The sequence below is a fragment of the Coregonus clupeaformis genome, chromosome 16 (assembly GCF_020615455.1).
Source record: "Coregonus clupeaformis isolate EN_2021a chromosome 16, ASM2061545v1, whole genome shotgun sequence".
NCBI classification, from domain to species: Eukaryota; Metazoa; Chordata; class Actinopteri; order Salmoniformes; family Salmonidae; genus Coregonus; species Coregonus clupeaformis.
In genome coordinates this window covers 10,841,782-10,985,960 of record NC_059207.1, presented here as the reverse complement: position 1 = coordinate 10,985,960, position 144,179 = coordinate 10,841,782, and the positions used below count along the sequence as shown (strand labels likewise).

Sequence of the window (144,179 nt, the reverse complement as noted above, 5' to 3'; positions counted from 1 at the left end):
ACTGAGGAAGTCTGATGAATGACCAAAAGTGGTGTAAAACAATAGAGAGTTTATTGTGTAGTTAACAGCCATTGAATAAAGATGGGGTTTGTATAATAAGGAAGGGAGTTCCACAGTCTTAGGCCTAATCAGAAAGAGCTGCCTCACCAAGCTGGCAAGGAAGCACTGGTGCCAACCCAGCGTCAGGGGCCAGTTCAGGAGCGTGCAACGTTGAAGAACGGTCAGATAGAAATCCACTGTATAGAGCAAATAGAATTGTCTGTCAAGTTGAATAGGGTATTGAATCGTCTATTCATTACATTTCTATCTGCAACATTCTGATGGTATCACCTTATGGAAAATATGGCAGGTTTCTGTATTAATTACATTTGAAAATAAACACCCATATGCCAGGAAATGTTTATATCAATAGAGTGCAATAAAAATGCAGAGGTCTTCGTGTGTGGGCGTGACATTCCTTTATGATGAAAGTTCAGATCACAAACAAATTCAATTACCCAGACTGAAATGTCCAAATAGGGAACGTGTTTGATCTGCGAAGTGAGAGCCAGTGATCTGTGTGCGTGAGTGTGTCTGTGTCTGTGTGTGTGCGTGAGTGTGTCTGTGTCTGTGTGTGTGTGTACTTGAGTGTGTCTGTGTGCATGAGTGTGGGTGCGCTTGAACTGACCTCTAACCACTGACCTCGTAAATTGCTAATCTTGGTTAATGGATATAAACTTTTTTTTGAGGGGGCCAAAGCTGAGAGACAGAGGGAGTATTACTAGCTGAAGATAAAGGATTGTTTGACACTGAGAACACCATGTAATGGGCTCTGCAGAGATTCCCTTCTTATTATTCCTTTAGTTAATTAAGATTATTTGAATAAATCCGATGAAAATCTGGTGTTTCTATGTCAGACAGTTTTGTTATATTTCATTCTTCTGTAATGTATATAAAGTGTAATATTGGGATGCAAACTCAAAATGTTATACATTTCAACTCTATATCTGACATGGTACAGGTGTCTTCTTTGTTTTAAGCCCATAACCATGTGTGTGAGGTGTATACTTTTGTTTAAAAGTAGATTTGTTTAAGACTACCAAGAATCACTCTGTGACCCTGATTTAGCCCACTGCAGTATTAAACAACTTTCAAACGTTTTCTCTCTCTTCCTCTTGGGGTAATACTCAGTAACAATCCAAACTATTTTGATTAGACACTTCTAGCCTCAACCTTGGACTTTCTGTTTGTGTTGTTGCTCTCTTCCAATAGTTTGATTTGAAGATTGAAATGTGCAGTGTTTATTTTGCTTGTGTGATTGTTATCACTCTGTGGCCTGGTGTAACTGATGCAGGTGGAGCTGCCACAGATCTGACTGTTGGTGGTCTGTCTGTCTGTCTGTTTGTCCTGGGGGATGGCCAGTAACAACCACCAGCCAACACTTGTCATCAGCTACTTATGTCAAGAGTTGTGAGGGGAGCTGCAGCAGAAATAGATCTTTACTTCTCAAAATTTGAAGGGAGGAAATATGTCCACCATTGGCTCTGAGGAGGATAATAATAATAATAATATGCTATTTAGCAGACGCTTTTATCCAAAGCGACTTACAGTCATGCGTGCATACATTTTTTTTGTGTATGGGTGGTCCCGGGGATCGAACCCACTACCTTGGCGTTACAAGCGCCGTGCTCTACCAGCTGAGCTACAGAGGACCACTGATATGGCTGAAGGAAGCACATAAATACATAATAAGATGTTTTACTGTCACATACACCAGATAGGTGCATTGAAATGTGTTGTTTTACAGGGTCATGGAAAGATAAACAATGTGCTCGGCTCCACCTTATAAACTTCAATCAGGTGCTGGATCCTCCTATATAACCCAAAGAACAGGACAGCACTACGGAAAATCAACTTAAATTGACATATTTCTATTGCTGCACGAACGTTTGGGGTATGAGCCCTTCTTCAGCAAGCAAGGCAATGGCAGTCAATGTCATGGCAACCAGACCTCACAGGTGGGCATCATCATAAGTTCACAGTCAGTATTGGCCCAATCAAGAGATCCCAGAGGAGGAGCTGTGGGGGAAACATGACAATCAAATAAAAATAGACACACAATACAAATATATTATGATGTCATTAACAAAATGTTTGGCCTATTTAGAACCTTCTACAAAAAACAAGAAAAATAACATTCCTCATTAAGACCTGCAGGGGCAAGAGTTCCCCAAGCTGTCTATCCAATATGTCTCTCTTTGGAGAAGTCATTTATCCCTGTCTCCTCCCCTACATGGCGCCTTCACCAATGCAATGCCCATATAACGTGAGGTACTTAGTTCACGATTATGGTTATTGAAATGCCCGGCAACAGGTGATTTTTCATCATGGTTGTGAATGGAGCTCTTATGGTCACATGTCCTTGTCTGAAGTTCCTGTTTGGTCTTACCCACATAATACAAGGTTACAGGAACACTGAAGGAGATATACAACATATTTCGTGTTGCATGTTATTCTACCTCTGACCTTTATCCTCTCACCTGAACGGCGACGGAGAAGAGAGTTCCCTCTGATCATGGCATACCAGTGGACACAGTTGTGACGAAGGAAATTGTCATCAGGAATGATAGACATAACATGTGATAATTCTTTCTTATGCGAATCTGACCTTACTGAACAATTCCGTAAATTTGAGGGTCTCTTATAGCAAAACGCTTTCCCAAAGCCGGCGTCACTGTGTAATATGTGCCAATGTCTATTAACCCCTTCCTTGATCGACCTTGAAATAGGACTGTAGGTGGACAACAAAGTTGCTTTTTTAAAATGTTTTTTTGACATTGCTTTATTTTAATGGTTTTTTACATTGCTTTTTTAAATGGTTTTTGACATTGTGAAGTCAAAAGGCATGTGCGAGTGAGTGAGGCGCATGGGTTTAGGGAAACGCATTTGTATCATGCCTTTACAAGGGAATGTTTGTATGAAGATAACATGTGTTGTCTCAAGTGTAGACAAGTTTGAAACAGGCTATAAGGTAACTGGGTCCCTCAACCCCCCCCGTCCCCCCCGTCCCTCCTCTCCTTCCCCTACAGTCCCTGTCCCAGGTCCCTCAACCCCCCCCCAGTCCCTCCTCTCCTTCCCCTACAGTCCCTGTCCCAGGTCCCTCAACCCCCTCCCCAGTCCCTCCTCTCCTTCCCCTACAGTCCCTGTCCCAGGTCCCTCAACCCCCCCAGTCCCTCCTCTCCTTCCCCTACAGTCCCTGTCCCAGCTCCTGAGAGTGGCAGGTCTATAACTCAGACTACCCCCTCCCCCCCCTAGCTCACAGTGCCTGGTGAATGATGATGATTCATCCTACTTCCCAGTCTCCAGCCCTCCTCTCAGTGATTCAGCACTTTCCCACCAGAACTGTCTCGCTCTCTCTTTGTCTCTGAGAAGAAAAAATAACATATTATTTTCTCCCACTAAGCCTGAGCTCCCTCTTTCACAGCAGACACAAATATACAGGAGCCATGTGTACTGCCCAGCCTCTGTCTTAATAAATATACAGGAGCCATGTGTACTGGCCAGCCTCTGTCTTAATAAATATACAGGAGCCATGTGTACTGGCCAGCCTCTGTCTTAATAAATATACAGGAGCCATGTGTACTGGCCAGCCTCTGTCTTAATAAATATACAGGAGCCATGTGTACTGGCCAGCCTCTGTCTTAATAAATATACAGGAGCCATGTGTACTGGCCAGCCTCTGTCTTAATAAATACAGTGGGGAAAAAAAGTATTTAGTCAGCCACCAATTGTGCAAGTTCTCCCACTTAAAAAGATGAGAGAGGCCTGTAATTTTTATCATAGGTACACGTCAACTATGACAGACAAATTGAGAAAAAAAATTCCAGAAAATCCCATTGTAGGATTTTTAATGAATTTATTTGCAAATTATGGTGGAAAATAAGTATTTGGTCACCTACAAACAAGCAAGATTTCTGGCTCTCACAGACCTGTAACTTCTTCTTTAAGAGGCTCCTCTGTCCTCCACTCGTTACCTGTATTAATGGCACCTGTTTGAACTTGTTATCAGTATAAAAGACACCTGTCCACAACCTCAAACAGTCACACTCCAAACTCCACAATGGCCAAGACCAAAGAGCTGTCAAAGGACACCAGAAACAAAATTGTAGACTTGCACCAGGCTGGGAAGACTGAATCTGCAATAGGTAAGCAGCTTGGTTTGAAGAAATCAACTGTGGGAGCAATTATTAGGAAATGGAAGACATACAAGACCACTGATAATCTCCCTCAATCTGGGGCTCCACGCAAGATCTCACCCCGTGGGGTCAAAATGATCACAAGAACGGTGAGCAAAAATCCCAGAACCACACGGGGGGACTTAGTGAATGACCTGCAGAGAGCTGGGACCAAAGTAACAAAGACTACCATCAGTAACACACTACGCCGCCAGGGACTCAAATCCTGCAGTGCGAGACGTGTCCCCCTGCTTAAGCCAGTACATGTCCAGGCCCGTCTGAAGTGCATTTGGATGATCCAGAAGAGGATTGGGAGAATGTCATATGGTCAGATGAAACCAAAATATAACTTTTTGGTAAAAACTCAACTCGTCATGTTTGGAGGACAAAGAATGCTGAGTTGCATCCAAAGAACACCATACCTACTGTGAAGCATGGGGGTGGAAACATCATGCTTTTTTGGGCTGTTTTTCTGCAAAGGGACCAGGACGACTGATCCGTGTAAAGGAAAGAATGAATGGGGCCATGTATCGTGAGATTTTGAGTGAAAACCTCCTTCCATCAGCAAGGGCATTGAAGATGAAACATGGCTGGGTCTTTCAGCATGACAATGATCCCAAACACACCGCCCGGCAACGAAGGAGTGGCTTCGTAAGAAGCATTTCAAGGTCCTGGAGTGGCCTAGCCAGTCTCCAGATCTCAACCCCATAGAAAATCTTTGGAGGGAGTTGAAAGTCTGTGTTGCCCAGCGACAGCCCCAAAACATCACTGCTCTAGAGGAGATCTGCATGGAGGAATGGGCCAAAATACAAGCAACAGTGTGTGAAAACCTTGTGAAGACTTACAGAAAACGTTTGACCTGTGTCATTGCCAACAAAGGGTATATAACAAAGTATTGAGAAACTTTTGTTATTGACCAAATACTTATTTTCCACCATCATTTGCCAATAAATTCATTAAAAATCCTACAATGTGATTTTCTGGATTTTTTTTTCTCATTTTGTCTGTCATAGTTGACGTGTACCTATGATGAAAATTACAGGCCTCTCTCATCTTTTTAAGTGGGAGAACTTGCACAATTGGTGGCTGACTAAATACTTTTTTTCCCCACTGTATACAGGAGCCATGTGTACTGGCCAGCCTCTGTCTTAATAAATATACAGGAGCCATGTGTACTGGCCAGCCTCTGTCTTAATAAATATACAGGAGCCATGTGTACTGCCCAGCCTTTGTCTTAATTTATAAACCCCCCCCCACTTGGCTTGACCAATGGATCATGTTATGAAAATGTTTTTAAATGGTTGATATCTTCCTTTGTGTTTGTCCTGTGTGGCTCATTTGGTAGAGCATGGCACTTGGAATGGCAGGGTTGTCGGTTCAATTCGCACGGGGGACCAGTACGAACTAATATGAAAATGTATGCGCTCACTACTGTAAGTTGCTCTGGATAAGAGCGTCTGCTAAATGACCAGAATGTTTGGCCGGTGGAAGGTTATTCTATGAAATGTCAGTTTTTCACAATTTTGTGTTGCCTTGTCTTTCTCCATATCTTTTTCAGCACCTGTAAGAGACATATCTATTAAATCTAGTTGGCATTCTTCAAGACACTCATTTGAGTGCTGTACTGCACCGCTTTAGCTCTGCGTTGTGTGTGATTGATTGGGACTATAGACGTGGACTTCGGAGGTCAGGCTGTTTTAATTAATCAGAATTCTCTCTGCATCCAAAAGAAAATACAAAATATTTGTAGAGCACAAATATGTTCTGCCCATTGTCTCCTCTTTCTACAACATAGACGCATAATACAAAGGACTGGGATCAGTCGAGGAGCCAGCCATCATTCGCACATACAATACCTTAGCTAACTAGTAACCACATGTTGAATTCAGAATGTTAATATCATCCTAAAAAGTACAATTACATCTTAACAATACCATCCACTTATGAGTAAACTCTAAATATACAACATTATTCATGAACAAAACACTGTGTGTATGACTTTGTGCTTAAAGGAATCTAACTTTTCTGAAGACGACAGAAAAAGCGTGCCTACCTCTCATAGTGCATCTAAATGATTTGAGCACGCAGGGCAAAACGTAAGTACACACTCCTCTATTCCCAGGATGCTGGCATGCATAATAACAAATCAACATGCTATATTAATATATGAACCTGGTGAAATTCACAAAGTACTTTAACAACTGTTACACAGGCATGGGCTATTCAGGGCTTTTTTGTGTGAACACACACTTTTGCAATACAGTAAATAGTCTATAGACAGCATATTAACTTGTCGACAAGTTATCAAATTACATGTTGGAGTCACGTCTCCAACTAAACCAAAACATTTAAATTAAAGAGTAGGATTAAGTCAGTGGCTCAGATGAAACTATCCAAGTATTAGATATATCTCCTTTAAATGGAAAGTGTGCATGTTCAATATTGCGTGCAAAAGTCGCAGGCCTGTGGAGATCTTCACAATTGCTGTAATAATCTGTGTAGAATCTCGAACAGCATTGATCATTTGCACCATATACTTTTAATGTAATCTCAACTGTAATCCAGGTCATTTGGTTCTGCTATTAGATGATAATGCGTGATAACAAGTTGTTGTATATATACAGTATAAAATATTTGACATTGTATTCCCATTTGAACTTTGTTGTGCTTTTAAATGGTTGAATGCGCAGTGATACATTTAGATGACAACTAAACCAAAAATCAGACATTGTTTTTCCATTGGAATTTAGTTGTGCTTTTGGATGGTTGAAAGCACAGTGATAAGACAGTGAGAATTCAACAAACTTCTTGCTGTCTTTTTGAGAGGGTGAATAAAGGTTAGAATCTCATTGATCAACGTTTCATCCAAATATTACCCAAATGTCAACGTTGAAATGATGTGGTGTGCCAAGTGGTTAGTTATCTTTTCACGGTGCCATTGAGGATTCGATTGTCACTGCCTGCCCCTGATTACTGAGGTAAACAGTTAATTCAAGTCAGTTGACGTTTTTATTTCCCTTGTGGATGACACAATTCAGTGAAAAGTAATCATCATATCGAAATGGAGGAGGAACAGCTAAAGAGACAGTGGATGCTTAGTTACCAAGCACACGTCACAGTCTCTTGATGAAAGCAACAAGCATACTGTATAGAATTAGGCTAAAGCGTTACATCGTCTTTCAGAGAAACTGTTGGACAAGCACCATACTTCCCTCTCAAGTTTACCACATGTCGTTCTCTTATGAAAACATTAGGTCTAACGTTTATGATTTGTGCTTCTGTTAAGTGACCCCTGAATATCACACACAGGCCCTTTGACAGCTATAGCATTTCCTGTGTCTCTTCTTTCTCGGAAACTGACCCCAAATCAAACTCAGTGGGGGTCACAGAGTCAGCGCTGTGTGGATTTATGCCCACTCAGAGCCTTACAACCCAACTGTGGAGGGAAGGGACTTGCGCAGGATGAGTACCCAGGGCGGTGGGAGATGAGTGGGTCTCTGTGTCTGTGGTTGATTGATGTGTTCTGCGTGCAGCAGGGCACTGGCAGGGCAAGACAATGCCTGGTTGATTGATGTGTTCTGCCTGCAGCAGGGCCCTGGCAGGGCTAGACAACCACAGGCTGGACCACTACAGCATTCCTCACAGCACAGTCACATGGCACTGGTTTAGAAGCAGCTTAGTGGTGGGGGCAGGATGTGAGGGGGGAGAGTGCACAGTCACAAGCCAATGGCTTTGAACCCTGTTGAGGGAGGAGGTTAGCGGTGTGGGCAGGATTTTACATTTACATTTTTAGTCATTTAGCAGACGCTCTTATCCAGAGCGACTTACAGTTAGTGAGTGCATACATTATTTTTTTATTTTTCATACTGGGAATCGAACCCACAACCCTGGCGTTGCAAACGCCATGCTCTACCAACTGAGCTACATCCCTGCCGGCCATTCCCTCCCCTACCCTGGACGACGCAGGGCCAATTGTGCGCCGCCCCATGGGACTCCCGGTCACGGCCAGCTACGACAGAGCCTGGATTCGAACCAGGATTTCTAGTGGCACAGCTAGCACTGCGATGCAGCGCCTTAGACCACTGCACCACTCGGGAGTATGTGAGGGGGGAGAGTGCACAGTCACAAGCCACTCGCTTTGAACCCTGTAGAGGGAGAATGTTAGTGGTGGGGGCAGGAAGTGAGGGGGGAGAATGCACAGTCACAAGCCACTGGCTTTGAACCCTGTTGAGGGAGAATGTTAGTGGTGGGGGCAGGAAGTGAGGGGGGAGAATGCACAGTCACAAGCCACTGGCTTTGAACCCTGTTGAGGGAGCAGGTTAGTGGTGGGGGCAGGAAGTGAGGGGGAAGAATGCACAGTCACAAGCCACTCGCTTTGAACCCTGTTGAGGGAGCAGGTTAGTGGTGGGGGCAGGAAGTGAGGGGAAGAATGCACAGTCACAAGCCACTCGCTTTGAACCCTGTTGAGGGAGCAGGTTAGTGGTGGGGGCAGGAAGTGAGGGGGAAGAATGCACAGTCACAAGCCACTCGCTTTGAACCCTGTTGAGGGAGCAGGTTAGTGGTGGGGGCAGGATGTGAGGGGGGAGAGTGCACAGTCCAGAGGAGAGGCTATGGGACAGAGGAGAGGCTATGGGACAGGGGGGGTCGCCAGAGGAGAGGCTATGGGACAGGAGGGGTCACCAAAGGAGAGGCTATGGGACAGGAGGGGTCACCAGAGGAGAGGCTATGGGACAGGGTGGGGGGTCGCCAGAGGAGAGGCTATGGGACAGGGTGGGGGGTCGCCAGAGGAGAGGCTATGGGACAGGAGGGGTCACCAGAGGAGAGGCTATGGGACAGGAGGGGTCACCAGAGGAGAGGCTATGGGACAGGAGGGGTCGCCAGAGGAGAGGCTATGGGACAGGAGGGGTCACCAGAGGAGAGGCTATGGGACAGGAGGGGTCACCAGAGGAGAGGCTATGGGACAGGAGGGGTCGCCAGAGGAGAGGCTATGGGACAGGAGGGGTCGCCAGAGGAGAGGCTATGGGACAGGAGGGGTCACCAGAGGAGAGGCTATGGGACAGGAGGGGTCGCCAGAGGAGAGGCTATGGGACAAGGAGGAAACTGTTGCCCAGTGCTTACAGAGAGGGTGTGGGAGGTTGGAGGGTTGGAGGGTGGGAGGTTGGAGGGTTGGCTAAATAGCAGGTTAGATGACAGGAGAATAGGACAGGTGCCAGAGGATTATATTTACTGTAGGTCAGACTATGATTAGCTGGTTCAGTAAAGATACAGCTGCTTTATCAGGTGTGAAGTGGCCAATGTATTTACAGTCAGACACTGATGTATGTTCAGGGGTAGCCTAAACGTCCTGTAGATTTACAGTAGTTTCATGTTTGATCCACTTTTTATTGAATCTGAACAAGACCGGCCAGTGAGGAGAGGACTAAATAACTTTGACTCGTTTGACTTAAAACAATTTAGAACTTGTTTAGGAGATTGGAGGCTATGTAAGGTCAGGGTAAAGTGATAGCTAAAAACAAACATGCTATTTAGATACCAACTGGGCAGATGCCTGTCATTTTCCGAATGGCCAGACAGTTGACCCTGTTTTTATGTCAAGCTGATGACACCTCAGTCTGATAACATGAGCTTTCGGCAATCTGTCCCACTCCCTCAAAGTTCAAAGGGCTTTTAGTACGATGCCTTAGTGAGGGCCAGCTTGAACGCCCGTGAACGTCTTGAACAGCAGTGAAACATAACCCTGTTCGACTTTGGTCTACTGGAGGGGGTGGGGGGATGGGAGGGGGTGGTGGAATCTAGCCGAAGTTACTGGATCATATGGCGTGCGAAAGCCTCTGTTGTTCACACCGCTGCTCCTGTCTGGTTGGCAGAACCCTACAGCAGTGTGTGACAGGGACTAGTTAAACCCACAGTGGTGTGTGACAGGGACTGGTTAAACCCACAGTGGTGTGTGACAGGAATGGGTTAACCCTCGCTCACACAGGAAGCCAGCGCTCTGCACTGATGGCTTGCCGCTTATTTTGAACCCCTCCACAGACTGGGAATAGATGCTAGGTTTGGCGGGCCTACAGTAGGAGTTGTTTTACTATAGCTGTTGACCTTAGCTTTTAGCCTGAAGGAGTTCAGCGTACTACTACATCACATGGCTGTCTATAAGCAGTCGTGTTGAGTGCTTCCTGTTCTCTTTGTGAGATTATCATCACTGCTTTAGGCTAATCATAATGAATAGACTGTACATTTCCAATGTGGCAGTACAGTGTATGTATGTCTCACTGCTATCATAGAGGACTGAACTGGCATTAGACCATGAGTACAACTGTGTCCTGCTTGTGTGTGTATGTGTGTGTGTGAGTGAGTGAGTGTGTAGCCACAAAGTAGCAGATGACGTGCAGAGGCCTGAAAAAGCATTCTAACTCCGCCAGCTATCTGTACCAAAGAGTACACTAAGCCTCTATGTCCCTCTTCCCTCTCACTCTCACTCTCTCTCACTGGCTGTGGTCACCAAGCCAGTCTCAACCAGTTTTGTTTATCATTCGCCACTTCTGCTACCCTCGCCTTCTGGAAGAGCGCTATTAATATGTAGGAGGAGATACCCTGAGCAGGCGGCACCTGGTTCACATCTCCCTGATCCACTATAAAGGAGGAGTGCTTGCAGGGCCATCTCAGAGAAGGGCAATGGGGACAGGGACTGAATATCATTCACATATCCAGTTTGCTCCTTGGACTGCGAGGTAGAGTCACTATGGGTGAGACAGAGGAATAGCGAGTAGTGGTTAGCATCACTCTGGGTGAGACAGAGGAATAGACAGTAGTGGTTAGCATCACTATGGGTGAGACAGAGGAATAGACAGTAGTGGTTAGCATCACTCTGGGTGAGACAGAGGAATAGACAGTAGTGGTTAGCATCACTCTGGGTGAGACAGAGGAATAGACAGTAGTGGTTAGCATCACTATGGGTGAGACAGAGGAATAGACAGTAGTGGTTAGCATCACTCTGGGTGAGACAGAGGAATAGACAGTAGTGGTTAGCATCACTATGGGTGAGACAGAGGAATAGACAGTAGTGGTTAGCATCACTCTGGGTGAGACAGAGGAATAGACAGTAGTGGTTAGCATCACTATGGGTGAGACAGAGGAATAGACAGTACTGGTTAGCATCACTATGGGTGAGACAGAGGAACAGACAGTAGTGGTTAGCATCACTATGGGTGAGACAGAGGAACAGACAGTAGTGGTTAGCATCACTATGGGTGAGACAGAGGAATAGACAGTAGTGGTTAGCATCACTATGGGTGAGAGGAACAGACAGTAGTGGTTAGCATCACTCTGGGTGAGAGGAACAGACAGTAGTGGTTAGCATGATAGTGGGTGAAATCAGCAGTGACCTCAAACAGTGAGAGGCCATGTTCCACAGGATGTGACACATCAAAGGGCCACGGTCAAAACAACTCCCCTGTGTGCCAGACACAGCCGGTCTTACCCAGTCAGATCCAGCGGCTGCAACCCAGCATGTGTCTCAAAAACCGGTCCAGTCAAGTTTTCACTGCGGGTCGGTCGGCCCACAATTTTTTTTTTTTCAATACAAAATGAAATGTCCAAGCATCCCATCTAGGGCCTTAGGGTGGGACTGAGAACAAAGAAGCCAGTGGGAAGTTAACTAGGAGAAGACGTTTCGACACTTCATCAGGTGTCCATGAGTTCAAATCAAATCAAATCAAATCAAATTTTATTGGTAACATGCGCCGAATACAACAGGTGCAGACATTACAGTGAAATGCTTACTTACAGCCCTTAACCAACAGTGCATTTATTTTAAACAAAAAAAGTAAGAATAAAACAACAACAACAAAAAGTGTTGAGAAAAAAAGAGCAGAAGAAAAATAAAGTGACAGTAGGGAGGCTATATATACAGGGGGGTACCGTTGCAGAGTCAATGTGCGGGGGCACCGGCTAGTTGAGGTAGTTGAGGTAATATGTACATGTGGGTAGAGTTAAAGTGACTATGCATAAATACTTAACAGAGTAGCAGCAGCGTAAAAAGGATGGGGTGGGGGGCAGTGCAAATAGTCCGGGTAGCCATGATTAGCTGTTCAGGAGTCTTATGGCTTGGGGGTAGAAGCTGTTGAGAAGTTTTTGGACCTAGACTTGGCACTCCGGTACCGCTTGCCGTGCGGTAGCAGAGAGAACAGTCTATGACTAGGGTGGCTGGAGTCTTTGACAATTTTGAGGGCCTTCCTCTGACACCGCCTGGTATAGAGGTCCTGGATGGCAGGAAGCTTTGCCCCAGTGATGTACTGGGCCGTACGCACTACCCTCTGTAGTGCCTTGCGGTCAGAGGCCAAGCAGTTGCCATACCAGGCGGTGATGCAACCAGTCAGGATGCTCTCGATGGTGCAGCTGTAGAATTTTTTGAGGATCTGAGGACCCATGCCAAATCTTTTTAGTCTCCTGAGGGGGAATAGGCTTTGTCGTGCCCTCTTCATGACTGTCTTGGTGTGTTTGGACCATGATAGTTCGTTGGTGATGTGGACACCAAGGAACTTGAAGCTCTCAACCTGTTCCACTACAGCCCCGTCGATGAGAATGGGGGCGTGCTCAGTCCTCTTTTTTTTCCTGTAGTCCACAATCATCTCCTTTGTCTTGGTCACGTTGAGGGAGAGGTTGTTCACATACAACTCACAGCTGAGTTCACATACAACTCCAGCACCTGCGGAAAGTACCTGGATGTGCCTCTGTTCTTCAGCTTTTGTCAATCTGAAATGAATCATGAAAGGCACAGCCTCAAAGCTCAGCTATGAACTTAACAGAGGAAAGGCACAAACACCCTGGACAAAAAAAACATTACGGTATAGGGTTGAAAACCCAGATCCTGCAGTGGCCTACTACTACTAGCCTACTGTAAACCTTCCCCTCAGGTTGGCTCTGAGGACCAGGGTCTACACTGCAGTACAGTTCAGCATAAGGCCTCACTCACACACACACACTTCCTCCCCCACCACCTCTGTATTAATTTGTGTCTCTCTCAAAGACTCAGAAAAAACGATGTCTCGTAGATTCAGAGTCGTATTTCGTTCTACTACCCGTGAATCATCATATTCTGATTAGAATAAGTTCAGGTTTCAACTGGATTCATCTGCGTTGGTGCGCCTGCAGTGGAGCTAGCGGCATTGACATTGGTTTCAAAGTCACACCCTGTGTCTTGCAGTATTAAGTCATCTATACTTTTTTTCTGGGAAATCCTCCCCTCAAGACTGTAATTCAGACAAGGGCTCCCAAATGGCACCCTATTTCTTTATAGTACACTACTTTTGACTGGGGCTCTGGTCAACAAGAATGCATTATATTGGGAATAGAGTGCCATTTGGGCCACACACAAAGACTGGCCATGAAACAACACAAATTAAATCTAGCAGGCCAGCATTTATAAATACCTATGTTATATATGAACCAGAAAACCTGTTTTAAGTATGTTACACTGATTATAATGTCTATCAATCCATGTACTATCCATATAGAGTGAGGGAAAAAAGTATTTGAACAGTGAGAGACAGAAGACAACAAAAAAATCCAGAAAAACGCATGTCAAAAATGTTATAAATTGATTTGCAGTTTAATGAGGGAAATAAGTATTTGACCGCCTCTCAAATCAGAAAGATTTCTGGCTACCAGGTGTCTTTTTATACAGGTAACGAGCTGAGATTAGGAGCACACTCTTAAAGGGAGTGCTCCTAATCTCAGCTTGTTACCTGTATAAAAGACACCTGTCCACAGAAGCAATCAATCAATCAGATTCCAAACTCTCCACCATGGCCAAGACCAAAGAGCTCTCCAAGGATGTCAGGGACAAGATTGTAGACCTACACGGCTGGAATGGGCTACAAGACCATCGCCAAGCAGCTTGGTGAGAAGGTGACAACAGTTGGTGCGATTATTTGCAAATGGAAGAAACACAAAGAAACTGTCAATCTCCCTCGGCCTGGGGCTCCATGCAAGATCTCACCTCGTGGAGTTGTAATGATCATGAGAACGGTGAGGAATCAGCCCAGAACTACACGGGAGGATCTTGTCAATGATCTCAAGGCAGCTGGGACCATAGTCACCAAGAAAACAATTGGTAACACACTACGCCGTGAAGGACTGAAATCCTGCAGCGCCCGCAAGGTCTCCCTGCTCAAGAAAGCACATATACATGCCCGTCTGAAGTTTGCCAATGAACATCTGAATGATTCAGAGGAGAACTGGGTGAAAGTGTTGTGGTCAGATGAGACCAAAATCGAGATTTGGGGGTGTTTTTCTGCTAAGGGGACAGGACAACTTCACAGCATCAAAGGGACGATGGACGGGGCCATGTACCGTCAAATCTTGGGTGAGAACCTCCTTCCCTCAGCCAGGGCATTGAAAATGGGTTGTGGATGGGTATTCCAGCATGACAATGACCCAAAACACACGGCCAAGGCAACAAAGGAGTGGCTCAAGAAGAAGCACTTTAAGGTCCTGGAGTGGCCTAGCCAGTCTCCAGACCTTAATCCCATATAAAATCTGTGGAGGGAGCTGAAGGTTTGAGTTGCCAAACGTCAGCCTCGAAACCTTAATGACTTGGAGAAGATCTGCAAAGAGGAGTGGGACAAAATCCCTCCTGAGATGTGTGCAAACCTGGTGGCCAACTACAAGAAATGTCTGACCTCTGTGATTGCCAACAAGGGTTTTGCCACCAAGTACTAAATCATGTTTTGCAGAGGGGTCAAATACTTATTTCCCTCATTAAAATGCAAATCAATTTATAACATTTTTGACATGCGTTTTTCTGGATTTTGTTGTTGTTATTCTGTCTCTCACTGTTCAAATAAACCTACCATTAAAATTATACATTGATGATGTATTTGTCAGTGGGCAAACGTACAAAATCAGCAGGGGATCAAATACTTTTTTCCCTCACTGTACAATTTGTGATGCATTAAATAGTCTCACACATCAGCACCCATCTGATTCACTGTGTTAAGTAAGTCAGAACTGTGACAAGGATTGGTTGAGAAACCCTTTTCTCACAATCCCCAGTACAGCCATTTACAGCTGAACCATGCATACTGCACTGAGCGCACTCCGTGAGTAGTGTGAAAGGTGGTGTGGACCGGCACATGGATAGAGGGAAGGGGTCAGTAGAGGATTGCACTGTGTATGTGTAATATATTCCTCTCAAGAGACTCAGTAAGCCTGCAGTAGAGACTCAGTAGAGACTCAGCAAGCCTGCAGTAGGGACTCAGTAGAGACTCAGCAAGCCTGCAGTAGAGACTCAGTAGAGACTCAGCAAGCCTGCAGTAGGGACTCAGTAGAGACTCAGCAAGCCTGCAGTAGGGACTCAGTAAAGACTCAGCAAGCCTGCAGTAGGGACTCAGTAGAGACTCAGCAAGCCTGCAGTAGAGACTCAGTAGAGACTCAGCAAGCCTGCAGTAGGGACTCAGTAGAGACTCAGTAAGCCTGCAGTAGGGACTCAGTAGAGACTCAGCAAGCCTGCAGTAGGGACTCAGTAGAGACTCAGCAAGCCTGCAGTAGAGACTCCGTAGAGACTCAGCAAGCCTGAAGTAGAGACTTGGTAGAGACTCAGTAAGCCTGCAGTAGAGACTCAGTAGAGACTCAGCAAGCCTGCAGTAGAGACTCAGTAGAGACTCAGCAAGCCTGCAGTAGAGACTCAGTAGAGACTCAGCAAGCCTGCAGTAGAGACTCAATAGAGACTCAGCAAGCCTGCAGTAGGGACTCAGTAGAGACTCAGCAAGCCTGCAGTAGAGACTCAGTAGAGACTCAGCAAGCCTGCAGTAGAGACTCAGTAGAGACTCAGTAAGCCTGCAGTAGGGACTGAGTAGAGACTCAGCAAGCCTGCAGTAGAGTTTTTTTTCTTCTATTGTGGTCTCCTGAAACTGGCTACGAAAAAATGTGTCAGATGACAGAGGCTTTTTGATTAGACACCTCGGCCCAGTGATCACAGTGGGTCAGACTGGCACCTCGGCCCAGTGATCACAGTGGGTCAGACTGGCACCTCGGCCCAGTGATCATAGTGGGTCAGACTGGCACCTCGGCCCAGTGATCATAGTGGGTCAGACTGGTACCTCATGCCAATGATTAGTAAGTCACAGAACTGGAGTAGGCTGGACTGTGTGGAGGATGGAGAGACCATAGTAAAGAGATGGACATATGGGTTCACAGATGGACAAAGATATACACTGAGTGTCCCAAACATTAGGAACATGTTCCTAATATTGAGTTTGTCGGGGCATGGACTCTGCAAGGAGTCAAAGCGTTCCACAGGGATGCTGGCCCATGTTGACTCCAATGCTTCCCACAGTTGTGTCAAATTGTCTGGATGTCCTTTGGGTTGTGGACCATTCTTGATACACATGGGAAACTGTTGAGTGTAAAAAACCCAGCATCATTGCAGTTCTTGACACAAACCGGTGCGCCTGGCACCTACTACCATACCCCATTCAAAGGCACTTAAATATTTTGTCTTGCCCATTCACCCTCTGAATGGCACACATACACAATCCATGTCTCAATTGTCTCAAGGCTTAAAAATCCTTCTTTACCCTGTCTCCTCCCCTTCATCTACACTGATTGAAGTGGATTTAACAAATGACATCAATAAGGGATCATAGATTTCACCTGGATTCACCTGGTCAGTCTATGTCATGGAAAGAGCAGGTGTTCTTAATGTTTTCTATACTCAGTGTATGTATTACATAGAGGGAGGCCAAGCGAGAGAGAGGGAGAGAGAGAGAGATAGAGAGAGGGGGAGAGAGAGAGAGAGAGAGAGAGAGAGAGAGAGAGAGAGAGACTTAAGCCCCCCACTCCTACCCCCTTTTTCTCCCACTGACTCCCCCTTTCTCTAGCCATCTCCAAATCCTTGTTTAATCAGTGGGTAAGAGCCTGCAAAGTAAAGCTTAGTACAAGAGGAAGACCTGCAGTTTGCTCCAATGTCCTCTGCCTCCCTGTCTTTCTCTCTTCCTATAGGCCTCTGTGGGACAAAGAAAGAGAGTGACTCAATTATAGAACAAGAGAATACAGAAAACTGAAGGAGCATGCTTCCTGTTAGGATTTGGCACATGGGCAAGAAGAGAGAGAGAAGGTTAAAAAAAATATGAATGTGCATAAATCATATTCCCCCTACATTTTCTGGAACTAAACATTTAACTAAAACAGTTGTATAACATTTAATTGAAACAGTTGTATAACATTGGCCTTTTGCCCAGAATTGGAAAACATCTCAAATGTGATCACCATTTCAACCTCTAATTTAGTTTATGGTTTTGATCCCCTGGTGGCTTTCATCAAACTGTCATCTACTCACAACTGAGGCTGTTGCTAAGAGATTATCAGAAACACAATCCAAACACGTATGTAGCAGGTCCAGTCCTGGGGGATTGTTGTGCAACTCCTGCCTGCTCCATCCTCTATGCTCCTCTCATGGCCAGACCAAATGTCAACTGAGGTGACCAGCATGTTCACTGCTAGGTGTGGGCTGTGGAATTGAAACCGGACAGAACTACATTCGGGGTGCGGGGGTGGGGATGTGGTGCCAGGAAAATTCTGGAACATGAAACCGACATGGAGATACCTGGCATCACATCTAGGGCAACAATTTGTTTTGTCGTGGCATGTCTTGGACATTCTTCATTGTGGCTCTGACCCATATGTTTAGTAAAGTGAAATGGTGAGGGCCCTAATTATTTTAGTGTTTGTAATCAATGGTGCTGTTTCCCAGAATCAAAATATATTCTATTGCCAATCACACACCTTTATGGTTGTGTCTGCTGTACCGTTTATTATTTCTGTAAGGCATCACTTGTCTATTGTTCTGAGGCCATTCAGTACAGAGACAAAGAGCAGGTCATGTATGATAAGCTGTGGCTCTGATAAGCTGTGGCTCCACCCTCAGGACTGTTTACCTTTCTTAAAGGTCATTCAGTCTCTCCACAGTGCCTTAAAGAAACCCCACCTAGAGGAACTGGCAAACAGCATGGCCAGTGGACACACTCCTTTACAAGTATTTTTAGCTTTTGCATGTCACCAGAATAAAGGCCTCTTGGCTGATCACGTCCAGTCAATAAAGAACCCAGTCTGTGATTCAGGAGTCGGTGCTGGGTAAGCGATCAAACAATGTCTGCACAACTTTGAAATTGTCCCTCGGGTTCCATCCATCACTTTTCATGTCAGTCTTTATTTAGGATATCAACAGACAGTGTCCCTGTCCTGTTTCCAGTGAGGCCAGTGAGCTGTTTTTATGAGTTCACTGCCCCATAAAGGCTGCTAAATGCCTGGTACAAACTGAGAGCAAAACATCAGGAGAAAAAATACGGCCTGAACGCACCCTCAGCCTCTGGCCTGTTTACCCGGCAGCTTTTAAGGCAGGAGTGATCTTTTTAAGGATGTGTTTCTACATTTTTATGATTGAGGAAATGAAAGTGATGGAGGATTGTCATAGGTTGGGATTTAGTCGAGAATAGAAAAGTCTATTTTTGGACGCTCAGACTGAGGGGACTGTGCTTCAGTAGTGGACAGGGTTGATTTGAATGTGTTTATTATTGAGGAGTTTACTGAGTAGTGTACAGAAAATATGCCTTTCCTGACTAATTCTTGGCCAGAAGAAATCTGTAAAGTCATAGTTATCAGTTTGTGGCGATGGTGTGCAGTGTCCTGGGGAGACTCTACTATAAGAGTTAGCTCTTCTGAGAGGGTGTTGTACAGAGACCTGGGATAGAGATGTGGAACTGTGTGATGGTGGTTTCCATACACAACACCCTGACCCCTACCTAGAGCTTGTTGTTCAAGTCAATGTTGCACAAGTGGTGTTCGATACCAGATAGTCATACACAGATGCATTTTTTATTAGCAGACCTTTTTTTTTTCTATGAGGCTAGCGAACAGAGAATGGTATCATTGAAAAGGCACTGACATGGAGAGCAGAAGAAAATACATTTGTGCTCCCCTCAAGGATAGAGGGGAGGCTGGATATAGTGTGACTGGAAGGAATGCCTGTGCGGAACGGTGGGGTGGGGAGAGGGGAATGGGGGATGTTCTTGTCTGGGACAGGCAGGCAGAGCTCTCAGGCTGTTTTGCTGTACTCAGCCACGGGGTGGTGGAGCGGGGGGTGGTAGGGGAGGACAGGGTTTGTTGTGACTCAAGAGAAACTGATCGGGCAGAGATGGCCTGATCCCAGAGGGGAGGCTGGGCCATGAGTCAGCCATATCTAAAAAAGGAAGCTCACTCCCACGGAGAGAGGAAGGGGGGGAAAAAGCAGCCAAACACTCAGTCATGCCACCTCAGCCTCTTAAAACAGAGCGTTAGGTTACACCGTCATAACATTTAACCTCTTAAAACAGAGCGTTAGGTTACACCGTCATAACATTTAACCTCTTAAAACAGAGCGTTAGGTTACACCGTCATAACATTTAACCTCTTAAAACAGAGCGTTAGGTTACACCGTCATAACATTTAACCTCTTAAAACAGAGCGTTAGGTTACACCCTACTAACATTTAACCTCTTAAAACAGAGCGTTAGGTTACACCGTACTAATATTTAACCTCTTAAAATCCCCGAGCCGACTGGGTGAAATCGATGTGCCCTTGAGCAAGGCACTTAACCCTAATTGCTCCTGTAAGTCGCTCTGGATAAGAGCGTAAATGTAAAAACAGAGACTAAAATGTGTGTGGTTACACCAGACTAACATTTAAGGAGTCTTATGAAACCACATCATGAGCAACTTAATGCCTGCCCTATGTAATTAAAGATAATTTGTGTATGAACCCAAAATTCACAGATTAGAAACAAAGCAACATATTACGTGTGATTAAAGGCAGTAGACATAATCAATGCATTGGCACAGCTTTTACCCTTGCTATCACAGGGCCTTCACAGAGAAGTCATTTGGAAGGTCTATTCCAAGATTTATATTTATTTTAGTCACAATGGTATTCCACCTGCAACAAACACTCCCATTCAATCTCTGTGTTATGGTGCAATTCCTCATGACAACCAATAGTACAGTGGGGGTACACTGCAATGTCTCCCCCCACCATGGAGAGTACGCTAGGTAGTAACACGAGTAGCACACATACAGTGCATTCAGAAAGTATTCAGACCCTTTGATTTTCTCCACGTTTTGTTACATTACAGCCTTATTCTAAAATAGATTAAATTGTTTTTTTCCCTCATCAATCTACACACAATACCCCATAATGACAAAGCAAAAACAGGTTTTTAGATATGTTTTTGCATATTTATAAAAAATAAATAACTGAAATATTACATTTGCGTAAGTATTCAGACCCTTTACTCAGTCCTTTGTTGAAGCACCTTTGGCAGTGTTTACAGCCTCGAGTCTTCTTGGGTATGACTCTACAAGCTTGGTACACCTGTATTTGGGGAGTTTCTCCCATTCTACTCTGCAGATCCTCTCAATCTCTGTCAGGTTGGATGGGGAGCGTCGCTGCATAGCTATTTTCAGGTCTCTCCAGAGATGTTAGATCGGATTCAAGTCCGGGCTCTGACTGGGCCACTCAAGTACATTCAGAAACTTGTCCCAAAGCCACTCCTTCGTTGTCTTGGCTGTGTGCTTAGGGTCGTTGTCCTGTTAGAAGGTGAACCTTCACCCTAGTCTGACTGGGGCGAAGGAGCAGGTTTTCATCAAGGATCTCTCTGTACTTTGCTCCGTTCATCTTTCCCTCGACGCTTGGCATTCAGGCCAAAGAGTTCAATCTTGGTTTCATCAGACCAGAGAATCTTGTTTCTCATGGTATGAGAGTCCTTTAGGTGACTTTTGTGGTCCTCTGTAGCTCAGCTGGTAGAGCATGGCGCTTGTAACGCCAGGGTAGTGGGTTCGATCCCCGGGACCACCCATACACAAAAAAAAATGTATGCACGCATGACTGGAAGTCGCTTTGGATAAAAGCGTCTGCTAAATGGCATATTATTATTATACTTTTGGCAAACTCCAAGTGGGTTGTCATGTGCCTTTTACTGAGGAGTGGCTTCCTTCTGGCCACTCTACCATAAAGGCCTGATTGGTGGAGTGCTACAGAGATGGTTGTCCTTCTGGAAGGTTCTCCCATCTCCATAGAGGAACTCTGGAGCTCTGTCAGAGTGACCATCGGGTTCTTGGTCACCTCCCTGACCAATTCCCTTCTCCCCCGATTGCTCAGTTTGGCCGGGCGGCCAGCTCTAGGAAGAGTCTTGGTGATTCCAAACTTCTTCCATTTAAGAATTATGGAGGCCACTGTGTTCTTGGGGACCTTCAATGCTGCAGACATTTTTTGGTACCCTTCCCCAGATCTGTGCCTCGACACAATCCTGTCTCGGAGCTCTACAGACAATTCCTTCGACCTCATGGCTTGGTTTTTGCTCTGACATGCACTGTCAACTGTAGGACCTTACATAGACAGCTGTGTGCCTTTCCAAATCATGTCCAATCAATTGAATTTACCACAGGTGGACTCCAATCAAGTTGTAGAAACATCTCAAGGATGATCAACGGAAACAGGATGCACCTAAGCTCAATTTCGAGTCTCATAGCAAAGGGTCTGAATACTTATGTAAATAAGGTATTTCTGTTTTTGTTTTTTATACATTTGCAAAAATGTCTACAAACCTGTTTTCGCTTTCTCGTCATGGGGTATTGTGTGTAGATTGATGACGGGAAAACATTATTGAATCAATTTTAGAATAAGGCTGTAACGTAACAAAATGTGGAAAAAGTTAAGGGGTCTGAATACTTTCCGAATGCGCTGTACATCCCTGATTGAGTTGTTTAGTAATGTGCGTTCTCTCTGTCTTCTATTACAATCTATCCTATAAATTGATTTATATCTGTCTTGTTAATTTGCTACTGAAATCATTCTCTCCCTAGCTAGCTTTTTACATTTTTTATTTAACCTGTTTTTAACTAGGCAAGTCAATTAAGTTCAAATTATTATTTACAATGACTGTCTACCAAGAGGTAAAAGGCCTCCGGTGGGGAGGGGGGCTGGGATTAAAAATACAAATGTAGGACAAAACACACATCATGACAAGAGAGACTCCACAACACTACATAAAGAGAGACCTAAGAGAAGAAAATAGCATGGCAGCAACACATGACAACACAGCATGGCAGCAACACATGACAACACAGCAGGACAGCAACACATGACAACACAGCATGGTGGCAACACAACATGTCAACAACATGGTAGCAACACAACAGGGTAGCAACACAACATGGTAGCAACACCACATGTCAAAAACCTGTTTTCACTTTGTCATTATGGGGTATTGTGTGTAGATATTAACCACCATTCCGCCTCTATCTCAGTTGTCACTTAGTGAGATCAGTATGCACATGCATTATGCCCACCTCCACGCCTATCAGGTTTCCCCATTGCAGACATAGGCTGGCCCAGTGTGGTCAGTGGCTGTTGTTCATCTACACTTATGTCACATCAAAGCTGCCAATGTGCACTAGGCTTCTGATCTTTCTCCTGTGCTACGCCGGTTGGTCCACTTCAGCATATTATATAGCAATGGTAAACAACTTGTCCTTCGCAAGGTTGTTGAAAATCCCTCCCAGAATACTGTTGTAATAACAGCACACTTTGTGACTTGGCAGAGGGTGTCAGAGGAAAGGGGATTGAAACTGGAATGAGCCGGTTTCCTCTGTGATGTGGAAGATAATGAAGGGCTGAGGCCGTCTTACTCTCTAAAAGGGTTGGGAACATTATGGCCTCGCTGTCTAACGAAAAAAACAGAGCAGAAAAACATCTGTACTGATGTCAGATATGAACAGCAGACTGCTAGTATGGTTTTAAAGGAGAGTGTGTGAGCTGGGGTGAGTGCACGACCGGTGGTGGAAAAGAACATCACTGCTTAAATACATTTAAACACAAATCTCCCTTGTAATGGACTCTGACTCTATCATGTTCTGAGACTAAGGCCGGGATTCAATCCAAGACTCAAGAAGAAACAGTCATCTGATACTGTACTTTATGACAATGAGAAGCATGCTGCAATCAAAATGTTAAATCACTGGAATAGAAAATGGAATTAAAAAGAACAAAGTGGGCATGGGAACCGAGTCCTCGTGGCAGTCTGCCCATTGAAATCAAAACACACTGAGGCCAAAGTTAACTTTCTTATTGTTTCTATTCGACTGTGACGCACTTTCAACAATAATGTTGACTTTTCCTTCTCAAACATAATTCACTTAGGGGCTGATTCCGATTGAGGAATTTACGCCACTCTTGCGCACGCCTTTCCTATGCACTTCTCAGTATTTGGTACTCTGACTTACCTTATTCAGTCTAGTAACGGGCTCTTTAGGTGAGGCTACCTTGCACATTTCATTCAACCGCTGAAAACCCTCCCATTTGCTGGCCAACAGAGTTTTCTTTCAATAGGGTTTTCAGTGCATTTATCTTAAGACATCCCTTTAAATATGGTGTACCTTTTAGATTTTGTCGACAAACCCAAGAGAATGGGTTCCAAATATTAGGGTTCAATGAAAGAAAGCCATCTAAATATATGAATATTCGTCTCCGTTTCAGAACCAATTGGTAGATTTAATAATACTCTGATCTTGCCAATTATTTAGGTTTAGAAAAGTATTTATAAATCATTAAAAAAAACAGGTTCGGAGCGCCTTTACGCACGAAATAAAGAAAACTGGTTTGATTCATTCAGAAAATTGACACATTCAGTTCTTCAACCCATGATAATGTTGGAAGATTAGTGTACATAGAATTATAATAGGGAGAATAGTGTACAATAGTAGGCTATACCCTCGTCTATTGCCTGCACTACCCATGGAACTGTGTGGCAAAGTATTTCGCCATTGCATAGGGTTCGAACTGTTACCGCTTGGTCTGCGCTCCGCTCCATAACGATTTAATTAGCCTAAGTGTCTTTTTATATATTATCAACTGTTACTAATGATCCTCAGCAACAACCACACGGCCGTGATGGCGTTTACAGAGGACGCAAATGAAGGTAAACGAAACAATGTCATTAAATGGAATGATAATGTAGACTATACCAACTGAAGGGAACTAACAGTAAATTGGCAGTTGAATATGTGTGGTTATTAGGCCTACTGACGGTCGATACTGATAGTGGCTAATATTTAACGACAGAAATAAGAAACAGTGAAAGTCGGGGTAGCCTGTAATTAAAACATTCGAGAGTGCCCATTCCTGCAAGTTAAAAGTACATACAATTTAAATTATGCATAATGGCACAGCATTTCATAAACTTTACTGTGGGAAAGTTGATATGTTGATATGCTTCAGTTTGCTGCCATATGACTGGTTTCACATTTGTCTCCAGTGCTTATAAGTTAAAATAGATCTAAAACAAGTGTAATTTATATTTACAATTCCCTTATCCAAACGGAGTACTCATTTACCTAGCTCTTATCAATAGCTCTTATCAAGCTGTAAATGATAGTGCATAGAGAATGGCGTTATTTCTATCGGAAAAAAATAAGTTAATGCTTTTTACACTTGGAACGGGTAGGTTCGCTCGACCTTATTCATGGTACCTTGCATGGAAAGGTGGTGAGACGCTTTGAAGCCACCGGTCGGCCATATTGGCAATCCCTAGAAGAAGCAGTCCTCCATAGGAATTAATGGAATTCTACAGTATTTCAATTAAATGTTTCAAGGACACAATTGTATGCATTTAAGTATTTTTTGTTGTTGTTGTGGGGTAAGATTATTATCAATGTTTTTATATATTTTTTTCATTTTCTATTTTTATGTTTAGCTCACATAATATAATTTAAAATTACGTCAAGGTGTCTGTAATAGAATAAACATAGCAAAAACTAAATGTAAATATTAATAAATGAATTTTTATACCTTCCAAAATATTTTTTACAACGTGGGGGAGTACAAAGATGGAGATGTAGTGGTTTCAAAACAGTGCCCCCAAAAAGTAATCTAGTGTATTTATAAATTATTTGCTCACATGCGTGTATAAAACGAATGGAATGAAATGTAATGCTGTGGCAAAGATGTTTTCCTCAACCTTTTCCTATGAGAACCATTGCAAGGAAAATAAACAAAATAATGTTTGTTGAAGTCATGAAGTTGTGTAAACACTGCTGGTCTTGGAGATAAGTATGGCGGATATGAACTCCTGGTTTGGGTTGGGAGGCCTTACAGCACGCTCACTTTACAGTAACACACGAAACCTTTACCAAGACAAAAATAAAACCATGTACATTTGGATATAACCATCATGTAGGTAATGGTATTCCTTATTAACTTTGGATTGTTTATAGCTACTTGTGTGACATTTCGTTTCTAGAAAACGACTACCAATATGTATGTCTTGTGTCTGGCCCACACTATTGGACTATTGAATGTGTTGGAGTGAAGTGTAAGTTCTAGGAACAACCAGCAGGGGCGCTGTTGCACGTTATGGAAGCTTTGGCTGTGTGTGAAGTGACTATAGGGTAGTGAGAACTTGTGTGGGACTGCTGCACCTCCCCTGATGTTCGGCCCTTGGTCGTCATATAGGCTATGGATAGTTGAGCCTAACTAAATTGATGTCAGACTACCTGATCTATGTTATCATATTTTTGTATGTTAATAAAATAAAATAAACATATCTGCTGAAGTTGGCTTAGTGGTCTCATCAAGAAGAAATACATTAATGATTCCCACAACTGTCATTGTAAATTTTAACAAAAGTTTATTAAACTCAAAAGAAGAACTAGACAAATGGTTACAATCATTCAGGACATTCATACAATATCTATAGACGATCGTGACCAACAAACTAGAAAGACAAAGGAGAAACTAGACATACAAATAGAGAATAAAACACATTCAGATTAGTAATATTGCACTTTGTTTCTAAAACATTTTAGATCCACTCTCCCATTTTTAGCATTTTGATTCCTCACTTCAATAAGTCAGGAATGTAGCTTTTAACACTGGACTACACCGAACAATGGACTATAGAATTGACCAACCTGAAACAGATTTAAGCTTATTCATTTTTCTTTTAGCTTGATACATATTCCCTAAGATAAAATCGAAGCAAAACAAACAAAACAAAATTGGGGAGACAGATTTTTATCTTAGAATAGCGGTCTATTCCACTTGTTAGCTAATTCGTTCTCAGTGGGGGAGGGAGGGTTGCTGATCCACAGCTGTTCCGTGAAGCTGAGTAGAACTTAACTCAATGGGGTTGTCTGACTGGATAACAAACTATCAATGCCCAAGTACATTATCTAGCCCAGTCATCAGTAAAGACATTATCTAGCCCAGTCATCAGTAAAGACATTATCTAGCCCAGTCATCAGTAAAGACATTATCTAGCCCAGTCATCAGTAAAGACATTATCTAGCCCAGTCATCAGTAAAGACATTCAGACAAGTGCACAATCAAAGAGGCTTGTCCAGGGATCGTACATTTTTTTTTAACACTTTCTTTTAAGGACTATTTTTTTCTTCCCTTTTTGTCCCTTTGAAAAACATAAAAGGACTAATCTTACATACAGACAACGGAAAGAGCAACAAGATTAAGGTTGTAAATTGTATAGACACTCGATAATGAAGCATCATAATTAGGTCAGTTCTGTGTCAAGGCCACTAAGATAAGATCACTTTAATTAAGTCTACTACTGTCAGCAGTATTCTTATATTTCCTAGCTGGATCTTAACAGAGCACACAAACATATATACAAACTTCTGTCAACTAATTCAAACTGTAAACTTTTCTTTTTTTTTTATCTCTCTAATTTTAGAAGATTATATAATGCATTAATGTCCAACATAACACTGCTTGACTACATTTCTCATCAGAAAATTATGTGGTTACCAGACTTTTTCCAGACCTCCCACCATCAATGCTATTTTTCTTTTTATTATCAAAAAGTGCCTCATGTTTAAGACGATGCCAATTCTCCACTCTAGCTGGTCTAGGTGTTGAATGAGTTTGAAAACCAATGTATTACTCATGTCAACCTACCACTACTTGTTCTGGACAGTTTGAGTGGAGCTTTAGCAATGTCCAATTCAGTGGAGGCTTATGGGAGGAGCTATAGGAGGAGGGTCTCATTGTATTGACTAGAATGGAATTAAAGGAACGGAGTCAAACATGTGGTTTCCATATTCCAGCTCCTCCCACCAGCCTCCACTGGTCCAATTATTCCCCAGCAGTTTGCCAGGCTGGGTTTGCGTCTGCCCCATTTTTAGAAGCAGATCATACCATGTACTCTTACTTTTTGTATATATAATTTTAGCATTTCAGTCTTCACTGGTCTGGAAAATGAAGTAGTTGGTGAATGAAGTCGGCAAGTGCAGCATGGACAAAAAGGGAATGTCGTTCGTCTTCGCAAGCTGCCTTGCTGCTCTGTGTATTTCTCTTCTCTCTTGTTTTGGTAATATACTATTTTAAAATACAAGAAATCCTCCTTTCACTATTTAAAACAGTGCAATTAAAAAAAAAAAAAAAAAATCTTTTTTTGGGGGGCAAGTGAGAAGACCACCTGAGACAGTGCTGTTTTTGCCCGTATGTAAGCCTGCCTCACTCTGTGCTGTGAGTAGAGGGACAGGGAGACACTGAGGGTGGCTATTCTAATATGTCCCACTCTTTCTGTCTCACACGCATACAAACACTCACAATACTCTGCATTTAATGCTCTACTTGAGTGGCAAGTGCTGGCCTGAGGCTCCTCTACTCTAGAACACAGCAGAACATAAACACAAAGCAACATATGATTGGATTGAAGGCATTCTAAGTTCGGAACTAAATCAAAAGACAGAATCTAGTAAAGGAAAAAGGAAGCCAACTGAGGAGACATCGAAAAATTGCTTTTGAATGGAGAGTGTGCTGCTGCTTTCAAGTCCAGTCTACATGTCATTAAGGAAATGTGATAAGGAAAAATAACATCTTAAAACAGCTTAAACAAGGTAGGTGTTTCTGTCCTTTTCAGTCTTGCTTTCCTCCATGTAGCTATGTTCTCTGCGTTGTTCGAAGTTGTGTGGATAAGGAGTCTAGGCAGTCTCTTTCGTCCAGCATGTTACTAGGCTGAAAAAAACTATTAGTGATTATTGATTCTTCTTCAAAACAGAACTACACAACTCAAGCAAAGAATAACATGTGCAAAAATCCCACATGAGACAGGAGGGTAGTCTCTCTGCTGTGGACACTTCAGACACTGCTGCTTATGTGGTTTTCTCTTCTTTCTGTTTCCTTCTTCTTTCTGCTCAGGTCTCAACAAGACAGTTCTGCTCTGTGTGAGAGCCATGTCTGTATGTTACAGAAGAAAGCAGGCGATTAAGAGCTACGGGCAGACAGTGCCCTGGCATGTCATCATTACTCCACCAAGGCTGTCTCCACTACAGGGGTTTATTTTCTTACAGGTCAGGTGTGTGTTTGTCCAGCCGTCCCCCAGCCAGGCAGGCAGGCTGCCAGGAAGTATTCCCCGTACTGACTTCCTGTGCCTCTCTCTGTGGAAGGGGCTTCGTTCACCCATGGTATGGTCCACGTTTGTTTCTTTGTTTGTTTTCTCTCGACATCGACGGCGGAGTGCTGTCGCTGAGGAAAAAACTAAAACAGAGCTGACTAGAAACGCCCGAAACGTCTCCGGGCGGGGCTCCGAGTTTCCTTCAGCGTGATGGACAGGTGTCAGACCTCCGCTCCCTTGTCCGGCTGGCTTGATCAGGATTGGGATCAACCTGGCGGAAGAGAAGGAGACACTGCTTTAATTACTGGAACGGCACCTCTCGGCTACCAGACTTGAATATGTTCACTAACTGCAGTGTGTAAAAGCATTAGTCTTAGTCGAGGGTGTACGTTTTGCTGATGCATACCTCAGAGTAGAGCGGAGGGGGCTGGAAGCGAAACTCTTGGATGTAGGCAAAGAGTGGTCCCTCCAACTCATCCCTGGCTGAGGTCACAACCAGGCTCTGTCTCTGCTCCTCTGTCACGATCTCGGCATAGCTCGGTGGGGCTTCAGGGCGCTCTGGCAGGGCCATGCCTAACCAGCTCATGGTCATACTGCATTGGCTGCTGACACTGGAGGTGCGGCTGCCAAAGGGGTGCAGCGGGATAGTGCCCATGACCAGTGGCAGGTTCAGAGACAGGTTCATGGCTCCGGGGATGTCTACGTACACCTGGAGAGGGTAAGCAGCACACCGCAGAGGGTTAGAACTGTAGGTCCACCTTCACTGAACAACACACCTGTGTATTCCACAGTGTTACACTCATACTGTATGGGAGTTAATCTCATGTGGGTGTTCCACTTATGCAAGGAAAAGCCTGAAGCAGTCTGACAGGGTATAGAGGTCATTAGCACCTCTAAGACAACTGTTGCCACAGATATTCTAGACTGATCCTCTTAACTGCGTATGGAGACCTGGTACAATGACAATGCCTTTGCCAAAGCTACCTAGATAATAGGCTAGGTCACAGTGGGAAACTTAAGAGAGCTTTCTAGGAATTCAAGAAATCTTTGGAAATGTGCCTAGTATCAATGTCACATGTGGCCCATAATAGTGTCTTGACTTTTTACATCACATCACTCCATATTTACATGTCCAGATTTACCTCAACGTGTCTGAAAATCGGTTGTCAATTGTCACCACCACATTGGAGATGAGAAATTGGAGCGAGAAGGTGAGAGGGAGAAAGAGGAAGATAGGGTCTGCCAAGGGCAGTAGCTGTACTCACCATGAGAGAATATTCCACTTGGATGATGCTGCAGTCCAAGATGGAGGGAGAGACCGGGGGGATCTTCAGCATTTTGCCACTCCACGTCTCCGTCTTGCCCGAGGACAGAGACTCCCCTCGGAGGTTTGCCACCAGCTGTTTGACCTCCTTCAGTTTTCCTTTGGCTTTGAAGGTCTGTGTTTGGTAAATGGCTGCCTTTGGCACGACCATGCGAGAGGAACAATTCTCGATCTCAGCAAAGATCTGAATCGACTCTCCTGCAAAGACAAGAAAGAAGGGGTTTAGTTAAATCGGTCCAAAGATCCTTCGATTGAGATGTCATCATCAAACATAATACGGCAGTCATCTATAGTCATACATCTACAAGAGTGACAGAGTCAGGGTGTTCTCCTCACCTGGGGTATATCCCTTCCTTTCGATTTTGGCACTTAAGGATATTGGACCTGAGGTGCAGAACCAGCAGCATAAAGTCTTGTCTTTCGTACCTGCCTGGGGTGACTGTGAAACAGACAGAGAAAACAATGGAATGTAAGAGCTTGAGAATCAGGCTCCCTTATTCCTCTCCTCAATTTTCCATCGGGGGGGGGTAGTCATGGCCCCCTGACAGAAAGCTGCACCTCTCTCAGTTAACATAATGACACACAGCACCTGAGGCCCGTCATTCAAAAACATGGAGAAAACCTGTTTTTCTTTCCATAAACCCGGAAGACATGTTTAGACAGCAGAGGTCGTCACCATACTAAGTGGCTGTCACAGACTATCACAGAACATTAAATATAAATTCCCCCTCAACTGTCATTTAACACCCATATATCACCAACAACACCAGTTTATTTGAACCATGTTCTGAATGTCTTGATTTCTCTCCTTTTACCAACTGATCAGAACATAATCTCTGTTAGGTATGGCCCAGCTGACGGGTTTTTCACAACCCATGTCCACTGTCGTCCTCTGTGCTATGGGTTTGGGATCCGCTAGTATAACAAAATGTGTAACTAGCACATTCTGCCACCACAATAACAGAAGCACTGGCAGCCACGACACCAAATCAGATTACAACCAATGAAAAGCAAGGTGCCTGAGTGATGGTATTTTTGCTAATTCTTTCTATATCTGGCCAACAATTGGGCAACATTTGTGGCTAAACATTTGTCATACTTCCACCTTTAAGTCTCTCTCTTGGCTGCCAATGGAAATAGATCTATGCTGCCAACTGAACCATGGAACCATTCAAAGACCCTAAACAGATTAGGGGCAACCAAGGAAGTTCCTATGGTCTACTACACATTTACAACGCACAAACATACAGACACTGTGTGTACTAACCAGTGCCCCCGCACATTGACTCGGTACCGGTACCCCCTGTATATAGCCTCGCTATTGTTATTTTACTGCTGCTCTTTAATTATTATATATATTTTTTGGTATTCTTTCTTAAAACTGCATTGTTGGTTAAGGTCTTGTAAGTAAGCATTTTATTCGGCGAATACAATTTGATTTGATTTGACTGTACAGGAGAAAGATCCGTGCGCTCACCAGCAGTAAGGGAGTGTTGATGTCGATGTGTTCGAAGACGGTGAATTCTTTCTTGGTCTTCATGGGCAGAAGCCATGGCCTGTGTAGCTCCGCCTTCACCCAGTAGCGCACGCTGCCGTGCTTCCCTTCGAACGAGGTAGCCAGAGGTCTGAGAGGGATGAGAGACAGGGGGGACAAAAACAGGTCATTTCGGGAGAACATAAAGCCAGCCTCTTCAACTAAGGAAAGACATAAGGATATTAAATAGAAAAACGTTTCCTTAATCAGTCTTTTGATAAGTTAAGTGGAGATACTCACGTCTGTGGAAGCTCAAGGCTGAACGCATACTCGTGTCTTCCTGAATGGATAGTGGTGAGTCCTTCTTCTGAGTTGTCCTCATCTGAAACAACAGAAGGACAATATTCCAACACATGTATACCACACCTGGGAAATATACAGTATGATGTCATCTAAGTATTACAACACAAATACAACACACAGATAACACACAAAATCACCACAGCAGAGAGCACAATAAAACTATTATTATTTGTATCATTATTGGACAACAGGAAGTACTGAATATGAATATGAAAATAATGAGAGAAAAATATTATAATGTGAAATTATCTCTGCAATTAAAGATGATCCTTCTAGAAACATATTTACCTAGCTAGCAAAAAACCTTTAAAGTCTTGAACAATAACACTGACACATTGTGTAAGTCAGTATTGAAAGGGAGAACATATATAATATATACAAACAATGTTAATATAAAAGCACATAAATGTGATGTAATCTTCCCCAATTATGAACTTTAAAATAGAGAATCTAATTCTTATTTCTCTGAAATGATGCATTTTTCCTTGTGTAGGCTAATAAGGAGAGAGGATTTTGGTGTTGTGTAATTAATTACGCATTATATGATAAGTACTAAAATATGTCTCGCTGTGTGCTATTTGAAAGTAACGCGCTATAGAGCAGGAGCTCCGTTTCCTCTAGCTCAGCACTCCTCCCAGCCTTAGCAGCAGCGGAGTCGTGGTAAACAACTGCCGAGCTGTCACTCAAAAGCAGACTGGAGCAGGAGAAGACCAGCCTAAACCGGAGCGAGCAGCTTCCCCAAGCTGGCTCTCTCATTACGCATTCACTGTGCGGCATTCAGTCAGTGGTTCACTATCAGGGACAACCCCCTCAAGATCTGAAGCGTGTAAATTACTGCAGCATGGACCAGGGATCGTAAGAGACAAGTGGAACAAACACCGCTAATGAAGAAGACGACAGACAAAGAAGCAATTCAATTAATTAAACCTTTATTAAGCGCCACTGATATCCATAAACTACATACATTATTTTAATAAACCCACAGAGGAAGGCATTGACAATTTCAAGAAACCGAATCAAACTATTCAACAATTGATATAAAAACATTAGCAACATATGCATACATTATTCCCCATACAGAGACAGATCAAATACATTATTTTCACCATCAAGAAACAAACCGTAGTCCCGTGTAGCTCAGTTGGTAGAGCATGGCGTTTGCAACGCCAGGGTTGTGGGTTCGATTCCCACGGGGGGCCAGTATGAAAAATAAATAAAATGTATGCACTCACTAACTGTAAGTCGCTCTGTATAAGAGCGTCTGCTAAATGACGTAAATGTAAACCCATTTCAAATGCATTTACAGCCGATAACAAGGAACAGGCAATGGGTGTAAAATACTTCAATGGGTGAAAAATAAAATACTTCATGGCATGCATTTCCACCCCACATTCAATTAAGCTACTTATGTTCTCCGACTGACGTTTCTATCCAATCAGCGGAAAGATCTACTACGTACATTAGCAACAGGCTAACAAACCTTTTCTAGTCCTTAGGACTACCGAGTTTCAGTGGTGTAAATTGAAAGTGAACAAAAACAGGCCTACATTTATCATCCGCAAATAGGCTAAAGTGTTGTGCATTCAGATAGGCTTAATCATTTTACAATTTCTAGTTTATAGCCAAGTGCAGGACTTATGCACCATTCATTTGATATCTGAATGTTGCTTATATTAGGCTATGTAGTAGCACTAAACACTAGACATGCCTACACATGAAGGCATCAAATAAATGGAACGAATGCTATTTTTCTTTTGACGCGACTTTGTAACTTTGTGCTGGCAGGTCGGATACAAAGTTGCAGGCTTCTCTGTCACTTTCTGCAAAAGCATTCCGTCATTGGAAGACACATGAGCACTTCAGCCAATCAACGGAGAGAAAGTACAGTCCCTAAAACCCCCACACATCCAGTTTCTGAACAGGATTGAACCGCTTTGAACAATGGGTGGAAACTTAAGAAAAGCTACAATGTTAAACCTGACAAGATCGCTCGATAAAAACTATTTTCTTTAGGTAAAACTACAAATATGTAAACGGAGACTGCTATGTACCTCAATGTACTGTTTTGATGAAACATTGTAATTTATATAATTGTTATAATAGGCTAAATTTAAGGAAGGGTAGAGACCACTATCATTCAGTCTGCAGCCCAGACATTGCTAACTTGATAGACTTTAGAATTAGCCTGTGCTTGAATAGGCCTACATGATTAATAAAGTATCATGATAAAATATATTCCCATATCTTAAATGATTTCATTAAAGAATATCCTACTGTAGTTGGCATGTCTCAAGGAGAATTTGACCTGCAAGACATGCATGTACCCATATTCATGTGTTGTAGGCAGTAATAAAAAGGTGTTGTGATTGTGATGCTGGTTCACAGACCGTCCCCAATCTTTCTCTGTTATGCATTCAATTGTGTTCATTGTCAGCCAGCCTGTAACATATCACGTTAGGTTGACAGAACAACAGCATCCTCTGTGAGGAACCTCAAGAGACCACAATGACTAGCCTACACAGAGCATCTTAGGAAAAAAGTGATTTATTTAGCTACAAACAAGGTTGTATTAGGCTATCTTACCTCTTTCATGTCCAATTAGGATGTCTCTATGGTTTAGATATTCCACTTCTTCTGTGTAATTTTGCGTATAGGCAGTGTTAGATCCAGCATTTCGGGATTCAGTCCAACGAACTTTTGCAAATCCCTTTGCTTGAATTTTAAGAGATTTCACACGGATTTCTCCAGTGACTTCGATGATAACCCTACCTGAGACGGAGTCCCCGCTTGCGAAAACGGGGACATTGCTGTCATTGAGACAGTCGTAGCTTACGGTGAAGCTCTTCACCTTTCCTAGCACCATGGTGGAAAAATATGTACCTACAAATAAAAATCAATGAAAAATAATCTCATAAGAAAAAATGCAGTATTCAAACACTGATCAATATCTTTGCCCTGCAAAAGCAGTGGGCATGATCAGTGCTTTCTTTGACAACAGTTCATTGAGATGTGAAGGCTAATAACAGCAGTGGATGCTGTTATCGTCCGCCCGTCAGCCCTTCCGCGCGTTGGTCTCTAGTCAAAGACAAGGAACTTTCGTCGCTCAGCTCACTTTAAGCGAGGATTTTGTGAAAAACAACCTATAGAGCATGCGCAGAACTTTATCTGCCCTCTCCTTCCGCCTAATGGAACAAGGGAGAGAGCAGAGGCAGTGAGCCAAATAACAAGTTTGGTTAAACAGCTGATAGTATTGTACGAGCATGCGAGCATCCAGTGTAAATCATTCGAGTTTAATGTTCACCCTACACATTTTTTGAATAGGTTGATTAAATAACCTTTTACCAAACAAACCTGTCACTATGTTGGTAGGCCTATAATAAAATACTAAAATACTGGCATAGGCTACTCCCTCATATAGGATAATGAATTTAAAATGCGGAGTGTGTGTACATGACAAACCTATTATTTATTAATACATCTTAAACATGACATGACCTAGGCTACAGCACAGCTTAGTAACATCATACGCTATTATGTAGGAACTACACCAGTGCAGAACTAAACCTATGAATAGGCCTAAACCTGTCGCTGGTGGACCCGACAGCGTTTAAAATGGAACAATATGATCACAATAAAATCGAAATAATAGCTACACAAAGAGGGGCTTGGTTTGAGTCAAACGATGATCTGGTGGCATTGCAGACTTTGACGCACCGGACGCCATCTCGTGGCTATCTTCGATATTGTTGTCAATGGGTGCAAGCTCGCAGACATGACATGACACCTGTTGCATGTTGACTACACATACCAATTTCAAGGAAGAGGTCGAGGTGGCACAATGCATATTTAGAAAATTCCTAACTAATAAATAACATAAGCACGGATAATTAAAGTTCAATTCTAAATAATATAGGCGCCGACCATGATCATACTGCCACGAAACATTGTATGATTAAACTTCTTGTGAATACTGAAAACGAGTGGTCCTGACCTGAACTGAACGCTGTATAAATAAGCGGATCGTCAATCGCGATACAATGTATGATGATGATCATCATGAATGATAGAATGTTGCTGTCATGAATACACTGTCGCGGAAAAGTAGACCTATGTCTCCCTCTACTGATTAAGGGAAGCCAACACATTACTGCTTGGGCCCGCTGCTTGCAGAACACTTTTTGGGCAACTGGGCCACCATATCTACTTTACCGACTGGAAGTGGTGAACGTGTGGTTAACTACTCGAACAGGTGAAAGTATGTTTTAAATTACATGTTTTCTTATTTTCCCTCAAACATACACTGTACAATATTTTAATGATCTGATTTCCAAATTATAAAAGCATTTGAGTTTGTCATATATACGAGTAATGATAGCCTATACGAGCTACTTAGCTAGCTATATCATTGATATGGATACAATGTAGATAATATGCTAGCCAGCTAAAACTGTTACGACTGGGCTAGCTAGGCAACGAAATTCGATGTTTTATTTAAACCAAGCTAATCGGACGGACACTGTTTCTTTCGGTAGTTAGATAACTAGCTATCTAGCAAGATCTCCAATTACCTAATGCCCACTCCCCTCTGCGCCGTGTTGTAGTAACGTTAAACGTTGAAACGGTGTTAACCAACTAGCTAGTTAGCTATAGGCAGACATATTACTCGCACAACGTTGAAACGCAGTTGGTTAGCTAACTACCTAGTTAGCTAACTAAACTGAAGAGAAGTGCCAGTGCGGGACAGGTGAGCCAGCCAGCAAGCTGCCCTTATAAGTGGCATGGGACATGATATGTCATGTAAGTTAACGTTAGCTACTAGCAATAAACTAATCTGCATCGAGCTAGCTAGCCAGTCACTGGAGCCAGACACAAGTGTTTACTACTTTGTTTACTCACCATAAAGTAGGCTAATACTAGCTACAGATTGTACGCCAGATAATGTAATATAACCAAATATTTTTGGTGTCCATTACTGGGCGTTACAGGAAAGCCACATACAAACCGCCGCCATAGATTTGACAACTAATAGCCTTTTCTTGGCGACAGTGGTGGAAAAAGTACCCAATTGTCATATTTAGTAAAAGTAAAGATATCTTAAAAGAAATTGACTCAAGTGAAAGTCACCAAGTAAAATACTACTTGAGTAAAAGTCAAAGTATTTGGTTTGAAATATACTTAAGTAGAAAAAGTAAATGTAATTGCTAAAATAAATAAACTATTTCAAATTCCTTATATTAAGCAAACCAGACGGCACCATTTTGTTGTTACAACTGGAAACAGACATTTCAAAGATACTTTTTTGACTGAATCGAAAACGAGGAAAAAAACGCCAAGAACAGGTTAGTTGAACAATCTATGGGGTTTGAATGGGGCTTTCCTGTAACTCCCAGTAATGGACACCCAAATCCCAGGTTATATCACATTATCTGGCTTACAATTTGTAGCTACATCATACTTGGCTACACAGCAAAATCTTTTCATTAAAGATCAGAAATAGGCAGGCTAGCTTATTGTAGAACCAGGCATTCACATTTGTCTGTTTTCCTATGACTTTCTTTTGGTTTATTGCTAGAGTTGCACAGGATAAGTTTAGATTTGAATGGTTTTGTCACTAAGCATGTGCCTAATTTGATGTGCATGTTTTCTTCTTGTGTGTATCTTATTGGGTTTAGGTTGTGCACAAATCAGCAGATGGCGTCAGCAATGATCTCCGTCCACACCACAGCCTCTCGCTTTGCCCTGCTCCAGGTCGACTCTGATTCGGACTCCGATTCCGAATCAGGAAGGACCAAAGGCGTCCGGGACTCTGGAAAGACTCGGCCCGGGAAGACAACTGGGGGGAAATCCACCGCAAGCAACGACAAGAAGAAGGAGAAGAGGAAGAAGAAGAAAGAGCAGCAACAGAGCGAGGCCAATGAGGTGACTGGCAGAGGCATTTCAACTCCCTGTTCAACACCAATTTCTGGTGTTTCCAATGTCGGTTCTCAAAGGTTTCACTTTCACTAATTTACCTGAGCTTGAGGACTGATAATCACTCGTGTCTCCTGTCCCCAGTTAAGAAATCTTGCCTTTAAGAAGCTCCCTCAGAAGTCCTCTGCCCCGCCCCCCTCCCTGTCTCTGCAGGGTGTGGCCAATGAGCTGCTCCATCCCGCGGCAGGGGACCAAGCCATGCCCCCGGAAGGCTGGCAGCAATGGAAGCAAAGGGACAACCAGGTAGAACCCGACAGACACCCCTTCACTAAGAGCAGAGCCCTGTCCAGAAACAACCTATCCCTACCCCCCCAGACACTTGTTGAGATCTGAGATAATTGAATAGTTGTTAGAAATATGGTCCTACTACTATATTACTAATACATTTTAGATTTGATTCATTTGAGCAATTAGGGTTAAGTGCCTTGCCCAAGGGCACATTGGTATATTTTTCACCTGGTCTGCTCGGGGAATAGAACCGGCCCAACACACTTAGCCGCTAGGCTACATATACTCTAAAAAAATCTCATCTATATTGATTGCTTAGTCCTTAAGGGATAGGGGTTGTTTCTGAACAGGGCCCATGATAACACCTGACATGGTCATGAATGGGCATGAGTATTGCTCATGGGTGTTCCCCTTTCCTGACATTCACCATCTGATCCCATCCTTTATCTTTGTTTTTGCCAAATGCAGTTAACGAGTGAGCTTTATGAGGCCGACCTGGAGAAGGCACTGATGATGAGTAAACTGGAGTTTGAGAAGCACAAACAGGTACCACACTGCCCCGTCGCAGCATGCTGTTAGTAAACATCTAGCATTGACAAAAATCACGGAGAGCGGGAGATATATCTACACATGTATGGCTCTGCCAAAACATTGTTTATTTTGTTCATGAGGAAATGAATGTTCCATTGAAGCAGATGCTGTTCTTTTAAATTGCCTCCTGTCAGGATGATGACGGCACAGACATTCCCTCTCCCAAGTCCCGAGGAGCAGGAGGAGGGAAGAAAGACAAGAAGAAGAATCAACAGGGAAAAGACAAGAAGATGACGGTCTCTCTGAAGGACTTCCAGGCGGAGGGGGGTGAGACTACCAGTGGCAAACAGAGCTACCCTTATGTTAACATCGAACACTGCCCAACTTCATCAATACAGTGCCATCATAGCAGTAGCACGACTTGTTCAGCAATCCACTTCGAGCAGGTGCTGCGTAGATATGCTATAAATGCCTCACTGTCCCCACTTATCTTATTGTTCTGGTTTTTTTTATGAAGCGTTCATGGGTTGTATGTTTAGTCACAATATTGTTTTGAAAGTTTGTTTTGAACTGATTCCCGACTGAGCCTTCTACTCAATGCATCGTCAGTGAGTGCTAATTAAGATTTCCTCAAAAGTCCATTACAGTGGCTTGGAAATACAATGACATTCAAAAGGACGCAAATAATTAGTAGGAAAACATTTTGTCATAATTTTGATGTCACCAGATTGACTTTAGATGTATAACTTTAGCTAGCTTAGACCCGAGTGGCGCAGTGGTCTAAGGCACTGCATCGCAGTGCTAGCTGTGCCACTAGAGATCCTGGTTCGAATCCAGGCTCTGTTGTAGCCAGCCGCGACCAGGAGACCCATGGGGTGCACAATTGGCCCAGCGTCGTCCAGGGTAGGGGAGGGAATGGCCGGCAGGGATGTAGCTCAGTTGGTAGAGCATAGCGTTTGCAACGGCAGGGTTGTGGGTTCAATTCCCACGGGCTTAGTCCTTAAGGGAATGGGGAAAAAATAAAATAATAATGTATGCACTCACTAACTGTAAGTCGCTCTGGATAAGAGCGTCTGCTAAATGACTAAAATGTAAATGTAGCTAAGATTGAGGGGAGGCCACCGGATTTTAGCTAGCTAACATTAGCATTGCTAGCTATTTTTGACAAACTTTGCTAGCTAATGACAACATTGCCATCAGTCTAAAGTAAATTTGACGACATGATAATGCTGGCAAAGTTGTTTCCTACAAAATATTTCACAACTTTAGCAATGTCATCGTATTTCCAGGGACTATTGTGTAATTTAGACGAAACAGTAGTTAGCCTCCGTCCAGAATTACTGGGTTTATCACCACTTTAGGGCACCACTACGGCGCGGCCTTGAGAACGTTCATAACAATGGCATGATGCGACCGAGTGACGGAGGTGCAACCTATGAATGCTTGACATGTTGTGTTCTACTTTAAAAACATGATTCTCCTTTCCAGATCAGAGTAAGAAGCTGGAAAAAGAGGTGAGGGAAAACGTTGTTGTACTTTGTGTTGGGCTTACAGTGCTTCGGGCCATGGTTTAAACCCTGTCATGTGAGGATGAATGTGATGGAAAGGTGGTGATATTACGCAAATTGTGTAGGTTGTGTGTGTGATGTCATAATTCAAATTCTGAATCCATTGATGACATCACTCTCTAGGAGCAGAAACCGCCCGCACCTCCAGAAGACAAGTTCTTCAACAAGCTTGAGGATGACGTTAGCAAAATCGTACAGCAGGAAAAAAGACGTGAGCAGTTTTCTAACAGCACTGGCCTTGAGGTCACGACTTCAACAGAGCATGAACCGGTGAGGCCGACTGCAAATCTGTTTAGTGTAAAAATCATTTTCGCAAAACAACCTTTGAGTGACTGCTGGTAAGACCGTGGAGGTCAGTGTAACTTATCTCTCAGAGCCTAACTGTGACTTCCATCACACCACTCAGGACCCTCGAACTGAGCAGTTAAAGGACGACCTGGAGAAGAAAGACCAAGAAATCGACAAGTTAAAGAAAGTCATTTCACAATGGGAGGTGAGTCATTGTAGGGATACTGGTACTAGGCTTTAATGGAGCACGCCTAAAATCAAATCAAATGTATTTGTCACATGCGCCGAATACAACAGGTGTAGACCTTACAGTGAAACACTTACTTACAAGCCCTTAACCAACAATGCAGTTTTAAGAAAAATAAGTGTTAAGTAAAAAATAGATAAGTAAAAAATAACAAATAATGAAAGAGCAGCAGTAAAATAACAGTAGCGAGGCTATATACAGGGGGTACCGGTACAGAGTCAATGTGCGGGGGGGGCCACAGGTTAGTCAAGGTAATTGAGGTAATATGTACATGTATGTAGAGTTAAAGTGACTATGCATAGATAATAAACAGAGTAGCATCAGCGTAAAAGAGGGGGTGGGGGGGTGGGGTAACAAGGCAAATAGTCCGGGTAGCCATTTGATTAGCTGAGTCTTGTGGCTTGGGGGTAGAAGCTGTTAAGAAGCCTAGACTTAGACTTGGTGCTCCGGTACCACTTGCCGTGCGATAGCAGAGGGAACAGTCCATGACTAGGGTGGCTGGAGTCTTTGACAATTTTTAGGGCTTTCCTCTGACACCGCCTGGTATAGAGGTCCTGGATGGCAGGAAGCTTGGCCCCAGTGATGTACTGGGCCGTACGCACTAGCCTCTGTAGTGCTTTGCGGTCATGGGCCAAGCAGTTGCCATACCAGGCAGTGATGCAACCAGTCAGGATGCTCTCGATGGTGCAGCTGTATAACTTTTTGAGGATCTGAGGACCCATGCCAAATCTTGAGTCTCCTGAGGGGGAATAGGCTTTGTCGTGGCCTCTTCACGACTGTCTTGGTGTGTTTGGACCATGATAGTTTGTTGGTGATGTGGACACCAAGGAACTTGAAGCTCTCAACCTGCTCCACTACAGCCCCGTCGATGAGAATGGGGGCATGCTCGGTCCTCTTCTTTTTCCTGTAGTCCACAGTCATCTCCTTTGTCTTGATCACGTTGAGGGAGAGGTTGTTATCCTGGCACCACACGGCCAGGTTTCTGACCTCCCTATAGGCTGTGTCACTGTTGTGTCGTCGGCAAACTTAATGATGGTGTTGGAGTCGTGCCTGGCCATGCAGTCATGGGTGAACAGGGAGTACAGGAGGGGACTGAGCACGCACCCCTGAGGGGCCTTCGTGTTGAGGGTCAGCGTGGCAGATGTATTGTTACCTACCCTTACCACCTGCGTGCGATCCGTCAGGAAGTCCAGGATACAGTTGCAGAGGGAGGTGTTTAGTCCCAGGGTCCTTAGCTTAGTGATGAGCTTTGAGGGCACTATGGTGTTGAACGCTGAGCTGTAGTCAATGAATAAATCAAATCAAATCAAATTTTATTGGTCACATGCGCCGAATACAACAGGTGCAGACATCACCGTGAAATGCTTACTTACAGCCCTTAACCAACAGTGCATTTATTTTTAACAAAAAAAGTAAAAATAAAACAACAACAAAAAAGTGTTGAGAAAAAAAAGAGCAGAAGTAAAATAAAATAACAGTAGGGAGGCTATATATACAGGGGGGGTACCGGTGCAGAGTCAATGTGCGGGGGCACCGGCTAGTTGAGGTAGTTGAAGTAATATGTACATGTGGGTAGAGTTAAAGTGACTATGCATAAATAATTAACAGAGTAGCAGCAGCGTAAAAAGGATGGGGTGGGGGGGCAGTGCAAATAGTCCGGGTAGCCATGATTAGCTGTTCAGGAGTCTTATTGCTTGGGGGTAGAAGCTGTTGAGAAGTCTTTTGGACCTAGACTTGGCACTCCGGTACCGCTTGCCGTGCGGTAGCAGAGAGAACAGTCTATGACTAGGGTGGCTGGAGTCTTTGACAATTTTGAGGGCCTTCCTCTGACACCGCCTGGAATAGCATTCTCACGGAGGTGTTCCTTTTGTCCAGGTGGGAAAGGGCAGTGTGGAGTGCAATAGAGATTGCATCATCTGTGGGTGTGTTGGGGCGGTATGCAAATTTAAATGTGGGTCTAGGGTTTCTGGGATAATGGTGTTGATGTGAGCCATGACCAGCCTTTCAAAGCACTTCATGGCTACAGACGTGAGTGCTACGGGTCAGTAGTCATTTAGGCAGGTTATGTTAGTGTTCTTGGGCACAGGGAACTATGGTGGTCTGCTTGAAACATGTTGGTATTACAGACTCAGTCAGGGACAGGTTGAAAATGTCAGTGAAGACACTTGCCAGTTGGTCAGCGCATGTTCGGAGTACACGTCCTGGTAATCCATCTGGCCTTGTGAATGTTGACCTGTTTAAAGGACTTACTCACATCGGCTACGGAGAGCGTGATCACACAGTCATCCGGAACAGCTGATGCTCTCATGCATGCTTCAGTGTTGCTTGCCTCGAAGCGAGCATAGAAGTAATTTAGCTTGTCTGGTAGGCTCGTGTCACTGGGCAGCTCGCAGCTGTGCTTCCCTTTGTAGTCTGTAATAGTTTGCAAGCCCTGCCACATCCGACAAGCGTCGGAGCCGGTGTAGTACGATTCATTCTTAGTCCTGTATTGACTCTTTGCCTGTTTGATGGTTCATCAGAGGGCATAGCGGGATTTCTTATAAGCGTCCAGGTTAGAGTCCCGTTCCTTGAAAGCGGAAGCTCTACCCTTCAGCTCAGTGCGGATGTTGCCTGCAATCCATGGCTTCTGGTTGGGGTATGTACGTACGTCACTGTGGGGACGAAGTCATCGATGCACTTATTGATGAAGCCAGTGACTGATGTGGTGTACACCTCAATGCCATCGGAAGAATCCCGAAACATATTCCAGTCTGTGCTAGCAAAACAGTCCTGTAAAAGACAAAGGACAGAATACTGCCATCAGGCATTTACAGTTGGTGTCAATTTACATGTGTGTGAATCTATATGTGGGTGTGTGTGTGTGAATCTACAGTTGAAGTTGGAAGTTTACACCTTAGCCAAATACATTTAAATTCACAATTCCTGAAATTGAATCCTTGTAAAAATTCCCTGTTTTAGGTCAGTTAGGATCACCACTTTATGAAATGTCAGAATAATTGTAGAGATTTATTTCAGCTTTTATTTCTTTCATCACATTCCCAGTGGGTCAGAAGTCTACATACACTCAATTAGTATTTGGTAGCACTGCCTTTAAATTGTTTAACATGGGTCAAACGCTTCGGGTAGCCTTCCACAAGCTTCCCACCATAAGTTGGGGGAATTTTGGCCTATTCCTCCTGACAGAGCTGGTGTAACTGAGTCAGGTTTGTAGGCCTCCATGCTCGCACACGCTTTTTCAGTTCTGCCCACTAATTTTCTATAGGATTGAGGTCAGGGCTTTGTGATGGCACTCCAATACTTTGACTTTGTTGTCCTTAAGCCATTTTGCCACAACTTTGGAAGTATGCTTGGGGTCATTGTCCATTTGGAAGAACCATTTGCGACCAAGCTTTAACTTCCTGACTGATGTCTTGAGATGTTGCTTCAATATATCCACATAATTTCCTTCCTCATGATGCCATCTATTTTGTGAAGTGCACCAGTCCCTCCTGCAGCAAAGCACCCCCACAGCATGATGCTGCCACCCCAGTGCTTCACGGTTGGGATGGTGTTCTTCGGCTTGCAAGCTACCCCCTTTTTCCTCCAAACATAACGATGGTCATTATGGCCAAACTGTTCTATTTTTGTTTCATCAGACCAGAGGACATTTCTCCAAAAAGGCTTTTTTATGGCAGTTTTGGAGCAGTGGCTTCTTCCTTGCTGAGCGGCCTTTCAGGTTATGTCGTTATAGGACTTGTTTTACTGTGTATATAGATACTTTTGTACCTGTTTCCTCCAGCATCTTCACAAGGTCCTTTGCTGTTCTGGGATTGAGTTGCACTTTTCGCACCAAAGTACGTTCATCTCTAGGATACAGAACGTGTCTCCTTCCTGAGTGGTTTGAGGGCTGCGTGGTCCCATGGTGTTTAAACTTGCGTACTATTGTTTGTAAAGATGAACGTGGTACCTTCAGGCGTTTGGAAATTGCTCCCAAGGATGAACCAGATTTGTGGAGGTCTATAATTCTTTTCTGAGGTCTTGGCTGATTTCTTTTGATTTTCCCATGATGTCAAGCAAAGAGGCACTGAGTTTGAAGGTAGGCCTTGAAATACCTTCACAGGTACACCTCCAATTGACTCAAATGATGTCAATTGGCCTATCAGAAGCTTCTAAAGCATGACATAATTTTCTGGAATTTTCCAAGCTGTTTAAAGGCACAGTCAACTTAGTGTATGTAAACTTCTGACCCACTGGAATTGTGATACATTGAATTATAAGTGAAATAATCTGTAAACAATTGTTGTAAAAATTACTTGTCATGCGCAAAGTAGATGTCCTAACCGACTTGCCAAAACTTTAGTTTGTTAACAAGACATTTGTGGAGTGGTTGAAAAATTAGTTTTAATGACTCCAACCTAAGTGTATGTAAACTTCCGACTTCAACTGTGTATTTGTGTGTAAATGTATATTTGTGTGTAAATGTATATTTGTGTGTAAATCTATGTGGGTATGAATCTATATGGTCCGCATGGGCTCCGTTCCTGATCTCAATCCTCAGGTGAAATACAAAGAAGTGAAAGCCAGAAACTCCCAGCTCCTGAAGATGCTGCAGCAGGGAGAGAGTGAGTACAGCTACTGCACTCCTAATGCAACCTGCCTATACTGTAATCCATTACTGGTGCATTAAGTAGGCCTACATGTAATTCATTCACTTATTCTCTCACTTTCTCCACAGTGAAAGATAAAGCAGAGATCCTACTGCAGGTGGAAGAGCTTCTAAATATCAAAGAGGAGCTGTCTTCACAGGTGTGTGTTTGTGTGTCAAACCTTTCAACTTGCCATGCAAAGCTGACTTCCTGGTTGAATGACCTTTGTTTCCCTCTCCAGGTGACATCACTACATGCCTCACTGGAACAAGAGAAGTCGAAAGTGAAAGGTTTACAAACAGATCAGCCAAAACACCATCCGGTAGGACGGCGCACACATACTCATCACACTTGCAAGTGGCCCTTAATACAACACACATTTAGTTTAAAGCCGCAATATGTATGGGGCGGCAGGTAGCTTAGTGGTTAAGAGCGTTGTGCCAGTAACCGAAAGGTGGCTGGTTCTAATCCCAGAGCCAACTAGGTGAAAAATCTGTCGACGTGCCCTTGAGCAAGGCACTTAACCCTAATTGCTCCTGTAAGTCGCTCTGGATAAGAGCGTCTGCTAAATGACTAAAATGTAAATTTAATGTAGCTTTTGGGCAACCTGACCAAATTCACATAGAAATGTGTGTTATAGATCTGTCGTGGAAATGACAGAAATTGGTTATTAGAAAAGCACAAACATAACATTTTCCATCACATGTCATTCTCATTGAAAGCAAGTCTAAGAAGCGGTACATCTGTTCTATGTGCGCTATTTCTATGCTTCCCGTTCTTAAGTTTTGTACACCAGCTTCAAACAGCTGGAAATACAATATTTTTGGTTATGGAAAATATATTACACAGCGGTTTAGATGGTACAATGATTCTCTACACTATACTTGCTTGTTTTGTCACAAACTGAAATTAGGCAAACTATTAGAATTTTAGCAACCAGGAAATGGTGGAGCGATTTCTACATAGTGCCTCTTTAACTGTCCCTGTCTGATTTAAAATCAGCAGCTCTCGCCTGGTTCCGAGAGAGGAGTTAGAGCTGCAGTGTAGAATGACCCGTGTTTGTTTGTTTTATTGTTCAACCTGTGTAAAGCCATGTGTCAAGTGTGTGTGTGTGTGTGTGCATGCATGTGTGTGCTCCCCTCTTAGATCAGCCAGGAAGTCACCCCTAGGAAGATTACCAAGGTAACAGTGCAGCTGCAGTAGTCCTCACTCTCCAGAACAGGACACTACTAGACTGACACAAAACTGAACCGTTTACTCAGTCCAACTCATTACTATAAGTCTCTATGCTAACTAGTGTAGTTCAGTTGAAGGATGTTAGTTTGGTTACAACTTACAAGCCGGTCTTGTCATATCATGAAATGTTTAATCTCTTGAGCTGTCTTAAGCCGTTGTAGACGGTCAAGCCCCTGACAAGCTAACCAACAAACTACCGATGTAAGACACTCTGTACTGACTCCATACTTCCTGATCTCCTCTGATTGGCAGGGAAACAGGAAGGGGAAAAAGGGTCCAGAGTCCGATCTATGAAGACCGCAGAGGAAAGAACATTGACTGCAAAAACAAACTAAGCCACTCCTATTCTTCAGGGTCTCCTTGTTTGTACTGTTATTCTCTACTGGTTTCATGCGTTATGCATGCCTTGTATTACCACACATCAACTCCTGGATGTGTTGAACTGCAGAAGTCATGAAAAGGCTTTTAATAAAGGCTCTGATAAAGATACGTTTTAAGTTGACTGACATCATCGCAGCTCCTCTTTTTGTTCTGGTATGGAGCTCAAGCGGCTGTCTGCTCCTCCCTTTTTCTGGTATGATGCCAAATGGCAGGTGTGAAATGTATGTTTTTTTCCCTTTCACTGCAAGGTAAATAAACTACTTTTCCTGTGTAAAGTCATGTCTCATTGTGGTATTATTACTTCTATGTGCTAATGGTAGGCTACAACACAAGATGCTATATTTCTCCTGTTTTTGATGCTAATGAGAGTTAGCATATTTTAGTGTAGCCTCATCTTCACTCATCATGATTAATTCATGACAAATTACACTATATATACAAAAGTATGTGGACACACCTTCAAATTAGTGGATTTGGCTAATTCAGCAACGCTGACTGGTGTATAAAATCGAGCACATAACCATGCAATCTCCATAGACAAACACTGGCAGTAGAATGGCCTTACTGAAGAGCTCAGGGACTTACAACGTGGCACTGTCATTGGATGCCAACTTTCCAACAAGTCAGTTCGTAAAATTTCTGCCCTGCTAGAGCTGCCCCGGTCAACTGTAAGTGTTGTTATTGTGAAGTGGAAATGTCTAGGAGCAACAACGGCTCAGTTGTGAAGTGGTAGGCCACATAAGCTCACAACTGGATTGCCGAGTGCTTTAGCACGTAAAAATCGTGTCCTCTGTTGCAACACTCACTACCACATTCCAAACTGCCTCTGGAAGCAACATCAGCACAAGAACTTTGTCGGGAGCTTCATGAAATGGCTTTCCATGGCCGAGCAGCCGCACACAAGCCTAAGATCACCATGAGCAATGCCAAGCTCGGCTGGAGTGGTGTAAAGCTCGCCGCCATTTGACTCTGGAGCAGTGGAAATGCGTTTTCTGAAGTGATGAATCACTCTTCACCATCTGGCAAGTCCGATGGACAAATCTGGGTTTGGCGGATGCCAGGAGAACGCTACCTGCCCCAATGCATAGTGACAACTGTAAAGTTTGGTGGAGGAGGAATAATAGTCTGGGGCTGTTCTTCATGGTTCGGCCTAGGCCCCCTAGTTCCAGTGAAGGGAAATCTTAACGCTACAGCATACAATTACATTCTAGATGATTCTGTGCTTCCAAATTTGTGGCAACAGTTTGGGTAAGGTCCTTTCCTGTTTCAGCATGACAATGCCCCCATGCACAAAGCGAGGTTCATACGTAAATAGTTTGTCGAGATCGGTGTGGAAGAACTTGACTGGCCTGCACAGAGCCCTGACCTCAACCCCATGAACACCTTTGGGATGAATTGGAACACAGACTGCGAGCCAGGCCTAATTGCCCAACTCCATATTAATGCCCATGATTTTGGAATGAGATATTCGACGAGCAGGTGTCCACATACTTTTGGTCATGTAGTGTATCTAATCATGGCTGCAGTAGAATGAATGTAGGAATGTTCAGAACCATCTAACGGAAATTAATTAGTCTACAATATGTGAAAATATTCAGACCTAAAGAAAATAATAAAGCTATCCCTGCACTGTTACCCATTATGCCGTTTGCAGATATTTTTCGAAGCAGCATGATGAGGACACCAGGAAATAAAATCTCACATTACGAGATTCGCTTATGCAAACAGTCTGTTCTTTGCCCGCGCGGTCAGACATCGGTCTGTCCCCACCCCTAGAGCAAAAAAGATGGATAATACTGTGGATGTGGACGAGCAACCATCCGCTGCTGAATGTAACATCATCAGAGTTACTGTGAAAACACCAAAGGAAAAAGAGGAAATCGCCATTCCAGAGAACAGCTCTATCAAACAGGTCAGTGTGGTCATTGGAGCTGTCATATTGGCTTCTCGTGTGGAATCCCGTTTATTTGGTCAAGTCACCGTGTCTTATCTGAACATGGTCTAAACCACACGTGGCAACTGTCAAGTATAGTTGTAATTCGTTTTTCTATTTGTAATGTTGTTTTGGATTTTAACACCTACGTGCTTTCATGTATGTAAACTTTTATATGCTGCCAGGCCAGTGGTCCTGTCCCCACCGAAGTGCACCCACACACAGCTGGACTGATGCAATCAGCTTATTTGTGAATGATGCAATGTTTGTGCCTACGTGACAATTTTTTATTAAGCTGTCTTCATGACAATGACTTATTTTCTTTACTGTTGTTGGCCAAGTGTGACTCCCAATATCTGATATAGCCTACAGTAAAATGATTTTTATCTGTCTGCTGCTTGGCAGGGATGAGTTAATGTCTCTCCCTTCTCCCTGCCTGCCTGTCTCTGTAGTTTAAGGAGCAGATAGCCGAGCGGTTCCAGGCACAAACAGAGCAGCTGGTGCTCATCTTTGCTGGGAAGATCCTCAAAGATGCAGATCTGCTGAGTCACCAAGGCATCCACAACGGACTGACCGTCCACCTGGTCATCAAGACCCAGAGCAGGTACACACACTCCCATCACACACACATAGGTAAGACACACCCATCACACACACGTAGGTAAGACACACCCATCACACACACGTAGGTAAGACACACCCATCACACACACGTAGGTAAGACACACCCATCACACACATGGTCCTCTGTAGCTCAGCTGGTAGAGCACGGCGCTTGTAACGCCAAGGTAGTGGGTTCGATCCCCGGGACCACCCATACACAAAAATGTATGCACGCATGACTGTAAGTCGCTTTGGATAAAAGCGTCTGCTAAATGGCATATAATATTATTATTATTATTACACACCCATCACACACACACGTAGGTAAGACACACCCATCACACACACGTAGGTAAGACAAGATGAAAGCATTAAAGCTGTCCCCAAAATTGGATTGATGGACATTATAACTGTCAGTTTCCCTTTCTGTTGAAGGCCTCCGGAGTTGTCTGCCTCTCCTTCCAGCAGCACTGCCTCAGAACAGGCCCAACCGGAAGGCCCTACCTCTGTCCCTGGACCCCCTCCTGTAGGCCCTACCTCTGTCCCTGGACCCTCTCCTGCTTCTTCAGCCACTTCTACCCTCAGCCTGGGTAAGACCAGCTGTATCCTTCCCTCACCCCCTTCATCAACAACACATCTGCCACGCTGACCCTCAACACGGGGGCCCCTCAGGGGTGCCTGCTTAGTACCGTCCTGTACTCCCTGTTCACACACGACTGTGTGGCCGTGCACGACTCCAACACCATCATTAAGTTTGCATGTGACACAACGGTGGTAGGCCTGATCACCGACGACGATGAGACAGCCTATAGGGAGGAGGTCAGAGACTTGGCTGTGTGGTTCCAGAACAACAACCTCTAGCTCAACGTCAGCAACACAAAAGGAACTGATCGTGGACTACAGGAAACGGAGGGTCGAGCACACCCCCATTCACATTGACGGGGCTGTAGTGGAGCGGGTCGAGAGCTTCAAGTTCCTCTGTGTTCACATCACTAAGGATCTACAGTGCCTTGCAAAAGTATTCATCCCCCTTGGTGTTTTTCCTATTTTGTTGCATTACAACCTGTAATTTAAATTGATTTTTATTTGGATTTCATGTAATGGACATACACAAAATAGTCCAAATTGGTGAAGTGAAAAAAATAACTTGTTTCTAAAAAAAATAAATAACGGAAAAGTGGTGCGTGCATATGTTTTCACCCCCTTTGCTATGAAGCCCCTAAATAAGATCTGGTGCAACAAATTACCTTCAGAAGTCACATAATTTGTTAAATAAAGTCCACCTGTGTGCAATCTTAAGTGTCACATGATCTGTCACATGATCTCAGTATATATACACCTGTTCTGAAAGGCCCCAGAGTCTGCAACACCACTAAGCAAGCGGCACCATGAAGACCAAGGAGCTCTCCAAACAGGTCAGGGACAAAGTTGTGGAGAAGTACAGATCAGGGTTGGGTTATACAAAAATATCAGAAACTTTGAACATCCCACGGAGCACCATTAAATCCATTATAAAAAATTGAAAGAATATGGCACCACAACAAACCTGCCAAGAGAGGGCCGCCCACCAAAACTCACGGACCAGGCAAGGAGGGCATTAATGAAAGAGGCAACAAAGAGACTAAAGATAACCCTGAAGGAGCTGCAAAGCTCCACAGTGGAGATTGGAGTATCTGTCCATAGGACCACTTTAAGCCGTACACTCCACATAGCTGGGCTTTACGGAAGAGTGGCCAGAAAAAAGCTTAAAGAAAAAAATAAGCAAACCCGTTTGTTGTTCACCAAAAGGCATGTGGGAGACTCCCAAACATATGGAAGAAGGTACTCTGGTCAGATGAGACTAAAATTGAGCTTTTTGGCCATCAAGGAAAATGCTATGTCTGGCGCAAACCCAACACCTCTCATCACCCCAAGAACACCATCCCCACAGTGAAGCATGGTGGTGGCAGCATCATGCTGTGGGGATGTTTTTCATCGGCAGGGACTGGGAAACTGGTCAGAAGTGAAGGAATGATGGATGGCGCTAAATACAGGGAAATTGTTGAGGGAAACCTGTTTCAGTCTTCCAGAGATTTGAGACTGGGACGGAGGTTCACCTTCCAGCAGGACAATGACCCTAAGCATACTGCTAAAGCAACACAATGGGAAACATTTAAATGTCTTGGAATGGCCTAGTCAATGCCCAGACCTCAATCCAATTGAGAATCTGTGGTATGACTTAAAGATTGCTGTACACCAGCGGAACCCATCCAACTTGAAGAATGGGCAAAAATCCCAGTGACTAGATGTGCCAAGCTTATAGAGACATACCCCAAGAGACTTGCAGCTGTAATTGCTGCAAAAGGTGGCTCTACAAAGTATTGACTTTGGGGGGGTGGATAGTTATGCTTGGTCAAGTTTTCTGTTTTTTTGTCTTGTTTCACAATAAAAAATATTTTGCATCTTCAAAGTGGTTGTCACGGTTTCGGCCGAGGCTGCTCCTCCTCCTGGTTCGGGCAGGCTTCGGCGGTCGTCGTCCCCGGAGTACTAGCTGCCACCGATCTATGTTTCATGTTCGTTTGGTTTTGTCTTGATGTTGTACACCTGTGTCTTGTTAGTCCTCGTTAGTGTCCTATTTAGTTCTCGTTGTGTGTGTTTGTCTTTGTGTGTGATTGCTCTTCTGTTTCGTGTTGGAGCTACGTACTTCCCTCCAGTGTTTTGGAGAGGTTTTTCGCACATGTTAGTGCGCCGTTTGATTGACGCCTGTGTGCGCCGTTATTTCGCCTTCGGGCTTATTGTGCTTATTTTCTACGTGAATATTGCACTAAAGTCTTTTGGACTGAGCTTCTGCGTCCTGCGCTTGATTCATGCACCACACCCACCTTCAGCACCCCTTGACAGTGGTAGGCATGTTGTGTAAATCAAATGATACAAACCCCCCCAAAATATATTTTAATTCCAGGTTGTAAGGCAACAAAATAGGAAAAATGCCAAGGGGGGTGAATACTTTTGCACGCGTCTGTATCATGGTCCACACACCAACACAGTCGTGAAGAGGGCACGACAATACCCCTTCGCCCTCAGGAGGCTGAAAATATTTGGCATGGGCCCTCACATCCTCCAAAAGCTCTACAGCTGCACCATTGAGAGCATCTTGATTGGCTGCATCACCGCTTGGTATGGCAACTGCTTGGCATCCGACCGCAAGGCGCTACAGAGGGTAGTGCGTACGGCCCAGTACATCACTGGGGTCGAGCTCCCTGCCACCCAGGACCTCTATACCAGGCGGTGTCAGAGAACGGCCATAACATTTGTCAGACTCCAGCCACCCAAGTTATAGACTGTTCTCTCTGCTACCGCACGGCAAGTGGTACCGATGCACCAAGTCTGGAACAAACAGGACCCTGAACAGCCATAAGAGTGCTAAATAGTTAGTTAAATAGTTAACCAAATAGCTACCCGGACTATCTGCATTGACCCTTTATACACAAACTTTTTTGACTCCTCACATACGCTGCTGCTACTATTTATTATTTGTCACTTTATTCCAAGTTATATGTACATATCTACCTCAAATACCTTGTACATCAACTCGGTACTGGTACCCCGTGAATATAGCCAAGTTATCGTTACTCATTGTGTAATTATTACTTTTATTATTACGTGTTTTACTTTTCTATTATTTCTAAATTTCCTTTCTCTCAGCATTGTTGGGAAGGGCCCGTAAGTAAGGATTTCACTGTCAGTCTACACCTGTTGTTTGCAAAGCATGTGACAAATAACATTTGATTTGATCTGGGGCTTTCTGTGGTGTGTGGATGAGTTGGTAGCCAAATGTTTCTGATGGGTATTTGCTACCTCAAAATGAAGCTTTGTCCAACAGGGAAGGTTTGGTAAAGCAATGAAACTGAGTAGAAATAAACAAATGTTTCTCGCCCTCTGTCTATATCCTGTAGGAGGTCTGGGGACAGCTGCTGAGGGGTCTGGTCTCTCTGAGCTGCAGAGGCAGCTAATGTCCAACCCTGAGCTGCTGGCCCAGATTATGGACAGCCCCTTGGTCCAGGGCATGCTGTCCAACCCAGACACGATGAGACAGCTCATCATGGCCAACCCCCAGATGCAGCAGCTGCTGCAGCGCAACCCCAACATCTCCCACCTGCTCAACAACCCTGACGTTATGAGACAGGTAGGCGTGTGTTGTTATACCTTTTGAACCTTCTCTCTCTCTTCCCTCTGTCCTTGTTCTCTCATTCTCCTATTCTTTTCTTGTCCTTCAGACCCTGGAGATAGCACGGAACCCGACCATGATGCAGGAAATGTTGCGCAACCAGGACAGGGCACTTAGCAACCTTGAGAGCATCCCTGGTGGCAACAATGTCCTCCGCAGGATGTACACTGATGTTCAGGGACCCATGCTCAATGCTGCTGATCAGGAACAGGTAGGTACACACGCACAGATCCTGATGTAACTTTACAGTGTAACGTTAACATTTAATGCCAATCATTGACCAGGACAAGTAAAAGTAAACTGGTTGGAGGTAAATTAACTAACTGGTATGCTGGTGTATGTTTAGCTGGATTGTAACCCTCTCTGGCTTAGATTGCAGGAAACCCTTTTGCTTCTCTGATGACCTCGTCGTCAGGGGAAACCCAGTCACCCCGGGTAGAGAACAGAGACCCCCTCCCCAACCCCTGGGTTCCTCCTGCTTCCACAGACACCCTTGTAGGCACCGCCACACCCACCACTTCCCCCACCCAATCCAGCAATGGCCCTCAGACCACCCTGCACAACCTGGGAGGTAGAACATCTAACAGTGGTACACACACGCACTCACATTTATACATGTTTATGCTCACACATAGGTCAATGGAGCAGAATGTTCTGTTTTCTCTTTTCAAAACTGATTGAATGGCTATTCTTACCGTTTATTCACCTGGAACTTACCGCATGTGAAATAAATTACACATAAACTAAAATCACTTGCCTGCAACCAAATTCATTTGAATTTTGAATAATTTAGTCCAGACCATTTTTTTGTTAAACTTTGAAGTGAAAAATAGCAATTTGTGCAGTTGTAAATCAAACAAATATACATTTACATTTTAGTCATTTAGCAGACGCTCTTATCCAGAGTGACTTACAGGAGCAATTAGGGTTAAGTGCCTTGCTCAAGGGCACATCGACAGATTTTTCACCTAGTCGGCTCGGGGATTAGAACCAGCGACCTTTCGGTTACTGGCACAACGCTCTTAACCACTAAGCTACCTGCCGCTGGTAGTGAACACCAATCGTTTTTTTCAATTTCAACGTATGTTTTAAGAAATAGTGAATCGTGCAAGGGTGCCAACATACTTGACCGCAACTGTAGGCTTACAAATTCATTAATAAGCCCTCCTGTATCCCCCAATGATGATTGTGTGGGTATAGCGGGTATGTTCAATAGTCCGGGCATGCAGAGTCTTCTGCAGCAGATCACTGAGAACGCCACGCTGATGCACAACATGCTGTCAGCCCCCTACATAAGGAGCCTACTCAACAGCCTGAGCCAGAACCCTGACCTTGCAGCACAGGTACATACACACACACACAGTACACACACACACACAGTACACACACACACACACACACACAGTACACACGCACACACACCTCTAATGTCCCTGAATGTTTTAGATGATGCTGAACAACCCACTGTTTTCTGGGAACCCCCAACTGCAGCAGCAAATGAGACAACAACTCCCAGTGTTCCTCCAACAGGTCAGAGACCTTAGAACACCAAGTGGTGCTGGGATTGGTCCTCTGACCGCTGTGAGAGTCTTTCTGATTGGTGTTTCCTCAGATGCAGAACCCTGAGATGCTGTCAGCCATGTTCAACCCCAGGGCCATGCAGGCGCTGCTGCAGATCCAACAGGGACTGCAGACCCTTGCCACTGAGGCACCTGGATTCATACCTGGGTATATACACCACATCCTCTTCCTTCAACTACATACCTCAGTACACCAGTTCTCCATACCTCCACATGCATTTATACAGAACATCCATACATCAACATACACCTTCACTTTTCACCTCAATAGACCTCTACCTACAGTACGTCTTTAAGCGTCCTATATTTTGTATTTTGTACTCCACCCACATAGTTCCTGTAGCAATGTAGTGTTGAGCTGTGGTCGGCTGACGCCATGATGCCTGTCATTCCTATAGGGTTGGACTGGGAGGCGCTGTCTCAGGTCTTAACCCTGCCCCTGGGTTGTCATCAGACCCCGCCCCTAGTGACCTCAGCAGTGAGTCCCAGGTAGTCACGGAAACGGGTCAGCGGCAACAACAACAATTTGTGCATCAGATGCTAGACGCTCTCGCTAGCACCAATCAGCAGGTTCGCCCCAGGATTGATCTGGATTATTCTCCCAAAACCTGACCCTGTTTTACTTCAAGCCTCTCAAAGTGGTGTGCATGTCCCAATCCCTAATCAACCTTTAAGCCTTATGTCCTATCATGCATTTAGGGGTTGGTTTGGGATTGGGCCTATGTTGTGTCAGCAGGGTGGGGAGAAGAGCATTAAACACATTACCATCATCACAAATGGAAGACAAAGTACTGTACCATTGTGTGCTTTGTGTGCAGGCTCAGACTGAAGAGCTGCCGTTCCAGCAGCAGTTGGAGCAGCTGAGTACCATGGGCTTCCTCAACCCAGAGGCCAACCTGCAGGCCCTCATCGCTACCGGGGGAGACGTCAACGCTGCCGTAGAACGACTGCTGGGCTCGCAACCCTCGTAACACACACACTTCACATGTGCACATACAATTAACAAATTCACATGTGCACACACACAGAGACTCACTTACTCGTACAATCATACATTTGTACAATCGGATGCTTGCACATTGTTCACTCACAGAGACCTACTGAAACATGAACATGCATTCCTGAATGTCATTTATTTTGTGTATGTAAGCTGCTGAACTGTGAAGTGTTCTGAATGGCCTTAGTTGGTTCAGGCTCTAGTCTGGATCATGCTGGCTTCTGCCACATTCCTTTATGCAGTAAAATACCTACCCTAAGAGTCCTACCCTAAGAGTCCTACCCTAAGAGTCCTACCCTAAGAGTCCTATCCAAGGCTCTAAGAGTGAATATGCTGCTAATCTCACATCAATATGTATTTCCCTGCTGCTACCAAGGCCTTAAACTCAATTCAGGATGTTAAAATAACCCCCAAGGGTTCCCTACTGGGGACCCTTGAGAGCATGTGTATAGCAGTCTTAATTCTGTGTATATGTAATGCACTAAATGCTGTGTGTCCTTTTTGCCACTTCATTATGGTATAGACTAGGGGCGGCCAGAGGGAGGTGCTCATTTTGGAAGTGGGCTGCTCACTTGACTGTTACATGGAGCCGGCCTTTTGCTGACAAGCTTGTTAAATATCAGTCCCTCATATCACGCTTGCCCAGCCTTGGATATGAGTGCAAGCTAGTAGCACTGATATTAAATATTTCCAACCAATCAAGAATAAGTGCGCCAGTGGCTTTATATTTATTCCCATTGATAATACAATGACTCACTATTAAGCTCTATGTAGCTCTATGTGCTTTATTAACTCTTAACTAAATGTACTTTTGACTTGCGTGTTATTTTATGGTTGTTATGGTTTATGTTGTTTTATTGTCTAATGTTCAAACCCTTATGCCAAAACCTCATAGTATGTTCTTTATGTTCCTAGGGTTAGGCCTATATATGGAGGATGAAGTGTTTTCTTTCTAAACCCCATCTACTAAACCCCATCACATGTTTCATGTCTTTCCATATCAAGTTGAATTGAGATGTATGTATTAATTGCACTGCACCACTGACTGGCTAGAGTGCGCCTGGCCTGTGACAAATACAATGTGCTCTGTCGACCACTGGAGGGCACTGTTGACTCAACTCTCTTCTGCCTCTTGAGAGAGAATATAAAATTCAGGAGCCATTGAAATACTGTACATGCAAAAACAGGCGCAGGGATGGAATCTTAATAATATACCTCAATGGATAGAATATAATTATTAGAGTGCTTATCAAGCAATTGTTGAAGTCACCTTCCTAGCACATTGATACCAACTGCCTTGGGAAAACACATATTTTGGGTTTTAGGATTTAATTTGCATTCATTCTCCTGTGTGCAGGTTAATAAAGTGAAATGGAAAAACAAGATTGCTTTGTGTGTATTTGTCTTTGTCAATGTGTACACAAACTGTGAGGCCATGGTCATTCCTGATGTACCCCTGACTGCCATTACAACACTTGACATTTGAAATGCCAATAATGGTAACTCAGTTTCAGGGTCTTGTTAACCTAACATAGCAGGCGTAGAATGTTAACCTAACGTAGCAGGCGTAGAATGTTAACCTAACGTAGCAGGCGTAGAATGTTAACCTAACATAGCAGGCGTAGAATGTTAACCTAACGTAGCAGGCGTAGAATGTTAACCTAACGTAGCAGGCGTAGAATGTTAACCTAACGTAGCAGGCGTAGAATGTTAACCTAACGTAGCAGGCGTAGAATGTTAACCTAAAGTAGCAGGCGTAGAATGTTAACCTAATGTAGCAGGAGTAGAATGTTAACCTAATGTAGCAGGCGTAGAATGTTAACCTAATGTAGCAGGCGTAGAATGTTAACCTAAAGTAGCAGGAGTAGAATGTTAACCTAATGTAGCAGGCGTAGAATGTTAACCTAACGTAGCAGGCGTAGAATGTTAACCTAAAGTAGCAGGCGTAGAATGTTAACCTAATGTAGCAGGCGTAGAATGTTAACCTAAAGTATCAGGCGTTGAATGATGCCTGAGCTGTGTTCCAGCTTCGTTTTTTTCAGGGGAAATGGAAGTTAGGTTGAAAACACTGTATCCCTGAAAACTGGATGTTAGTGTTTTCTGGTGACTCTGCTAGGGCGTTGTGAACAAAGTAACTGAATCAGATTTTTCTCTTCACAGTTTCGATGGCATTATCATCCAGGGGCGTATTCATTACCACACATTGCAGCAGAACACTTTGCAACGGAAAAATTAAAACAAGTGTTTATTTTTGGACTAATAGATTTGCTAATATTAATATATATATATTTTTTTTTGGGGGGGGGGGGTAGATCAGCTTTAATATTGCAGATAGATTGTAACTTCCATCAATGTAATTGTCTGCAATCCCCCAAATGTCTATTTTTTTTCTCGCAAATATATATACAGCTCTGGAAAAAATTAAGAGACCACTGCAAATGTTTCTTAAATCAGCATCTCTACATGTATGACAGCCATTCCATTCCAGTGTCTGTTGAATTCCAACACAGGCACACCTCATTCTACTGAATTAGGTACTGATTAGGTGATCATCTGACCCAAATCTTATTTAACGAGGAAAAGTATAAAAACCACTGCTGTGGTCATCACTATCCTCTTGCAATAGGACCAGCTGGATGGCAAAAACAGTGCTAATTGTACCTCAAAAGTAATATTAATCAAAAAAGAACTATTGACCATGCCAAAAGAGTTGAAAAGGAAAGTTTTGAGTGAGGAAAAGAAGGGTTCAATTCTGGCTTTGCTGGCAGAGGGATACAGTGAGCGTCAGGTTGCTTCCATCCTTAACATTTCAAAGACGGTGGTTCATAAGGACAAGGTCAAGCAGCAGACATTGGGGACAACAAAGCTACAGACAGGCAGATGGCGAAAACGACTCTCTACTGACCGGGATGACCGCCAACTCATTCGAATGTCACTCAACAACCATAGGAGGACATCAAGTGACCTACAAAAAGAATGGCAAACGGCAGCTGGGGTGAAGTGCACGGCGAGGACAGTTCGAAACAGGCTCCTAGGGGCAGGGCTGAAGTCGTGCAAAGCTAGAAAAAAGCCCTTCATCAATGAGAAGCAAAGAAAAGCCAGGCTGAGGTTTGCAAAAGACCATAAGGATTGGACCATAGAGGACTGGAGTAAGGTCATCTTCTCTGATGAGTCCAATTTTCAGCTTTGCCCAACACCTGGTCGTCTAATGGTTAGACGGAGACCTGGAGAGGCCTACAAGCCATCAAACAAAGCCGAGCTGCTTGAATTTTTGCGCCAGGAGTGGCATTAAGTCACCCAACATCAATGTGAAAGACTGGTGGAGAGCATGCCAAGACGCATGAAAGCTGTGATTGAAAATCAGGGTTATTCCACCAAATATTGATTTCTGAACTCTTCCTAAGTTAAAACATTAGTATTCTGTTGTTTAAAAATTAACATGAATTTATTTTCTTTGCATTAATCGAGGTCTGACAACACTGCATATTTTTTGTTATTTTGACCAGTTGTCATTTTCTGCAAATAAATGCTCTGAATGACAATATTTTTATTTGGAATTTGGGAGAAATTTTGTCAGTAGTTTATAGAATAAAACAAAAATGTTAATTTCACCCAAACATATACCTATAAATAGTAAAACCAGAGAAACTTATATTTTTGCAGTGGTCTCTTAATTTTTTCCAGAGCTGTATATATATATGTACACACATACATACATACATACATACATACATACATACATACATATACATATCCTTTAAAACAATATATTTCCCTTTATTACTTTCCAACCCCACCACTCCTTCCCTAATTGGAGTAAACTAGTGAACAACAATGCTTAGGCCTCTACTTCCAGCTTATACATACTATATACATTTTATAGACACAGTCAATTTTACAATAATTATATTTTGTTTGTTTTTACTCCTGAACTTCCTCTACCCTTAACCTCTCAGATCATTTTCATGATGTCCATCTGGTTTGCTTCTATATGCCATACCATGTCTTTCTAACTGTGCTCTTTCACAAAAGCTCTCAACCTATAACCTATATACAGTGGGGGAAAAAAAGTATTTAGTCAGCCACCAATTGTGCAAGTTCTCCCACTTAAAAAGATGAGAGAGGCCTGTAATTTTCATCATAGGTACACGTCAACTATGACAGACAAAATAAGAAAAAAAAATCCAGAAAATCACATTGTAGGATTTTTTATGAATTTATTTCCAAATCATGGTGGAAAATAAGTATTTGGTCAATAACAAAAGTTTCTCAATGCTTTGTTATATACCATTTGTTGGCAATGACACAGGTCAAACGTTTTCTGTAAGTCTTCACAAGGTTTTCACTCACTGTTGCTGGTATTTTGGCCCATTCCTCCATGCAGATCTCCTCTAGAGCAGTGATGTTTTGGGGCTGTCGCTGGGCAACACGGACTTTCAACTCCCTCCAAAGATTTTCTATGGGGTTGAGATCTGGAGACTGGCTAGGCCACTCCAGGACCTTGAAATGCTTCTTACGAAGCCACTCCTTCGTTGCCCGGGTGGTGTGTTTGGGATCATTGTCATGCTGAAAGACCCAGCCACGTTTCATCTTCAATGCCCTTGCTGATGGAAGGAGGTTTTCACTCAAAATCTCACGATACATGGCCCCATTCATTCTTTCCTTTACACGGATCAGTCGTCCTGGTCCCTTTGCAGAAAAACAGCCCCAAAGCATGATGTTTCCACCACCATGCTTCACAGTAGGTATGGTGTTCTTTGGATGCAACTCAGCATTCTTTGTCCTCCAAACACGACGAGTTGAGTTTTTACCAAAAAGTTATATTTTGGTTTCATCTGACCATATGACATTCTCCCAATCCTCTTCTGGATCATCCAAATGCACTCTAGCAAACTTCAGACGGGCCTGGACATGTACTGGCTTAAGCAGGGGGACACGTCTTGCACTGCAGGATTTGAGTCCCTGGCGGCGTAGTGTGTTATTGATGGTAGGCTTTGTTACTTTGGTCCCAGCTCTCTGCAGGTCATTCACTAGGTCCCCCCCGTGTGGTTCTGGGATTTTTGCTCACCGTTCTTGTGATCATTTTGACCTCACGGGGTGAGATCTTGCGTGGAGCCCCAGATCGAGGGAGATTATCAGTGGTCTTGTATGTCTTCCATTTCCTAATAATTGCTCCCACAGTTGATTTCTTCAAACCAAGCTGCTTACCTATTGCAGATTCAGTCTTCCCAGCCTGGTGCAGGTCTACAATTTTGTTTCTGGTGTCCTTTGACAGCTCTTTGGTCTTGGCCATAGTGGAGTTTGGAGTGTGACTGTTTGAGGTTGTGGACAGGTGTCTTTTATACTGATAACAAGTTCAAACAGTTGCCATTAATACAGGTAACGAGTGGAGGACAGAGGAGCCTCTTAAAGAAGAAGTTACAGGTCTGTGAGAGCCGGAAATCTTGCTTGTTTGTAGGTGACCAAATACTTATTTTCCACCATAATTTGCAAATAAATTCATTAAAAATCCTACAATGTGATTTTCTGGAAAAAAAATTCTCAATTTGTCTGTCATAGTTGACGTGTACCTATGATGAAAATTACAGGCCTCTCTCATCTTTTTAAGTGGGAGAACTTGCACAATTGGTGGCTGACTAAATACTTTTTTTCCCCACTGTACTTATTATGGACACAGTATGCTTACATTATGAGTTATCTTGTTATTAGTTGTTGCTGGTTGTTATTAGTCCCATCCTTCAACTCCATTCAACACCACCCATCTGTCTCTTAACATATATTGTATTGTTGATCGATTGACTATGACTTTTCAGATCACCCAGTAATGCTATCTGCAGGGTTAGCTCCAGGTAAATATTACAATCCTTCAGCCATTCCTGGACCTGTGTCCAGAAACAAGCTACAAATGGACAGTACCAAAACAAATGATCTAATGATTCTGTCTCTTCGCAGCAAAATCTGCAGAGCTGGGAAGATTGTATCCCCATATAAATAACATTATATTGGTAGCAAGAATTTCATATAATAATTTAATTGAAAAATTCTAAGTTTTGAATCCGGTGTCGTTTTGCATACCAGTTCATAAACACTATGCCATGGGATCGGTACGTCAAAAATCTCTTCCCAACTATTTTGCAATCTATATGGGACGGCTGTCAATCCTTTGGTCCTTAAATGAAACTGGTATACTTTTTTATTTATCACAATTTTCTTTAGCCAATTATGTTCTTTAATGCAAGGCCGACAGACAAGTTCCTTACCTTTTCCCCCTTCCACTTTCCTCTTCCATTTTTGCGGTAATGCTGCAATTATTTGGTTGTAATTTTGGGTAGAGCAGACATTTCGATATGTTTTTGTTAGCTGCATGTGCAACATAACTCCACCAGTCCTACCGATGATATCATTTACTAAGATTATACCTTTTTTTAAACATTTGGTCAAAACAAAAAGTGTTTTAATCAATTAGTATATTTGAGTTTAACCACAATATTTGTTGCATTATTTGTTCTGTCGTTTCTGGAGGATTCAATTGAAATTGCAACCAACTTTCTATGGCTTGTTTTAAAAATAGTGATATTTGGGAGATCGTTTCCTTTTCTAATAACTGAAAGTGAGAGGTTGTAATCTGAATAAAGGGAAAAAGGCCATTCTTGAACATTGGGTGAGACAATCTTACTAATTTGCTAGAGAACCAGTTCGGATTTAAGTATAACTTTTGTATGACTGAAGTTTTTAGTGATAGGTCTAATGCTTTAATATTTAATCATTTCTGTCCTCCGAATTCATATTCATTATATAAATAGGCCCGTTTAATTTTGTCTGGCTTGCCGTTCCAAATAAAATGGAATATTTTTTTCTCATATAATTGAAAAAACTGTTCGCTAGGCGTAGGCAGGACCATAAGCAAATAGGTAAACTGGGATAATACTAAAGAGTTAATCAGGGTGATTTTTCCACAAATTGACAGGTATTTACCTTTCCATGGTAGCAAGAAATTATCTATTTTTGCTAACTTTCTATTAAAATGTATTGGAGTGAGATCATTTATTTCATTTGGGATATGTATTCCGAGTATATCCACATCACCATCAGGCCATTTTATTGGTAAACTACATGGTAATGTAAAAATTGTATTTTTTAGTGAGCCAATACATAATATAGTACATTTATCATAATTGGGTTGTAATCCAGAGAGTTTAGAAAATGTATCTACAGTGAGGCAAATAAGTATTTGATCCCCTGCTGATTTTGTAAGTTTGCCCACTGACAAAGAAATGATCAGTCTATAATTTTAATGGTAGGTTTATTTGAACAGTGAGAGACAGAATAACAACAAAGAAATCCATAAAAACGCATGTCAAAAATGTTATAAATTGACTTGCATTGTAATGAGGGAAATAAGTATTTGACCCCTCTGCAAAACATGACTTAGTACTTGGTGGCAAAACCCTCAGACGTTTCTTGTAGTTGGCCACCAGGTTTGCACACATCTCAGGAGGGATTTTGTTCCACTCCTCTTTGCAGATCTTCTCTAAGTCATTAAGGTTTCGAGGCTGACGTTTGGCAACTCGAACCTTCAGCTCCCTCCACAGATTTTCGATGGGATTAAGGTCTGGAGACTGGCTAGGCCACTCCAGGACCTTAATGTGCTTCTTCTTGAGCTACTCCTTTGTTGCCTTGGCCATGTATTTTGGGTCATTGTCATGCTGGAATACCCATCCACGACCCATTTTCAATGCCCTGGCTGAGGGAAGGAGGTTCTCACCCAAGATTTGACGGTACATGGCCCCGTCCATCGTCCCTTTGATGCGGTGAAGTTGTCCTGTCCCCTTAGCAGAAAAACACCCCCAAAGCATAATGTTTCCACCTCCATGTTTGACGGTGGGGATGGTGTTCTTGGGGTCATAGGCAGCATTCCTCCTCCTCCAAACACGGCGAGTTGAGTTGATGCCAAAGAGCTCCATTTTGGTCTCATCTGACCACAACACTTTCACCCAGGTCTCCTCTGAATCATTCAGATGTTCATTGGCAAACTTCAAACTGCCCTGTATATGTGCTTTCTTGAGCAGGGGGACCTTGCGGGCGCTGCAGGATTTCAGTCCTTCACGGCGTAGTGTGTTACCAATTGTTTTCTTGGTGACTATGGTCCCAGCTGCCTTGAGATCATTGACAAGATCCTCCCGTATAGTTCTGGGCTGATTCCTCACCGTTCTCATGATCATTGCAACTCCACGAGGTGAGATCTTGCATGGAGCCCCAGGCCGAGGGAGATTGACAGTTCTTTTGTGTTTCTTCCATTTGCCAATAATCGCACCAACTGTTGTCACCTTCTCACCAAGCTGCTTGGCGATGGTCTTGTAGCCCATTCCAGCCGTGTAGGTCTACAATCTTGTCCCTGACATCCTTGGCGAGCTCTTTTGTCTTGGCCATGGTGGAGAGTTTGGAATCTGATTGATTGATTGCTTCTGTGGACAGGTGTCTTTTATACAGGTAACAAGCTGAGATTAGGAGCACTCCCTTTAAGAGTGTGCTCCTAATCTCAGCTCGTTACCTGTATAAAAGACACCTGGGAGCCAGAAATCTTTCTGATTGAGAGGGGATCAAATACTTATTTCCCTCATTAAAATGCAAATCAATTTATAACATTTTTGACATGCGTTTTTCTAGATTTTGTTGTTGTTATTCTGTCTCTCACTGTTCAAATAAACCTACCATTCAAATGATAGACTGATAATTTCTTTGTCAGTGGGCAAACGTACAAAATCAGCAGGGAATCAAATACTTTTTTCCCTCACTGTATGAGGCTGTGGAGGGATTCAAGTTGTGGATTTAAAAGAAAACATGAATCATCAGCGATTTGCTTATTTTTTGGTTCTTCGTGAATACACCCCAGTGATGCATGTAGTACTCAGTCTTCTCCACCAGGGTTCCCCAAAGTTGGTCCTGGGGCCGCCCCTGGGTGCACGTTTTGTTTTATGCCTTGGCACTACACAGCTGATTCAAATAACCGACTCATCATCAAGCTTTGATTATTTGAATCCGCTGTGTAGTGCTAGGGCAAAAACCAAAACGTGCACCTAGGAGGGGCCCCAGGACCGACTTTGGGAAACCCTGTTCTACACCACTGCCTTGTAGCACATCTAAATGTCCACCAGATGCCACTATATCTCTGATCTTGAGTTGCAGTAATGTGCATTACAACTTTTCATTTGGAATTGATCATACATGGTGAGAAATTCTCATCCAATTGTTTTTCAGAAGGAGGCAAGGAGAGAGGATGCGAGGAATCAAGGAAATGCAATTGAGATTCTCGCATGGTCTTATGATGTTTTGAGGTTTGTATACCGAAAAAGTATAGATACTAAATGTAAATGTAGAAACGCTGGTGTGTGTGTGGACGTGTTTCACTATACTTGTGGGGACCACAAGTCCCCACAAGAATAGTAAACTAACAAAAATTTGACCAACTGGGGACATTTTGTTGGTCCCCAGAAGGTAAAATGCTATTTCTAGGAGGTTTCAGGTTCAGGTTAGAATTAGTGTTAGGGTTAGAATTAGGGTTAGGGGTTGTGGTTAATGTTAGGGAAAATAGGATTTTGAATGGGACTGAATTGTGTGTCCCCACAAGGTTAGCTGTACAAGACTGTGTGTGTGTGTGCGTGTATGTGTGATATGAGAGTGATGGTGGGGAGCTTACAAGGATTAGAGGCTCCTGAAATACCCTTGTTGGGGGTGGGAGGTGAATCATTCCCCTGAAACAGCTCTATGATGCTGTGGGGTCTTCCCATGAGGCCCCTCGCCCCTCTTTGATGCTATGGGCTCTAGGTTTGTAATTTAGGTTTATAATGGGGCTAACCCACCATCCATGACATTTGGCAGACAGGCATTGTTACAAAATAGTATGTAGGTCTGTGTCACCATTTAAAAATGGAAAAGACGTCCAGGCAGAAATTACTGAGAGCGTCCTCAACTGGTGTGACCTGGAAAAACTTGCCCCAAACCAAGTGAGATGGAAGACATTCGTCAACGGCCTATTCTCCTTTAAGGAGCTATAGGCTTAAGTCAAGTAAGTCATACTGTATTGTAATAATAATGCAATGTTTTCAGACATTTCCCTCAACTCAACTAGGCTTCCTAGACCCAAGACTATTATTGGATTAAAAAAACACATTCAACAGAGATTCTGCATCTAACGTGTCATATAATTAGAAACAGATTTATTGTGCTTTGCAAAATTAAATAATAAAAAAGTCTGATATGTAATTGTTTTGTAGCACACACAGTGCAGTCCAGTGTGTTATCATTGATTTCACAGTCCAGACATAATCTCTGATTATGAAAGTTGGCGGAGATGCTCCTGGATCTCCCTGCAGATGTCATCAGTGCTCCTCCGAATGTCAAGCAGCAACGCGTTCTCCTCCTCCGTCGGTGGCTCCAGAACATCAAACTGAGAGCGCAGGAGACCAGGCTGCATAAAATGTCCCCTCCGGGCCACCATCCTCGCATGGATCAGATCATATGTCCCATACAGGAAGAGGAACCAGACGCCGGGCAGGCAGCACATGTGCAGGCCTGCTGGGTCCGAGCTGGAGGTCAGGGCCTCGGAGCCAAACAGCAGAACCTGCCTGTAGAGTCGCCTCAGAGCTGAACACACCACGATGGCATCGCCCCCTGAAGACCTCTCCCTATTGAAGACAGAGTCACAGCAGACAACTTCCAACATTATGAGATGACGACAGACATTAAAGTGCCTTTTACTAAAATAAATATGCAGTCAGTGTGCAGTAGAACTGAAGTATGTTGCAAATACTGGGTCAAAAATAATGTTTTTTTTACACTGCAGTTATTCTGCAATAACTGCGTCCAAAATACCAATGTCGACTGCAGTTACTGCACTTTTACAGCAGTTTCAAAACTGCAATATTCTTTTGTAAGGGTGGAATTTGCTGTGCAAAACGCTGTAACATGATACACACTGTACATCTGACAACAATGTTATACAAACATTTAAGAACACTTAAAACATGTTTAAAACACAGTGATTCCATGTGACTGGGAAGAGTTTTCATCAGATGGGTTAAAATGGACAACATTCATGTTGAAAACAACTAGCGGGATCAGGAAGGAGTGTGTGACTAACTGGGAAAGGGAGAAGGCAGATTACTAGGAGAATCCGAGTCCAGAAGGGGAGCAGATCTCTTTGAAGTCGTCACACAGATTTTAAGTGAGAGCTGTCACTTTTTTTCTCTCTCTCTCTCTCTCTCTCTCTCTCTCCTCCTCTCTCTCTCTTTCTCCCTCCCTCTCTCTCTCTCTCTCTTTCTCCCTCCCTCGCTCTCTCTCTCTCTTTCTCCCTCTCTCTCTCTCTCTCTCTCTCCCTCCCTCTCTCTTTCTCTCTCCCTCCCTCTCTCTTTCTCCATCTCTCTTTCTCTCTCCCTCCCTCCCTCCCTCTCTCTCCCTCTCTCTTTCTCCCTCCCTCGCTCTCTCTCTCTCTTTCTCTTTCTCCCTCCCTCTCTCTTTCTCCCTTTCTTTCTTCCTCTCTCTCCCTCCCTCTCTCTTTCTCTCTCCCTCCCACTCTCCCTCTCTCTCTCTTTCTCCCTCCCTCCCTCCCTCCCTCCCTCTCTCCCTCTCTTTCTCTCTCCCTTTCTCTCTTCCTCTCCCCCTCCCCCCTCTCTCTCTCTCCCTCTCTCCCTCTGTGCTCTACATTCTTTCCATCCAGCTCCATCATATCAGCCTTTGCGATATATTTGAGTCTGTTCCATAAAAAAAGAGATTGTGACTAACTGTTCCTCTGTGTGTATTTGCATGTATAATAGGTGGTTATACATGTATAATGATGTGTACGTAGCCTATAATTACCTTTGAATGACATCATGCAATTTCAGCAGCCAAGGCAGTCTGTCCTGATGAATTAGAATAATCAGACACAGATCAGTCACAGGATCGGATTCAGATCAAAATACTGAAACAGAATCAGAGTCCTGTGTTGTGATTTCCAGCCAACATAACAAGCCAGCTCCATCTCTAGTGGTCTCCCATTTCCCCGTCACTGACTGTCTCTGTCCCTCTCTCTCTCTACAGGGGCATTGGTTCTGAGTATCCGCCAACTTGGCTACAAAAGAGAGGTAAGCCTCAGTGAACTCACTCATACACATCATATTTACTTTGTACATCTTAAATGATGGAACTTGATTAAAGCGCTCCCTTTGACACTAAGAGAAGGTTGAGACATTCAAACACTGCGTTGAATAATCAGAGGCATGATGATAGCCTAAGAGAAGTGACGTGAGTGCTTTGGCCACCTGGTCTGTCAGAGGCTCCCCGCGAGCCATTTTCTCAACGTTTTCCCGCGGGTGAAAGTCATCTCCCTCGTGCAGCGGCCACCCGAGCTGAGAACAGAGACACAGGTGAGTGAGTGCCAAACCAGACCTTGGTTCAAATACATGATTATTTAAGTATTTGTATTTCAAATACTTATTTTCTGTGCATTTTAGCTAGTATTTTCAAATACACTGGCCAAATCAACTACACCTACTTATATTTTAAGTATCTGAATGCCTATTTGTGAAACCAAATACTCAAATACTTTTTTACTTATTGTAAAACCAAATACACAAAAATACAAACATTAAAATACTCACAAACCAAATACTCAAATACTTTTTTACAAATATATTTCAACTACACCTAAATACCCTACCCTAAAAATTGGGCAAAAAGGCAAATGTTTGCATACAATACGAAGTAGGCCTATGTTTTCAATAACTAAAGTATTTAGATATTTGGAGAAAAAAAGTGTGTATATTTGTATTTTCAAATACACAGCCCAAAACAACTACTTCAAATATAAGTAGTGGTAAATACATGCAAATACTTCCAAATACATTCCAATATTCAACTACTTGTATTTTCAAACAATCTTTGTTTAAATTATTATTTCCAAATGTATTTAATAGCAATTGAAATACAGTTGCCTAAATAGTATTTGAACCCTGGTCAGGAGTGACACAGGTGAGCGTAGTGTGTTGAATCTCAGGTCAAAGTTTGAGAGCACCGTTCAATGTCTACCTTGTGTGACAGGAAGGCCCCTAGTGTTGTCCTGTGTGGGAGAGACAAAACATTAAGGCTCAGACAGTAGCTACAGTAAGGCTATCCAGGGCAATATTACGATTCTCATAAACCGATAATACACAATACACAAACAGACTGATTTCACTGCTATGATTCGCGGTTCCGCAGGGAAGTGGTACATCCATACATAGGCCTGTCTAGGATATTCCAGACTGCGACTCACTGTTGAGCGGATGTGAATGCGATCACTAGTAGTCTAATGTGTGCTCTCCAAACGGTAAACTAAAATAGGGACACCTACTTTCCGCAGCCAGACACTCCCATTATAACATATATCATTTCGCTGGGTGTCAGTATGGCCTGATACCCAGGCGAAGCCCAGACGCTCCGATGTAGATCCTGCACAGGAAAACAGCTCTGCAGGTTGTTTTGGTATTGAGCGTAATGACGCAATACATGTCTTGCCTGCCGCCTGCCCCTTTCAGTTTAAAGCGACAGTACACGTTTCAAAACCAAATTGGACGCGGCGCATCATATGGCACAAGTAAATTAAATGAGTTTTCAATTTTTATGTGAATGAATAAAGAGATTAAATCGTTTGAAATCCATGTCCAATATAGATGGACATGAAACAATATTCATTAGTCGTAATGTCTTGGGACAGGATCAAGTCCGTATGGATGGACGATGGATGGTCCAACCTTAGCTACATTAGAGTATTCTGTTTGATATAACCATTGTTGAAGCATGTGGTTATTGGCTCATCCCAGAGACCTATAGCCTATATATTGTAAGCAGTGGTGTGGTGACCATGCCATGGGTCATCTGAGGCATCAGGCATGTTCATCGCAGCCGGGAATGATTCTAACACCATGCCAATTGTTATGTGCCAACTATAGGCCTAATCTTTAGAAATTATTATCATAAATATATTAGGCCTGTTACACCTCCTGTGAGTGATCTCGTGGTGCACTTGTTTGATCAGTTATTGGACAAAACTGTAGCCAAAAGTGGCATATCGCGAAAGGGCGCATTGACAGGGGAGCGTGCATCTTGTTGCTGAGACAGTCATCAGAGAGAGAGAGAGAGCGAGAGAGAGAGAGAGAGAGAGAGACAGAGAGAGAAGGCAGAACCTTCTTGCAGGCGACAGATGCAGCCTCTCCCACCTCGCCAGTCTCTTGCATCCAGTCCTACGCTGAACGCGTCACTGCCAGCAAAAGCGTTTGTTTGATATGTGGAGCAGGAAAATAAGGGCAGAAGAATGAAAATGCTTCGGTTTCGTAGTCCAAGCATCCGCTCTCTGGATCAAGAGATTCAGGTCACGATTCGGTTACTGGATGACTCGGAGATCTCGTGCAGCATCCAGGTAAAGGGCGACCATGCTCGCGCAGCCCGCATGCAATGATCTTTATTGTGATTGTTACGACCGGTGACATAATTGCGTCGGATGCTGACTGCCATGAGCCCATTCTCGGGGTAGGATCATAGGCTATTCTTATTAATTCACTGGCTACATTAGAACATCTGTTTGTTTGTGGTTTCAAGTCGCATATTTTTAGTATAGGTGACAAAACACTGGTTAGCCGTTATTTTTCCTCACAGGGATTAATCTCCCCCCTCCAACATTAGTAGTCTAGTCTTATTTAGCTTATACCTACTGTAGCAACACACTAACGTACACTAACATGACACTCTTTACACTAAAATTGATCAGAAAATTGGTGACATATCTACATAATAAATATATATCGGCGTAGACCTATTATTATTACTATTGTTGCGTGACAATAATAACAACCACCACCAAGTAGTGAATTTCTCATATTGATTGCATAATCAACGCTGTGAATTTATCCATTAAAAAGCGCCAAAGACAGTGAATACTGTTTCCCATAGGGGGTGGGGTTAAAAGGAGGGGACGTCATCAGAGCCAGGTTTATAGTTATCTGTCATTAAACTGTTGATGTTTGACCAGACTCACAACCATAACGCTGACCATGTCAAACTAAAGAGTCTCTGTGTTCATGTACATCTACCCAATCAATGATTTACAACCACTCTTAAGTGCTGTGAGAGTGTCTGTGTGTGTGTGAAAGAGAGAAATATTGTGAGAGAGAAAGTGTGTGTGTGTGTGTGTGTGAGAGAGAGAGAGAGAGAGAGAGAGAGGGTGTGTGTGTGTGTGTGTGTGTGTGCATGCGTGTATGTGTGTGTGTACGTGTGTGTGCGTGTGTGTGCGTGCGTGCCCGTGTCAGTGAGTGCACGGTCAGGAGGAAATGTCTGTGTTGTAGCTGAATGCATTTTTCAGTCGTTGTGTCTTAATGGGTTTCTGTTCCAGGGTGAATTCTTCTGCATATTTCATGAACTTCCGCCGAGTTCGTTCTGCTTCGAACAACATTCTTTTTAATGTTAGAAGGCTTCTTCTCTGTTCTTTCTTCATATGTAGGTCATCAGAAGCCACAGACTGAAATGTCATGGTGTGAGTGGTGGTGGGTTTCTGGAGCATTGCTGTGGAGTTGTGTGCCTCGGACAGATGTCACATTTGGAGTGACGTTCAAAACCGTACTAGAGCTGCATTCACAACAGTACTTATTGTTGGAAGTTACAATGTGAGAGAGAGAAATGTAATGCATTGCTTAATTTGAGCCAATAGCTTACTAATACAGTTTAAGCATAATTCTTATTGGTTGCTGTGTAGTCCCACCCTTGACTGACAGCTCTCACAAGACGCTAAATTGAGAAATTGTTTATGCTGAGTGTGTTTTCCAGTGCTGGTGTGGGTTAGATTGGCTGTGTTGAGTGTGTATTCCAGTGCTGGTGTAGGTTAGATTGGCTGTGTTGAGTGTGTTTTCCAGTGCTGGTGTGGGTTAGATTGGCTGTGTTGAGTGTGTTTTCCAGTGCTGGTGTAGGTTAGATTGGCTGTGTTAAGTGTGTTTTCCAGTGCTGGTGTAGGTTAGATTGGCTGTGTTGAGTGTGTATTCCAGTGCTGGTGTAGGTTAGATTGGCTGTGTTGAGTGTGTGATGTTCAGCCTGGGGGTAAATGTGTCTACTGTAACTCACTGCTCTCGTGTTCAGTCTAAATGTAAGGGAGACAAGCCCAAACAATCAATATCCTCTGACCTCCACCCTCCCTCCCCCACAATCCACCTCTCCTTCACCTTCTCCTCTTTCACCCTCTGTCTACTGTCAAGTGGCAGTTCCATCCTAGCCCTTTGAAGAGATGTCCAAAAGTCCACAGTCATCATGCGTATGAAAGTAGTTTTTTGTTCCACTGTTATGGCTGGGGATTTTTTTGGCATGCACCAAAAACTAAGCAGTTTTTATGAAAAGTGAATGTTTAGTCAAAGATACATGGAATTGCGGGAGCCCTTCAAAATGGAAATGGCCAGCATTTTGATTCTCTCTCTCTCTCTCTCTCTCTCTCTCTCTCTCTCTCTCTCTCTCTCTCTCTCTCTCTCTCTCTCTCTCTCTCTCTCTCTCTCTCTCTCTCTCTCTCTCTCTCTCTCTCTCTCTCTCTCTCTCTCTGTGTCTTCTCAGACAGCCCATGTATAATTAAGGATGATCATTGTCCTTCATGAGGCCAACATTAGTCAGGTGTAACCGTTAGTCAGGTGTCACTGATGCCAGGCACTGTGTGTGTGTCTTCATAGTATTGTGATATCAGAGAGCCTTTTATAGCCTCCTCCGGATGAGTGTATTTCCGTCTATTTCCGTCACCTTATCGATACATTACTGATACAATTCTATTTAAGAATCTGAATACAGATAGGAGCAATCATCATATTTCAAAGGTCTGTGAGGAAAGGAGAGTGAAAGAGGGAGGGAGGTGTGTGTGTGTTTGTGTTTGAGGCAGCACTGGTGTTTCAGTTAGTAGGCATTCTTTAGCGTGTTTAAAAATAGCAGGGTTTTCTATTCTTGTCGTCCACGGCGCACCTTTCATGTCTTTCCGAAGATGACTAAAGAAAAAGAGATCAATCCTCCAGACTTCACCAAGTAATGGTGAGAATGGAGAGAAATAGACGTCATAGAGGAAGAGGAGGAGGGAACTGAGAGAGGAGAGAAAGAGAGAAAGAGAGAAAGAGGGGAGGATGAAGAGAGGAGGAGAGTAATGGGGAGGCGACTCAGAGAAGTATCCAGGTGGTTGGATTATGAATGAAGGCTCAGAGAAGTATCCAGGTGGTTGGATAATGAATGAAGACTCAGAGAAGTATCCAGGTGGTTGGATAATGAATGGAGACTCAGAGAAGTATCCAGGTGGTTGGATAATGAATGAAGGCTCAGAGAAGTATCCAGGTGGTTGGATGATGAATGAAGACTCAGAGAAGTATCCAGGTGGTTGGATAATGAATGAAGGCTCAGAGAAGTATCCAGGTGGTTGGATAATGAATGAAGGCTCAGAGAAGTATCCAGGTGGTTGGATAATGAATGAAGGCTCAGAGAAGTATCCAGGTGGTTGGATGATGAATGAAGACTCAGAGAAGTATCCAGGTGGTTGGATAATGAATTAAGACTCAGAGAAGTATCCAGGTGGTTGGATAATGAATGAAGACTCAGAGAGATATCCAGGTGGTTGGATTATGAATGAAGACTCAGAAAGGTAGCCGGGTGGTTGGATTATGAATGAAGACTCAGAGGGGTATCCAGGTGGTTGGGGGGGCAATGTTGGTTGGATTTGTCAACGAAGCAGCATGACAGAAATATGATGCCAAGTTTTCAAACTACCGGTAGTTTCTCTGAGAATATATATAAAGCGATCTGTGCATTTGAACAACAGCATAAATACACCTAAACTCAGCAAATAACAGGATGGTCAGCTGATTGTCCTCGCAGTGCCAGACCACGTGTAACAACACCTGCACAGGATCGTGACATCCGAACATCACACCTGCGGGACAGGTACAGGATGGCAACAACAACTGCCCGAGTTACACCAGGAACGTACAATCCCTCCATCAGTGCTCAAACTGTCCGCAATAGGCTGAGATAGGCTGGACTGAGGGCTTGTAGACCTGTTGTAAGGCAGGTCCTCACCAGACATCACCGGCAACAACGTCGCCTATGGGCACAAACCCACCGTCACTGGACCAGACAGGACTGGCAAAAAGTGCTCTTCACTGACGAGTCGCGGTTTTGTGTCACCAGGGGTGATGGTCGGATTCGCGTTTATCGTCGAAGGAATGAGCGTTACAACGTGGCCTGTACTCTGGAGCGGGATCGATTTGGAGGTGGAAGGTCCGTCATGGGGCAGTGTGTCACAGCATCATCGGACTGAGCTTGTTGTCATTGCAGGCAATCTCAATGCTGTGCGTTACAGGGAAGACATCCTCCTCCCTCATGTGGTACCCTTCCTGCAGGCTCATCCTGACATGACCCTCCAGCATGACAATGCCACCAGCCATACTGCTCGTTCTGTGCGTGATTTTCTGCAAGACAGGAATGTCAGTGTTCTGCCATGGCCAGCGAAGAGCCCGAATCTCAATCCTATTGAGCACGTCTGGGACCTGTTGGATCGGAGGGTTAGGACTAGGGCCATTCCCCCCAGAAATGTCCGAGAACTTGCAGGTGCCTTGGTGGAAGAGTGGGGTAACATCTCACAGCAAGAACTGGCAAATCTGTCCATGAGGAGGAGATGCACTGCAGTACTTAATGCAGCTGGAGGCCACACCAGATACTGACTGTTACTTTTGATTTTGACCCCCCCTTTGTTCAGGGACACACTATTTAATTTCTGTTAGTCACATGTCTGTGGAACTTGTTCAGTTTATGTCTCAGTTGTTGAATGTTTTTATGTTCATACAAATATTTACCCATGTTAAGTTTGCTGAAAATAAACGCAGTTTACAGTGAGAGGACGTTTCTTTTTTTGCTGAGTTTATTTCACTTTTGCATGTCAAAAACTGAATGACCACTGCTGCACATGCTGCCACTGTTTTGAACAGATTAGGACAAGCAGCCAGCTCACAAACAAACAAGTGCACCAGGGTGAACGCAACAAGCATGCAAATGCAATAAGTGAAAATATTGGATCTAACTAGGGATAGCTAACATAATGTCACAAAGTATGATGCGCTAACCAGTTAACGTTCATTCTGAAATAACTGTATTTTCGAGTTAGTCAGATATTAGTTTAGATAGACTTGAAATTGGCGTGGGAGCTAGCTGCTTATCAAAGGGTTAATTTGACAAGAAAATCGACCAAACTATTTCTCAAAATAACTGTAGCTGGCTATCTAATTTTATCATGCTTTGTGATACACCAGGTTTTATGCTGTTTGAGTCAACACAACATTACGTCATTTAGCAGATGCTCTTATCCAAAGCGACTTAAAGTTAGTGAGTGCATACATTTTCATACTGGCCCCCCGTGGGAATCCAACCCACAACCCTGGCGTTGCAAGCGCCATGCTCTACCAACTGAGCTACATGGGACTATACAACATGTCGTCCTGTCACCTACAGTAGAACATGATGAACACCGGGGGAAAATAAAACAATTGGTCAGCCACAGCCATGCTTCTTTGTCGTATCAGATCAGCGATGAGAAGGTTCTAGCTAGTGTATCCCTCTGACCTTCGAATCTTGTTCCGGTTCATCAGGTCCCAGGCTCCCTTGGCGGTTATCACAATTTGGTTTTTGCTTAAGTGCAATCTGTACCTGATAGAGCAGATCTAGTCTTACGTGCAGAAGTACCGTAAGCCGTCTGGCGCAAGAGACTCATTGGGATGGAGTCTAGAGCAGACCCAGAAGTTCTGACTGAGTCCACATTTGAGCATCCCAGGACGGTCCATTTACTTTGTGCTGTTATAATTTATATGCTATGGAATCCTGCGATTTCATTGGAGCAGTTCCCCCTCATAGCAAATAGCTGGCAAAATAATCCAACTACTATTCGAACGGCCTATGTGCAGCGCTGATGCTGCTGCTAGCAGAGTCACTGAGAGGCAGAATAGTAATTAACTGAACAGCTTGTTTTGAACAATATGTTTTTGAAACAGGAAAATGTACACACTTCCCACACTTTTATGAGCATTTAAAACATATATCTATGAATTATATAATATATATAAAAAAATCACAAGTGGGGCGCTGCCCTAACGCCCTAATGGGCAGGCTGCCGCTGACACACATACACACACATGTTCTGAGATGTTCCCTGGAACACTTATGGGGCTTTCAGCCCAATTAGCCTCTGTCTCATTCGTAATGGACACCCATTCACCGACAAGGCATCGGTGGCAGGAAACGTGTGTGCGTGTGTGTGTGTGTGTGTGTGTGTGTGTGTGTGTGTGTGTGTGTGTGTGTGAAAAACCCCACCTTAGTCTTAAAGCTGTATTGTTACTAAATTCTGAATAATTCTCTGATTCCATGTTTTTGTTTTTGGCTCAATATAACCACCACAGCAATGTTATGAAATACATGATATAATGCATTATATTGTATATAAACACAAATAATCAAACTGAAGGTCAACAGATGTAACTTCAAATCAATTTGTTAAACCTGGGTCGGACCTTGTATGTGGCCACTGAGCCTCTATCCTTCCCATTGGACCACAAGGCTGTATATACAGTATTATAAACTGGGTTGTTCGAGCCCTGAATGCTGATTGGCTGAGGACATGGGGGGGGGGCTCAATATTAGGAAGCTGTTCCTAATGGTTGGTATACTCAGTGTATATACACACATGTTTGGAGTCTGAAGTGCTAGATGTTAGATAAATGATTAAAGAGATGGCAACCAACACACACACACACACACACACACACACCGGATCCGAGTGGCTACAGAACTGTCTGGGACCGTGGCAGGTGGGAGGAGAGGAAGCGAGTGTGTGAGCGTGTATGTGTAGCTGTGTGTGCGTGTGTTATGGACGTCACGCTGATTGCTTAGCGAGTACCACTTCAACTCAATTCGGCTCGTACCTGGCTGCAAACTCGGGACCTCTGCTTTGCTAACACACGTGACCGCCCTCCTTGATAACTTTCCAACTGGTTGAGAATAGGGTAAATCATTGGCTCTTTCTTTCCTGACCGTTTACACAAGCCATTTCCACCCGAATCAGATCATTGACCAGTCCTCTCGCTACATCAAGGGCAACAGTGTCACGCTCTGGCTCCGGGACTTTGTATTATTGAGCCAGGGTGTGTTCATTTTTGTTGTGTTTGGGGATTAGTTGGGTTGTTATTGGTGGTTTCATTGTTTGGTCCAGTGACTCCCAATCAGTGGTAACGAGTGTCAGCTGTCGGCTCGTTATCTCTGATTGGGAGCCATATTTAAACTGTCATTGTTCACCTTGGGGTTGTGGGTTTTTGTTCTATGTTCAGTCGTTGTCACTGAGGACTTCATGATCGTGTTTTGTTTTGTATTCTCGTGTATTGCATTAAAGTCAATATGTTCGCTACCAACGCTGCGCTTTGGTCCTACTTCATAGACGGTCGTGACAGAAAAACCCACCACAACGAGACCAAGCAGCGTTTCCAGGAGTTGGATGACGAGTGGTGGAGACAGAAGAGCGAAGGTTGGGAGAGGACTATAGAGGCCTGGTCCACGGAGAGGAGAGACCCCCAGAAAATTTTTAGGGGGGGGCTCACGACGTCGGGGCAGCAGGAGTACGGGGTAGAGGAGTGCAGTAGGTTGGCAGAAAAGGCCGCCAGGTTAAGGGGGCCACTGGTCACGAAGGGGAAGGAAGGTGTGGAGGCACGGCGAAGGGGTACTGGGGTGTGTTACCAGTCCGGTCCGGCCCGTTCCTGATCCCCGTGTAGGGCCAGGGGTGTGTGTCCTCAGTGCGGTCCTGTCTGTTCCTGTGCCTCGCATGGAGCCTGTGGTGCGCGCCGCCAGCCCGACTCGGTCTGTTCCTGCTCCCTGCACCAAGTCTGTGGTGCGTTTCGTCGGCCCTGTCCGGCCCGTGCCTGCTCCCCACACCAAGCCAACGGTGTGCGTCGCTAGGCCAGCTCGACCTGTTCCTGCTCCCCGCACCAAGTCTGTGGTGCGTTTCGTCAGCCCTGTCCGGCCCGTCCCTGCTCCCCGCACCAAGCCAATGGTGCGCGTCGCCAGCCCAGCCCGGCCTGTCCCTGCTCTACGCACCAAGCCAAAGGGTGCGTCGCCAGCCCAGCCCGGCCGGTTCCTGCTCCACGCATCAAAACTACGGTGTGCGTCGCCGGCCCAACCCGGACTGTTCCTGCCACTCGCACCAGGCTAAGGGTGCGAGTCGTCAACCTGGGTCAGCTCGTTCCGGCTACTCGCACCAAACCAAGGGGGCGAGTCGTCAACCTGGTTCAGCCTATTCCTGCTACGCGCACCAAGCCAGGGAGGCGAGTCGTCAGCCTGAGGAGGTCCGTTCCGGCTACACGCACCAAGCCGAGGATGCGTATCGTCAGCCAGGTCCGGTCCGTCCCTGCCTCACGCGCCAAGCTAGGGGTGCGCGTCATCAGTCCGGATCCAGCCAGCTGGGTTGGATCGGACCGGGCCATTACGGGGGATGGATGGAGGATGGTGGTCAAGCCCGGAGCCAGAGCCGGAGCCGCCTCCGAGGAGCAACACCCACCCAGCCCTCCCCTATTTGGGTTCTTTGAGGCGCGGTCGCAGTCCGCGCCTTTAGGGGGGGGTACTGTCACGCTCTGGCTCCGGGACTTTGTATTATTGAGCCAGGGTGTGTTCATTTTTGTTGTGTTTGGGGATTAGTTGGGTTGTTATTGGTGGTTTCATTGTTTGGTCCAGTGACTCCCAATCAGTGGTAACGAGTGTCAGCTGTCGGCTCGTTATCTCTGATTGGGAGCCATATTTAAACTGTCATTGTTCACCTTGGGGTTGTGGGTTTTTGTTCTATGTTCAGTCGTTGTCACTGAGGACTTCATGATCGTGTTTTGTTTTGTATTCTCGTGTATTGCATTAAAGTCAATATGTTCGCTACCAACGCTGCGCTTTGGTCCTACTTCATAGACGGTCGTGACAAACAGTAGCGGTGCATGTGTAAAATCACTATGTGTTGTGATAATTGTGTTGTTTGCTCTATAACCTGTTAGTTCATATGCCTTGACACCGTGACATATAAGCCTAAGGCCGAGACAATAAGAAGACACACTGGCAGAATAAATTCAACCACACCTTTGTTTCGTCACAAAGCCGGAGAGCAACATCTGTCCGGTGGAGTCCACAAAGCATATTGCATGTAACAAACAGTTACATGACCTACAGCATGGTCAATCAAGGTAATGTTTCCGAAATTTTCAGAACTATTGATTTAGAACCACAGTGTGTATGCGTGCGTGCAAGTAGAAAAAACATGTTGACTCACCCTACTTGTAGAGAAGCGCCAATGCCATCCTCCTTTCATGTTGCCTTAACAGTCCATGACTCTGTCATACAGTACACGCTTTTAGTTTTTGCTGTCCTAGGCTACCTGGCTAAAATACCTGCTCGCTAGCCTAACTTCCTTTCATGGGCAACGATACGCCAGGCCAGCTAGTTAACATTAGCATACTACATCTAACTACATGTTGAATGTCCATCCTTTCAGACCAGGGGCACAATGTATGAATTTATGGTTGGATCAGAATCGCCGTTATAATCATTGGCCAGTACGGAGAATTAAGTAAAACCACAATTCCAAATCCGTATCTCCATCCATGGCTAATTTAGGACAGGGCCTATTTTAGCTAGCTAGTTAGCCACCGGAGGACAACAAGACAATGAGATGCAACAATTCTGTGAGGACAGACGCTGGCGCAGTGGTCTAAGGCACTGCATTGCAGTGCTAGCTGTGCCACTAGAGATCCTGGTTCGAATCCAGGCTCTGTCGTAGCTGGCCGCGACCGGGAGACCCATGGGGCGGCGCACAATTGGGGAGGGAATGGCCGGCAGGGGATGTTGGTAGAGCATGGCGTTTGCAACGCCAGGGTTGTGGGTTCGATTCCCACGGGGGGGGGGCCAGTATGAAAAAATATAAAATATATAATGTATGCACTCACAAACTGTAAGTCGCTCTGGATAAGAGCGTCTGCTAAATGACTAAAATGTAAAATGTAAGCAAGTACAGGGAGTGAACATTTATTACGAGCCGGCTGAGGCGTGGGAGCCTGACGAGCCGAATCAGGCGTGGAAGCCTGAAGAGCTGGCTGAGGCGTGGAAGCCTGACGAGCCGGCTGAGGCGTGGAAATCTGACGAGCAGTCTGAGGCGTGGAAATCTGACGAGCCGGCTGAGGCGGAAGAGCCTGACGAGCCGGATGAAGCGTGGGAGTCTGACGAGCCGGCTGAGGCTTGGGGTGGGAGCCTGCCGAGCCAACCGAGGCAAGAAACCTCTCGAGCCAGCGAAAGCATGGAAGCCTGACGGGCCGGCCGAGGCGTGGAAGCCTGACGAGCGGAATGAGGCGTGGAAGCCTGACGAGCCGGCTGAGGCGTGGAAATCTGACAAGCAGTCTGAGGCGTGGGAGTCTGATGAGCCGGCTTGGGGTGGGAGCCTGCTGAGCCAACCGAGGCAAGAAACCTCTCGAGCCAGCGAAGACATGGAAGCATGACGAGCCAGCTGAGGCATCCCCGTTCCCTCGGCCGCGGCACCCGGACCCGACGTCACCAACCAACACAACAAAAAACTCCCTGATGCTTCTGATAATGGTGTCTGCATTCTGTGAGGACAGACGCTGGGAGACGAGAAGCAAGTACAGGGAGTGAACATTTAATATATGCAGACATGAAACAAAACAAGGACAGCGTCTGGACAGGGGAAACATAACGACATTAATGCAGACAAGGGGATCAAACTGAGGAACAGACAGATATAGGGGAGGGAATTAGACAGTGATGAAGTCCAGGTGTGTGTAACGATGGTGACAGGTGTGTGTAACGATGGTGACAGGTGTGTGTAACGATGGTGACAGGTGTGTGAAACGATGGTGACAGGTGTGTGTAATGATGGTGACAGGTGTGTGTAATGATGGGCAGCCTGGCGCCCTCGAGTGCCAGGGAGGGGGAGTTGGAGCAGGCGTGACAAATTAATTTCTGTCAATAATGACGTTTGGCTTGTGATGTGATTGGTCTGAAGCCAAATCCAAACTGGCTTCCCTTGACACTTTTTTTTGGTGCACCAGGACCATTCACAGCTGAGCTCACTCAGTCTAGCTCAACGCTGTTTGGCTTTATTTTATTTTTTATCAAGGGAGGCAAAATGCTCACTGGCTTCCCTTGCATTCAATGCTACGGGCGGCAACAATGTCATACTCTTTCTGACCAGACAGCATCAGATAGATGAGCTACACATACTGAGACAGAGGGGCGCTGTTTCGTTTGCTCGGATGCTTTCTCCGGTGAGTTTCTCCGTTCAGCCTCTTGCGAATTGAAGAAAAGTTATGAAACGCCACTGAAGGTCAGTTATGGATCTATCTATTCAGTGGCCTTCAGTGGCGTGTATTCATGGATGCCAAGGGATGCCATGGGGTGTAGGGTTAGGTTGGTAAACAAAAAAAAGCACACACACACACATACACACACTGTCCCTCATGATTATACCCTTCAGCTCAGTCACCATGTCCGTTTTCAGGATACGTTCTTTACCGCTCATCCTAAAATCCACACTCTCTTTCTCTCTCGCCCCCTATCTCTCTCTCCTCCCCTCTCCTCCCCCTCTGCTGTGTGTGCAGATAGGATTGTCTCATGTGTCTGTATCTGAGGCATTAACAGGTTTCTTGTCTCAGTGCTTTTATGCAGCCAATTAGGGATGGCTTGTAGTGAAATAAAATTTGGTTAGCTGAGATAAGGACCAGTTATAATTGAGCTGGCATGCATATTAATTACCAACCAGCCCCTCTAACTGGGGCACAGACGTCCTCCAGTGATTTTGGAACTTTTTCTGTTGTAAAGCGAAATCCCAAGTATAAATACAGTGAAGTACACACACTAAAGGTTAAACATTTTTTTGGGGGGGAGGAGCTAAATAGTGTTTTTTTAGAAACAACTGCAAACTTCAAGGAGTAGGTCTTATGGTGACTTTGTGATGTCATCGGCCTCCCTTCTTGCTTGAGGAGCAAAATATAACAAAAGAGTAAAGAGATGCTTAAACATAGTCTTTGATCCCCTGCTGATTTTGTACGTTTGCCCACCGACAAAGAAATGATCAGTCTATAATTTAAATGGTAGGTTTATTTGAACAGTGAGAGACAGAATAACAACAAAAAAATCCAGAAAAACGCATGTCAAAAATGTTATAAATTGATTTGCATTTTAATGAGGGAAATAAGTATTTGACCCCCTCTCAATCAGAAAGATTTCTGGCTCCCAGGTGTCTTTTATACAGGTAACGAGCTGAGATTAGGAGCACACTCTTAAAGGGAGTGCTCCTAATCTCAGTTTCTTACCTGTATAAAAGACACCTGTCCACAGAAGCAATCAATCAATCAGATTCCAAACTCTCCACCATGGCCAAGACCAAAGAGCTCTCCAAGGATGTCAGGGACAAGATTGTAGACCTACACAAGGCTGGAATGGGCTACAAGACCATCGCCAAGCAGCTTGGTGAGAAGGTGACAACAGTTGGTGCGATTATTGGCAAATGGAAGAAACACAAAAGAACTGTCAATCTCCCTCGGCCTGGGGCTCCATGCAAGATCTCACCTCGTGGAGTTGCAATGATCATGAGAACGGTGAGGAATCAGCCCAGAACTACACGGAAGGATCTTGTCAATGATCTCAAGGCAGCTGGGACCATAGTCACCAAGAAAAAAATTGGTAACACACTACGCCGTGAAGGACTGAAAATCCTGCAGCGCCCGCAAGGTCCCCCTGCTCAAGAAAGCACATATACATGCCCGTCTGAAGTTTGCCAATGAACATCTGAATGATTCAGAGGAGAACTGGGTGAAAGTGTTGTGGTCAGATGAGACCAAAATGGAGCTCTTTGGCATCAACTCAACTCGCCGTGTTTGGAGGAGGAGGAATGCTGCCTATGACCCCAAGAACACCATCCCCACCGTCAAACATGGAGGTGGAAACATTATGCTTTGGGGGTGTTTTTCTGCTAAGGGGACAGGACAACTTCACTGCATCAAAGGGACGATGGATGGGGCCATGTACCGTCAAATCTTGGGTGAGAACCTCCTTCCCTCAGCCAGGGCATTGAAAATGGGTCGTGGATGGGTATTCCAGCATGACAATGACCCAAAACACACGGCCAAGGCAACAAAGGAGTGGCTCAAGAAGAAGCACATTAAGCTAGTCTCCAGACCTTAATCCCATAGAAAATCTGTGGAGGGAGCTGAAGGTTCGAGTTGCCAAACGTCAGCCTCGAAACCTTAATGACTTAAAGATCTGCAAAGAGGAGTGGGACAAAATCCCTCCTGAGATGTGTGCAAACCCGGTGGCCAACTACAAGAAACGTCTGACCTCTGTGATTGCCAACAAGGGTTTTGCCACCAAGTACTAAGTCATGTTTTGCAGAGGGGTCAAATACTTATTTCCCTCATTAAAATGCAAATCAATTTATAACATTTTTGACATGCGTTCTTCTGGATTTTTTTGTTGTTATTATGTCTTTCACTGTTCAAATAAACCTACCATTAAAATTATAGACTGATCATGTCTTTGTCAGTGGGCAAACATACAAAATCAGCAGGGGATAAAATACTTTTTTCCCTCACTGTACATACTCAAAGACCTACTGTAACACACCGATACACACATACATACTCAAAGACCTACTGTAACACACCGATACACACATACATACTCAAAGACCTACTGTAACACACCGATAAACACATACATACTCAAAGACCTACTGTAACACAACGATACATACATACTCAAAGACCTACTGTAACACAGGGATATACAGTCTGCAGTGCACTTTGCTCAGACTCTGTCTCGCTGCGTAAGGCTGTGTCTAAAGTGGGGAGAGCACTTTAGCTTCATTAAGACAGATCATGTAGAGACAGGCTGACCAGGTTAATATTTAATGTTGAGCCCTTTGAAATATGCATCCACCTCTTGTTGGACATGAAATGGACTCTCTGCTCTCGTCTCTCTCTCTCTCTCTCTCTCTCTCTCTCTCTCTCTCTGGCTCGCTCGCTCTCTCTCTCTCTCTCTCTCTCTCTCTCTGTCTCTCTCTGTCTCTCTCTCTCTCTCTCTCTCTCTCTCTCTCTCTCTCTATCTCTCTCTCTCGCCTCTCTCTCTCTTTCTCTCTCTCTCTCTCTCTTTCTCTCTCTCTCTCTCTCTCTCTGTCTCTCTCTGTCTCTCCTCCTCTCTCCTTCTCCCCCCCCGTCTCTTTTCTTCTCTCAGAAAGGGTATGTCAGATACTGTATGTGCCATGTTTCATGGTGCTTCAGTCTCAGTGTTGCTCTGATCAGGGAGAAAGTAACCTAATGTAGCAGGTGTAAAATAAACGCCTGAAATTAGATCCCCTACGTACTGGTCTTGACGAGAAGAAAATAAACTCTTTCTGCACTGTTCAACCAATCCAGTACATGTGGAGAATGAGTTAAGATGCAGTGTCGCCTTGTTAACTTCCAAAAGCGGAAGTCACAACACAGGCTCTCTTTCCATTTCCCCTGAAAACTGGAACATCTGGTTGTTGGGGACTCGGCAGAGGCTAGGGAGACAGTAGCCAACCTACATAGACCAGAGAGACAAACATCAACAAGATGGACCATCACAGTGGAGGGACTGTAAGGACTGGAGAGACAAACAGCAAAGAGATGGACTGTCACAGTGGATGGGCTGTAGTGACTGGAGACATATACATACATGGTTATGTAAGTGACCACTTCACGCTGTTTGACTGACAGTCTTAGCGTTGCCTGGGTGACAGCAAGTGGGACTGATAGCTTCAGCACCTGACTCTGCTCTGTGGGTCAGGGCCGCAGACAGCGTTGTTTAGTAAATCAAAAACTGATAACAGCAAGGGCAAATGGCCGATTACCAGCTGGATTCAATCAGGCTGCTCAGCTGAGTGCAGATTCCCCTCCATCAGCAGGATCAGGGGAAGGGGTGAAGTGAAGGACCCTGTTAGATATAGTGAAGAACCACTAGGGAAGAGCATCCATCAGGGGTCTCCATTTAGAATGTACTGACAACAGGACCTGGGACTAGAATATCTCCCAACAGGACCTGGGACTAGAATATCTCCCAACAGGACCTGGGAACTAGAATATCTCCCAACAGGACCAGGGACTAGAATATCTCCCAACAGGACCAGGGAACTAGAATATCTCCCAACAGGACCTGGGACTAGAATATCTCCCAACAGGACCTGGGACTAGAATATCTCCTAACAGGACCTGGGACTAGAATATCTCCCAACAGGACCAGGGAACTAGAATATCTCCCAACAGGACCTGGGACTAGAATATCTCCCAACAGGACCTGGGACTAGAATATCTCCTAACAGGACCTGGGACTAGAATATCTCCCAACAGGACCTGGGACTAGAATATCTCCTAACAGGACCTGGGACTAGAATATCTCCCAACAGGACCAGGGAACTATAATATCTCCCAACAGGACCAGGGACTAGAATATCTCCTAACAGGACCAGGGAACTAGAATATCTCCCAACAGGACCAGGGAACTATAATATCTCCCAACAGAACAGCCATTACAAACAGCTTTAGTTGGGAGTCAGCAGGATGGGTGGACACTAGTGTGGTGGGAATTACCATGTAAGTGTATTGTTGTGATTGAGTATGTTGGTGTTTTATGTGTGTTCGTGTGTGTGTGTGTGTGTGTGTGTGTGTGTATGTGTGTTCGTGTGTGTGTGTGTGTGTGTGTGTGTGTGTGTGTGTGTGTGTGTGTGTGTGTGTGTGTAGAACTGTTTCCTGATTTATTCCTGCTTTAAATAACTGGTGCAAATCTGCACATTCTACACTTTTATCATTCCAATAGTGTTACATATCTAACCTAATTATGGTATCAAATGCTGTATATATCCCTGATATTGAGTGTGCTGTAATAACAGTTTGTTGTGTTTTTCCCCACAGAGAGAAACCAAGGGCCAGTTCCTAGTGGATCATGTGTGTAACCATTACAGCCTCCTGGAGAAGGACTACTTTGGCATCAGATATGTCGACCCAGAGAAACAGAGGGTATGGATAGATACACACATACATTGACAAATATACAACTCATAACTGTTCTCAGTCATTGCGTGATATTCTGTTTAACACTTAAAGATGCAGTCCGGGATCTTACAAATTCGTAACATATTGTACGAATTTGAATTTCTAAGAAATACGAATTGCACCCCACATTTTTTTTTACAACTTTTTTTTGCAGGATGTAACATAAGAAATGGATGCCATAGTACACAAATATGTAACATTTTCTGGCTGAAATTATACAAAAGCTCTGGAGCATCACTTTAACACACGCTGACATTGTGGCAGGTTGGCATTTATTGAGATGACTCATGTACTGGAGGCAGCTCTGCAGAGTGGTCACAATTTTGCACAAGCACAAAGTCATAAAAATCTGATTTGAAACCTAAACCTAACCTTAACCACACTGCTAATCCTAATGCCTAACCCCTAACCTTAAATTAAGAACAAAAAGCACATTTTAGTTTTCATGAATTCCTACGATAATATAGCCAATTTGTACTTTGCAGCTTGCCCATCTAGCAGAAACCGCACAGTTCTGCCTCTAGGGCAGGATTCATGTCAATAAACGTAAATAATAATATAATAATAATATAATAATAATAATAATATGCCATTTAGCAGACGCTTTTATCCAAAGCGACTTACAGTCATGTGTGCATAAATTTTTACGTATGGGTGGTCCCGGGGATCAAACCCACTACCCTGGCGTTACAAGCGCCGTGCTCTACCAGCTGAGCTACAGAGGACATGCACGTATACGCTCGCACTCACACACACACACAAACACACACGTGTCAACCTGACAGGTGTGTGTTTGTGTGTGTGTGTGAGTGCGAGTGCTCAAGAAGAAGAAGAATACTTTATTAATCCATACGAGACTGAAGCGTGAGTTCTGCTGTACCCAGCCCCTCTGATATAAGCAGAATCACTCCAGGCAGAATCACTCTCTCTTTGATCATGATACACAGGAAATAAATATCCCAGCATCATCATCAGAGATGGGCCAGACACAACCGAACATTACCCCAAATCCCTCCTTTTAGGTAGTCATCCAATTAATCTGTCCTGGTGTCCTGACGAGCACTCTAATTCCATCAGTTAACCATTATACAAAGCTGCCTACCTTTGGCCAGCACATACACCTCCCTGAGAGACAAGCTTACTGTTCATCCAATCAACAACACCTCTCTCTCTTATAGTCAACCAATGAATAACCCCCAGGTGGGCGGAAGTACCTGGGAATGAGATTAACCAAAGAACAGTGCTCTTTTGGTCAGTATGATAAAACGGAGGTCCACCATGTCAGAATGACTAGCAAATGTTTTGTCTGAAATCGTATTTGAACTCATGACGGCTCATTTCGGTTGAGGGTTGCCATAGCAACAGTCTCTCGGTGTTTATCCCGGTGTATGTGCAATGTCTCCGTGCTGTGGCGGAAAGTCTCTCGGCATCCGACCAGTAAATTATTGACCCTTCTTTATGCTGTTCTATTGACGTTTTTAATACATGTTTCTGTTGCCTTGGAGATTGGTTGCCAAGCGCTGAACACAAGGAAGAGTTGACATTCTGTTAGCAGGACAGTGGTGATGATGACAGCACACACACACAAAACTAATCTACAGTAAAAACCCTGGCCATTGCACCTTACACTACCATTACAACTCAATCCAAGGTCTATACCGATACTTATACTACACCTCAACATGCTACGTGTTAATTAAATATTAATATGCACTTGACATATAATCATGTTTATAAAGCCTCTCCCTGATGCCAACTCACACACACACACACACACACACACACACACACACACACACACTCTGCTGTGCTCAGAGCAACGAACAACCTTTTTTAACATCTCTCCCCATGTCTCTTTCCCTTTCTGTCTCTCTGTCTCTCTCTCTGTCTCTCTCTCTCTCTCTCTCTCTGTCTCTCTCTCTCTCTCTCTCTCTCTCTCTCTCTCTCTCTCTCTCTCTCTCTCTCTCTCTCTCTCTCTCTCTCTCTCTCTCAGCACTGGCTGGAGCCCAATAAGCCCATAGTGAAGCAGATGAAGTGTAAGTGTCCCCTCTGTTCTCTCTGTGTGTTTGATGTGGCCATAGTGTTTGTATGGGTGCCCATGCGGCACTGGGGACGTGGCCTACGCTCCTCTCCGAAGTGGGAAACAAGCCTTAGGTCAAGCCCTACAACAGTAAAACAAGGAGACAGAGAGACATCCCTAAAACACTGAAACAGAGCATAGATCAAGATATAGATTGACAGACAGAGCAGATAGAACACTGAAACAGACAGAACACTGAAACAGACAGAACGAGACACAACACTGAAACAGACACAACACTGAAACAGACAGAACACTGAAACAGACAGAACGCTGAACGAGACAGAACAATGAAACAGACAGAACACTGAAACAGACAGAATGCTGAACGAGACAGAACACTGAAACAGACAGAACACTGAAACAGACAGAACACTGAAGCAAACAGAACACTGACAGCAGACAGAACACTGAAACAAACAGAACACTGACAGCAAGCAGAACACTGACAGCAAACAGAACACTGAAACAAACAGAACACTGACAGCAAACAGAACACTGAAACAAACAGAACACTGACAGCAAACAGAACACTGAAACAAACAGAACACTGACAGCAAACAGAACACTGAAACAAACAGAACACTGACAGCAAACAGAACACTGAAACAAACAGAACACTGACAGCAAACATAACTGACAGCAAACAGAACACTGAAACAAACAGAACACTGACAGCAAACAGAACACTGATAGCAAACAGAACACTGAAACAAACAGAACTCTGACAGCAGACAGAACACTGACAGCAAACGGTACACTGAAATAAATGTAACAATCCAAGACAGAATAGTGAGAATGTTGTTGGATTTGGTGTGCATTAATCTCTGCGACCATCGAACAGGCTGTGTGGATTTGGACAGTATTTATGTGTGTTTATTAAATCCTTCCTGCGCTGGTTATGGACAGTGTTGTGGATACAGAGCTGAATGGGTGGGCATAAACAGGATTTAGTAGATTTACGTGTTTAATTTCTCAATGAACTTCATCTCTCTCTCTCTGTCTCTCTGTCTCTCTGTCTCTCTCTCTCTCTCTCTCTCTCTCTCTCTCTCTCTCTCTCTCTCTCTCTCTCTCTCTCTCTCTCTCTCTCTCTCTCTCTCTCTCTCTCTCTCTCTCTCTCTCTCTCTCTCTCTCTCTCTCTCTCTCTTTCTCACTCTCTCAATATATCTTTCTCTCGCTCTCTTTCTCCCAGAGCATAAATTAATCAAGAAACTATTACTCATGCGCTCAGCTCTAGAACATGTGCAATAGGAGATAAAGAAGGAGTACGGATGGAGAGAGAGGGAGTACGGATAGAGAGAGAGGGAGTACAGATAGAGAGAGAGGGAGTACGGATAGAGAGAGAGGGAGTACGGATGGAGAGAGAGGGAGTACAGATAGAGAGAGAGGGAGTACAGATAGAGAGAGAGGGAGTACGGATAGAGAGAGAGGGAGTACAGATGGAGAGAGAGGGAGTACAGATAGAGAGAGAGGGAGTACGGATAGAGAGAGAGGGAGTACGGATAGAGAGAGAGGGAGTACAGATAGAGAGAGAGGGAGTACGGATAGAGAGAGAGGGAGTACAGATAGAGAGAGAGGGAGCACGGATAGAGAGAGAGGGAGTACGGATGGAGAGAGTGGGAGTACGGATGGAGAGAGAGGGAGTACAGATAGAGAGAGAGGGAGTACGGATAGAGAGAGAGGGAGTACAGATAGAGAGAGAGGGAGTACGGATAGAGAGAGAGGGAGTACGGATGGAGAGAGTGGGAGTACGGATGGAGAGAGAGGGAGTACAGATAGAGAGAGAGGGAGTACGGATAGAGAGAGAGGGAGTACGGATAGAGAGAGAGGGAGTACGGATAGAGAGAGAGGGAGTACGGATAGAGAGAGAGGGAGTACAGATAGAGAGAGAGGGAGTACGGATAGAGAGAGAGGGAGTACGGATAGAGAGAGAGGGAGTACGGATAGAGAGAGAGGGAGTACAGGGGCAGATGGAGAAAGAGACGGTGACAGATAGTGAGATCAGATTTGATGAGAATGAGAAGACATGAGATATGTACGGAGTTAAAGATAGACAGAGAACTTGTAAGGGAAGTGTACAGTATAGACAGAATGTGGGAGTGATTGAGAGGATGACAAATGGAGGGTGGGCTCTTGATATGTCTGAGCTGAACTGACACTTCCCATATCTCTCTGGCGAGTTTGCTTCACACGTTATGTGTGTGTGTACGTGTGCGTGCATGTGTGCTTGCCTGTGTGCGTGCCTACTTATGTGTGTGTTTGGCAGTAGGATGTTATTAAATATCACTCTATTCCGCAAGACTCAGGAATAAGCAGCTCAGGTTATTTAGGATCTTTGTATTTATTATTATTTATCTTCTGTCTGTTTCTCCAGATAATGCCACTGAGAATTCAGCTGGTATATACGGGCACTTCAGTCAACTCAGCCAACACTGGCACTCAGTAATGACTTCCTGTCGTTCAACCTATCAATCATGGCGTGCGTCCGAAATGGCACCCTATTTCCACATATAGTGCACTACTTTTGACCAGGGTCCGCATAGGATCAGAATATAGAGTTAAAAAAGCACACTGGTTCATCTTTCTCTCATTAGTGTGTGTGAGAGAATCCTGCTCATCGCTAGCAGTTAAAATACCTCCTGTGTGTGTATGAGTGATTACAGTCATGATCATTAACAAATGAATGATCAAAAATAGTCTCACTCTGTCTATTTTCTCTCTCTCCCTCTTCTCTCCTCTCTTCTTCCCTCTTTTATCTCTTTTCTCACGCTTCTTTTTTTGTGTCCGTTTTTTACAGCTCAGCAGCCCTACACAATGTGCTTCAGGGTCAAATTCTACCCTCACGAGCCAATGAAGATCAAAGAGGAGCTCACCAGGTAGTGACCTTGATGCTGATTGGCTAGAAAACACTATTTTATTCCCTACAGTATGACTGGTTCCTTACATTATCTGAGGCTGTCTAAGCGAGCAGACAGGAGGGTGTTTGATGATGGCCTTCTCTGGTTTTATTTCATGGACATTTGGCAGGCGATCCTAGGATAACTGCTGCTCCCTCCCAGCCCTGCCGGAACATGTTAAAAACATGTTAAAAACATATTGGAAATACAATAATTACACTGTAACACATTTTATTGTAATTGAATTGTAACATGTTAAAAATGCTTTCTACCCATCTTTGCTTTCACAAACACCTGAAAAGCTGTTTTTGCTCGAGACATGACATGAGAGAGAGAGTGGGGCTTTGTGATTACACACTCTCAAGCATATTCAGTGATTACTGTGATCATTATGAACCTGTTCTCCCAGCATGCTGCATGCTGCATGTTCTCCATCTGAGCTGTGAAGCATCTCTCTATCCCTCCCTCCCTCCCTCCCTCCATCCCTACCTCCATCTATCCCTCCCTCCCTCCATCTATCCCTCCCTCCCTCCCTCCATCTATCCCTCCCTCCATCTATCCCTCCCTCCATCTATCCCTCCCTCCCTCCCTCCATCTATCCCTCCCTCCCTCCATCTATCCCTCCCTCCCTCCCTCCATCTATCCCTCCCTCCCTCCCCTCCATCTATCCCTCCCTCCCTCCATCTATCCCTCCCTCCCTCCATCTATCCCTCCCTCCCTCCATCTATCCCTCCCTCCCTCCATCTATCCCTCCTTCCCCTCCATCTATCCCTCCCTCCCTCCTCCATCTATCCCTCCCCTCCCTCCATCTATCCCTCCCCTCCCTCCATCTATCCCTCCCTCCCCTCCATCTATCCTTCCCTCCATCTATCCCTCCCTCCATCTATCCCTCCCTCCATCTATCCCTCCCTCCCTCCATCTATCCCTCCCTCCATCTATCCCTCCCTCCATCTATCCCTCCCTCCCTCCATCTATCCCTCCCTCCATCTATCCCTCCCTCCATCTATCCCTCCCTCCCTCCATCTATCCCTCCCTCCCTCCATCTATCCCTCCCTCCATCTATCCCTCCCTCCCTCCATCTATCCCTCCCTCCATCTATCCCTCCCTCCCTCCATCTATCCCTCCCTCCCTCCATCTATCCCTCCCTCCCTCCATCTATCCCTCCCTCCATCTATCCCTCCCTCCCTCCATCTATCCCTCCCTCCCTCCATCTATCCCTCCCTCCCTCCATCTATCCCTCCCTCCCTCCATCTATCCCTCCCTCCCTCCATCTATCCCTCCCTCCCTCCATCTATCCCTCCCTCCCTCCATCTATCCCTCCCTCCCTCCATCTATCCCTCCCTCCATCTATCCCTCCCTCCATCTATCCCTCCCTCCCTCCATCTATCCCTCCCTCCTCCATCTATCCCTCCTCCCCATCTATCCCTCCCTCCATCTATCCCCTCCCTCCCTCCATCTATCCCTCCTTCCCTCCATCTATCCCTCCCTCCATCTATCCCTCCCTCCCTCCATCTATCCCTCCCTCCCTCCATCTATCCCTCCTTCCCTCCATCTATCCCTCCCTCCATCTATCCCTCCCTCCCTCCATCTATCCCTCCCTCCATCCCTCCCTCCCTCCATCTATCCCTCCCTCCCTCCATCTATCCCTCCCTCCATCTATCCCTCCCTCCCCTCCATCTATCCCTCCCTCCATCTATCCCCTCCCTCCATCTATCCCTCCCTCCCTCCATCTATCCCTCCCTCCATCTATCCCTCCCTCCTCCATCTATCCCTCCCTCCCTCCATCTATCCCTCCCTCCCTCCATCTATCCCTCCTCCATCTATCCCTCCTCCATCTATCCCTCCCTCCCTCCATCTATCCCTCCCTCCCTCCATCTATCCCTCCCTCTCCCTCCCTCCATCTATCCCTCCCTCCCTCCATTTATCCCTCCCTCCATCTATCCCTCCCTCCCTCCATCTATCCCTCCCTCCCTCCATCTATCCCTCCCTCCCTCCATCTATCCCGCCCTCCATCTATCCCTCCCTCCCATCTATCCCTCCCTCCCTCCCTCCATCTATCCCTCCCTCCCTCCATCTATCCCTCCCTCCATCTATCCCTCCCTCCATCTATCCCTCCCTCCCTCCATCTATCCCTCCTTCCCTCCATCTATCCCTCCCTCCATCTATCCCTCCCTCCTCCATCTATCCCTCCCTCCATCTATCCCTCCCTCCCTCCATCTATCCCTCCCTCCCTCCATCTATCCCTCCCTCCCTCCATCTATCCCTCCCTCCATCTATCCCTCCCCTCCATCTATCCCTCCCTCCCTCCATCTATCCCTCCCTCCATCTATCCCTCCCTCCCTCCATCTATCCCTCCCTCCCTCCATCTATCCCTCCCTCCCTCCATCTATCCCTCCCCTCCATCTATCCCTCCCTCCATCTATCCCTCCCTCCTCCATCTATCCCTCCCTCCCTCCATCTATCCCTCCCTCCATCTATCCCTCCCTCCATCTATCCCTCCCTCCCTCCATCTATCCCTCCCTCCCTCCATCTATCCCTCCCTCCATCTATCCCTCCCTCCATCTATCCCTCCCTCCCTCCATCTATCCCTCCTTCCCTCCATCTATCCCTCCCTCCATCTATCCCTCCCTCCCTCCATCTATCCCTCCCTCCCTCCATCTATCCCTCCTCCCCTCCATCTATCCCTCCCTCCATCTATCCCTCCATCTGTCCCTCCCTCCATCTATCCCTCCCTCCCTCCATCTATCCCTCCCTCCATCTATCCCTCCCTCCCTCCATCTATCCCTCCCTCCCTCCATCTATCCCTCCCTCCCTCCATCTATCCCTCCCTCCATCTATCCCTCCCTCCATCTATCCCTCCCTCCCTCCATCTATCCCTCCCTCCATCTATCCCTCCCTCCCTCCATCTATCCCTCCTTCCCTCCATCTATCCCTCCCTCCATCTATCCCTCCCTCCATCTATCCCTCCCTCCATCTATCCCTCCCTCCCTCCATCTATCCCTCCCTCCATCTATCCCTCCTTCCCTCCATCTATCCCTCCCTCCCTCCATCTATCCCTCCCTCCATCTATCCCTCCCTCCTCCATCTATCCCTCCCTCCATCTATCCCTCCCTCCATCTATCCCTCCCTCCCTCCATCTATCCCTCCCTCCATCTATCCCTCCCTCCCTCCATCTACTCCCTCCCTCCATCTATCCCTCCCTCCCTCCATCTATCCCTCCCTCCATCTATCCCTCCCTCCCTCCATCTATCCCTCCCTCCCTCCATCTATCCCTCCCTCCATCTATCCCTCCCTCCCTCCTTTCCCTTTCAGTTGCTCCTTCTCAGTGTTTCACATCTCTGGCTGTTGTGTAAAGTGCTATTTGACATGGAGGTAAGAGCACCATTAGCTCTAGAGGTAAAGTGCCGTGGAACAGAGTTTGAGAGTCTAGGGGTTGGGGGTGGAGCGTGGACCTCGAGGGGCAGAAGTAAAGCTCTCCAACCCCAGACAGCAGCATTAGAACATGGCCATTAGTGACACATGGCACTGGTCACTGGAGCATACACAGAGGCCTCTGAGTCTAAGCTCTCTCAGTGTCTAACATGATGTAGTACAGTATCATAGGGTGCTATGGAGATCTACATCGCATACATCCTAGAATTCAATGTTATAAATGTCATTCTATGGGCTGCATGGTTTACATGGTCTCGGGGCTGTAGACTGTCTCAGAGCCACTCGGAAATGTGTCTGACTGAGTATCAGTACAGTAAATACATTCCAGACTATTACATAGAAAATACAGTAATGAAATACAGTAGTGAAATACAGTACAAAAAATGTCAGAACTGGACATGCATTTAATAGAAGATTCTATATTGGATTGTATTCGTTCTACTAGTCTGTACAGTGTTTCTGGTTGCAACAGTGGAGGGCTGTGTTGTTGTTGTGGATCAATGTGCTGTCCCCATAGTAATCTGAGTGAATGGTTGACTTCACACATTCAACCACATGACAAGTCCTAGAAAGAGAGCCAGAGGCCAATAGTTAGGGATAGTTACATCACAGAGAAAAGAGTAACATGGTCTTTGAGAAGAGGAGATATGGGGATCTGATATGGAGTGTGTTACAGACATACTACATTTGAATGGATGTTATGTTAAAGAGATTTTAAAGTTTGTTTTAGGGAGAGCTGAGGAATATAGTGATAGTCTATTATTCCTTGTGAATATGTGTAGAGGTTATTGCGCTGCCTCCTGCTCCTAATCCAAGGTAGCTGTAGGTATACCAGACAGCCTCTATAAATAAACCCATTGAGACTCAGTCGGCTTTTTAGTTCCATTGAATTTTTCATGCTTTTCTTTTAATCGGCCTTGCTCGGGTTTATTCCCTGCATCTGTGGGTGAGTGTGTGTGAGTGCATGCGTGTTTGTTTCTGACGTGATTTTGTAGGTTGTCAGTTGCCTCTGGAAGTTTTCGGGACAATGCCACTCTCCATAGTTTCTATGGTAACAGATGTCTATGGTTTGTCGTCGTTTCTCGAGTAACAGGGGACACATTTGCACAGTAGTAACTATTGAAGCCGTCTCCATAGTAACTGTGGTAGAGGTGGCCATGGTAACCGATCTCTTGTAGGGGTGATTCCCATAGCAACGGATCTCGGTTTTTGTATAATTAATGGCAATGGCACATTGGTTTTAAAAATGCTTTTAGTAAATGTTCCGTGTTTGTGGATACTGTTTTTATGGGTCATGACATGGTTCTACCACCATACAATGTTGTTTATAAATGATACTTGTGTTGAAGATCATTCATGTCATGTACAGTCGTGGTCAAAAGTTTTGAGAATGACACAAATATTGGTCTTCACAAAGTTTGCTGGTTCAGTGTTATGAGATATTTTTGTCAGACGTTACTATGGTATACTGAAGTATAATTACAAGCATTCCATAAGTGTCAAAGGCTTTTATTGACAATTACATTAAGTTTATGCAAAGAGTCAATATTTGCAGTGTTGACCCTTCTTTTTCAAGAGCTCTGCAATCCGCCCTGGCATGCTGTCAATTAACTTCTGGGCCACATCCTGACTGATGGCAGCCCATTCTTGCATAATCAATGCTTGGAGTTTGTCAGAATTTGTGGGTTTTTGTTTGTCCACCCGCCTCTTGAGGATCGACCACAAGTTCTCAATGGGATTAAGGTCTGGGGAGTTTCCTGGCCATGGACCCAAAATGTAGATGTTTTGTTCCCTGAGCCACTTAGTTATCACTTTTGCCTTATGGCAAGGTGTTCCATCATGCTGGAAAAAGCATTGGTCGTCACCAAACTGTTCTTGGATGGTTGGGAGAAGTTGCTCTCGGAGGATGTGTTGGTACCATTCTTTATTCATGGCTGTGTTGCAGCTGAAATGGCGCCGGAGAAGATGGCTGCCGTTTTACAGCCCTCTAACCAATTGTACTATTACGTGTGTTTTTCCGCATTATTTGTAATTTATTTTGTACATAATGTTTCTGCCATCGTCTCTTATAACCAAAAAGAGCTTCTGGATATCAGGACAGCGATTACTCACCTCGTATTGGGCGAATAATTTTTCTTCAACGAGGCGGCCGCGAAGGATATCCTACAGACACCCGACAAGGCCCAAATCCCCGTCATTCGCATGAGGAAGAGACAAAGTTATCGTGGACGTAGGTCGGGGTGCCTTGTAAGGAGCCGACGGCGAGCGAGTAAACTGCCGCTCCCATCAATCCTATTAGCCAATCTTCAATCATTGGAAAATAAATTGGATGACCTAATATGACGTTATCCTACCAACGGGACATTAAAAACTGTAATATCTTATGTTTCACCGAGTCGTGGCTGAACGACGACATGGATAACATACAGCTAGCGGGCTATACGCTACATCGGCAGGATAGAACGGCTGACTCCGGTAAGACAAGGGGTGGCGGTCTGTGTATATTTGTAAACAACAGGTGGTGCACAAAATCAAATACTAAGGAAGTCTCGAGGTTTTGCTCGCCTGAGGTAGAGTATCTCATGATAAGCTGTAGACCACACTATTTACCAAGAGAGTTTTCATCTATATTTTTCATAGCTGTCTATTTACCACCACAAACCAATGCTGGCATTAAGATTGCACTGAATGAGCTGTATAAGGCCATAAGTCAACAGGAAAACGCTCATCCAGAGGCAGCGCTCCTAGTGGCCGGGGACTTTAATGCAGGGAAACTTAAATCCGTTCTACCTAATTTCTACCAGCATGTTAAATGTGCAACCAGAGGGAAAAAAACTCTAGACCACCTTTACTCCACACACAGAGATGCATACAAAGCTCTCCCTCGCCCTCCATTTGGCAAATCTGACCATAACTCTATCCTCCTGATTCCTGCTTATAAGCAAAAACTAAAGCAGGTAGCACCAGTGACTCGGTTAATAAAAAAGTGGTCAGATGACGCAGATGCTAAGCTACAGGACTGTTTTGCTAGCACAGACTGGAACATGTTTTCTTCAGATAGCATTGAGGAGTACACCACATCAGTCACTGGCTTCATCAATAAGTGCATCGATGATGTCGTCCCCACAGTGACCGTACGTACATACCCCAACCAGAAGCCATGGATTACAAGAAACATCCGCACTGAGCTAAAGGGTAGAGCTGCCGCTTTCAAGGAGCGGGACTCTAACCCGGACGCTTATAAGAAATCCCGCTATGCCCTCCGACGAACCATAAAACAGGCAAAGAGTAAATACAGGACTAAGATTGAATCGTACTACACCGGCTCTGACGCTCGTCGGATGTGGCAGGGCTTGAAAACTATTACAGACTACAAAGGGAAGCACAGCCGCGAGCTTCCCAGTGACACAAGCCTACCAGGCGAACTAAACCACTTCTATGCTCGCTTCGAGGCAAGCAACACTGAAGCATGCATGAGAGCACCAGCTGTTCCGGATGACTATGTGATCACGCTCTCCGTAGCCGATGTGAGTAAGACTTTTAAGCAGGTCAACATTCACAAGGCCGCAGGGCCAGACGGATTACCAGGACGTGTACTCCGAGCATGTGCTGACCAACTGGCAAGTGTCTTCACTGACATCTTCAACATGTCCCTGACTGAGTCTGTAATACCAACATGTTTCAAGCAGACCACCATAGTCCCCGTGCCCAAGGACAACCTGCCTACCGACCCGTAGCACTGACGTCTGTAGCCATGAAGTGCTTTGAAAGGCTGGTCATGGCTCACATCAACACCATTATCCCAGAAACCCTAGACCCACTCCAATTTGCATACCGCTCCAACAGATCCACAGATGATGCAATCTCTATTGCACTCCACACTGCCCTTTCCCACCTGGACAAGAGGAACACCTACGTGAGAATGCTATTCATTGATTACAGCTCAGCATTCAACACCATAGTGCCCTCAAAGCTCATCACTAAGCTAAGGATCCTGGGACTAAACACCTCCCTCTGCAACTGGATCCTGGACTTCCTGACGGGCCGCCCCCAGGTGGTAAGGGTAGGTAAGAACACATCTGCCTCACTGATCCTCAACACGGGAGCCCCTCAGGGGTGCGTGCTCAGTCCCCTCCTGTACTCCCTGTTCACCCATGACTGCATGGCCAGGCACGACTCCAACACCATCATTAAGTTTGCCGATGACACAACAGTGGTAGGCCTGATCACCGACAACGATGAGACAGCCTATAGGGAGGAGGTCAGAGACCTGGCCGTGTGGTGCCAGGATAACAACCTCTCCCTCAACGTGACCAAGACAAAGGAGATGATTGTGGACTACAGGAAAAAAAAGAGGACTGAGCACGCCCCCATTCTCATCGATGGGGCTGTAGTGGAACAGGTTGAGAGCTTCAAGTTCCTTGGTGTCAACATCACCAATGAACTATCATGGTCCAAACACACCAAGACAGTCGTAAAGAGGGCACGACAAAGCCTATTCCCCCTCAGGAGACTGAAAAGATTTGGCATGGGTCCTCAGATCCTCAAAAAATTATACAGCTGCACCATCGAGAGCATCCTGACTGGTTGCATCACCGCCTGGTATGGCAACTGCTTGGCCTCTGACCGCAAGGCACTACACAGGGTAGTGCGTACGGCCCAGTACATCACTGGGGCCAAGCTTCCTGCCATCCAGGACCTCTATACCAGGCGGTGTCAGAGGAAGGCCCTCAAAATTGTCAAAGACTCCAGCCACCCTAGTCATAGACTGTTCTCTCTGCTACCGCACGGCAAGCGGTACCGGAGTGCCAAGTCTAGGTCCAAAAGACTTCTCAACAGCTTCTACCCCCAAGCCATAATTCTTCTGAACAGCTAATCATGGCTACCCGGACTATTTGCACTGCCCCCCCACCCCATCTTTTTACGCTGCTGCTACTCTGTTAATTATTTATGCATAGTCACTTTAACTCTACCCACATGTACATATTACTTCAACTACCTCAACTAGCCAGTGCCCCCGCACATTGACTCTGCACCGGTACCCCCCTGTATATATAGCCTCCCTACTGTTATTTTATTTTACTTCTGCTCTTTTTTCTCAACACTTTTTTGTTGTTGTTTTATTTAAAAAATGCACTGTTGGTTAAGGGCTGTAAGTAAGCATTTCACTGTAATGTCTGCACCTGTTGTATTCGGCACATGTGGCCAATACAATTTGATTTGATTTGATTTGATTTGTTCTTAGGCAAAATTGTGAGTGAGCCCACTCCCTTGGCTGAGAAGCAACCCCACACATGAATGGTCTCAGGATGCTTCACTGTTGGCATGACACAGGACTGATGGTAGCGCTCACCTTGTCTTCTCTGGACAAGGTGTTTTCCAGATGCCCCAAACAATCGTAAAAGGGATTCTTCAGAGAAAATGACTTTACCCCAGTCCTCAGCAGTCCAATCCCTGTACCTTTTTTCAGAATATCAGTCTGTCCCTGATGTTTTTCCTAGAGAGAAGTGGCTTCTTTGCTGCCCTTCTTGACACCAGGCCATCCTCCAAAAGTATTCGCCTCACTGTGCGTGCAGATGCACTCACACCTGCCTGCTGCCATTCCTGAGCAAGCTCTGCACTGGTGGTGCCCCGATCCCGCAGCTGAATCAACTTTAGAAGACGGTCCTGGCGCTTGCTGGACTTTCTTGGGCGCCCTGACGCCTTCTTCACAACAATTGAACCTCTCTCCTTGAAGTTCTTGATGATCCGATAAATGGTTGATTTAGGTGCAATCTTACTAGCAGCAATATCCTTGCCTGTGAAGCCCTTTTTGTGCAAAGCAATGATGACGGCACGTGTTTCCTTGCAGGTAACCATGGTTAACAGAGGAAGAACAATGATTTCAAGCACCACCCTCCATTAAAAGCTCCTTTTGTGGCAGGGCTGAAATGCAGTGGAAATGTTTTTTGGGGATTAAGTTCATTTTCATGGCAAAGAGGGACTTTGCAATTAATTGCAATTCATCTGATCACTCTTCATGACATTCTGGAGTATATGCAAATTGCCATCATAAAAACTGAGGCAGCAGACTTTGTGAAAATTAGTATTTGTGTCATTCTCAAAACTTTTGACAACGACTGTAAAGTGTGACAATTATGATGATTGAGTATGATCATTAGTTTGTGATGCTTCTCTATGTACAGTGCATTCGGAAAGTATTCAAACCCCTTGACTTTTCCCACATTTTGTTACGTTACAGCCTTATTATAAAATGGATTAAATTGTTTTTTTCCCTCATCAATCTACACACAATACCCCATAATGACAAAATAAAAACAGGTTTTTACATAAGTATTCAGACCCTTTACTCAGTACTTTGTTGAAGCACCTTTGGCAGCTATTACAGCCTCGAGTCTTCTTGGGTATGACGCTACAAGCTTGGTACACCTGTATTTGGGGAGTTTCTCCCATTCATCTCTGCGGACCCTCTCAAGCTCTGTCAGGTTGGATGGGGAGCGTCGCTTCACAGCTATTTTCAGGTCTCTCCAGAGATGTTTGATTGGGTTCAAGTCCGGACTCTGGCTGGGCCACTCAAGGACATTCAGAGACTTGTCCCGAAGCCACTCCTGCGTTGTCTTGTCCATGCTTCACCGTAGGTTTGGTGCCAGGTTTCCTCCAGACGTGACGCTTGGCATTCAGGCCAAAGAGTTCAATCTTGTTTCATCAGACCAGAGAATCTTGTTTCTCATGGTCTGAGAGTCCTTCAGGTGCCTTTTGGCAAACTCCAAGCGGGCTGTCATGTGCCTTTTACTGCGGAGTGTCTTCTGTCTGGCCACTCTAAAATAAAGACCTGATTGTTGGAGTGCTGCAGAGATGGGTGTCCTTCTGGAAGGTTCTCCCATCTCCAAAGAGGAACTCAGGAAATCTGTAAGAGTGACCATCAGGTTCTTGCCCTTCTCCCCTGATTGCTCAGTTTGGCCGGGCGGCCAGCTCTATCTATAAATCAAAAAACGTGTCTTCGCTTTGTCATTATGGGGTATTGTGTGTAGATTGATGAGGAAAAAAAGTAATTTAATACATTTTAGAATAAGGCAGTAACGTAACAAAATGCGGAGAAAGGGAAGGGGTCGGAATACTTTCCGAATGCACTATATGCAGGCAGCACGGCAGGCTACAGTGTATCTTGAGTAACCATGTGTCTATAAGCAGGCACAGTGTCTGTGGTTGACCCCTGTATACGTCTCTGTGCAGGTATCTGCTGTATCTGCAGCTGAAGAGGGACGTCTACCACGGTCGTCTCCTGTGCCCCTTCGCTGACGCAGCCTACCTGGGGGCCTGTATCGTACAGGGTGAGCCCCGCTCTGACATCATCACCCTAATTTACATGCACAGCAATTAACAATAGATTCGCTGTGATTCCAGACTCATTAGTACGAGTACCTTCTCAAACGATCTGAGCACCGGCCCTACTCTCGGAGCGGAGATCTCTCATCTCTACTCAAACGCTCCCTGAGTAACCAATCTGAACACTGGCCCTACTCTCCGAGCTGAGATCTCTCATCTCTACTCAAACGCTCCCTGAGTAACCAATCTGAACACTGGCCCTACTCTCCGAGCTGAGATCTCTCATCCCTACTCGGACGCTACCAGCGGCAGAGTAATACAACCTGACAGCAGCCCAGAGTAATAGACCTCAACACTATAGTCTTATTCCATCCATCCTTAAGCTGACACACATCAAACCATCCCTGAACAACTCCACAGTGCCAATTAACAGCACAGTGAGAGGCTAAGGCTGGTAGTGTTTGATGTGGGTTCCAAAAGGATTGAACTATGTCATATCACTAGCTAATCCCCATGTCTGTTACAACATACAGTATATCTTAGCCCCTACTCTTCTGACTGGTTGGGCTCCCTAGAGAGGAGAATATGATGAAGTGATCTGAGGTATCTAAGGATACGTCCCAAATGGCACCCCCGCTCCCTATTTAGTGCACTGCTTTTCACCAGGGTCAAAAGTAGTGCACTATGTATGGAATAGGGTGCCATTTGGGACACAAACCTAACTGACAGAGTTACAGCACAGGGCTTCCTGCTGGTCGTTATCAGTACTTCTGTTTAATGAGAACGAGTCCCCATGCATGCCTTGTTAGGCTGTTAAGTAAAGTGAAGTGTGTTAGCTGCAGGATTAGTCTGTAATAAAGCTAGAGGTACATTGCGCTGCAAACCGTTTTATAACCATCTGTGAACCGTGTCATAACCCTCTGCTAACCGTTTTATAACCCTTTACTAACCGTTTTATAATCCTCTGCTAACCGTTTCATAACTCTCTTCTAACCTTTTTATAACCCTCTGCTAACCATTTCATAACCCTCTGCTAACCATTTCATAACCCTCTGCTAACCATTTCATAACCCTCTGCTAACCATTTCATAACCCTCTGCTAACCATTTCATAACCCTCTGCTAACCATTTCATAACCCTCTGCTAACCGTTTCATAACCTTCTGCTAACCATTTCAAAACCCTTCCCAGCTGAACTAGGGGACTATGACCAAGACGAACACCCGCCAGACTACATCCAAGACTTCAAACTGTTCCCCAAGCAGTCGCTCAAACTGGAGAGGAAGATCATCGACATCCACAAGAACGAGCTGAGGTAATGTGGGATTTGTAGTCTAACCAGCATCTAACAACTACAACACCTAGACACCTTGACACCTGAACACAACAGCATCAACTGTAAACACTAAGATGGCATCATGACATCAGCAGAATTTTACTCCGATTTTACTGACTTGCTTCCTTATTTTAATTTTTTACACACTTCCTCTCTTCTTCTCTGCTGCTATAAAACAAAAATAGGGTCCCAGATGGTTTTACAACCTATTACATTTTTTGCTACACCTGCATTTTTTAATTGTTTGCCAGCACATCATAAATAGTGCACTGAAGCGATGCTGTACAACACATCATCGACTCCAGCAGCTGATCTAACCATATCTCTGACTCTGAGGGGGGCAGACACATGCAGACACATACATACACATACAGACACTCACACACACTCACACACTCACACACACACACAAACAAACACACACACACACACACAAACAGACACATACATACACACACACACACACACACACACATACACACAAACAGACACACACACACACAGACACACACAAACACACACACAAACAGACACACACACACACAAACACACACACACACACACAAACAGACACACACACACACACACACACACACACACACACAAACAGACACACACACACACACACAAACACAAACAGACACAAACAGACACACACACACACACACAAACAGACACACAGACACACACAAACACACACACACACACAAACAAGACACACAGACACACACAAACACACACACAAACACAAACAGACACATACACACACACACACATACATAAAGCCACTGCTGATCCCATGTCCCTGTCCCAGATGGTGTAATATGGCTGGCTGGGACCAGAGGGCTGGCTTGCTGGGACCAGAGGGCTGGCTGGCTGGGACCAGAGGGCTGGCTGGCTGGGACCAGAGGGCTGGCTGGGACCAGAGGGCTGGCTGGCTGGGACCAGAGGGCTGGCTGGCTGGGACCAGAGGGCTGGCTGGCTGGGACCAGAGGGCTGGCTGGGACCAGAGGGCTGGCTGGAACCAGAGGGCTGGCTGGCTGGGACCAGAGGGCTGGCTGGCTGGGACCAGAGGGCTGGCTGGCTGGGACCAGAGGGCTGGCTGGGACCAGAGGGCTGGCTGGCTGGGACCAGAGGGCTGGCTGGCTGGGACCAGAGGGCTGGCTGGCTGGGACCAGAGGGCTGGCTGGCTGGGACCAGAGGGCTGGCTGGGACCAGAGGGCTGGCTGGGACCAGAGGGCTGGCTGGAACCAGAGGGCTGGCTGGCTGGGACCAGAGGGTTGTGTTTACAGGCGTTATAATAGAAACTGAGGCTCAGGCAGGTTGATTTAGAGCCCACAGCAGGCAGCCGCCCATCGCTGAGCAGCAGCATGCGTCACCTAGGTGCTTTGCCAAGCACCACTTCAACTAATGAACATAAGCAGAGTGTCATTGCTCCAAATACAAGCTGCTGAGCAACATCTCTGGCAATCTAGAGATGGGCTAACACTGAGCTAACGACAACAAGAGAAATGTAAAGCTAGCATTAGAATATCATTCTACATTATAGTTGTATTACTCTGACATTACTTTAGCACTCACAGACATGATTTGTGTTTATGGAGCACTCAGCTCAAACACAAAGCAGTTTATATTGGGGTAATAACTGTGCCCTCTAACCCATTGTGTATAACCAGCCTGCAGGTTTGCTGCTAACTGGCCTCCTATCCCACAGGGGGCAGTGTTCTGCTCTGGCCGAGCTTCATCTCCTCCAGAGGGCACACAACCTGGAGACATACGGAGTGGACCCTCACCCCTGCAAGGTACCTCCCACCACCTCTCCCCTAAACTCTCACCTTTATTTCAATGTCCTTTATTCCAGTGTAGCCACTGTGACTTATAATCAATGAGTGTAAGATTGATTAAACAGCTTGTATGGAGTTGTCAGCCCACATTAATATGTAGTCCGCTCACATCAAATATTCAAACCAATTTGATTTCAGTTTCTCGGCCAATCGTAGTCCTTTTTCTTTCTGATTGGACGGTTTGTTTATTGTTGAACTCAGTCTCCTTCTGATTGGACAGTGTGTTTCTTAATGAGTGGAACATGACGGCTGTAATGGAGACTGTGTTCCTCTGCTTCTGTGTCATCCTCTCTGGCTTCATTTACACAGGCAGACAAATTCATATCTTTTTTTTACAGTGGTCTCAAAAGACCAATTAGTGGAAAAAATATCAAAATTGTGCTGCCTGTGTAAACGCAGCCATAGTGACTCACCGTGTGAATGGGAAACTCTTGACAGCCAGGGTATCAAAGCACTCTAAGCTGATTAAAGGAGATATTTAATTTATTTTGTTTGAGGATTCGCTTATCTGTTCTGCTTGTGTCATAAAGACCTTTTAATTCAGGAATTAACTGCAGCTGTCAGTGTATCACCGTCCATTTACTGCAGCCAGAACACAGTCTCCATTACAGACGTCATGTTCCGCTCATTAAGAAACACACTGTCCAATCAGAAGGCGACTGTGTTCAACAGAGAGACAAATCGTCCAATCAGAAAGAAAAAGGACTGAGTGTGAAATCAGCTACGATTGGCAGAGAAATTGAAATCAAATCGGTTTGAATGTTTGATGTGAGCGGACTACATGTTTACTGTGCTGCAGAGGGAGGTTGCATGTGGTGATACAGTAGTTAGTAGACTCTTGGCAGGAGTCTACTGTATGAAATTGGCTTTGGTTCATATGTTATCAAGAGGATTATATATCATATGTTCCCATGGATTTGAATTATCTTTATGTTTTACATACATTTTCATTGTAGAAGTCTATGGGAACAATTTTTATAGAGTAGCCATTGCCATTGCGACAACACTTCACATTCTGGGATACAGTCTTCCTGTATGCCAGAATGCCAAGTTTTGCTGCCTCAGCCTGTGATCTAGTAAGGGGCAGGTAGACGATTCCATCAACCTCTGGTCCAGAGTCAGATATTATTTAATCCCTGTAATGGATAAGGATAGGATTGGGGGTGAGCTTATCTGATCCTAGATCTGTGGTTAATAATAATAATATAAATTTAGAGATATAAATCACAAAGCTCTTTACATTGTGAGCAACCAACAGTTGTTTTCGGGGAACGATACATGACTATATGACAGTGAGGCTTGCATTGGAACAAAGTGTAGTCAGGAAGACGAGTCATTTTCAGCCTGCTGCGGTGGTAAACAGTGAGACCGCCTCCTCAGCAGCTGTCTGCGCATGCCTGATTGGTATACATGGGTAACTTCTACCTTCACTGAGCATTGGTGTGTGTGTCTGCAGGACTTCACAGGATCCACAGCCTTCCTGGGATTTACCGCCACTGGGTTTGTGGTGTTCCAGGGAAACAAGAGAATCCACCTGCTCAAATGGTAACCCTTCGCCTCTCCCCTCTCACCTATATCCTCTAACCTATGACCTCTTAACTACCAAAACAGCAGTGGTCTGATTCTTCAGTCTCATAATTACTGTTGTTTACGATTCTAGGGCTGATGTCAACAAACTGAAGTTTGAAGGGAAAACATTCTATGTCATTGGAATTCAGAAAGAGGTATGTCACAAAATCTCATTGTGTTTGCAAACACAAAAATAGATTTTCAAAATAGATTTCCTACCAGAAATTTTCCCCAACATAACTCTGTAGTATAATATTAGTCACTTCTTGTGTCTCTATGTTCTACTCTGTGTGTTTACGTTTATACCGTAGGTGTGAATGTCTCTGTATTTCTAATGTGAGATGTGTGTGAGAGAGTAATTTGTTGCACTGTTTCAGATCTCTCTCACGGGCAGGATGCACTGTAACATGGTGGGTGTATAATGTCTAGCCCCACACCCCTGCCCTGACATCTCCCATGCCTAAAATCAACTAAGAATGGAACTATAGTCGAATCAGAGCCCCAAAGTCATTCTACATGACATTGCTCCTGTTTGAGAAAATCAACAGGTCTCAGGGAAGGTGGTTTGTAGTAATAAGTGATGTTTAGCCAGCTACAACCAACTGACATGCACCACAGATAGTCTTTGTGAGCCATTCAATGGATGTAATGTTTTCAGAACTGGCCTCACGCTCTATATACTCTATAAAGATGTCTTCCTTCTATCTTTCTATTGGCCATTATCTCTGTCTGTGCTGTAGTTCCACTCTGCCATTGGCTGCCTGTCCTGCCTCATGCTTGAGATCTAGACAGATACATTTCTGCTCAGCTCTAGTTAATGTTTAGTCCTGTCTCACGGTTTAGCCTGCTGCTTTAAAATCACACACACACATACACACTCACTCACACACACACACACACACTCACACTCACACACACACACACACACAAACACACACACACACACAGGTGCATTGTACTCTCACTAAAACATTCAATTGGGTCCTCTGGGGCCTGAATGTCTGCTGTTTCTTGGGAAACCAGGTGTGTGCACTGAGCAATGAGTGACATAAACCAGGTGTGTGCACTGAGCAATGAGTGACATAAACCAGGTGTGTGCACTCTGAGCAATGAGTGACATAAACCAGGTGTGTGCACTGAGCAATGAGTGACATAAACCAGGTGTGTGCACTGAGCAATGAGTGACATAAACCAGGTGTGTGCACTCTGAGCAATGAGTGACATAAACCAGGTGTGTGCACTGAGCAATGAGTGACATAAACCAGGTGTGTGCACTGAGCAATGAGTGACATAAACCAGGTGTGTGCACTCTGAGCAATGAGTGACATAAACGGGTCAATTAAGTGCCAGGCAAAATAAAAAACCAGCCGACACTCAGGAGCCCCTGAGGACTGGAGTCACCCATGGGTTAAAACAAAGATCTAAGTCAACAGCTGGACATGTCATTGCTACAAAGTGCCCGTCTCAACTGCCCAGCACCTCATTTCAGACCGCTTTATGGCAGCTCATTTTGCTTGTAGTCTGTTGGTCTGTCTGGCTGAAGATGCAGTTTTATCTTTGTGTTTCTGTCTCTTCTCTCTGTGTGTTCATATCCATCACTGGTGAGTAAAAACACACACACACCATTGCATCCCCCCCAACACCCTAATGCTGACCCCTTCCAAACCTTCTCACATTCTCCACAACTCGAAAAACCTCTCCGTTCTTCGCTCCTGTGGTTGTTGTGCGGTTCTCCTCCGAGTTGGGTTTGGTTCATTTGATTTGAGTTTTTGTTGGACTGCTCTTTGGTGATGGTGGTGCAGGACCATTTGGTTTGACCATCATCACCCTATAGCATGGAGCACTCTGTGACAATTCCCTTTACTGCAGAAAAACATACATCCATCAAATCTTATTAGTATCTTATTATGTAATAACTTCTTTTTATGTTTTATGTCCTTAATTAATTAAACAGTTTGGCGGTTTGCTGAACTGTTTGTTTTCCTTGGTGTGTGTGTGTGTGTGGCTGTCTGTATGTCTGTGTGTGTCTGTGTGTGTGTGTGGCTGTCTGTATGTCTGTGTGTGTCTGTGTGCGTGCGTGCGTGTGTGTGTGTGTGAGTGCTTAGTGCAGTAAGATGTATCTTATTATGATTTAATCATGCATCGATCCGCAGTCTCCGCTCTTCCTGGAACAGTTTATACCCTGTGCCACTGCATGATCTCACTCTGCCCTCATCTCTGCCAACTTCACATGGAGATGATGTACCATTGAACATGTTTAACACATGTTGTGGTCCCATGAAAACTCCCCTGAACGTACAGTCCTGCTAGCTGAACACACTTGTAGCCCACACACGGCCACTGCCGCACATGCGTGTTGCGTATAATAACCACTTCACTGTGGCTGACCACCCTGAACCTCCAGATGTATAAATCCTCCTTACACTCTTCTTACCGTTGATACGCCCCAGACAGTTAAGCATACTGTACCATTTACAGTATCAGTGCAACAGCTGCGTTAATACATTTTAGACTGTGACACAGGCTTCATACCAAATAGCACCCTATTCCCTTTATAGAGCAGGGCCCCTCTGGTCAAAAGTAGTGCGCTATATAGAGAATAGGATGCCATTTGGAATACAACCAAAGTGTTACAGCATGGGAATGTGGAAATTCATCACCAAATCTTATTTTATCTTATAGTACAGTATTAGTGTTCGATGGTTACAGTGGTTAAGTCTCTGTCAGTATTAGTGTTCAATGGTTACAGTGGTTAAGTCTCTGTCAGTATTAGTGTTCCATGGTTACAGTGGTTAAGTCTCTGTCAGTAATAGTGTTCCATGGTTACAGTGGTTAAGTCTCTGTCAGTATTAGTGTTCCATGGTTACAGTGGTTAAGTCTCTGTCAGTATTAGTGTTCCATGGTTACAGTGGTTAAGTCTCTGTCAGTATTAGTGTTCCATGGTTACAGTGGTTAAGTCTCTGTCAGTATTAGTGTTCCATGGTTACAGTGGTTAAGTCTCTGTCAGTATTAGTGTTCCATGGTTACAGTGGTTAAGTCTCTGTCAGTATTAGTGTTCCATGGTTACAGTGGTTAAGTCTCTGTCAGTATTAGTGTTCCATGGTTACAGTGGTTAAGTCTCTGTCAGTATTAGTGTTCCATGGTTACAGTGGTTAAGTCTCTGTCAGTATTAGTGTTCCATGGTTACAGTGGTTAAGTGTCTGTCAGTATTAGTGTTCCATGGTTACAGTGGTTAAGTCTCTGTCAGTATTAGTGTTCCATTGTTACAGTCGTTAAGTCTCTGTCCAGGCCAGGGAAAGTCTGTGCTCTGTGCTCTGTACTCTGTAATGCTGCAGACACCATTGATCTGCTGATCATATTACCAGACACAGAGCAGATAACTGGACTTTTACTGGAATTGATCCCCCTCTTATCCCCAGCTCTGCCCATAAACTCCCTCACACCCGGGGCCTTTTAAGAACTGCTTAGTGCTGGAAGTGCACAAAGTGTTCGCCTGCCCACCTCCCCATCTCCCTAACAGGCTGGGTGTAGGGTCTGGGTCAGCACTTTGCACAGCTCACTCTCAACATGTTCAGCACTTTGTCGGATGCCTCGTCCTAATTCACTGTCTTCCTCTGCTTTGTTCCTCTCCTTTCATCACTCTCTCTCTCTCTCTCTCTCTCTCTCTCTCTCTCTCTCTCTCTCTCTCTCTCTCTCTCTCTCTCTCTCTCTCTCTCTCTCTCTCTCTCTCTCTCTCTCTCAATCTCTCTGCAGAAGAAACTGGTGCTGACGTTCCACACCTCTACCCCAGCGGCGTGTAAACATTTGTGGAAGTGTGGGGTAGAGAACCAAGCATTTTACAAGTGAGTCCCACAAAACACCTGCAGCACTCTCATATCCATCTCTCTATCCAAGCTGGAACTTGGAACATGTGTGTGTCCACAAGAATAGTAAACTAACAAAAATTTGACCAACTGGGGACATTTTGTTAGTCCCCACAAGGTTAAATGCTATTTCTAGGGGGTTTAGGGTTAAGGTTAGAATTAGTGTTAGGGTTAGGTTAGGTTTAGGGTTAGGAGCTAGGGCTAGTTTTAGGGTTAGGGTTAGGAGCCAGGGTTAGGTTAAGGGTTAATGTTCGGTTTTTGGGTTAAGGTTAAGGTTAGGGTTAGGGTTAGGTTTAGGTTTAGGGGTTAGGGAAAATAGGATTTTGAATGGACTGAATTGTGTGTCCCCACAAGGTTAGTTGTACAAGACGGTGTGTGTGTGTGTGTGTGTGTGTGTGTGTGTGTGTGTGTGTGTGTGCGCGTGCGTAGGCTCTAGCCGGGTTGATTTGTGGCTGCAGACTGTTGTTATCACTAGTTTAATCCAGAGTTATGAGTGTTCAGATTGGTAGGGCTCAATAAGACTGGGTGGATGGTGTTGGAAGGGAGGGGTGGAGGGTTGGACAGACAGCAATGGCTCTGAGGGCCAGCAGCTGAGCCTGGCTCCTGCATGCTGGTTCCTGGGTCCTTGGGGCTCGATTTTCCCTGGTCCTCAGCAGAGAGGCAGGTTTGGATGTCAGATCAGAGCTCGTTAATCAAATGAGACTGAAGTGAATTTAGAAAATGGCAGCCAAAGAGACCTCTGGAAAGTGCTGTGTCCTGGCATTTATCTTCACAAAAGTGCATGAAACTTTTTGACAGGACCAACTAGACTGGATACCTGTTAAGTCCTATGAGTTCCTTTTTGACAGGACCAACTAGACTGGATACCTGTCAAGTCATATGAGTTCCTTTTTGACAGGACCAACTCGACTGGATACCTGTCAATTCCTATGAGTTCCTTTTTGACAGGACCAACTAGACTGAACAATACATCACATTTGGATACCTGTCAAGTCCTATGAGTTCCTAAACGCCAAATGTAACTAATTAATGAATGTGCCCTCTTGCTCAGCAAACAATTATCTCTGTCTCTTTGACAGATGTGCAAAGTCAAGCCAGATAAAGACTGTGTCCAGCAGTAATATTTTCTTCAAGGGAAGCAGGTTTCGATACAGGTGAGACATTGAATGCTTGACTGTGTCACTGAGCCTTACTAAGCCAAGCTGTGTCCAGTTAAATGCCGCTAGACTTATGTATTGTTTGTTTTGATCATTTCCCAAAGCACATTTTATATGCTACACATCTCTTCATTTCAGCAGCTGGATAAGTGCTCAAGCAATTTAGCTTAAGAGACAATTTAGCTTAATTTAGCTTAAGGACTAGGTTATTTGTTATAGAGAACGATTAATTGGTTCAAGTCGGCAGGTAGCCTAGTGGTTAGAGGTCAGAGGGTCAGTAATCAAAACGTTGCGGGTTTGAATCCCCGAGCAACTATGTGAAAAATCTGCTGACGTGCCATTGAGCAAGGCACTTAACCCTAATTGCTCCTGTATGTCGCTCTGGATTAGAGCATCTGTTAAAATGTAAAAGTCATGTTTTTTCCCCCAATATGGACTAGGTGTAGGTAACATACTGTATAACATGTTGACCTCAGGTTGGGGATAATTTCCTGCTTTGGTGTAACTTTACCCTGTATGATACAGTACAGACTGTAGAACTACATCTAGACAAAGTCACACTGTAGAACTACATCTAGACAAAGTCACATTGTAGAACTACATCTAGACAAAGTCACACTGTAGAACTACATCTAGACAAAGTCACACTGTAGAACTACATCTAGACAAAGTCACACTGTAGAACTACACCTACACAAAGTCACACTGTAGAACTACATCTAGACAACGTCACACTGTAGAACTACACCTAGACAAAGTCACACTGTAGAACTACACCTAGACAAAGTCACACTGTAGAACTACATCTAGACAAAGTCACACTGTAGAACTACATCTAGACAAAGTCACACTGTAGAACTACACCTACACAAAGTCACACTGTAGAACTACACCTAGACAAAGTCACACTGTAGAACTACACCTACACAAAGTCACACTGTAGAACTACACCTAACGAGTTTGTTTTTCTTTTTAGTGGAAGAGTTGCAAAAGAAGTAATCGAAGCCAGCTCCAAGATCCAGAGAGAGCCACCGGAGGTGCATAGGTGAGAGAGGGAAAACTGAACCTCACTGTCATGTAGTTAGTACCACATACCAGGTAAAGGTGTGTTTAGTCTGGTAAATCAGATAACAAGTGTTGTTTACACCATGTTTCAGGTTACACTTTGGGCAGAGCAGAAGCTTCAACTCACTGAGCCACAAAAATCTGATCATGAACATGGAGCCTCTTGTCCCAGCACTGCCCTCCACCAACGAGTATGAAGAGACCTCGGCAGACAATGGTAAGAGCACACAGTCACACACACACACACACACACACTCCAGCAAATAATACATACACTCATGCATGCATACACACTTACACACACACCGGCCGCGTCCTGGGGTTTGCTTGGTCTCCAGTGACAGCTGTTAGGTGTCCAGCTCTCGGAGTTGGAGTGTAAATTGAGCAGCTGATGCTACGGTAAGCCTCGTTTCCCCGGAGACCCAATCACAGTGCTAAAAATACACCTCCCATGAGCCTCCCTGAGGACACCATGCTGGTAATAACCAGTCACGGAAGTGCACCATGACATCACGGAAACAGACGCAGGACCCCAGCTAGGGTTAGCGTTAACAGTAACTTAATTAGCACATATTTGTTTGGCTCCAAGGGGGGGGTGTGTGTGTGTGTGTGTGTGTATGTGTGACAATTTTTTCCTTCACTAAACCTCATGTTAGTCTCATCCTTAAATATACAGTACAAAGATTACATTTTTCCATTTTAGTCATTTAGCAGACGCTCTTATCCAGAGTTAGTGAGTGCATACATTTTTTTTTTTTCATACTTCATAGATGGCTTGTGAACGGTAGGCTGGTTGGATGTGTGGCATAGAAGCTGGTGCCTCTTGTCCTGTAAATGGTAAAAGAAGGTGGAGTTTCTCCAGACTATGACTGACAGGTTGGTAGTATGTATAGTGGTCAGTAGTTTCTCCAGACTATGACTGACAGGTTGGTAGTATGTATAGTGGTCAGTAGTTTCTCCAGACTATGACTGACAGGTTGGTAGTATGTATAGTGGTCAGTAGTTTCTCCAGACTATGACTGACAGGTTGGTAGTATGTATAGTGGTCAGTAGTTTCTCCAGACTATGACTGACAGGTTGGTAGTATGTATAGTGGTCAGTAGTTTCTCCAGACAATGACTGACAGGTTGGTAGTATGTATAGTGGTCAGAATAAGAGTGTGCTGCTGAGGGACCACAGAGCCCAATCCATCAGCTCTATTGCTGACACTCTGGCTTAACGCTGGCCTAGGATCAGTTTATCCCCAGGAGGCTGTCTGACCAGACCAGACCTGCCCTTGGGGGGGAACAGAGAGGGAGGGAAGAGAGGGGGAGGGAAGAAGAGAGAGAGAGGGGGATTGAGAATGGGGAGAAGGAGGGTGGGCATGGGTAGGCCAATCAGACGTGTTCTTTTATGCTCTCTACTTGTCAGTGTTACCTAAACATGCAAACACATCAGATAGAATTCAAAGCAAGCAGTGTACTGGAATGACATTAGCTCTCATGGGATGGGTGGCCAAAAATAACTAACTGTAAGCCACACCACCAATATGACTACATTGAGGCATATGTCACTGTGCTTCTATAGCTATACAGTGAGGGGGAAAAGTATTTGATCCCCTGCTGATTTTGTATGTTTGCCCACTGACAAAGACATGATCAGTCTATAATTTTAATGGTAGGTTTATTTGAACAGTGAGAGACAGAATAACAACAAAAAAATCCAGAAAAACGCATGTCAAAAATGTTATAAATTGATTTGCATTTTAATGAGGGAAATAAGTATTTGACCCCTCTGCAAAACATGACTTAGTACTTGGTGGCAATCACAGAGGTCAGACGTTTCTTGTAGTTGGCCACCAGGTTTGCACACATCTCAGGAGGGATTTTGTCCCACTCCTCTTTGCAGATCTTCTCCAAGTCATAAAGGTTTCCAGGCTGACGTTTGGCAACTCGAACCTTCAGCTCCCTCCACAGATTTTCTATGGGATTAAGGTCTGGAGACTGCCTAGGCCACTCCAGGACCTTAATGTGCTTCTTCTTGAGCCACGCCTTTGTTGCCTTGGCCGTGTGTTTTGGGTCATTGTCATGCTGGAATATCCATCCACAACCCATTTTCAATGCCCTGGCTGAGGGAAGGAGGTTCTCACCCAAGATTTGACAGTACATGGCCCCGTCCATCGTCCCTTTGATGCGGTGAAGTTGTCCTGTCCCCTTAGCAGAAAAACACCCCCAAAGCATAATGTTTCCACCTCCATGTTTGACGGTGGGGATGATGTTCTTGGGGTCATAGGCAGCATTCCTCCTCCTCCAAACACGGCGAGTTGAGTTGATGCCAAAGAGCTCCATTTTGGTCTCATCTGACCACAACACTTTCACCCAGTTCTCCTCTGAATCATTCAGATGTTCATTGGCAAACTTCAGACGGGCATGTATATGTGCTTTCTTGAGCAGGGGGACCTTGCGGGCGCTGCAGGATTTCAGTCTGTTACCAATTGTTTTCTTGGTGACTATGGTCCCAGCTGCTTTGAGATCATTGACAAGATCCTCCTGTGTAGTTCTGGGCTGATTCCTCACCGTTCTCATGATCATTGCAACTCCACAAGGTGAGATCTTGCATGGAGCCCTAGGCCGAGGGAGATTGACAGTTCTTTTGTGTTTCTTCCATTTGCGAATAATCGCACCAACTGTGTCACCTTCTCACCAAGCTGCTTGGCGATGGTCTTGTAGCCCATTCCAGCCTTGTGTAGGTCTACAATCTTGTCCCTGACATCCTTGGAGAGCTATTTTGTCTTGGCCATGGTGGAGAGATTGGAATCTGATTGATTGATTGCTTCTGTGGACAGGTGTCTTTTATACAGGTAACAAGCTGAGATTAGGAGCACTCCCTTTAAGAGTGTGCTCCTAATCTCAGCTTGTTACCTGTATAAAAGACACCTGGGAGCCAGAAATCTTTCTGATTGAGAGGGGGTCAAATACTTATTTCCCTCATTAAAATGCAAATCAATTTATACAATTTTTGACATATGTTTTTTTGGATTTTGTTGTTGTTATTCTGTCTCTCACTGTTCAAATAAACATACCATTAAAATTATAGACTGATCATGTCTTTGTCAGTGGGAAAACGTACAAAATCAGCAGGGGATCAAATACTTTTTTCCCTCACTGTATATGTATCATGCCACTGCCTACTTCATTTGTTCATTTAGCAAACAAGACAGCTGATAATCCAGTGCCTTTTGTCACGTTCGTTGAAGGACGGGTCAGACCAAGGCGCAGCGTGATATGCATACATGTTTATCACACTGATAAACAACAACAAAACAATGAAACGTAAAGTCCAAAGGCTGAACACAAAACTAGCCTAAACACGGAACATATCCCACAACTACCTAGTGCCAATAGACTGCCTAAGTATGATCCCCAATCAGAGACAACGAGCGACAGCTGCCTCTGATTGGGAACCACACCGGCCAACATAGAAATACACATACTAGATAACACACCTAGAATATACACAACATAGAATATACACACCCTGACTCAACATATAAGAGTCCCCTGAGTCAGGGCGTGATACCTTTATTACAGTCAACACACCTACATTGCAGTTTTAATTAGCTATAAAACTGAAAGTGTTTCTCTTTGCCCCATGGCAAAATGTGTAGAATTGCAGGAAATTAGCTGTTTCCCCAAACATTTCTGCAGGCCCACCCACCAAAGTATTTCTGTCTACGCCACTGACCTGAACTCGTTTTTTTTTTTTTTGACTTTGTGTGAAAATGTATGCACTCACTAATTGTAAGTCGCTCTGGATAAGAGCGTCTGCTAAATGACAAAAATTTAAAATGTTTAATGTTTGCCATCCATCAGCGGGGGTGAGGTATCAGCACACATCCAGGGGGCCTGTCTCTACCTCTGAGTTATACCCCCAAGGTGTTACCCCCTGTATTCTAACACACACACACACACACACACACATGCACACACACAAACATTCCCCTTTCACATTCCCATTTTGGGCATTACACTATTACACGCATAGGGCTAAGTTCGCACTCATAGTCAGCTTCTTATCCACCATCCTGCCAGGAGAATTTACAGTATATGCCCACTGGAAAAATATTCTCTTGGCTGGGTTTCAAAGAACTACCAGAGTGGCCATTTCCTCTGTCACCTCTCGACTGACTGGGCCGGAGAAGGAAGTAGTCACCAGCAGCAGGCGTTGGTGGTCACCAGGCCTATAGACCCAGGGCCTCAGCCTGTCTAGTCTACCCCAAGGCCACTGAGGGCCACTACACAGCCTTGGGTTGGCTGGTTGGCTGGCTGGCTGGAAGAGGACTGGCCACCCCTCAGAGCCTGGTTCTGCTCTAGGTTTCTTCCTAGGTTTCTGCCTTTCTAGGGAGTTTTTCCTAGCCACCGTGCCTCTACATCTGCATTGCTTGCTCTCTGGGGTTTTAGGCTTGGTTTCTGTATAAGCACTTTGTGACAACCGCTTGTTTAAAAAGGGCTCTATAAATACATTTTAATGATTGATTGATAGCCCTAAGGGGTTTTAGGAATATAAAGCCCTTCATATGCATCAGCATGAATGGGGAATATAACGGGGTGTGAACATGTACAGTCGTTGTCAAAAGTTCTGAGAATGACACAAGTATTGGTCTTCACAAAGTTCGCTGCTTCAGTGTTATGAGATATTTTTGTCAGATGTTACTATGGTATACTGAAGTATAATTACAAGCATTCCATAAGTGTCAAAAGCTTTTATTGACAATTACATTAAGTTTATGCAAAGAGTCAATATTTGCAGTGTTGACCCTTCTTTTTCAAGACCTCTGCAATCCGCCCTGGCATGCTGTCAATTAACTTCTGGGCCACATCCTGACTGATGGCAGCCCATTCTTGCATAATCAATGATTGGAGTTTGTCAGAATTTGTGGGGTTTTGTTTGTCCACCCGCCTCTTGAGGATCGACCACAAGTTCTCAATGGGATTAAGGTCTGGGGAGTTTCCTGGCCATGGACCCAAAATGTAGATGTTTTGTTCCCCGAGCCACTTAGTTATCACTTTTGCCTTATGGCAAGGTGCTCCATCATGCTGGAAAAGGCATTGGTCGTCACCAAACTGTTCTTGGATGGTTGGGAAAAGTTGCTCTCGGAGGATGTGTTGGTACCATTCTTTATTCATTGCTGTGTTCTTAGGCAAAATTGTGAGTGAGCCCACTACCTTGGCTGAGAAGCAACCCCACACATGAATGGTCTCAGGATGCTTTACTGTTGGCATGACACATGACTGATGGTAGCACTCACCTTGTCATCTCCGGACAAGGTGTTTTCCGGATGCCCCAAACAATCAGAAAAGGGATTCATCAGAGAAAATGACTTTACCCCAGTCCTCAGCAGTCCAATCCCTGTACCTTTTGCAGAATATCAGTCTGTCCCTGATGTTTTTCCTAGAGAGAAGTGGCTTCTTTGCTGCCCTTCTTGACACCAGGCCATCCTCCAAAAGTATTCGCCTCACTGTGCGTGCAGATGCACTCACACCTGCCTGCTGCCATTCCTGAGCAAGCTCTGCACTGGTGGTGCCCCGATCCCGCAGCTGAATCAACTTTAGGAGACGGTCCTGGCGCTTGCTGGACTTTCTTGGGCGCCCTGACGCCTTCTTCACAACAATTGAACCTCTCTCCTTGAAGTTCTTGATGATCCGATAAATGGTTGATTTAGGTGCAATCTTACTAGCAGCAATATGCTGTGAAGCCCTTTTTGTGCAAAGCAATGATTGACGACACGTGTTTCCTTGCAGGTAACCATGGTTAACAAAGGAAGAACAATGATTTCAAGCACCACCCTCCTTTTAAAGCTTCCAGTCTGTTATTCTAACTCAATCAGCATGACAGAGTGATCTCCAGCCTTGTCCTCGTCAACCTCTCTGGCCCCCCTCTCTCCCTAGCCTCACTGGCCCCCCCTCTCCCCCTAGCCTCTCTGGCCCCCCTCTCTCCCTAGCCTCTCTGGCCCCCCTCTCTCCCCCTAGCCTCTCTGGCCGCCCTCTCTCCCTAGCCTCTCTGGCCCCCCTCAATTCAATTTCAATTCAATTTAAGGGCTTTATTGGCATGGGAAACGTATGTTAACATTGCCAAAGCAAGTGAAGTAGATAGTAAACAAAAGTGAAATAAATATTAACAGTAAACATTACACTCAGAAGTTTCAAAAGAATAAAGACATTTCAAATGTCATATTATGTATATATACAGTGTTGTAACAATGTGCAAATAGTTAAAGTACAGATGGGAAAATAAATAAACATAAATATGGGTTGTATTTACAATGGTGTTTGTTCTTCACTGGTTGCCCTTTTCTTGTGGCAACAGGTCACAAATCTTGCAGCTGTGATGGCACACTGTGGATTTTCACCCAGTAGATAAGGGAGTTTATCAAAATTGGGTTTGTTTTCGAATTCTTTGTGGATCGCTGTAATCTGAGGGAAATATGTGTCTCTAATATGGTCATACATTTGGCAGGAGGTTAGGAAGTGCAGCTCAGTTTCCACCTCATTTTGTGGGCAGTGTGCACATAGCCTGTCTTCTCTTGAGAGCCAGGTCTGCCTACGGCGGCCTTTCTCAATAGCAAGGCTATGCTCACTGAGTCTGTACATAGTCAAAGCTTTCCTTAAGTTTGGGTCAGTCACAGTGGTCAGGTATTCTGCCACTGTGTACTCTCTGTTTAGGGCCAAATAGCATTCTAGTTTGCTCTGTTTTTTTGTTTGTTCTTTCCAATGTGTCAAGTAATTCTCTTTTTGTTTTCTCATGATTTGGTTGGGTCTAGTTGTGTTGTTGTTGTTGTTGTCCTGGGGCTGTGTGGGGTCTGTTTGTGTTTGTGAACAGAGCCCCAGGACAAGCTTACTTAGGGGACTCTTCTCCAAGTTCATCTCTCTGTAGGTGATGGCTTTGTTATGGAAGGTTTGGGAATCGCTTCCTTTTAAGTGGTTATAGAATTTAACGGCTCTTTTCTGGATTTTGATAATTAGCGGGTATTGGCCTAATTCTGCTCTGCATGCATTATTTGGTGTTTGTCCCATTTTGTGAATTCTTGGTTGGTGAGCGGACCCCAGACCTCAGAACCATAAAGGGCAATGGGTTCTATAACTGATTCAAGTATTTTTAGCCAGATCCTAATTGGTATGTCAAATTTTATGTTCCTTTTGATGGCATAGAAGGCCCTTCTTGCCTTGTCTCTCAGATCGTTCACAGCTTTGTGGAAGTTACCTGTGGCGCTGATGTTTAGGCCGAGGTACGTACTATGTATAGTTTTTCGTGTGCTCTAGGGCAACGGTGTCTAGATGGAATTTGTATTTGTGGTCCTGGCAACTGGACCTTTTTTGGAACACCATTATTTTTGTCTTACTGAGATTTACTGTCAGGGCCCAGGTCTGACAGAATCTGTGCAGAAGATCTAGGTGCTGCTGTAGGCCCTCCTTGGTTAGCCTCTCTGGCCCCCCTCTCTCCCTAGCTTATCTGGCCCCCCTCTCTCCTTAGCCTCTTTGGCCCCCCTCTCTCCCTAACCTCTCTGGCCCCCCTCTCTCCCTAGCCTCTCTGGACCCCCTCTCTCCCTAGCCTCACTGGCCCCCCTCTCTCCCTAACCTCTCTGGGCCCCCTCTCTCCCTAGCCTCTCTGGCCCCCCTCTCCCCCCTCTCTGGCACCCCTCTCTCCCTAGCCGCTCTGGCCCCCCTCTCTCCCTAGCCTCACTGGCCCCCCTCTCTCCCCTAACCTCTCTGGCCCCCCTCTCTCCCTAGCCTCACTGGCCCCCTCTCTCCCTAACCTCTCTGGGCCCCCTCTCTCTCTAGCTTCTCTTGCCCCCCTCTCTCCTTAGCCTCTCTGGCCCCCCTCTCACCCTAGCTTCTCTGGACCCCCTCTCTCCCTAGCTTCTCTGGCCCCCCTCGCTCCCTAAACTCTCTGGCCCCCCTCTCTCCCTAGCTTCTCTGGCCCCCTCTCTCCCTAGCGTCTCTGGGCCCCCTCTCTCCTAGCCTCGCTGGCCCTAATCAGTCAGAGATTAGCTGGCCCTCTCTGCAAGACCAGGGGTGTAAAAATAGGCCCTCCTGCTTTTGGGATGATCCACCCCTAATGCCCTGTCTTTGTTAATGCTGCTGACATTTAAGTCATCTGGGAGGGTTGTGTGTGTTAAACCCAGCCAGAGCTCAGAGGACGGTCGGTCAGTGTGTGTGGGAGTCGAGGCACTGCCGGGTCAGAGTTAACGGGGGAGCAGAGGAGCCATGGAGCTTCTGGAGCAGAGGAACGAGGCAGATATTGGGCTGGGAGTTGGGGACTCTTTGGGGTGCGGGGGTGTCCTGGGGCAGCCGGCGGACGTGGGTGAGGGGCTGGGTGAGGGGCTGGTTGAGGGGCTGGGTGAGGGGCTGGGTGAGGGGCTGGTTGAGGGGCTGGTTGAGGGACTGGGTGAAGGGCTGGGTGAGGGGCTGGTTGAGGGGCTGGGTGAGGGGCTGGTTGAGGGGCTGGTTGAGGGGCTGGGTGAGGGGCTGGTTGAGGGGCTGGCTAAGGGGCTGGGTGAGGGGCTAGGTGAAGGGCTGGTTGAGGAGGCAGAGGAGATCCTAGGTGTGGGGTGTGGGGAGGTTCTGGAGGAGCGGGGGGATATGGTGCGCTGCCGGTTAAAGATCACCACCAGCCACAACCTGCAGCTCCGCATGGCCAACCACACGGCCCGGGACGTCTACGTACGCCTGCTCGGCCACGGGGAGTGCATCTCTGGAACCGGTACAGAACCATGGAATCAATGGGAAGGGGCGGGGGGTGCTGTGTGTGTGTGTGTGTGTGTGTGTGTGTGTGTTTGTGTGTATAATCGGTAGTGTAAGGGTAACAGTCCGGGAAAAAACTATTTAACGATGTAACATGTCTGTCTAACCTTGTTCCATAAACTCAGTTGATTTACATGCTGACGTTGTTGTCAGGTCGAGCTTGTTGTTTGTTAATGGCCTGTTAATCGTTTAAAGCTTCTTTATGGCCCTAAGTGTGAACGAGACATTGGTTGGACTGGAGCATCAGTGATGAGCGTCCAGTGTATCTGTGATAGGCTCTGCTGTCTCTGTTGTTGGGAACTGGGACTGAGCTCTGCTGCTGTCTGTTGATGGGAACTGGGACTGAGCTCTGCTGTTGTCTGTTGATGGGAACTGGGACTGATCTCTGCTGCTGTCTGTTGTTGGGAACTGGGACTGATCTCTGCTGCTGTCTGTTGATGTGAACTGGGACTGAGCTCTGCTGCTGTCTGTTGTTGGGAACTGGGACTTAGCTCTGCTGCTGTCTGTTGATGGGAACTGGGACTGATCTCTGCTGCTGTCTGTTGTTGGGAACTGGGACTTAGCTCTGCTGCTGTCTGTTGTTGGGAACTGGGACTGAGCTCTGCTGCTGTCTGTTGCTGTCAGTCTAAAGGAGTGTCTGTCTGGTCTGCTGGTGATATAATGGCCACTCTTAGATGGCAAAGCAGTGTATCCCCGTGCTGCACTGCAGGCTTTTCAGAACATACAGTCAGTCAAGTCTAGAGATCAGACACACTTTTAATGTTTGTTTGGACAGAGTATACACTCTTAGGGAAAAATGTGCTATCTAGAACCTAAAAGGGTTATTTGGCTGTCCCTATAGAAGAACCCTTTGAAGAACCCTTTTTGGTTCCAGGTTGAAATATTTTGGGTTCCATGTAGAACCCTTCCACAGAGGATTCTAAATTGAACCCAAATGGGTTCTACCTGGATCCAAAAAGGTTTTTCCTATGGGGACAGCTGAAGAACCCGTTTGGAACCCTTTTTCTAAGAGTGTAGGGGTGCTGTTAATGTTGAGGATGAGAATGCTGTAAGGATGAAGGTTAATTCATCTTTCATTCTGTGCTGCTGTGTGAGGGGCATCTGGTTTCACAAGGCTAGAGTGGCAGGACATAGCGGGGAAAACCCTGTGTGTGTGTCTCTGTGTATGTGTGTGTTGAGGAGGAGCTGCAGGAATCTAACAGCTCATTCTGACACCTGATATGAGTACACGAGTACAGAACCACCAGTGATTACATTATTTACTGTTAAACTGACAGGGGAACAGAGAGCGAGGGAGGGAGGGGGATAGAGGGAGAGTGTCTGGTGATTCAGTTTTAGGAGGATCACTCACTCTTCAGTGATTAGGTGACCTGAAAGAGAGGACTCACTCTTCAGTGATTAGGTGACCTGAAAGAGAGGACTCACTCTTCAGTGATCAGGTGACCTGAAGGAGAGGATCACCATGAGATGTCTAGAATGACAAAACATCTCCCCTCCCCCTCTCTCCATCTCCCCTCCACCTCTCTCTATCTCCCCTCCCTCTCCATACCCTCCACCTCTCTCCATCTCCTCTCCACCTATCTCTCTCTCCCCTCTATCTCTCTCCATCTTCCCTCTTCCTTTCCCTACCCTCCACCTCTCTCTATCTCCCCTCCACCTCTCTCCATCTCCCCTCCTCCTCTCCCTACCCTCCATCTCTCTCTCTCTCTCTCACCTCCATCTCTCTCTATCTCCCCTACACCTCTCTCCATCTCTCTCCATCTCCCCTCCCCTCCACCCCTCTCCATCTCCCCTCCACCTCTCTCATCTCCCCTCCACCTCTCTCCAGCTCCCCTCCACCTCTCCCTACCCTCCACCTCTCTCATCTCCCCTCCACCTCTCCCTCCCCTCCACCTCTCTCCATCTCCCTTCCACCTCTCTCCATCTTCCCTCCACCTCTCTCATCTCCCCTCCACCTCTCTCATCTCCCCTCCACCTCTCTCCAGCTCCCCTCCACCTCTCCCTACCCTCCACCTCTCTCATCTCCCCTCCACCTCTCCCTCCCCTCCACCTCTCTCCATCTCCCTTCCACCTCTCTCCATCTTCCCTCCACCTCTCTCATCTCCCCTCCACCTCTCTCATCTCCCCTCCACCTCTCTCCATCTTCCCTCCACCTCTCTCATCTCCCCTCCACCTCTCTCATCTCCCCTCCACCTCTCTCCAGCTCCCCTCCACCTCTCCCTACCCTCCACCTCTCTCATCTCCCCTCCACCTCTCCCTCCCCTCCACCTCTCTCCATCTCCCCTCCACCTCTCTCCATCTCCCCTCCACCTCTCTCCATCTCCCCTCTACCTCTCTCATCTCCCCTCCACCTCTCTCTATCTCCACTCCACCTCTCTCCATCTCCCCTCCACCTCTCTCCATCTCCCCTCCCCTCTACCTCTCTCTATCTCCCCTCCACCTCGCTCATCTCCCCTCCACCTCTCTCATCTCCCCTCCACCACTCTCCATCTCCCCTCTACCTCTCTCATCTCCCCTCTACCTCTCTCATCTCCCCTCCACCTCTCTCCATCTCCCCTCCACCTCTCTCCATCTCCCCTCTACCTCTCTCCATCTCCCCTCCCCTCTACCTCTCTCTATCTCCCCTCCCCCTCTCCCTCCCCTCCACCTCTCTCCATCTTCCTTCCACCTCTCTATGTCTCCCCTCCACCTCTCTCTCTCTCTCCCTCTCTGGCCCTACTGTATCGCTCTGAGGTCATTTGCTCGCAAACTCATTCTTGACTCTGGCTGTTTCCATAGCAGCCGTCACTGTGTTGTTCCAGGACAGTCCCCCACCCCCTCGCTCTTCCTCTTCATCTCTCTCTCTCTCTCTCTCTCTCTCTCTCTCTCTCTCTCTCTCTCTCTCTCTCTTTGTCCAAAGGTTTGAATCTGTTGGCATGGTTACTGAGCAGTTTCATTGGTTCAGTGTGTTTGGCTGTATACTCTTACAGTAGATGTGGTCTTAGCCTAATGAAGCATTGTGTTTTATACAATATGTACAAATTGCTCATACACTGAGTGTTTGTCTTAGAAGTGGCCCAGCGGATGAGGAATGTGTAGGCCCATCATGTCTCTTGTGAGGTACGGGAGAAATGCAGACTGGCAGTGAGTCACACATCACTGGGAGTTTAACCCAGAGCCATTTCTTAATCCACAGCAGGAAGACAGCTGGGCCTATTTTAAACCCACACACACGCACACACACACGCGCATGCACACACACAAACACAATATACACATAATTATCCTGTATGCTGAAGCTTCAGTTATGCCTCTGAACTACTGAACACAGCCCAGAGTCTTTCATCACCTCAGGCCTAGGCAGCGAATAGACTGAGGAAAATATATGCACACACCTGCAGCCAATGGGAGCACAGGTGTCCCTATATAAGGGGACGCTTCCCCTCAATCAGCCTCCCGAAAAATTATCTTCAGCGAGACTGGAGGGTCGGCAAGGACCTTAAGTCCTATGGGGCTCCGCTCCACTCATAGAACTGGAGTTACAACTCCGGTAACTATCGTTCTATATCGTGGAGCTCCGCCCCATAGGGGAGCTCTGCTCCTAGTGGTTTAAGGCGGAGCGCAACGCTCCAAAATGTACTCCCTGCCGAGCCTAACACTTACCACGTACTGAAAAGGTCGAGCCCATCAATGGCTGCGACGAAGTCCCACAGTACTGTAACACAATGTGTCACAATATACTGTGTCCTCGGTACAATCCGCTACACTCAGTACAAGCCAAGGCCAATGGCTAGTGGGCAGATAACCAGAATATGAGCTATACTAATCTGAACCAGCAGATAGATGGTGCCTCAATATCCTGTCAAGAAAAAAACGATCACTAATGGAGTGATACAAAGTGTCACTCTACACTGTGTATTCGGTTCCACCACACTCAATCTATGGATCCCAAAGATTGGTGGGTAGAATCTAGAACATGAGCCATACTAATCTGAACAAGCAGATAGATGGTGTCTCAAAATTCTGTCAACATTCTGTGAGTGGTCTAATAGTAATGTAACACAAGTTACAAACACTATTTCCCTCCTCATTCCACCACAATAGTCTACACTGGTGGACAGGTCAACAACATGACCTCTACTGTACTGAGAATATCAGTCAGGAGTCATGTCCCATATATGTCTCTCTCCTATAAAAAAAGCACGGACCTAATGGGAACGATGCCCATCGGCCCTGTACCTTTCCCTTCTATTTCAAGTCCTCCCATCAGCTACGCTGAGTACAAACTGAACCAGAGAGTTAAAAGACATATCCAGAATTGAGGACATGAGCTAAAAATTGAACTGAACAAAGCAGACAGTTAATGCTCTAATATCCCTGTAACTACTGGTACTACAGTGTCGCAACACAAGGTGTCGCTGTACACTGTGCCTTCAACAGTGTTATCGTGAATACATTACCTTCAACAGTGTTATCTTGTGATCAAGCCTTCAATGTTATGTGATTATTGGTGTCGTAAAAATGTTAGCTAACGGGTTAGCAATTAGCAGGTTTGACATTTCTGTGGAAATACTACTATTATCAGCTTTTTGATAAGCGGTTTAGCAAAAAAAAACGTCCCGTATTATCGGCATACGGCCCCCAGTTATTGGCCACCTTACTATTCTGTTCAATTACAAGATATATCCATTTAATTTTGTTCAAAAAAGAGACACCAACCACGTACCCAAAGTGTTTACTAGATAGTTGACTAGTTGGCTAGCCTTCCGGTAAAAAATAATGACTTGCCTGTCAACTTTTCATTGCGTAGCCCGGTGCGCCCTCCTGTGGACTCTTAAAAAATGGTTCTTCACCAACATATTCAGTGTTGTAACCAAATAATGTCTCATCATTTGTTTTGAGAAAGTAGATAACAGTTGAATTCTAAAATATGAGTATTAATAATTTACATCAAATAAAACTAATTTCAGTTATGTGCATTGACATAAACAATGAAAACACTGTTGGAGTTTGTGTTGCAGAGATGCACTTGGAAAGTAAAGGAAGAAATACACAAGAGTGGTTCAATAAATATATATATTATATTTTAGACATTGATTTTTTTGTACAAATAAATAATTTCATATGAACACAAACAAACAATTAAATCTCGACCTCCATCCCTATATTGTCACAAAAATCACAATAATATTCCAGCTCCACCGCTACCTCTTGATCCCACTGCACACACCTGCAGTGGAACCAGTGCAGACAGAAGTCACAGCACAACCATGGCACCTCGGATCTACACTCCTGAGAGGAGCTCGCAGGCGGATCATGCTCCCCACAGCGAGCACAGCAGGTGGTGTCTTCTTTTATAAAAAAGAAAAGAAAAACAATTTATTAATACAGTGGGGAAAAAAAGTATTTAGTCAGCCACCAATTCTGCAAGTTCTCCCACTTAAAAAGATGAGAGAGGCCTGTAATTTTCATCATAGGTACACGTCAACTATGACAGACAAAATGAGGGAAAAAAATCCAGAAAATCACATTGTAGGATTTTTTATGAATTTATTTGCAAATTATGGTGGAAAATAAGTATTTGGTCAATAACGAAAGTTTCTCAATACTTTGTTATATACCCTTTGTTGGCAATGACACAGGTCAAACGTTTTCTGTAAGTCTTCACAAGGTTTTCACACACTGTTGCTGGTATTATGGCCCATTCCTCCATGCAGATCTCCTCTAGAGCAGTGATGTTTTGGGGCTGTCGCTGGGCAACACAGACTTTCAACTCCCTCCAATGATTTTCTATGGGGTTGAGATCTGGAGACTGGCTAGGCCACTCCAGGACCTTGAAATGCTTCTTACAAAGCCACTCCTTCGTTGCCTGGGCGGTGTGTTTGGGATCATTGTCATGCTGAAAGACCCAGCCACATTTCATCTTCAATGCCCTTGCTGATGGAAGGAGGTTTTCACTCAAAATCTCACGATACATGGCCCCATTCATTCTTTCCTTTACACGGATCAGTCGTCATGGTCCCTTTGCAGAAAAACAGTCCCAAAGCATGATGTTTCCACCCCCATGCTTCACAGTAGGTATGGTGTTCTTTGGATGCAACTCAGCATTCTTTGCCCTCCAAACACGACGAGTTGGGTTTTTACCAAAAAGTTATATTTTGGTTTCATCTGACCATATGACATTCTCCCAATCCTCTTTTGGATCATCCAAATGCACTCTAGCAAACTTCAGACGGGCCTGGACATGTACTGGCTTAAGCAGGGGAACACGTCTGGCACTGCATGATTTGAGTCCCTGGCGGCGTAGTGTGTTACTGATGGTAGGCTTTGTTACTTTGGTCCCAGCTCTCTGCAGGTCATTCACTAGGTCCCCCCGTGTGGTTCTGGGATTTTTGCTCACCGTTCTTGTGATCATTTTGACCCCACGGGGTGAGATCTTGCGTGGAGCCCCAGATCGAGGGAGATTATCAGTGGTCTTGTATGTCTTCCATTTCCTAATAATTGCTCCCACAGTTGATTTCTTCAAACCAAGCTGCTTACCTATTGCAGATTCAGTCTTCCCAGCTTGGTGCAGGTCTACAATTTAGTTTCTGGTGTCCTTTGACAGCTCTTTCGTCTTGGCCATAGTGGAGTTTGGAGTGTGACTGTTTGAGGTTGTGGACAGGTGTCTTTTATACTGATAACAAGTTCAAACAGGTGCCAGTAATATAGGTAACGATTGGAGGACAGAGAAGCCTCTTAAAAAAGAAGTTACAGGTCTGTGAGAGCCAGAAATCTTGCTTGTTTGTAGGTGACCAAATACTTATTTTCCACCATCATTTGCAAATAAATTCATTAAAATCCTACAATGTGATTTTCTGGAATTTTTTTCTCAATTTGTCTGTCATAGTTGACATGTACCTATGATGAAAATTACAGGCCTCTCTCATCTTTTTAAGTGGGAGAACTTGCACAATTGGTGGCTGACTAAATACTTTTTTTCCCCACTGTATGGTTTTGCAAAATGTAGAAGTTCTTCAGCAACAATAGTAATTGATACAACTGAGAGAGAGAGAGAAACAGATGAAGTACCTGAGAGTGGTGCCATGGGTGGCGTGACCGACATGACCGGTGGAGCTTTTCTCTTCCTTTTCTGTGCTGCAGTTTGAGAAAAAGTACTGTTAGACAGAGCATGTTTCATGAAAACCCTTTTCAACTTTTTTACATCAATACCTCTGGAGGAAGCTGCAAAGGTTTTGGAGGAGGTGGAGATGACTTGAGGGCTGGTGCTATGTACTGTAGATATGTAAAGAGAGATTTTTTTATAAAACATTCATTTTTTCGTAATTTAACATGTGTTTACCTGTGGAGGTGGCGGTATTCAAATTGCAGGGTGCAGAGACACCAGACGAGGCTGCTATGGTGGTGTGACCAGGGGAGACTGAGGAGGCAGTTGGTCCAGAGGAGGCTGTGTTGGTGGTGACAGACAGGGTGGGTGGTGTGCATCGCGGTGGTGGTGGACAAAACCGCCGACGATGGCTTGGAGGAGCTGGTGTTTGTAATGGTGGGGTTGAGTGGCCGACGATGGTGTGGCCGGGAGAGTAGGCACGTGGCCTTCTTCTGCAGCTGGGGACTCCGGCGGCTCTTACAGGTGTTGCACACTGGGAGGCACTGGCAGTGGTGATGCAGCTGTCAGGAGTGGTTCCAGCAGGGGGTCCTGCAGAGGCGATGGCGTCAATGGTCTCATCCATGGCAGCCCTCTCCTGTGCCCTCTGTGTTCTGAAGGCTGCCCGACGCTCTTTCTCCTCTGCCTCTGCCCTCTCCTTCTCACCCCTCTCCTGCCACTGGCGCGTGTATTCCTCCCCGTTGAGGCATGTGGCGACCACAGGGAGTCTTCTGTATCGGTCCAGCCGATACTTCAGGACAGTAAGGATGTGCCCCAGGTCCTTCGCTATCAGCCCACCCTCTATTAGGGGGTGCTCTTCTAGAGCTAGGCCTGGGACTGGAGCAGGGGCTGGGACTGGAGCAGGGGCTGAGGGTCCTCCTGTGGTCGCTGGGGAGGAGGCGCTGATGGATGGCACAGTGATGCTGGTTCCAGGAGAGGCGGTGGTGGGACTCGGTAGGGACCGATACAACATTAAACGGGACCCTTCAATGGCTGAAGGGTCAAAAAGGGAAGAGGCCACACTTCTTAAAGCCTTCCACCACATAGCGCATGTCCTTGCATCGCTGGTACGGGTAGCGGAATACTCTGGCAAATTCTGATTTGATTACCATGTAGGAGTGGTCAAAATGGCTAAGGTCTCCAGCTACCTTGGAGAACTCAGCCTTTAAAGGGCCAAAGTATGCCACGTCCAGCGGCTGCAGGACATGGGTGCAGTGTGGTGGAAGACAAAGAAGTATAACCCCTTCCCTTAGTGCCGCCGCGAGCACCTCCGGGTCCATGTGGCTCTTGTGCCTATCGAAGAGGAGAAGGAGAGGGCGCTCTTTCACTGCATGCTTAATGAAGTGTAGAAACCACTTCCTGAACAGGTCCCCGTCAATGTAGCCACTGCTAGCCAAGGCTTGGGAGGGGCCTCCCAGTGTGTAGTGGCCACCGGGGAAACACTTGGGGTAGATGATAAACAGGGGGGACGTCCTCCCCAGCTGTGTTGAAGCAGGCCAGCACTGTGATGTGCTCCTTGGTCCCAGGAGCCTGCTGGTACACGTGTTTTAAGCCCCGGGGAGCCAGCACTTTGTGCCTGCTCTGGTCGCTACGAAACCCAGACTCATCGCAGTTATAGATTTGTCTGGGTTTCTCCCTCAACCCACTCTCCTCCAAGTGCTTCTCATAAGAAGTGAAGAAGGTGTCCATCGTCGGACGTGTGGCACACTCAGCACTCCCCCTGTCCAGGGTGTCCGGCCTCCTCATGCTCAGGTTCTTGTGCCTCCTCCTGAACATTTCCCACCACCTCTTCCCCAGTGGTGGGATTGTTTCCCCTGGGTGCCGAAACCTACAATAGAATAGAATATATAATTGTCCATCCAGAATGAAAATGTTTGTTTTGGCACCACCATACACATCCACATTTACATCACACACATTGAGAACAGTCAGTCCACCAATCTACATACATAAATACATAGAACACCAAATACCTGCGTATTTTGTCGGCGTATTTCATCAGCCTCTGTCTGGTGAAGGGGAACCCATAGCTGGCGCAGTAGATACAGTACTGCACCAGATAATTTTCATCCTCTGGTACAAGCAATGTGGGTGGTCCACTGCGACAACCATGGGTCACCCGGCCGCTCAGCCTGTCCGCCAGGGTCTGCCGAGGTACACCATGCACCTTGGTAGATAAGAAAATAAAACTGTTACTAGCAGATAAAATTCACATACACATGGTAATCTCCTAAAAACAAAAGATTCCTAATCTTGGCAGCCTGGCGGATAGCCATCCCTGCCCCGCAGTCCTCCATGGCATGGAACATGTCCAGCTCACTCCACTGCTTCCTCTTGACTTTCTCCATGCTGTGGTGTTAATACATGTAGCTAAATAACTTGGCATACTATACACATTTTAGAAAGATAACTCAATCTGAATATGTATAAACATTTACATTTCAGAGCTAAGGCATTGAAAGGTGATTAAACTTTTCACAATAACTGAAAGTGCACCCACGTTTTTTGTTTGATGTTATCTGTAATGAAAATTAGTGTCAATTAGTACAATTTGACTAAATACTGCCTCTATGTAGCTGTTGTAAGATTAAACATAACCAACAGTGATAGGTGTCAAAAAGTTAATGGTTCAAAGTTCCAAATACATTTTTGCAGATTGTGCAATACGCCTCCGTCAGAGGACTCCAATTTTGATACGATAAAGCTTGACAACATTCCGCTGTTTTCGTGATATGTATTATCTAACACTTACAATTTCTTTCCTTTTTTCTGTCTTAGCAGTTCTATCAACATTTAGCAACTAAGCTAGTAACATTAGAAAATCCGTTAGCTATATTTCAGAGGTAAAAAGTTGGATATTAAATGATGTGTGGTCTGTCGCGTAGTCGAATTTTACAATATGCAGCGTGTTCCACAAAATGTGTACATATATAACTTTTTTGAAAACGCTCAAAACCTAACTTAACTTACACAAATTGCACTGAAAATCGGTGGTCAGCTAGCTAGAAGGGTGTCGTTAGTCGCAAAACTTACCGTTATTTTCCAGTCCATTTAAATGTTGAGCTCGAGGTGATTTAGTCCTCCAACCGCTAGAGAGTGTCCGAAGTTAGGGGATGTCCGATGTTGGGGGAAAATTAGCTATAGTGATCTCAGGGTGTAGCTGAAAGAGCAGGGGCACCCTCCGGTGGCTATGAATCTGAATGACAGCTATTTTGTAGCTCAGAGGAGCCAGCCAAGCTGTAGGATAACGATGTTCTCCTGTCTCCCAAGACTGTACAGTCTGTTAATTTCCATATTTATTTTACATTCAGCTATTGGTTTTGACATGAAACTAGATAGCCTATCACTGAACTCAATAGGGCAAGTAAGTGGATAAGATGAACTGAGTATCATCTCTCTGTCTTTACAGGACTCCTGGCTCTGAAGGACTCTGTTTACTTGTCCCCCCTGAAGCCGTCCACCACCTCCACGGAGCCGGAGCTAGAGCGGGTGGAGGGTCCTGCTCTGGGGCAGCGCAAGGAACAGGAGGCCCCTACCAGGGCTGGGGGGGAGGCAGAGGAGGGGCAAGAAGAGGAGGAGGAGGAGGAGGAGGAGGAAGAGGAGACGAGTGGAGTCCTGACCATCTCTGAGTTGGTGTACAACCCCTGTGCCAGCATGCTGCCCACGCCAGTGGACGACGGCCAGGGAGGGGTGGACCTGCTGTTCCAGAGCCCCATCCAGAGCCCTGCTCGCCTGCTGAGAGAGCTACATGCCGACCCTGACATCCAGGCCCAGCTGGAGGCTGAGAGGGTGCGTGACCGCGCATTCGAGCGTGCACGTGTGGTGGGGAGGAGCATGCTGGGTAGCGGGCTCCGCCTCCTGGCGAGGAATGAGCGGGTGAACACGTGCGTGCTGAGCGCGGTCCGCCTCATCGCCATGGTGATAGGGGTGCTGCTGGTTGCCGTACCGATGCTGCTGCTGCTGCTGGAGTCGGACATAGACGTGTCGTTTTTGCACGAAATCAGGCAGACACCGGAGTTTGAGCAGTTCCACTATGAGTACTACTGTCCACTGCGCCGCTGGATCCTCTGTAAGATCAGCATGGCCATGGAGAGGCTGGGATGGGACTGAAGAGGAGAGGACACACAGGAGGAGGAGGAGGAGGAGGGGTGAGGGAGGGAGGGTTGCTTTCACTCTGTAACATGTTTCTGTCTGCTCACTCCTGATGCTGACAAGCTGATGGGTATTGGTTGTGATTGGACAGTGATTTTCTAATAGGTACGAGACAAATCTGTCTCTGGAGCTCATTTGATTGGCTCTCCTCTTCATAACATAGTCAGTGATTGGTCCTAGACACTGTCAGTAATGGCGGAGTGGGCCGGACAGAGAGAGAACATAGATCTGAGAGCAACCCTGTATCGCTGGCCACATAACAGCCACAGCCTATAGATAGATACACTACATGACCAAAAGTATGTGGACACCTGTCGAACATCTCATTCCAAAATCATGGGCATTAATATGGAGTTAGTCCCCCCTTTGCTGCTATAACAGCACTCTTCTGGGAAGGCTTTCCACTAGATGTTGGAACATTGCTGCGGGGACTTGCTTCCATTCAGCCACGAGCGCATTAGTGTGGTCGGGCACTGATGTTGGGCGATTAGGCCTGGCTCGCATTCGGCGTTCCAATTCATCCCAAAGGTGTTCGATGGGGTTGAGGTCAGGGCTCTGTGCAGGCCAGTCAAGTTCTTCCACACCGATCTCGACAAACCATTTCTGTGTGAACCTCGCTTCGTGCATGAGGGCATTGTCATGCTGAAACAGGAAAGGGCCTTCCCCAAACTGTTGCCACAACGATGGAAGCACAGAATCATCTAGAATGTAATTGTATGCTGTAGCATTATGATTTCCCTACACTGGAACTAAGGGGACTAGCACGAACCGTGAAAAACAGCCCCAGACCATTATTCCTCCTCAACAAAACTTTACAGTTGGCACTATGCATTCTGGCAGGTAGCGTTCTCCTGGCATCCGCCAAACCCAGATTCGTCCGTCAGACTGCCAGATGGTAAAGCGTGATTCATCACTCCAGAGTCCAATGGCGGCGAGCTTTACACCACTCCAGCCGACGCTTGGCATTGCGCAAGGTGATCTTAGGCTTGTGAGCGGCTGCTCAGTCATGGAAACCCATTTCATGAAGCTCCCGACGAACAGTTATTGTGCTGGCGTTGCTTCCAGAGGCAGTTTGGAACTCAGTAGTGAGTGTTGCAGACGAGGACAGACGATTTTAACGCGCTACACGCTTCAGCACTCGGCGGTCCCGTTCTGTGAGCTTGTGTGGCCTACCACTTCGCGGCTGAGCCATTGTTGCTCCTAGACGTTTCCACTTCACAATAACAGCACTTACAGTTGACCGGGGAAGCTCTAGCAGGGCAGAAATTTAATGAACTGATTTGTTGGAACGGTGGCATCCTATGACAGTGCCATGTTGAAATTCACTGAGCTCTTCAGTAAGGCCATTCTACTGCCAATGTTTGTATATGGAGATTGCATGGGCGTGTGGTCGATTTTATACACCTGACAGTGACGGGTGTAGCTGAAATAGCCGAATCCTCTCATTTGAAGAGGTGTCCACATACCTTTGTATATATAGTGTATATATGTATATTTACAAAAAAAATAGGAATATTGATAATAATACATATTTAAAGTTCTTTTTAATGTTTTGTAAAAAAATTGTGATGCAAGTATTTCAGGAATTTTTCAGTCAGAGGATCTACTTACAAGTTTATTGAAGCTATGGGTTGGGGGTCAAAGTCAACTATTTTTAAAGTCTACTGTCACGCGACTTGACAGGTAGCACCAGGGGTTTTACTACGAAGATATAGCACAATCTTTTACAACACAGATTAACTGTTTCAGATTCTCTGATGTCATTGGAGTCAGATGGCACAGGTCTGGTTAACTGTTTGTACATTTCAACATGTTTGTGTTGAACTAAATGTGATCTTATTGAAGGTTTCAGTCAGTCTCCTGGCAAGTGGATTTAAGAGTTTTAACATAAAACTTGTAATGTGTGATGTCAGCAACAGTGGAATATATCCAATGGTCAGTCGGAACTGAAATGCCAGACTGTATAAAAAAGGAAAGTCATTCATGGCTGTTTTTTACGATTGTAGTGGTTGACCAATAAGATGATGCGTTAGTATGATATTGGTGAAGTATCGTGACAGATGATAGGCCAGTGATGGTTTGAATGGGAGGGGCATACAGCTGTCAGTCTAATAGCTACGAGGTTATGTTATCTGAAATACAGTATTATTGAGAGGAACAGCTGTTTGTTGGGGGAAAACATGTTATGTTCAGATCAATTGGTTGTGAGTGAAGGAAAGTACAGGATGATTACATGAACAGAATTCAGATAATCCGAAATAGTAAAATACACTCAGTGGCCAGTTTATCTAGCCTCCAGAACAGCCTGAATTCTTCAGGACATGGAAATGTTGCTCGATTGGTATCAAGGGACCTAACGTTTGCCAGTAAAACTTTCCACACACCATTACACCACTGCCACCAGCCTGTACCGTTGACAGGATGGGGCCATGGACTCATGCTGCTTAAGCCGAATCCTGACTCTGCCATCAGCATGACACAACAGGAACCAGTGTTGGTGATCGCGTGCCCACTGGAGCCGCTTCTTCTTGTTTTTAGCTGATAGGAGTGTAACACGGTGTGGTCGTCTGCTGCAATAGCCCATCCGTGACAAGGACCGACGAGTTGTGCGTTCCGAGATGCCGTTCTGCACATCACTGTACTGCGCTGTTATTTGTCTGTTTATGGCCCTCCTGTTAGCTTGCACGATTCTTGCTATTCTCCTTTGACCTCTCTCATCAACGAGCTGTTTTCGCCCACTGGACTGCCGCCGACTGGATGTTTTTTGTTTGTCGCACTTTTCTCTGTAAACCCTAGATACCCTAGACACGTGAAAAGCCCAGGAGGCCGGCAGTTTCTGAGATAATGGAACCGGCGCGCCTAGCTCCTACGATCATACCACGCTCAAAGTCGCTTAGGTCACTCGTTTTGCCCATTCTAATGTTCAATCAAACAGTAACTGAATGCCTCGATGCCTGTCTGCCTGCTTTATATAGCAAGCCACGGCCACGTGACTCACTGTTTTTTCGTGAATAAACTGGCCGCTGAGTGTATATCAATTTGGACCGTATTCTCAGGAAAGGACATACGCACGTTGAATTATGTCTCTGTGTGTGCTAACAAAATATGATCTAAACAAACACCACATTGAAACACACAACTTACTTTATAGTCATAAACGTTTTGTGAATATGAAATATCCTTTAATGAACTCCTCCCTATCATTATATCTCAACAGGTTTGTAGCCATAAATGTCCGTTTAATTCTGTATCTGTATTCTCTAACACACAGGCACTGACTCATTGTCACAGCTCAATCTTCTGGTCCAGATGTACAAGTACTCTAATGACCAACAATGTATTTTACTCGTCTGCAGTACTGTAGGATGACCACAGTAATCACTCTCATTACCCCTATTCTATTAGCCACAGTGTAATCATCAAAGGTGTTTTCATGTTAATAAACGATAACGTTATGTGTAACCAGCTTTAAACAGTGGGCTCATCCACCCACCCCTGCCCCCACCCCCCCCCCCCCCACACACACACACACACACACACACACACACACACACACACACAAGTATAACACACTGTATAGGCCTAATGTATACACATTTACAATAAGACATGTCCTAGTGTCAGTACTTTGTTTGTATGCGACCCCTCTACTGGACCTGACCTCACTCATACCGTGGATGAGCTCTGAACTGCAGACTGCATGCCTTCGTCTGTAAATACTGTTATATAGAGAAAAGACAATTGTGGTGCAGAACTTTCTTTCTTTGTGTCTTTTCCTTGTAAGCGATCCACGTGTAGACGACCTTCCAGGTTAGATGCATGCATGACATCCATATTTTTAGCAAGGACAGTGGGTAGTGCACAGAATAATCTTGTGCGAGGTGTAGGGCGTTTTCAGTTCAGTGTTCATTATCCTGAAAGCCACTAGAAGCCAACTGTCAGTCTGAGAAATTTGGGGCATTAGAAGAAGCCAATCAGATGGCCAGAAATGAAATGATAAAATGATGGTCGGATTAAATGCATAATGAAACCAGTGATAACGTAGAACCACAGAGCCAGTTTAGCAGAGGCATTTATTATTTCAATCCAGCACATTTGATACTGTATTTCAAAACATAGGGACTGTTGCCCATTTGGAATCGTGTCTCAAGTAGAATAGGTTGCTTTTATGTGTGTGTAACCATAAATAAAGCTAGATGCTAACACCTGACCTCATTGCTAACAGATGTCCCTGATGATGTTAGCATGGACACACACATCATGTTAGCCATATCATAACAAGTCGGCCTATGACAAAGGCCATGGTATTCTGTGGACCATGAAGTTCTAAAGCCCAATGACACTGTAGCATTATTCTTTGTAGTTTATTATCTATTTCGCAGCCTTTCTATAATGTTTTCTTAGCAGGGAAACTGCCCACAATTAAGCTCTTTTATTTGAGCTACAGAACATGTTTAGTTTGTTTTGAATGTTTTTCGATCAGTGTTTTAGGACTAAGAGTTTAAAGTACCATGCCAGTGATAAAGCTATGTCATCACAAGTTGAAAGACTGAAATGCAATTTATACAGTGCTGATTTGGCTATCAAGACTGCCCGGCACAAATACTGTGATTAAAAAACAACATGCAATCACATGAGTTGATGTCATACGTACCACCCACTTTCTCTTAAGTGATCTGATTTAAAAAATGCAAACTGGATGAAGACCGTCCAGGTGTATGACATGTATGTATATGCAAACCTGTAAGACACCACATGGTACAGATGGAAGGAGATGTTCTTTCATAGATTATTTCGATGTTAAATGGGCATGTAACGTGTTTTGCACGGATAGCAGCGTTACCCTCCGTAGCTGTTTGTTGTTATCAGTTCGTAGGACTTGTTTTTGTTATTCAGTCTCTGTTAAAACAACTCTGGGAGTAATTGAAAAAAAGAGCAAGTTTTCAGTTGTTTGACCACTGCTGGAACACAAAGCCTTATGAACTTTGTAAAGTGAATTTTGAATGTTTGTATGTTCAAAGAAAAACATGGTTGTTTTATATGTTAATACTGCCACAATAAAGCCCCCAAATGAATATATATTGAAATATAGTGTATTGTTATGTTAATGCATTTATTGAACATAAAAGAGCATATAGACTTTTGGAATTAATGCAACTTTCAATCAGAAAACACATATTGGCAAATAAGGTTAATTAAAGGTCCATTGCAGCCGTGTTTATCTCAATATCAAATCATTTCTGGGTAACAATTAAGTACCTTGCTGTGGTTGTTTTCAATAAACATTTCAACAACAATAAATACTTAGCAAAGAGCAATTTCTCAAGCATGAATTTCGCTACGACTGTCTGGGAGAAGTCTGAGTGGGGAGGGGAAAACTGAAAACTAGCTGTTATTGGCAGAGAGGTTTGGAACTCTCTTTCTTATTGGTCTATTAAAAACTCCATCCCACCCGCCTTTTCAAACAGCTCTTACACAAAGGCATTATCCCTTACAAAAGGGCATTATCATTATTTTTAAATTTTCACAGTATTATTCCAACCTCAAAGTGTGGAAATATATATAAAACACAGGAAAATCATGTTTTTGACTGCACTGGGCCTTTAAGATTGTGGTTTATGTGGACTGTACATTGAAATACAAATTCTAAAACACATTTTGTTTACCTAATGCCTATGTAACTCTACCCCGTAGTGTACTGTACGTGATTAGTGTGTGGTGTGACCAGGCTGCGTAAGAGGAGATTGCACACAGTGAATGCAGAGCAATGTTCTTTGTTTCTTGGTATAATGAGTAAATCAACATGTTAAACCTTTAAGGCAGAAATAAGTGAGATAAAGAACCTTATGTAACCTAAAACGATAAAGAGCACAGGCCTCAGTATAAAAGTGAGCACACAGTGCTCTTGCAATCAACTATTATAGTCAAAGAGTGACCTCACGTGTCACTTAGATTTCACAGTCCATAGTCTCCGCAGCGCAGAGTAGGTATATTTATGTGATCGACTATGCCTGCATTATTAATGTGGAAACAATATTGTTTTTACTATAAGGCATTGTGCTTTGAAAGCATGCATTTACTTTTTCTATAAGGCTATACATTTGTATTTACATTAGTCGCTATGGAGACACTGGCCAAGCCCTGTAGTGGGTCGTCTCTCAATGCAGTCTCCCTTGGTGAGTAAGTATTTGTGTCGTTTCTATAACAACGTTTGTGTGAGCAGCGCAGCAGCTGAAGGACTGGAAAGGACTGGAGTGGAGAGACCTCTGGGTAAGAAGCAATTCTTATAGCAAATGATAGCAACAAGTAAACATTTATATGGCAAACTGCTTTCATTTAAATATGTGTGTAGGCTACTAGTTCGGTGTCTGTACTTCAGATCCGTTCATTTGTTATATTTTTTATTTTTTATTTGTTTTAGGTGGTAGATCAGCTTTAATATTGCAGATAGATTGTAACTTCCGTCAATGTAATTGTCTGCATGACTTCCAATCCCCCATATGTTTTTTTTCTCGCAAATATATATATATATATATATATATATATATATATATATATATATATATATATATATATATATATACATATACATACATACATATACATATACACATACATATATATAAATACATATACATATACATATCCTTTAAAAATATATATATTTCCCTTTATTACTTTCCAACCTCACCACCCCTTCCCTAATTGGAGTAAACTAGTGAACAACAATGCTTAGGCCTCTACTTCCAGCTTATACATACTATATACATTTTATGGACACAGTCAATTTTACAATAATTATATTTTGTTTGTTTTTACTCCTGAACTTCCTCTACCCTCAACCTCTCCGATCATTTTCATGATGTCCATCCGGTTTGCTTCTATATGCCATATCTTTCTAACTGTGCTCTTTCACAAAAGCTCTCAACCTATAACCTATATACTTATTATGGACACAGTATGCTTTACATTAGTTATCTTGTTGTTATTAGTTGTTAGTTGTTATTAGTCCCATCCTTCAACTCCATTGATTTTACTTAAGTGCATAGATGGCATACAGTATGTTTACAGCCTTACAACCAAGGCTTTAGTGCATTGATTTTATCTCACTTTCTGTAATTTCGATTTTCAGCATGGGTATGATTGGAGTGCCAACGAGGAGCAGCGAAAGGATGGGACAGTGGGAATGGATACAGGGTCAGACGTTGTAGTTCACATGATACTGGGCGTGGCCACAGGGTCAGAGGGTGTAACCAGAGGGTCAGAGAGGAGTCCTGGATCTAGCAGTGAGTGTTAGTGGGGAGAGTTCTCTGGAGCTGGATCCCGGTCTCCTGGAGGACTCAGTCCTCACTGAGCAACAGAAGCTACGCCATGTGTTGGACTGGGCTAAGAGTTTCCTTGGGACAAGTCAGGATGGGCACAATCTCAGCAGACCAACGAGAGCTGCACCTACCTCCCCGTGTTTGTACTCTACTTCAGCTGCACCTCGATTCGAGGTTAGTGGAAGAGCTGCTGTCTCGATCCTTGGAACCTTTCACAATCTTGTCAGAAGCAGAAGTGTGAGAGAAAATATGGTGGACAAATCAGAGCCTCTGACTGGGCTTCCATACACCACCCCACTGCCCTGCCACGCTCTCTCCCACACCCCAGGTGGTCGTGTGTTTTCTGGGCCTGAGTTTAGAGAGAGCCCTGGGCACAAGGAGCTGGTCCTGTCCTCTGGGCCAAAAGAGGATACCAATGACCAACCACGTTTCCTTGGTCTAGACAACCCTCAGGCAGAACAGACTATCCACAAACCAATAGCTCCTCATCCTGTGGCGAGAGATGGCGTTTCCATCAGTGGGAGCCTAAGAGACAGAGACAGTACCGTTACAACTTGTTGCTCCTCAGTGGACACTATCCAATGGTTGCCTGGGTATGGTCCTTTATCCAGATCCCGTGACCTCATATCAAGCGATGGGGGTTGTGGAGAGAGAGAGGACAGAGTTTTGGGAATGCAGGAACACGAAGAGGAGAAGGCGGTGGCGGAGGAGGAGGACCCAAAAACAGGCCTTGAGGGAACCAGTAGTATCATACCTTATGGATCCTCTAGAGTCGCACTCGAGGGTGAACGTCTAGATTGGGGAGCCAACGGCCGGGTGTCAGAGGGCCTGAGTGTGTATGAGGAGTATCTGCTGTGTGTGTCCCGTTTGGATCACCTCAGAACGGAGCAGAACCAAGCACCTGCGGACCTCATGACCCTACCTGCTGACGTCATGACCCTATCTGCTGACGTCATGACCCTACCCGTTGACGTCATGACCCTACCTGCAGACATCATGACCCTACCTGCTGATGTCATGACCCTCCCTGCTGATGTCATGACCCTACCTGCGGATGTCATGACCCTACCTGCTGACCAAAGGGCTGACCCCTCTGAGCGACCCCTGAGTACTCCTGCTGAGCTGGTGGTTGCTAAGCAACATGTCCATCAGGACATCCACAATGAGGGGAGACGTGCACCATTGAAGAGTTCAGAAGTGAAGAACGGCAGAGGTATCTCTAATAGAGGACCAACATCCTATTCAGACATGATATAAAACAGCATACATACTTTACCTACCGATGACGTACACACTCATTACATACAGCTCTTTGCAATGTAAAGAGACTCTGCCATAATATTTCTGGGTGTGTGTTGTTTGTTTGTCTTTGGTCAGTGTTGCAGCCCAAGAGCAGCGGAGGTCAACCTGGTGTCAGGGGTCAGGCTCGTGTCAGAGGTTGCGGTCATTCCTGGAGGTTCTGGGAAAGGTCAAGCCTCTCCTGGTCATCCTTCACTCACGGAGAAGTGCTGCCACGGTAACATCTATCATGAGAAATGCTGCCACGGTAACGTCTATCATGAGAAGTGCTGCCACGGTAACATCTATCATGAGAAGAGCTGCCACGGTAACATCTAAACATCTATCATGAGAAGTGCTGCCGTGGTAACATTTATTATGAGAAGTGCTGCCACGGTAACATCTATCATGAGAAGTGCTGCCACGGTAACATTTATCATGAGAAGTGCTGCCACGGTAACATCTTTCATGAGTTACTAGTCTACTTACGTCTATATGGTGGGCCTCTGTAGCTCAGTTGGTAGTGTATGGCTCTTGCAACGCCAGGACAGCTAAAAGATGGCGCAGTACTGGACGGAAAAGAAAGACATTTTACTGTACTTGTGCATGTGATTCCCGGGACCACCATACGTAAACAAAAATGTACGCACACATGACTGTAAGTCGCCTTGGAGAAAAATGTCTGCGAAATGGCACAACAATTGTATGTTTTTATTTTATTCTAGTGAGTACTGGCACCTTTTTCGTTCCACTAAGACCACTGGAGGCTGCCCTGTGGCAAGTGTCACACTCATAGGGAGTCACACTGCCCTCTGTAGTCTATCAGCAGGACTGCACCTGCACACAGAAAGACAGCAGCGTGGGTGTATTCATTAGTGCACAACATAGCAAACAGACAATGTTCTGCAGCGTTAACGGGCATTTCTTATTGGACAAGTTCAGGTTAGTCCCTCCCCCTTTTGGCCCATTTGCTTCCATTTGGTTCCTAGTGAATACACCCATAGCCTGACCTCTAGAGATACTGCAGCCAGACAGATTAGATGAACTGTCACTGACATCGCCCTCCGTTGGCTCCAGGTCCCAGCTCCCCAGTAGACCCCACTCAACAGGTGTAGTGTCTAAATGGACGTCCCCAACTGAACATTCCTGCTCTGGACCCAGACCACCAACAGCACTTCAACTCCCTCTGGGTGAGCACAGCAGAGACAACTCATACACTAGATTACTATATGTCCACTGATTCACATTATAATGTATGTGGAAAACTTTATACTATATCAAATCTTAGTTTATATATACTTTTTTTATCTGTAGTATACAGTTAACTCATAAGTTAAATAATCACTGGTTCATAAACAATCTATAAATGAATAAACAGTCTATAAACTAGTCTAACTAAACCCTTTATCAAGTATAAAGTGTCATTACCACAGTAATTAATAAACAAGTTAATTAAACCAGTATTGTTATAACTCCAAGTAGTCACCAATTATTACAGAACCCAGTTTCTTAGAGAGCAAAGTTATACAAGAATCCAGAATACAGTACACAAAAGGTTGAAGAAGTCACATAATGCATCATATGTTTTTTGGGGAAATCCAAGATCTTGGTTTGAAATTAATTTAGCCCCTCACAACCTCGCAATAGTCATAAGACTTCACGGATTTAGACAGAATGAGAGCGAGATTACACTCGCACTCGCACACACACACACACACACACACACACACACACACACACACACACACACACACACACACACACACACACACACACACACACACACACACACACACACACACACACACACACACACACATACAAACACAGACACACACACATACACACACACAGACACATACACACACAGTCTTGTACAGCTAACCTTGTGGGGACAAACAATTCAGTCCCATTCAAAATCCTATTTTCCCTAACCCCTAACCTAACCCGTACTCTTACCCTTACCCTAACCTTAACCCTAACCTTAACCCAAAAACCTAACCTTAACCCTAACCCTAAACCTAAACCTAACCCTAGCTCCTAACCATAACCCTAAAGCTAACCCTAGCTCCTAATCCTAACCCTTAACGTAATTCTAACACTAATTCTAACCTTAACCCTAAACCCCTAGAAATTGCATCTGACCCCATTGGGACCAACAAAATGTCCCCAGTTGGTCAAATGTTTGTTCGTTTACTATTCTCGTGGGGACTTCTGGTTCTACAATAATAGTTAAACACATCCACACACACACACACACACACACACACACACACACACAGAGACACACAGACAGACACACACACACACACACACACACACACACACACACACAGACACAGACACACAGACAGACATAGACACACACAGACAGACAGACAGACATACACACACAGACACACACACACTAACTGTTACAGGTTTAGGTTTTTCCATGTATGTTTAGAGGTTGTTCTTCAGCACGTATAGCTCGTTAGCACGTAGGGCACACTGATTGGTGTCACCTCGTTAGTCAGTATGTGTTACACCTGTCCTGGTTGCCATAGCTTTAGTGGGAAGGTGTTTCACCTGTGCTGGCCCAGG

The 144,179-nt window shown here is 44.9% G+C and overlaps 6 protein-coding genes across 13 annotated transcripts in view; 4 read left to right on the top strand and 2 right to left on the bottom strand.

Annotated features, from left to right (window-relative positions):
• Positions 1-25,910: 25,910 nt before the first annotated feature.
• Positions 25,911-34,890, bottom strand: LOC121584424 (arrestin domain-containing protein 3). The gene is made up of 7 exons (XM_041900301.2): positions 34,396-34,890; positions 31,750-31,831; positions 31,453-31,600; positions 30,312-30,414; positions 29,917-30,173; positions 29,058-29,360; positions 25,911-28,922 (listed from the first exon to the last, which is right to left on the bottom strand). The coding sequence occupies exons 1-7, from the start codon at positions 34,673-34,675 to the stop codon at positions 28,854-28,856; spliced, it is 1,242 nt and encodes a 413-aa protein (XP_041756235.1). The 5' UTR covers positions 34,676-34,890; the 3' UTR covers positions 25,911-28,853.
• A 1,078-nt stretch (positions 34,891-35,968) lies between these two features.
• Positions 35,969-47,161, top strand: LOC121584423 (G kinase-anchoring protein 1). 4 transcript variants are annotated; one of them, XM_041900298.2, is made up of 13 exons: positions 35,969-36,061; positions 37,485-37,731; positions 37,867-38,025; positions 38,479-38,556; positions 38,736-38,868; positions 40,030-40,055; positions 40,233-40,379; positions 40,516-40,602; positions 45,182-45,245; positions 45,359-45,429; positions 45,511-45,591; positions 46,416-46,451; positions 46,758-47,161. In XM_041900298.2, exons 2-13 carry the CDS (start codon positions 37,504-37,506, stop codon positions 46,797-46,799), a joined length of 1,152 nt encoding a protein of 383 aa, XP_041756232.1. In that variant the 5' UTR covers positions 35,969-36,061; positions 37,485-37,503; the 3' UTR covers positions 46,800-47,161. The 4 variants fall into 4 exon arrangements, with proteins under 4 accessions (XP_041756232.1, XP_041756231.1, XP_041756230.1 ...); XM_041900297.2 differs by having other exon boundaries at positions 35,970-36,067; XM_041900296.2 differs by lacking the exon at positions 35,969-36,061 and adding an exon at positions 36,446-36,609.
• Positions 47,162-48,549: 1,388 nt separating this feature from the next.
• Positions 48,550-57,591, top strand: LOC121584421 (ubiquilin-1). Of its 4 annotated transcripts, none has more exons than XM_041900293.2 (11): positions 48,553-48,798; positions 49,272-49,423; positions 49,858-50,012; positions 53,358-53,587; positions 53,679-53,840; positions 54,002-54,218; positions 54,830-54,972; positions 55,076-55,159; positions 55,248-55,357; positions 55,608-55,779; positions 56,028-57,591. In XM_041900293.2, the coding sequence occupies exons 1-11, from the start codon at positions 48,673-48,675 to the stop codon at positions 56,178-56,180; spliced, it is 1,704 nt and encodes a 567-aa protein (XP_041756227.1). In that variant the 5' UTR covers positions 48,553-48,672; the 3' UTR covers positions 56,181-57,591. The 4 variants fall into 4 exon arrangements, with proteins under 4 accessions (XP_041756229.1, XP_041756227.1, XP_041756226.1 ...); XM_041900292.2 differs by having other exon boundaries at positions 48,554-48,798; positions 55,242-55,357; XM_041900294.2 differs by having other exon boundaries at positions 48,556-48,798; positions 54,002-54,200; positions 55,242-55,357.
• An 8,812-nt stretch (positions 57,592-66,403) lies between these two features.
• On the bottom strand, positions 66,404-69,701 carry LOC121584042 (probable gluconokinase). The gene is made up of 5 exons (XM_041899874.2): positions 69,576-69,701; positions 69,272-69,302; positions 68,506-68,592; positions 68,063-68,106; positions 66,404-66,891 (listed from the first exon to the last, which is right to left on the bottom strand). The coding sequence occupies exons 1-5, from the start codon at positions 69,611-69,613 to the stop codon at positions 66,540-66,542; spliced, it is 552 nt and encodes a 183-aa protein (XP_041755808.1). The 5' UTR covers positions 69,614-69,701; the 3' UTR covers positions 66,404-66,539.
• A 719-nt stretch (positions 69,702-70,420) lies between these two features.
• On the top strand, positions 70,421-133,005 carry frmd3 (FERM domain containing 3). Of its 2 annotated transcripts, XM_041900290.2 has the most exons (15): positions 70,421-70,640; positions 86,233-86,337; positions 88,367-88,409; positions 91,251-91,329; positions 102,016-102,113; positions 103,299-103,422; positions 105,158-105,245; positions 106,744-106,832; positions 106,948-107,011; positions 107,234-107,266; positions 110,610-110,698; positions 111,799-111,873; positions 112,853-112,921; positions 113,034-113,158; positions 132,254-133,005. In XM_041900290.2, the coding sequence occupies exons 1-15, from the start codon at positions 70,536-70,538 to the stop codon at positions 132,952-132,954; spliced, it is 1,887 nt and encodes a 628-aa protein (XP_041756224.1). In that variant the 5' UTR covers positions 70,421-70,535; the 3' UTR covers positions 132,955-133,005. The 2 variants fall into 2 exon arrangements, with proteins under 2 accessions (XP_041756224.1, XP_041756225.1); XM_041900291.2 differs by lacking the exon at positions 107,234-107,266.
• A 6,215-nt stretch (positions 133,006-139,220) lies between these two features.
• Positions 139,221-144,179, top strand: part of LOC121584418 — a 20,771-nt gene continuing 15,812 nt past the window's right edge. Inside the window, exons 1-4 of the mRNA XM_041900288.1 lie at positions 139,221-139,266; positions 140,129-141,531; positions 141,696-141,834; positions 142,674-142,786. Of these exons, the coding sequence (XP_041756222.1) occupies positions 140,568-141,531; positions 141,696-141,834; positions 142,674-142,786 (1,216 nt within the window). The 5' untranslated portion in view covers positions 139,221-139,266; positions 140,129-140,567. The remainder of the gene's footprint in view (positions 139,267-140,128; positions 141,532-141,695; positions 141,835-142,673; positions 142,787-144,179) is intronic.

Excerpts from the sequence above, each read along its gene's own strand:
- frmd3 (XM_041900290.2), top strand. The coding sequence starts at position 70,536 with ATGAAAATGCTTCGGTTTCGTAGTCCAAGCATCCGCTCTCTGGATCAA. Across the intron at positions 91,330-102,015 it reads ATCAAAGAGGAGCTCACCAG|GTATCTGCTGTATCTGCAGC; the intron begins GTAGTGACCTTG and ends GTCTCTGTGCAG. Across the intron at positions 103,423-105,157 it reads ATCCACAAGAACGAGCTGAG|GGGGCAGTGTTCTGCTCTGG; the intron begins GTAATGTGGGAT and ends CCTATCCCACAG.
- LOC121584421 (XM_041900292.2), top strand. The coding sequence starts at position 48,673 with ATGGATAATACTGTGGATGTGGACGAGCAACCATCCGCTGCTGAATGT. Across the intron at positions 54,219-54,829 it reads AGGTAGAACATCTAACAGTG|CGGGTATGTTCAATAGTCCG; the intron begins GTACACACACGC and ends GTGTGGGTATAG. Across the intron at positions 55,160-55,241 it reads TCCCAGTGTTCCTCCAACAG|ATGCAGAACCCTGAGATGCT; the intron begins GTCAGAGACCTT and ends GTGTTTCCTCAG.
- LOC121584423 (XM_041900296.2), top strand. Across the intron at positions 38,869-40,029 it reads GGACTTCCAGGCGGAGGGGG|ATCAGAGTAAGAAGCTGGAA; the intron begins GTGAGACTACCA and ends TCTCCTTTCCAG. Across the intron at positions 40,380-40,515 it reads CTTCAACAGAGCATGAACCG|GACCCTCGAACTGAGCAGTT; the intron begins GTGAGGCCGACT and ends CACACCACTCAG.
- LOC121584042 (XM_041899874.2), bottom strand. The coding sequence starts at position 69,613 with ATGATATATGTTATAATGGGAGTGTCTGGCTGCGGAAA. Across the intron at positions 69,303-69,575 it reads GGAGTGTCTGGCTGCGGAAA|GACAACACTAGGGGCCTTCC; the intron begins GTAGGTGTCCCT and ends TCTCCCACACAG. Across the intron at positions 68,107-68,505 it reads GGGAGCCTCTGACAGACCAG|GACAGACTGCCTTGGCTGCT; the intron begins GTGGCCAAAGCA and ends CTAATTCATCAG.
- LOC121584424 (XM_041900301.2), bottom strand. The coding sequence starts at position 34,675 with ATGGTGCTAGGAAAGGTGAAGAGCTTCACCGTAAGCTACGACTGTCTC. Across the intron at positions 30,415-31,452 it reads TCAACACTCCCTTACTGCTG|TCACCCCAGGCAGGTACGAA; the intron begins GTGAGCGCACGG and ends TCTGTTTCACAG. Across the intron at positions 30,174-30,311 it reads AAGGAAGGGATATACCCCAG|GAGAGTCGATTCAGATCTTT; the intron begins GTGAGGAGAACA and ends TTGTCTTTGCAG.